We start from the raw sequence: 144,179 nt of genomic DNA, 5'->3' as shown, positions 1-144,179 counted from the left end.
GCTGCAACATAATATGTATACTTAAAATATGGATGGAAATGGTTGACATCAAATGGCACCTTGTCATCTTTTCTGAATGGAACAAAGGACCCACCCACCTTCGGCCGGTGAATAGGTAATCTCCATGTCTTGTAGATGTTTTCCAAGCTAAAGAATTCCTGCGACAGCTTCTGCATATCGATTTTCTCCTCTACTTCCCAGTCTAGATCAAACACCATATCAATAGTCTGTTTGTTAATCACCACCAAGGGATTCCCTCGGTAGTCGCATATGGTTTTGGTTCTCGGATTATAGCAATCTACAAGGGCTTTCATTAGTTCAACATCCACAAACACATTTGGGACTACCAATTTCCCTAAGTTTTTCTTCCATAGATTACTTATGGGCTCAGGAGCATCCCTTCTTTTGTAACTAAATAGGAACAATTCATGTCCCCTGATTTTAGTCCATATGTCTCCCAGATTTTCAAATCTATCCTCCAATCCTTCTTCTTCACTCTTGATCTTTTTAGACCTCACGCTGGATGCCAGGCACTGGTCTAGCAAATCCTGAGTCAAGGCTCTACCTTCCTTTTTCTATCTTTTGGGCTTCTCCCCAGGATTTAATTCTTTCCCTTTTCTACTCTTTTTAGAAGAAGAAGAAGATTCCATAGTTTTAGTAAATACAAGAAATCACACTTACTTGGAGAAGTGTCTGGCTTCTTCAGATTATCGTTCACGAACCTCAGCAAATTCCTCGCAATTGTCAGTCTTTTGGCATCAATCTGGTTCATATGAAGATTTGATCAGTTCGGCTGTAATTGCATGGGCAACTTGTGCATAGTTAATGTCTCTGCGTCTACAACGGCTATTCAAATGTTTAAACTTAATTGCAGATGTGACATTCTTCACTTGGGCCTTTAACTCTTTTGTGGGAAGTACAATTCGACCAAAATGATCGTAAGTAAAGTTTTCGATGAAACCCTTGTCTTCGGCCGAACGTTTTGATCTTTCATCGAAAGCTCACTTTCCTCGATATCACTTTTTTGGTGAATAGGTCACGTCGAAAAACCATTTTCAAGACTCATCGAAATCATCTTTTCCTCGATGAGCTTTCTTTCGATAAGTTATTCGCAAGTTTCATCGAAATCATATTTCAATGAGTTATGTTCTTCGGTGAAAGTTCATGCAAGTTCCTCGAAAGTCCTTTTCCTTCGATATCCCTTTTATCGATAAAACACCTCTGTCCTTGTTTGATATAATGTTATCGATGAGATTTGCATTTTGATGGATGCTTTATGAATTTCTTCGGCAGTTGTATTTCTTCGAAATCACCTTTTACTTTTTGCTTTTCATTTTTCGATGAAACTGGAGTATCGATGAGCGGCTTCCTTTATATACCAATAGTGATATTCTGCCGAAAACACTTCTGCGTAGTGCTTTACATGTCATGCTCTATTTCGATGAAAGTATCCTTTCGGTGAAACTCCCTTTGAGATGCTCGATACAATATCTTGGCCGATAATCTTTTAGTTTTCAAGCCTATGGGAATATTTTTTTTATTTCAAACATAGTGATCAACACACCGATTCTTGCATTTCTAGATCCGTTAGGTGACTTTGTGGTTTGTACAGATGCTTCATTGGAAGGTCTAGGAGCAGTATTGATGCAAAATGGTAGGGTGAGAGCCTACAAGTCATGGAAACTCAAGGATCATGAGATGAACTACCCCACTCACAATCTTGAGTTAGAAGTAGTAGTACATGCATTGGTTCATTGGAGGTATTTCCTTTTAGGGCATCCATTTGAGCTACACATAGATCACCGCAACTTATAGTATATATTTATGTAGCTGAATCTAAATGCTAGGCAGAGGCGTTGGATGGAGTTCTTGTGTGAGTATGACTTTGAGGTGAAGTACATATAGGGAAAGGAGAATGTGGTAGCAGATGCCCTGATCCATAGGAGATACGGGATATCAACAATGACTTTGGAGGTGGATTTGAGGAGTCACATTTTGGAGGTTGTGAAATTGGAATGAATTATGTCTTATAATGCTTTATCTCAAGTTCCTAATGGAGTCATTGTAAAAGGAGATTTGTCTTGCTACATTGATTGTAAAATTGAAGATTTAGGATCATTGTCAATTTATTCTCAGTTGAAATCCCTTTGCAATGAGAACGAAAAGATTCAACCCGAGTATATTAGGATAAATGAGAAAGGTTTTCATAATGCAGCTTATTTTCTTGAAGATTTTGAAGAGGAACATATACAAATCATTCCAAGTCATGTTCATGGGGAAAATATGTATCTGGAAAGGACACACACTATAACCAAGGAGGTTATTCAAGCAGTAATTGGTTTTTGTTCAACCAGTGAAGTACCTAAGCTGAGGCAAATTTCAAAAGAGACAGTAAACACTTTAACCTCTTCAACCTCTGATGGGTGTTCTTTTTCTATCAATAACATTAAGGACCCAATAGTTAAACTGGTGACTATGGTTATAGGCTACCAGATATTCTATTCCAGTAGAATGAACAATGTACCATCTGCAGCAGTGCATACTACTTATAAAATGATAGCTGAAAAATGCTAATTATGACCTATGTGAGGCCATAAGGAGCCAATTAATGTTGAATCTTCAGTCTATCAAGAAGGACAACAGACAAAAGTTAACATTTGGTCAGTTGTTGACTGGTTTATTCTTTTATTTCCATAATTTTCTATCAGGAATTGGTGATCTTGAATGGTCCAAAGATCTATCGGTAATTGCCTAGATCAAGAACATCATTAAGGCTGTGAGGAACACCTTCTCTGCTACAATGAATAAATATTTCAATGAATTTTAGAAGAAAATGAGTATGAGGGTAAGGATACCTAAGGATGTGGTGAAAAACTTTGATAAAGACATCATTTTCACAGTCACCACTGATTTTTGTCTAATGGAAGCTATTGAGCCAAGAGAAGATGAAATGGAAGACATGAGCTATGAAGTCAGTTATGACATTGATTGGTTATGCCAATAACCTTTTGGCATCTCCAGTTGACAAAAAGAAGATAAAATTGGATACAGTTGAAGAACAAACTACAAAATCTGAAACCAATAGTGTTCCAATGAGTAGTGGTAAAGGTAAGAGGAAGAAGGATGAGCGAGCACCTCCGGTAACAAAAAGTACTAGAGTGACACGAAGTGTCCAAACTAAAAAGGAACCGACACCTAAAGTATACATAAAGAAGTATACTGCAACAAAGAAAAGAGGGGGGAAACTGATTCTCCAAGTAGAATCTAAAGAGGAGCAGGTGGCTTGCATTAGAGAGCATTTGTTGGTCGCTTAGGATACAAAGAAGAAATATGTGGATGCTCATCGAGTGGATAGGAAGTTTTCTGTTGGTGACAGGGTATTTTTGAGAGTTCGCCCACAAAAGAGTTTGATCTATTACAGAAAAGGCTCTAAGTTGGCACCTTAGTTTGTTGGACCTTTCAAGATTTTGGAGAGGATTGGTCCTATGGCTTATCGCCTTGCCTTGCCACCTAGCTTGTCCTGTATCCATGATGTCTTTCATGTTTTAGTTTTGAGGTTATATCATCCTGATGTTTCACATGTGCTGGATTGGAATGCTTTATAGGTCAAGGATGGGCAACTTTCTATGGAGCTCATGAGCATTCTTCAGCACAAAGAGATGTCACTCAGAGGTCAGCGCGTAGAGCAGGTAAGGATCTAGTGGGATCCAATTGATTATTCTTTAGCTACATGGGAGGATGCAGTGCAGATGAGAGAGCTATATCCCTATTTGTTCTTAGGCTTCCAGGAGTAAGCCTAGGCAAAGGGGGGGGAGAATGTAGTGTCCACCCTTGATTTGAGTTATTTTGGTTAGAGTTGACTTTTACATTATGCTTGACAAAATTATCTAGACTATATTTTGATGATTTGGATGATGATTACTCATGTGCTTTAGTGATTTATTATGGAGGTTAGACACTATTAGACATATGCTATTTTGATTATCTCTATGGATGTTGGTACTATCATGATTGATCATGTGATTTGATGATATATGTACTTGATGGATTTTATATGCTCACTATGTGATGGATTATTGATAGATTAGATTTATCATGGTTTCGATGATGATTATGATTATGCTAACCATACTTCATGATCACATATGATGAGATTTTTATGATATGTGTTTGACTATTGTTTGATTGTCTTCATGATAGAGATGATTCCACATCATTCATTGCGAGCGGGATGTGTTGTCGTGATTCTCTATCACTTGCTTGTTTTATATATGTATATATATTGTATTGTTATTTTGTAGTTGGAGGATTTTGCAGGTACCAAACATCGAATCCACCTGGCTTCACAGGTCTGAGCGTGTCTTAGTTCCAATGACTTATGTGGTTTGAAGATGGCATGAGTTTCCCCTCACATACTCTAGGTCTAAGTTGTTCACCGTGTGTAGTCAGAGTCTTGGCATAATTTGACATGTCAGCTAGTAAGCTTGGCCTTTTGGTTTGGTGAGTTCAGTGTATGCCAACTGATTTACTTGTTTATGTTAAAGTAATTATGTGGTTCTTGATGTGTAGTTTAATATTTGGTAATGTTTATTCTAAAGTATTTAATTTGTAAGCTCTGAATATTTAATTATCGGGTATTTACATTTATTTGATAATTAATGTTTATTGATTTCATGATTATTTAATAATTGATGAGATTTATTGTTGTTTAATATTTATTTAATATTTGTGATTTAATCTTTAATGGTATTTGATTATTTAATTAATTATTTGATCTTCTTTGGTTTGATATTTAATTGATATCTTACATGTATTAGGTTCTTTAATTTATTTTATTAGCTTTTGGTTTATTTGATTTTAATCCCCTTTTTGGATTATTTATTTACAACTTATATTTATTCCTAAGTGGAGTGTATGAACACATTAAATTAAATAAAGAAATAAAAACAATCCCACTTAGCTAAATAAGAATATTTTATTTACTTTACCTACCCTTCACTCTCATTGGTTAAATTCAAAATGGGTGAGTAAATTATATTATATGGTGGGTTGGTAAAATATATTCCAAAATAGAATATTTTGATTGGCCGAAATTGAGGCTAGGGTTTTGGATTATTGTTGCTTTTTATTTTCTTTTCCGTGAAGTTTTTCAGGTTGGTTTTTGCTCTTCTCTAGAAATTTTTCTAGCAAGCTTCTTTCTTGGCTTGGGATTTCTTCTCTCTTGGATTTGGCTGGAGCTTGGATTGGACTTGGTTGGCTTGTGGGAGCTCTTCTTCAGCTTCATTTTCCATTACTTCAAATTGCAGGTTGGAGTTCTTTTCCTTTGCATTTGTTTTCAATGGCTTCTCCGTATATGCTTGTGTCTGCATTATTTTGGGTTTGGGTTGAAATGGTATTTCATTCTATAGTTTTAATGTTGTTGAAGTTTAATATTTGGAAGGAAAGCGTTATATTGTTTGAGTTTTATATAGTTGCTAGGAGATTTATTGGTTTTTCTTGTGTATGGCATTTCATGGCTCTGTGAATTTGTTGTGGAAACCTTTGGTTGATTAATCGTGTCCTGTATGAGATGAGATGGGTCTTCCTTTGTGAGTCCTTTAGTTTTCATTGTCTAGGACTATCTTCATTGTTGCTCTGTGAATTTTTGCAATGGTTCGGCTCATTTTATGCCATGAAGTTATGTGAGTAAATCTTGATCTACAGTTGGAGAAATTTTATTATGTTTATACCCAAGTAATCCTTATTTTTGGGCATCTCTTTCCATATGTTTTTCGAGCATTTTTGTTAAGTCTATGATTTGTTATTTTACCTGAAAGTTGTCTGATTTTTCCATAAGTTTTATGCATAAGCGTTGTTTCTGCAAAAGTGTTGTTCTGGGATGCATTTGCGTTGTTTTGTGATGCATTTGCACTGCATAAGGGTTGTCTTAGGATGCACAAGCATGATTCTAGAAACATAAGCACTATTTCAGAATGCATATGCTCAATTCCGGAATGCATAAGCATTGTCCTGTGTTGCATTTGTGTTGTTCTATGTGGGATAAGCCTTGTCCTGTGGGGCAAAAGCGCTAACCTGACTGTGTTTTGTATTTTCCCAGTTTTGGTCATTTTTTGAAGTATTTTTCTGAATTGATTTTGTACTAGAGGCTTTATTTGAGGTCTGTTAGTACTTTCCAGATTTGGCTTTTATTAGTCTTGATGTATTTTCATGGTTTATGTATATTTACTCTCTATACCATTGTGAGTATTTTAGACTCTCTTCCATATAGATAGGCCATGGATGATTGAGATGATTTTTATGCTGGTTTGGACCAGCAAGTGAGTAGGCCTTGCTATGATGTTATTCTTTATTTGATGGCAGCATTTGATGGCTTGTTATGCCTTTGTTTATTGTTAGCCAAGAGGCTCATTTTGTTATATTGATGTTGTTGTAGCCTTGTTTATGTTGTAATAATATGCATGGAAGTTGTTGGCTACTTTGAGTATTGTTTTCATGTATTTATGTGGTAGAGCCTCTTGTGATTTATTGTTGGGCCATGTTAGGAGGAGTGGGCTTCCTTGTGATGATCGGGGTCATGAGAGATAGGCTTGCATGAGGTTCCTTGTAAGGATGCATGAAGTCTAGACTGCCAGGGTACATTGGAGTTTTCCGTGACTTGTAAATAAGTGATAACCTAATAAATGATGGGTTGGGTAGTTACATTAATTAATAAGATGATAAATTGGTTGGTGCCTCATGACTTAGTCCTAGGGAGGATGTTTCAGGATAAGTATGAGAAGGCTATGAATATGGTAAGCTAATCTCCCTTAAGTCTCTCATAGGTTGAGATGGCTCCACATGTCCATTAGGCTAGTGCCATGCCTTATTATGTTATTATGTTGTGAGGATGGCATGTGATGACACTCCACTCCTACATGTGTTTTCCCTTTATGATTTGTGATTATTCTTATTGGATGTATTTATGTCTTGATGAGTTTTATGCCTTTGGGAGTCATTCTTGTTGTATTATGTAGGATCTTGCTTGAGAGTCCTTGTGTGGTTAGTCTCCTTGGTTTTAGGTACTAGCTTAGGTTTAGAGTGTGTGTTGGGACCTTGTGTCATCTCCTAGCATGGGGGGTGGTTCCTTGGGCTCCACATGGTCAGGAGGTTGGTGATTTTAGCCACTTGGATGTTCTCTTGGATTCTTCTTGCATGGATGTGGATTCTTCTTCATGATGTATTATGGATGTACCTTGTAGCATATTTATGTAATGGATAAGATGAAATATACGTAATGTAATATCTTTGGTATATCATAGATGGAATCTTGTAAGTAGAAAGAGCTATGCTCATGATGTATTTAAAGTATTCATATTGTAAGATGACTTGTAGTTGGAATTTAGAGACATTACAATTGTACTATTGTAGAGATGTGATTTTATGAATCATGGGAATAAGAGGATTATAGCTGGAATAGAATGGAAATTGCTTTATAGATTAGTTGTATTATTTCATGGAATGTTTAGATGCTAATTAGAATGTTAAATAATCTTGAAAGAGGAATATTTGTATATTAGAAAGTGAATATATTAGAAGACATTAATTGAATTTAATAAATGGGATTGATTTCACATAGATGCGTTGGTAGAAAGAAAATTATACATATCATGAGGAATAAGTAATGTTGTAGATTGCATATCTCATGGTTAGAAAATTAGAATATGATGCATTAATGAAGGTGAAATATACATATCGAGTGTGTAGTATGATATTGTGGGAATGAATTAAGTAATGATGTTAAAGTACCCTAGAGAAAGGTTATTGATGTTGTGCTATTTTTGCTTGCGTTATTTGATGGATGAGAAATGAAGTATGTTCATATTGGTTAATTGGTTAATGAATATAAATAGATGGAGATGTTATGTGTTGCATTAGTTGTTATTAGATGTTAATTAAATTTTTTTTTATCTCCATTTGCATATTATTATTTAGTTTCTTTAGGGTATTTTGGTAGGCATTACATTACTTGTCAATCGGCAGAAGATTTGAAGCGGTAAAAGAAAAAATTAGGGTTTGTGCCCTAGCAGTGATGCATTTATTATGGTAGGTGAGAGGTGTTTAAAAGAGATTTTCATCATCATTATCACTTATCAGTTTTCGAGAGAAGAATTTTCAAGAGTAGAGCGACAAAGAGAGATTTGTCTAGCGATTCAAAGTGAATTAAAATAACTTGCAGAGGAATCCAAAGATCTTTTTCAATCTATCAATGAAAACACTAAGCAATGATCTAGCAACCGAAGTGGTGTATTGTGGGCGACATTGGCAAACCCTAAATTTTGGATTGTGAAAGTATTTCTCGAATTTCTTTCTTATCATGGCATCTGCATCACACTCTAGTTCTAGTGCACCTATAGATTCAGCTGAATTTCTTCAAAAGAAAGAAAAATACAATGCCCTATCACAAATTCCTGCCGGAGTTATTATTGAGGAAGACATTTCAGGGTATATAGACTGTAAGTTGGAAGACCTAAGATCCCTAGTAATCCATTCCCAGCTAAGTCTATTTTGTGGGGATGATAAGAAGATCAAACCTAAGTATAGTGTCCTTGAGAAGATGAAACTACACAATGCGGTGTACTTTCTGGAAGAGTTCATAGAAGAACATATCCGCATCATCCTCAACAGAGTACATGGTGATAAGATGTATCTCGAGTGGACGCATGACATCACACCAGAGGCAATTAATGTCATCACCAGTTTCTGCAACATTGGAGAAGTACCAGATCTAAGGAAGGCCACCAAAACTGAAATGACAAAGCTCACCGGTTCTGTGAGTGACCAATGGGCGATGACCGTCAGCACCATCAAAGATGATCTAGTGAAATATGCTTGCATGGTGACTGGTTACCAGATATTCTATGCCAGCATAATGAATTCTGTCCCTACTACTATAGTAAATACCGCTTACAAAATGATCAAGGAAGACACTACATTTGACCTATGTACCTGTCTACAAAAGCAATTTCTATTGAACCTGAATTCCATGAAACAGGACAATTCTTTAAGGTTCAGGTTTAGACAACTTCTAGTTGGTTTATTCTTCTACTTTCAAGGTTATTTCCCTGGAGTAGGTGATGTACAATGGTCTGCTAACCTACGAGTTTCCAGGCAAATCAAGGAAAGTCTACAAGTAGTGGGAACTGGATATCCTGAGGTTCTTAACAAGTATTTCAATGAATTCAAGCGAAAAATGAACCAGAGAATGAGGATATCTGATGATATTGTGAAGGAATATAAAGATGTCATCTGCTTCACAATAAAGGTAGATGAGTGCATAATGGAAGCGATGGAACTGAGAAAGGAAGCAATTGAACCTATGGGTTATGAAGTGGTGAATGACCTACTAATCGGGTATGCCTCTACCCTACTTGCCTCACCACTAGATGCGAAGAAAAAGAGAACCGATACCTACTTGGAGAGGGTCACACTGGTTGAAGACCTAAAATAGAAAAAGGGAAAAGCAGTGCCATCGATATCTGCACTGGTTACCTCTGCCAGTCCAAAAGTGACCAAGCGGTTACCCACCAAGAAGAAACTTGAGGTTATTCCTGCTAAAGTTTCTGAGTGGAAGCGAAAAACAAAAACCAACTCACCAGAGTCAAAGGACACTGAACAGGAGATTCAACCAAAGAAGACAAGGAAATCAAGCAAGAAGATGAAATCTACCAGTAATGCACCTGCAACTTCAACACTGATAAATATAGATATTTCCTCTTATAAACCAATGACACATTGTCAGAGGACAATTAAGAACATTAGGAGAAAAGTGCTTGATGATTTAAAGGAGTATTTTGATGATTTTACTGATAGTGAGAAAGAAGAAGTAGAATAGGAAGTCATTAAATATTTATATGTTAATGACCAATCACCATCAGAGATTAGATCGGTTACAAAAAATTCTTTGTATAATTCCTTAGATAACAAATGGCGCATTGCCATTGAGAAAGAATAGGAGATCAGGGAGAAAATTTTTGCACAATACTTTCCTAATGCCTCTAATTCAGAATTATTTGAGATAATGAATAAGAACAAATGCCTCTTCTTCATGAGAAGGAGAAGACTCAGACTACTAGAAGGTAGAGATTTTGAAGTGGAAAAGGACACACATTTACATGCTAAAGTTGTCATCAGGTTACACCAAGTATCTGAAGCCAATAAGAAGGTTGAATAAGAACCTGACCTATCCTCAAGCAAATTGGATGAGGCATTTGATAGTGAAGGGGAAAGAGTGACAGATAAAATTGACACTATTGATGTGGATGCATTAGATAATGAGGATGTCACTCCTGACAAAGAGAAAGAGAAACAAGATAAAGAAAAAGCAGAGAAAGAGAAAAAGGATAAAGAAAAAGCAAAGAAAGAGAAATAGGACAAGGAAAAAGCTGAAAAAGAGAAATAGGACAAAGAGAAAGCAGAGAAAGAGCAAGAGGAAAAAGAAAGGCAGGAAGAAAACAAGAGAAAAGAGGTAGAGAAGAAGAAAGACGAAGAGAAGAAGAAAGAGGAAGAGAAGAATAAAGATGAAGAGAAGAGGAAAGAAGAGAAGAAAGAGGAAGAGAAGAAGAAAGAGGAAGAGAAGAAGAAAGAGGATGGGAAGAGGAAAGAAGAGGAGAAGAGGAAAGAAGAGGAGAAGAGAAAAGAAGAGGAGAAGAGGAAACAAGAGGAGAAGAAGAAAGAAGAGGAGAAAGAGAAGAAAAAGTGGGAAGAGGACAAGAATAAAGAAGAAATGGAGAAGAAGAAAGAGGAGCAAAAGAAGAAAGAAGAGAATAAGAAAAAAGCAGAAGAGGAGAAGAAAGCAGAGAAGATCAAACAAGCAGAGACTCCTAAGGAAACCAGTGATAAGACCAAATAGGTGGATACCACTAGTCCTATTGATCTTCAATTAGCAGATGAGTCTGAGCTGCTTCAAATCATCAAACTTTCACAGGAGAGACTGGAAGCATTACAAAGGAAGAAGGAACAGGATATCATACAAACCGCAGTTGACACCCTTACCAGTCTGATTCCTGGTACTAACCTCTGTAGTACCGATTCCTCTCTATCCAAGCTTAAACTTCTATGTACCGTAGTGGAGGACTAGGTACAATGCTTGGAAGATGTTGTTGAAGCCACTCTAAAGAAGAATCATGAAAAGGCACTCAACACTGCCTTAGTCAAGAAAATGAATGAGCTCCCAACACAACTACTGAAGCAATAGAAGGATATTAGTGTTGCTATGGATGAGGGAAAATTACTTTTGATAAAATCTGCCAACCCCATCCATTTTGTGATGTGTGCTTAAACAGAAAGATAAACTCCAATAAGAGTTATAGGCATATATCAACAATTTCAAGATGCCATATGATTCATTCACTACATATGGGAAAATAATTCATCATTATTAGCTTCAAACTGCCAAGATGGAATCAAAAATCAAAACCGGTCTAAAGATTTGTAAGAGCTTCAACTGCTCCTATTGCCAAGGCTATAGATTCTTTAGAAATGTTTTCTCAATCTGGAAGCTATCACGGTAACTCAAAAGATGAGTACCATTGATGCAATGGAAGAACTAGTATTCCAAATGAAGAATGAAAGTGAGGTTGCTACCTCATTACTTGAGTCATGGACATTGGCCATGAAAACTTTTATGCAAGACTTTAAATCTGTTTTTGATAAGTTTCATTCCTTATTGTCATGAACATTTACTCTATTTTTATATATAAGGAAACAGGGGTTATTATGTATTACTTTGTCATTGTTGGCAAAGGGGGAGTAGTGTACATTAAAATTCTGGTGAATGATTACCATTTCATGTATACTTTCATGTTACAACTTTGGGGGAGTAGTGTACATTGTAATTTCTGCAAAAGGGATAGTGTATATGCTTAGAGGGAGTAATTTTGATTATGGCAATTTTTGTTGTAAAAACACTTAGATGTCAAAATTTTCCTAAGTGTTGCCATCAATTCCAAAGGGGGAGATTGTTGGAATTTTGATGATATTTTGATTGTCATTGATGGACACACACTTTCTTGATGTATGAGTTATGCTCAACCGGTAATTGTTCCAACCAGTATTGTGTATTATTGAATGTATAGTCTTTAGACTATTGGTGTTTTGCAAAAGATGTTTACCAGTCATAGATTGACTAAAGAGCTCAATCGGTTTGGAGACCCCAAGCGGTTTGAGGATCTCAAGTGGTATGAAGGACCCAAGCAGTAGTTAACTTTTGATCGAAACACTATGATCTACCAGTCTTCATTTTTGTCAAACAGGTAATCGATATATTATATTAACCAATATTACTCTGTGATGAGTTACCAACTAGTATTTCTATAATGTGTGATGAGTTATCATCCACCAACACTTTGGCGGTGATTTTATGCCATGTTACCAAATATGTCTAGATGCACTATACCTAGGAACTTGTAGTCTAGTTCTATTGGATCGACATGAAATCAGATTCCTTTATAAGGACATCATGTCTAGGGTTTTCATGTATGAGAGATGTGTGATAGAAGAAGTTATGTGCAATCATTGAAGAGAAGATTAGGTTTGTGTGAAGAGATAGAGTGTGGAGATATTGAAGATTGAAGTAATGTTGAAATGCATTAACAATGAGTTGTCAAGGATCTAACTAAGCATACTGTGCTATTATCTAGATCAGTCACTCGTTGATTACTAATATCTTCGACAAGTCTAAAACCCTTAACTGAGTATGCCTAGGAAAGCCTATGTAAATCCTCTAACAAGGTGGTTCACAACCGTGGATCTGAAATCCTTTAACAAGGTAGTCTTTAACAAGACTTATCTCCTAACAGAGATCTAGATTCCTAACAGGATCTGTTCTGGTGAAGGACATTGTATGACCTTAACTGGTCTGACCTTAACCGGTCTAGTTTCTATTCTACAGATAGTTATTTGTGAGTTTCTGCTCACCGTGGTTTTTCCCATTTGGGTTTCCACGTCAAACATCTTGTGTTATGGTGATTGTGCTCTTGTGGATGAATGCTTTGTTTTCTATTTGGTTTGCATTTATCTTAACCAGTTTATTAGTGAATCTTCTGTATCGGTTATCTGCTAAATTGTTTCAAGGTTTGTTTACAATATTTTTTGGTATACTAATTCACCCCCCCTCTTAGTATTCATCATTTTCCACCAGCCACTGCTTGCCCACTACCTTACGAATAGCAATAGAAAACTTCGAAGAATGAAATTTAAACAACCTATCAAGTTTCTCATCATTGAAGGCATGAGTATCCTGAAAATAATAATTCTTAATAGGTAAAGATATTTTGTAACTAGGAGCATAAACATCCATCAAGAAAACCCAAAAAAAATAGTAAGGGAAAACAAGGCACAAAGCATAAGGTTGTGAGCATATATAAAGAGAAAAGAAGCATCATTAATAGATAAAATTATTGCACAAGCAACCATAATATCACACAAGCCTAACAAATATTGATGCAAAATCATAAAACCACACGAGCCATATCACAACCCCCATACCAAAAAATGCACATAGGTCGCCGCACCTCAAAGAGGAAATCATTAATCAATGCCTTAAAACAAAAAAAATGTGCGAGCATAGCAGCACAAGAGATATTATAATATAAAAAGGGAAGATCACTTCGAATAAAATGACACCACAATCAACACATCAACTCAGAAGCTAAGAATTGGCCAACAAATTCCTTGCAATTATGAACAAGGATGCAATTTGATATAATCTAGTAAAGAGGCCAAAAATAGGCCCCGTACTCCATCCCACCAAAAATTAATACATATTAACAATTCCAAGCAAAGTGCGAGGTTGAGGCAAAGCTAAAGAATATGAACCAATAGAAATCAATTAAATTCCCTAGGAAAATGCTAAGATTTCATAGGCAAAGGAGGCAGACAACCCACAACTATATCCTCCAACATTTGAATATTCTCATCTAAGGCCTTATTCACCAAAAAATCTGCAATGAAATTTGCTTCCTTATAACAATGAGAAATAGAATAAGAATTAAAAAAATTAAGCTGCAACAAAATCTTATCCAACCAATATTGTAGATGTCGGGAATTACAAACTCGATTAGAAACAACATAAAAGACCAACATAGAATCTCATTCAATCACAATATCTTTAAAATCCAATGAAATTGGCATATCTATCCCATCAAAGAGTGCTTGAAACTCTGCAACATTATTAGTCCCATCTAGAATACACTGACACCTAGCTCTAATAACTTTGAACCATCATCAATAATCACCACCCCAATGGCAGACTTACCCAAGTTGCCACGTGAGGCACCATCAAAATTTAGCCTTTTACTTGGACCTGGGAGGTGGTAACCAAGCCACCTCATTTATGTTGATTTTAGAAACCATTTTCCTAGAAATAGAACCCTGAGAAGGAAGTAAAGCTAAGGCCGACCAATGTCTCATAATCTAGTTATCCCAAGAGGTAAAAGTACACCGAGAACTTAGGCCCTTATAAATAAAATCCAAAGCAGATTCAAAAATGGATTTCTTAATGCAGAAAAGCACATCTGACAGGGAGGAAACCTTCTTCCTAAAGATTCTATTGTTCCTCTCTAGCCATATGTTCCAAATCAGAATAGAAGGGGCAATGACCCACATACAAGCATACAAAGACGATGAGCATAAAGAAGACCAACCCCTAAACTGAGACCGTAAATCCCCACATAATGCAACAGACCAATTTAATTTATCAAAAAACTAGTACCAACACTCTGAAGCAAAAGGACAATGAAGAAAAAGGTGATCAGTCGATTCCAAGGAACATCCACACAATACACAAGGAAACACAACAATAATCCCAAGTCTATCTAATCTCATACCAGTGAGGACTCTATCCTGAACAGCCAGCCATGCAAAAGCACTTGCCTTTAGAAGACATGCAATATGCCAAAAAAGTCTACAGGGCCATACTTCCCCCCTACAATTAGCAGATAAAAACTTATACCCATCTTTAACCGAATACTCCCCAAACTTAGAATGAACCCAAATTAACTCATCATCAGAATCAAAAAAGATAATTTAACGCTTATTTAACTCCTCAACATAAGTAAACTTAACCCCTTGCTCAACAGGGAAAGAATCTATCAATTTCTATCTGGCAACCAACACAAGACCTGACAAATCCAAATAAAAGTAATCTACCACAAAAATTACCCAAGAAGACTTTAACTGAGACATGAGGGTCGATCAATCTCTAATACTAGTCAGAGCAGAAAAACCATTCCAAACCTCCTCCCAAAATTTAGCTTTTCTACCATTATGCACAAGCCAAGATAAACCAGGTAGGATAACATGTTAGATGCAATGATAGTCCCAAAGACACTCAAAGGGGGGGGGGGGGGGGGGGGTGAATCAATGTCTAACCGGTTAATGGAATATTTGAACTTATTTATAACTTTGCAACCCAAATTAATGTACCCATAAACAAGTAATAATACAGTAAAGAGAAATAATAGAGACAACATGAATGCACACCATAACACAAGATATTTTGGCGAGGAAACTCGGTAAGGGAAAAACCTCAGTGGTATTTGTGAACCACAATATTTACTCACTGGCCAATATGAATAAATATTACTTACAATAGGGACTTGCACATGCATGAAGGCGAACAACCTAGAGCTCACTGCTCAATGAAAGAGTCTCACTGACTACAAAATGGATAATTAAATCCAAGATCCAAGACAATGTACTACTCAAAATAGCATCTACAATGCTTGATTCAATACCGGTTTAAGCTCAGTTAGAAACCTTAACCAAAAACCTTGTCGATGAATGATATTCGCTCACATAACCTATCTTCACTTGTTACAAAATCCTTTTGCTATCTTATATGATCTATATATCTTCTATATCAAAATGACCTATTAGATCTCATACATATATGAGTCTTTACAATACATCATGTTGGCTTACAAATAATTAATTACATTACAATACAAACCTTTGTCTCATGTCAGCCTGAGTGTCAGTATGCTTTATTGTCGGTGTAAGCTAGATGTCGGTGAATGAGCTTGTTGTGCCTATCGGTGCTGGTAGATGATGTTTGTGTTGCTGGTGAACCTATAGAATCATGTTACCAGTTGGTTTCCATCAATGACAACATCAACCATTCTCATGTGAGTGTAGAATGCCAACAATCTCCCCCGTTGGCATTTATGACAACACTCATGAGAAAAATCCAAAACTTGTCTGAAAATGAAGTCCAAAGATGATCCCCAAAATAAGAGTGTGCTCCCCTTGAGCAAGTGATTTATTTTGTGCATTTTTCTCCATACTACTCCCCCTTTGGCATCAATGACAAAGGATGTCAAAAATAATCAAAGAATACAAAATTCTACCTCATAGCCTACAACCGGCTATGTACAATTTGAAATCTATCTGCCAAAATTAGATTCAGGCTCTACATGAATTTATTACTATCAGAAATAATGGTTTCGGTCTGCTAGATCATGTCGGTCAGATAATGCATTTGTTGCTCCCATGATCGGTCTCCTTGAATTGTTGCTTTAGATAGCTCAACCCGCTGAGTTATAAGGTTGTCCAATCTAGGACCAATTTTTTTTTTCAGCTCCTGGGCCTTCATCTTTATCCTTGCTTTTTCTTTTTCCAAATTCTCAATCTTTTCTTCAAAAACTATCATTTCTTGTTCAAAAACTGAGGTAAGTTCCAAAGAACCTATCATATTATCTGCTATGTCATCTATCTCCTTCTATATTTTCTTAATCTCCTCATTAATGCCTTCAGTCAGGATGTGAGGCTTGTAGGATTCCTTATATAATTCTTTGTACTCCAAAATTATGGAATTAAGTGCTGGTAATAAGGAATCAATATGCTCAGTACAATCCTTGATAGTTTTGTCAAAGAATTCACCTTTTTCTTTATTCACCCTTTCCTTGATAGTTTCTTCATTAACCTTATCTATAGTTAGAATATTTGAAGCAATGAATTTGGACAATGCATCCAATTTACCCAAAGAACCATCAATATGATCTATCTTACATGTCATTGCAATCATTTTCAAAATAGGCAATGTATCATCAATGGCCTTAAATTCTAAGGCGTTGCAATCTGTGATCCTCCTTATTGAATCTAAAAGTACATCAATTACATTTGTAGGTGTGAAATCTATAGTGGATGTGCTAAGTTCTATAATAACTTTCTTTTTATCAAACACTCGATCAATTACCTTAACAATTTCTTCCTTGTTTCCATCATTTATTTCCTCTTTATTTACAGTTGATGTCGGTTTCTCACTCTGTGTATGTGCCTCTGCTTCTTTTGGTTTCTCAATGTCAGGTTTCTTAGCTTCTGCTGGTATTTCAATGTTGTGAGAGTCAACAATGTTAACCAGTGACTTAGAGATCTCAATATTCATAGCATCAGCTGTCTTATCCTCTAAAGTCTATTTATCTATAACAATATTAAAATCCTGTGTATCTACATTCATGGTAAAAAGAATTTCAGAATCCGGATTATATCATCATGTGTTATTTCTTCAGCCTTCTTCTATGGTTGACTGTCAGTTTGTACCGGTGTCCCTGAAGTTATTGGTGGGGTGTCCTGTGCTAGTGGAGAAAGGTTATCTTTGACCTGTATAACAGGTACACTACCAATTTTACCTTTACCTTTATCTTTTTGATATACCTTTGCAAAAGACATCCATTTTCTGTCTATCCCTTTCTTCTTTCTTTTCTTTTTCAGACAAAAAATATGTCCCATTTGTTTGCAGTTTTATCTACCATTTCTTTCACTCTCCCAGCCATTAGGCTAACCTGTCGTGACCACTCACAAAAATTGATTGGTTGGCTTCAGCAATTAGTTCATCAATCTCCTCCTTGGAGTTAGCAGGGTGAATCGCCAATAATTCTTCAACCTTTAACTTTTTATCCAATTCCATAACGAACATTCTTTTAGCCTCTAACCTCAAATATAAGTCATTAGGCAGATCATCTACAACCTCAATCAAAACTTTCTTGTAGATGTCAAGATGCAAAATAATGCTTGCCTCTATCGTGTCCTTATTAGAATCCTTGAAAGAATGATAAAGTTTATTCACATTTCTAAGATTACCTTCTTGTGTAATTTCATTGACCAATTCCTCCGGTGTAAGGGTATCCGGTGCCTTAGGTTCTTGTTTCTTCTTTAGAGTTAACTTCTTCTTGGGCTCTCTTACAACCTGTTGTTTCTTCCTTAATGTTATTTTCCTTTTAGGAGAAGGATAAGGTACTGGTGAAGGTTTCCTCTTCTTCCTTTCAACTCTTTTGAACTCTGCTGCCTTATCACTGTTTGTATCAGAAGAAGTGACAATCGATGAAACACGAGCTACCGATTCTAGTCCTTCTAGTTCACTAGCAGAAATACCACTTAAGTTCATTACATTTTCCTTAACTTCCTCAACTAATTTGGATGTATCTCTCATGAATTTTTCTCTTCTTTTTCTCTGCTTTTGCATACCAACTGCGTTCTCAATAGTGGCAGCATTGCCAAAGATTTCTTCAGAAGGTTCCCTTGGTGCATCAAGAAGTGTCTTTGCATAAGCTTCAGGAATATCCAGATCTACTTCATATCCCATCTCTATTATCCAAATGGTTCTAGGAGTAACAACTTCCATCCATGTTTCATCTCTTTTGATTACAAAACATATTTTCTTGTCATACTTATCCACAATACTCTGTTGTATCCTTTTTCTAGCCTTCATCTTGGTTTGAAAGTTTTTGAAATAGACTGTTACCATGTCATCATTGTTAGCACCTATGCCGATAATAGCTTCCATGATCTGTCTACCAATAGGGATGTCATATGCAAATTCCTTGTGACCAATGTCGGGTATCTCCTTTGTGATGTAAAGCATTAAACATACAAGTAGATTCCCAAAATGGAATGTTCCCTTCTTATCACCCTTAATATTTTTCAAGTTATCTAGCAGTTCATCCTTAAGCCACTCACAAATGTCAATTCTAGCATTGTTCTTAACCATTTCATATGCACTATGTATACACAAGCTAGAAACATAATTTAGCCTATTTGCATGAGTAACTTTGTATCCAAATACCATGCTCACATATTTCACATTTGCATTAGTGATATCACTAACCCTAAGAGATCTATTGTCAAATATAGCTCTGGTTAGGTCCATAACACCCTTGTTTGGTATCTTCTTCCCTTTGTCGGGCCTAGTACCGGTTGAGGGTAAACTAGTCTTTGCCTTGATTTCTTCCTTAGTTATTTAAAAAAAAAGTCTAGCCACATAAACTCCCCATGAACCCTGCTCAGTACAAGATGAACTATCTCATCTGAAAACTCAGGAATGTTCAAAATTTCAACAAATCCTAAATCCTTAACAATCTTATGCTCTGACTTGACTAAATCGTGTTCATCAGTTATAACATCTTTGTACATGTTTTTCAAATCATCAGACCCTAAATTCTCTATGTTGTAGTGAATATAAATCCTTGGGCCTTCGGAAAAAGAAACCCCCTTTAGAATCTTAGAAAAGGCTCCAATGGAATCATCTTGCTTAGCAATCTCAGTTATGATTTTAAACATGGGTCTAGGGCACTTAATATTCTCTACAATAGTAGGGTTTGCAATGAATTCAGGTACAAAGGATGAAGATGCCATTGCGAAAGATAAATACCTTTTGACTGTGAAATCCTTGAATGCCCTAAGAGATCTTTAAATTGAGTAAAGGCATCCAAGCATTTGAAGATCCTTGAAATCCTTGAATGCTCTTCAAATGCTTGGATGCTTGTTGGATTGAAATGAGGGTTTTCCAGTGCTTTATAACCAAAATTTTCTTCAACAACCGCATTAAATGTTTGCCAGTTAAGTGAAATATTAACATATCTGCCAATAAAGAAGAAATATGACTTCTTACCATCAACCAAGGGTAGAATGCATGATTTTCAATTTGCAGCCATACCCCCTAAGGATTATTCCTTAGTCAGATGAAGAATCTCCTATCGGTGGAGGGTTACTTTGTTCTACCGGTGCAAAGACAAATTCATCAACTCTCTGATCTCTTTTCTTAATCCATTGTTTGGAAAATTCTTGCTTTATTTCATTTAGTTTTTCTTTTCCCTTTCCTTAGATCCTTTATTATTCTCTGGTATAGTCTTGCTTCTACAAAATTTTACAATATGCCCAATCTTGTTACATGCATAACAAGATACATTATTCCTCTAAATAGCTTTTCCATATCCTTGACCAGTTTTTGTTCTGCATTGATTAGATAAATGTCCAAATCTACCACAAACATAGCATTTCACATTCATTCTGCAATTGTCTGAGTTAAGAACATTTTTATTGCATTTGGAACATTGACCGGTGGGTAAATTTGTATTTTGATTATTTCTAAATCTGCACTGATTTGCTCTATGACCAAATTTGTTGCAATTAAAACATTTCCCATTAAATTTATAAGCATTAGGTTGTCCTACCGGTTTGATGTGTTCTTGATTGCTTGCAGTCCTGGAACTTTCTCCATGTTCAAATCCAAGTCCAATTGTATCTCCATCAGGTTTCCATCTTTTTAGCATGTCATCAAGCCTTTCTAAACTTTTCTTCAATTTGTCTTTGTATTCATTTGCAGTGATCAACTCATTTTCCAGAATGCCAACTTGTCTCATAAGCTCCTCTTTATCATGTTGCATGTGAATAAGATCTATCTTTAGCATATTATTTTCATGACAAAATCTCAAATTTTCATTTTCTCCATCATTAAGTCTCCTAGTCAAGTCTTCTTCATTCTTCTTCGTATCTTCAATATCCTTACATAGCCTCATGGTTAGATCTTGCATTTCATTCTTCATGTTATTGTTCTCTTGCCTCAACTTCTCTACAATATCTCTAAGAGTTTCCTTTTCATCATCATCTTGTTTTTGCATTTGCTCATGAAGTTCCTTCCTCTTGTTTTGTGCTATAACTAGGTTCTTCTGAAGTCCTTTAATGAATTCCTGGGTAGTCCATAGATCATCTTCAAGTTTGATATTCTTCAATTTTTCTACATCAAAATCATCAAGATCTCCTTCCAACTATTTTCTCAAACTCTCCATTGGTACCGGTTTCATAATCTTCCTCAAGTTGTTAGGCTTTTGCAAATAGAGGACTAGGCTCTGATACCAATTGTTAGATGCAATGATAGTCCCAAAGACACTGAGAGGGGGGGTGAATAAGTGTCTAACCAATTAATGGAATGTTTGAACTTATTTATAACTTTGCAACCCAAATTAATCTACCGGTAAACAAGTAATTATGCAGTAAAGAGAAATAATAGAGACAACATAAATTCACACCATAACACAAGATATTTTGGCGAGGAAACTGGGTAAGGGAAAAACCTCGATGGGATGTGTGACCCACAATATTTACTCACTGACCAATATGAATAAATATTACTTACAACAGGGGCATGCACATGTAAGAAGACCAACACCATAGAGCTCATTGAATATAAAATGGATATTAAATCCAAGACAATGTACTACTCAAAATAGCATCTGCAATGCCTTATTCAGTACTGCTTTAAGCTTAGTCAGAAACCTTAACCAAAAACCTTGTTGGTGAATGATATTCGCTCACATAACCTATCTTCACTTGTTACAAAATCCTTTTGCTATCTTATATGATCTATATATCTTCTATATCAAAATGACCTATCAGATCTCATACATATATGAGTCTTTACAATACATCATGTTGGCTTACAAATAATTAATTACATTACAATACAATTCACATAAACAAAATTTTGTCTCATGTCAGCCTGAGTGTCGGTATGCTTTATTGTTGGTGTAAGCTAGATGCTTGTGAATGAACTTGTTGTGCATGTCGGTGCTAGTAGATGATGTCTGTGTTGCCGGTGAACCTGTAGAATCCTATTACCAGTTGGTTGCCATCAATGAAAACATCAACCATTCTCATGTGAGTGTAGAATGCCAACATAACAAACCTACATTCAGACATAAAATTCAAAATTGCAGAACCTTTGGGAAGTGAGGAGGCTCTAAAAATAGTCTCCTTGGGGCAATTTCCTAGATATTTTGCAAACAAAATTGAAGCTCACTTAGAAGAAGGTTCTTTATACAAATTCCACACTAACTTAGCCCCTAAAGCCAAATTTTGCTTGCCTAAATCTCTAATATCAGCACCTCCCCTATCCTTCAGAGATCAAACCTTATCCCAAGCCAATAAAGGTATTCTAGCCCTACCAATCACATTATCATTCCACAAGAACGACTTGAGAACTGACTGCAAATCAACAACTACTTTTTTAGTAGCCTTTAAGACTGACATCAGATAAATAGTAATTGAATTAAAAACAACCTTAATAAGCACTATCTTACTAGAGAAAGTAAGCCACTTGTGATTCTAGGAAAGAATCCTTGATGATATGGAAGAGGAGATTCTTTCCCAAAAGTTATTCTTTTCAGAACCAGTATAAAAAGGAATCCCTAAATACTTGCAAGGAAACTGGCCAACATTAAACTTCCAATAATTAACCAACCTTGACTATACGAAGGGAGAAACATTAAGAAAAAAAAATTTAGATTTGGCACTATTCACCTTTTGGCCTGAAAAAGTTGAGTAATCTCTGATAATCTTACTAATAAATTTTGCCTCAGCCATAGTGGCATGACCAAACAATAAAGTATCATCAACAAAAAGATAATGTGAGTTCCTAACTACCATATTTGGAATACTAATACCCTTCCAATGACCAACCTCCCTTGCAGCCAAGATACATTTTCTAAAGGCTTTGGCTAAGATGATAAACATGAAAGGAGACGAAGGATCTCCTTGCCTAAGGCCTCTAGATGAGGCAAAAAAACCACATGGGGAACCATTCAAAATTACATAAAACCTAGTAGTATAAATACATGCATTAATCCACCTCACTCACTCTACCCTGAAACCAAATTTTTTAAGGACCGAAGATAGAGCCTACTAGCTAACCCTATCATAAGCTTTCATCATATCTAATTTAAGAATTATAGCAGGAATAGAAAGTTGGGAGATAGAATGCAAGACCTCATGTCCCACAATGGCCCCTTCTGCAGTTTCCCTACCAGGAACAAAACCACCCTGCTCACTCAAAATAATCGTAGGGATGAGCCTAGAAAGCCTCACAGAGATTGCCTTAGTAATTATTTTATACAATGTGTTACATAAAACAATTGGGCAAAAATCAACAAAAGACGTAGGATTCTTTGTCTTAGGAATGATGGAAATAAGATTAGTATTCATCTCTTTCAAAATAGACCTATTACACCTAGCCTCCTCTAAGACAAAAATAATCTCATCCCAAAGAAAATACCAACACTTTTGAAAAAGTAGAGTAGTAAAATCATTAGGACCCGAGGCCTTATCAGGAGCCATAGAAAAAACAACCTCTTTCACCTCTTGACTAGAAAAAGCGGCCATAAGAATTTTACTATCCTTCTCAGAAATAAGTTGTGGAATGGCTGAAGCAAAACTATCATCAAAAGAAGAAGTTTCTACACTGAACAAGGATTTAAAGAACTTGATGGCTTCAATGGCAATATCATTTTCCTTAGTTAGGAAGACCCCAAAAGAATCTTGAATACAAGAAATCCTACTCCTCTATCTTTTCATTTTAGTGGAGGATTGAAAATTTTTAGTGTTCCTACCCCCCTCCACAAGACACAAGTCCCTAGACTTCTACCGCCAATAGATTTCTTCCCGGGAAAGGACTTCCTCAAGCTGGGAATTTAACAATTTATGTTTAGCAAAGACAACAATGTCCATACCAATATTCATAACCACACTGTTTAAGACTTGAAGCTCACTCTGAATTCTAGATTTCGCAGTAGAAATATTTTTGAAATGTAAGACATTCCAGGACTTGATCTTGTCCTTAATAAAAGAGAGTTTTTTGACAAATCAAAACTTTCTAGTTCCAGAAATAAAAGGGGTCGAAGCCCACCAAGATTTGAAAAGCATCAGAAAAGAGGGATCCCTAAACCACATAGGTTGAAATTTAAATGAGGCTTTCCCACGAGCCCTATCATCTAAAAGAGATAACATAATTGGGAAGTGATCAGAGCCATAATTTGGCAAAACCATAGAAACAACATCCACATCTGAAGATATCCAATTTTCAGAAATCAAGAAATGATCAAGTCTTTTTGCAATCTGCGAAAAATATTTCCTCATGTTTGTCCAAGTAAAAGGACCATTTAAACTTTTACAATCCACTAAATAGTTATTCTAAATAAAAGAATTAAAATCAACTACAATACATTTGTTAGGTAAAATGCCCCCAATTTTATCATCCTCACAAGAAATAGCATTAAAATCCCCTCCAAAGACCACATACTGCCCCCAAAGGGGGGAGGAGATAATGGTTAAAGAATCCCAAAGATCTCTTTTCCCCAAGATAGACATTGGACCATAAATATTGAACAGCTAGAATTTAACATTTGAAACCCTACTTTTCACCAAAGCCAACATCTAGAAAGGAGGAGAAACAAACAAAGATAATTCAGTAGTAACATCATTCCAGAGGAAAGCTAAACCCCCCGAAGCCCCCACAGAGGGGGAAAAACAAAATTTCCAATCCTTCCATTTAGAAAACAAAAAATCAGCACCTTGTACACTCAATTTAGTTTCTTGCATCATAAGAACATCACACTTCATTAGGTCCAATTGAGACTTAATCAAACGTCTCTTGTTAGGGGCATTTAAACCCCTAACATTTTGAGAAATGACCTTCATTTTCCTCTATGGGAGGCATTATCTCCCCTCTTCTTAAGAGAACCATCATGACCATCCTTACCCACCCCAAAAGATGCCTGAAGACTACGTTTGGTAGCAACAGACCTAGTAAAAGGAGGGCTAAACTTCTTTTTCCTCTTCGTAGAACCAGAACCCAGGCTCAACAGAGTAGACTGGATTCCATCATCTACTTCCAACTGAGTGTAAAATGCCTATGGCTTCCTACCCCACTTAGCAGGAGATAGTAGCAAAGAAGAAGGAGACAAAGGAGTTTGTATTAAAGGCTTATTAATTATAGGATCAAAACCTACCTTATTATCCTCACAACCTAGAGCTTTATCCAGAGAGAGAATTTCAAAAGGATTGTAGGTTAGAGGAATAAACAAGGAAGTATTCAAATTGACCAGATCCTAATCAATCGCATTAACCACCTTGTTAGTAACTTCTTCTTTTAGAGTGATATTATTTTCAAATACAATCTTTTGAACTAGAGAAATTAAGCTCTCATCTGGAGCAACAAAAGCTGAATCAATCCCATGAACCAAAGGATCAGACTCCCCCTGAGGCAATCCATCCCCAAGCTCTTGAATAGGTATAGAAGTACTCATAAGAGGTACCCCCTCATTAGGAAGCCCTAAATGAGAGGCCGATCCAACAAGATCATTATTTTTCTACAAAACATCCCCATTAGGGACAAATTTCTCCTGAATAGAACCCCTTTAGTATCCTTCAACATCGAAGGGAAAATAGGATGGGAATCATGATGCATTTGATTTTCATGATAGACCAAAGATTCAAGGTTTATCGCACCTTTATTAGTAGGTTTTGAAGGCCGAACCTCCTTATTACCAAACGATAAACTTTCTAGGGTAAAAACTAATGGATAATCCATAACCACAGAAGATTTTTAAAACCAGTCAGAATCATGAACAATGCTCTACCTCCAAATCCCATCAACAGACTTTAAATTACAATTGCAAGGAACCACAAAAGATGAATTGCATAACACACAGATCTTAACCTTAAAAACCCCATCCTCAAATAAAGAATTAGAATGCATAAACTTTCCAAAATACTCCCCTATTCTTTGCAAAATATCAGGATGAAAAAATTCATATGGAAGGTCAGGAAGCAAAAACCAAGTAGGAATTGTTTTAACAATATCTTGAGAAGTCAAGAAAAAAGGTTTCCAGCATTCCACAAAAACAAAATTATGACTAAACCAAAAAAATGACTTTTTAAGGGACTTCATTTTAGCACCCTCAAAATCAAAGATAACAATGAAAGAACTCAAACAGAGAACCTGAAAATAAAGCGTATTGTACCATAATTCATGAATCTTATGATGTAGATTTGAAAGTAAAATATTATTTCCCCAAACTTGAATGAAAATAGCCAAAGAATGCAAATCCCTAGCCTTCTTGTCCAATGGAGCTTCAACCACAAAGATACAGGGAATAGGAAACCATACCTTATCCACCAAATTATCCTTACCCAAATAATTTGCCTTATCAATATTCACACCATCTATCATCGATGGCTACAAAATTCCCAAGGACTTTTTGAGCATCGGCTTGTCAGAGCCCTCATTATTTTTAGGATTATTTCCAGACCCCCATTTCATCTTATTATTGAAGATAAATCGTGAGAACCTCTTGGTTTATGCTTAGTAGCCCTCCTATCATGTGGACAAAAGAAACCCTTGAAATAATTCAATTTCGGCAACCAATGTCTCTGCGACGCCATTCCTGCTTCTCCAGAGCTAGCACATCTACCCACTTCCCATTGAAAAAAACCCATTGAGGAACATGATCACCTTGTAAACCAAAGGGATCCAAAGGAGGAAGGGGATCATCGATGGCATCCTCGCCCCAGGTAGAATTTCGTAGCCGAACCCTACTCTGTGAAATCTCGCCCATTTCATTCCAATTATAAGAATTGGATCTTAATTAATTTTTTGGTGGCCCAAACTATTGTTTAGAAAACCCCTTGTGTATGAGAACCATAAGTAGAGCTAAACTTATCATTTTTTGATTTTTATTTTGAGTTAAGAAGAATTGAGTGTAGATTGATGTCATATAAAAAAAAAAATTTTAAATGTAAAAAGTAAAATGTTTTTTTTCTTTTCAAAAAGTAAAAGTTTTAAAAATAAGAAAACATGTTATTTCAACTTTATGGACTGGTTTCATCAATTATTATTGAAAATTAGAAAAAATAATCTAATTGTTTAAAAAATTAAATATTTGAAATCTAGATAGTCTCATCTACAATGGGTCTTAATTTCGTTAAAAAAATGTGCAAAAAAAGTCACTAGACATATGTCTAAACTCACTCTTTTTTAGTGACACTAACATGACCTTCAAGTTGCAAGTCCAAAGCTAAGGTTTGACTCCCCAAGCCATTTTACGAATTGAAACACAACAAAAATTGAGCTTGGAATTCTATTTTTTTTGAAACAGGATCTCGTTACATTTAAAAAAAATTATAATAGGTCAAAAGGAAATGGGATCACGTTTAGTAAATAATGGGATCCCATTTAGCATATCAGATCCCTTTTCGAAAACAAAATGAGATCTTGTTTCATATACAAGACCTTGTTTTCATTTTTTAATATTTTTTATTTTATGTTTACTAAAAATGACTTACATACATGAAATTTAATATTTAATTATAAGTCACATTTCAATATGTCTTTTTTCACATATATGATGTATACTTTATGTTATATTTAATGTATGTATTGACATGATGTTTGAGAGTGGTTTAAGATCTCTAGGAGTTATAATGTAGATTCGAGGTTTTAGAAGATCTTATGAATATTGAGACTTAGTCAAATTTTAGTAAATAGCAGGCTCCCATTAAAATTTTCTTTCTCTCTCTATCTTACTCTCCTTACCTACCTTGAGCTCTAGACCTATCTCTTTCCATACTTTATCTCCTCTCTACCTCTCTCTATCTCACTCTATCCTCTCCCAAAATCTAGACCTATCTCTCTACCTCTCTCTCTCTCATCCTTAGCTCTCTACTCTTTGAGTCCTCTCTCTCTCTCCACACACCTCCCCTCACTTCCCCTACCTATATTTCTCTACTTTTATCCTTAATTTTTGTATTTTGAAAATCAAAGGGTACCCCACATTATTTTTCCCATATGTGGTTTTAATGCTCTCTGCATGCATTTTGAGACGTCTTGTTGTCGTAAGCGCTTTTTATTTCCCCTGTTCTTCCATTTTCTCTTAAGTGAGAAAATTTTGGTGCAAATCGGGTTTGTAAACCTGATTTACACCAAGTATTCTCTTTATGTGCAAATCAGGTTTACAAAACCAATTTACACCTATTTTGGTTTGTTTTGCCCCTTTAGGTGCAAATCGGGTTTGTAAACCCACTTTACACCTCATAGGTGCAAATCAGGTTTGTAAACCCACTTTACACCTCATAGGTGCAAATCGGGTTTGTAAACCCACTTTACACCTCATAGGTGCAAATTGGGTTTACAAACCCGATTTGCACATATTTATTATACTTTGAGTTATTAATTACTCAGTTGAGAATTTTGAATAGAAGTCTTTTCCTCTAGTTTTAAATCTTTTCATTATTTATTTTGATTCTCATTCAATCTGTTTTTACCTGCTTGAAATCGGAAGAGGAGAAGATTTTAATGAATTTCTATCAAGTATGTATTTTCTCCCCGATTTTATTTAGGGTTTTGAAACCCTTTCCTTCTTTTTATCAAATGCCTATCTCATTTCGAATTTTGTATCACAATATGATGCCACATAGATCACTGGCCCGAGCAACATCATCTATGTCATGTTGCTTGGGTCAATGATCCCAGGTGACATCATGTTTAATCATTATTTTTTGCATTGTATCAAAGTGTTGAGTGAGGCCGTAGGATCGCTACACATCATACTGAAGTGTGTGGCAAGTCTCGACATTACCCTGCATTCATGTTTGCCAAGTATTGTATGCCTTTGAACTCGCATAGTGCGGTGTTGGGCAGGACTGTAGGCCCATCATACACCACTTTATGGTGTGTGATAGGTTTGTAACTCCAACACACACCATACCATATTTCCTACGCTTTAAAAAATCCATTTTTGTGTCGAGTGGTTCTGCCACCCTGACCCACACTATTGTTTGTCCACTTTTTTTTTGCAACACCAAACATGGTTCTTGGCAAGGCTACCAACCTGCCATACACCAAACAAGGTGTTTTGGGGTCTTGTAACCCCACCAAGCACCAATATTCCTTTATTTCCTATGGTGTGAAGAAGGTTTGTAGACCCACTCTCCACCAATGTTGCTCCACTTTTTTATATAATACATGTTGGTATTTGCATGAAGATTGCATTAATGATGATTATTTTGTCATTGATATCAATTAACCGGTAATGTTATTGTTGTAATGATGTTCTGTAACCGACAGGTAAGTTTGTGGAGTGAACCGGTATTGCTAAATATCAGAGAATTGAACTGGTAAACCCTAACCAATTAAGTCTGGTGAGTTGGTTATATTGGTTTATAATCAGATAATGAGTGGTAATGATTATGACACGTATGTATATTGTATGAAGAGAGATTCAAAGAGTTTTTGCAATGTTGAGTTAATGGTTTTTTGTCGAGGAAATGAGAAAGTATATTGCATGTAATGCAAAGTGTGTGATGAGTTACTAAGTTCGATGAAGCGATGATCAAGGAGTAGTTGAGGCTTTCTTGAATGATGTGTAGAGATTGTTATGTAATCCAACAGTCGTACTTGAATAGACTTGTTTGTAATCTCTATGAGAATTAGATTTTTGTTGTGTTACCAACCTAACTGATTTGTTTATAAGGTCAATGAATTGTTTTAGTTTAAGTGTTGGCAAAGATCAGTTGAATGTGTGGTTGTTGAGCTAGATGGTGTATTTGCAGTTTGAGTAAAGGTAGATAGGAGCATGAAAAGGATCCAAACAAGAAAGTGAAGTGCTATTCAAATAGATCAGCAAACTCCTATTGTTTTCTAACAATTACAATAGTTAAATCCCCTAACTGGGTAAGATCTAACAAGCTTCATGTTATTTTAAATCCTCTAACAAGGTGATCCATTAGATTGGATTCTAAATCCTTTACAAAGATTAGTCTTCATAGGGTATTGCTTCTAACAAGGCATTGTAGTCAATCCCTTAACCGGGTAGTCCCTAACAGGATCTATTCTTAATAAGACTTTTTGTAAAAGCTTTAACAAGCTGGGCTCTTAACAAGGAGAACTTTAGAAGAGTTCAAATAGTTATCTTGTGAGTCTCATCTCATCGTGGTTTTTTTCCCATTTGGGTTTCCACATCAAAAATATTGTGTCAAGTGGTGAATGTTTTTGTGGTTATGTTTCTATGGTTGAATTGCTTAACTACTTATTTCACTTTGATAAGTTATGATAACTGACAACAATATGAAATGAGGTTTTACTTGTGTTAGTAAAATTACTTGGATGTTTATGAGTTACAAGTTGTCTACTGTTATCTGTTGTAACAACCAACCGGTTTATCTTAACAGTTTTATTATTCTGATAGAGATATTGCATTGATAGTTCTAAGTTTACTTGAGGATATTATTGCTGAGATTGGTGAAGTTAATATCAGTTTTTCTATCTACTAATTCACCCCCCCTCTTAATAGTTGACCAGATCCTTTTTCTTTCATCATACCATCAATTGGTATCAGAGTATCTCAGGTCCTCTAAGGTCTAAGCCTAATAGATTGAGGTAAAGATCTTGTAGATCATGATGAAGAAGGAAGGTCCAAAGTTTAATAGAGAGAACTATAGAATATGGAGTGATAGAATGAAAATTTATATCAAGAGTCTTGGAAATCAATATTGGGAACATGTTAATACTCAATATGTTGCACCTAGTGGGACTATGACTGATGATTAGAAGAAAGAGCAACAAGAAACAAATCAAGCACTGGAGGCTATTATCAGTTCTTTGTCTGATACAGAATATGTTGATGTCCATGGTTTGGAGGCTACATATGATGTATGAAAGAAACTTGAAGAGATATATAGCGGTGATGAACATGTGAAGATTTCCAAAGAAGAGAGTCTAAGAGGGAAGTTTGATGACATGCGGATAGATGAAGGTGAGAATATCCAATAGTATGGTGAAAGGATAAAAGAGATAGTTGGTTCGATCAAGAGTGTTGTTGGTGAGATCAAGAGTAAGGTGTTGAGAACCCTGTTACTAGTCTACGCTATCCAAGTTGCAGCCATTTAGGAGCTTAAATCTATTGACAAAACTAAGGTAACCCTTGATTCCAACATTGGTAAGATTACTGCTTTTGAATTAAATGGTTATGATGGTAGTGTTCAGAAATCTGAATCAACATTTAGAGATTTTGTTTTGAACCCATCAATGAGGAAAAGCAAAGATTTTAGTCACTATCATGAATCTAGATCCAGTAGAGAAATAGATGATGAAGACAGTTTGGTTGAGCTTGAAGCATTGTTGGCCAAGTGATTGCCCAGAGGTACCGGTAAATATAGAGATAAATTACCTTTGTAATGTTTTGCATGCAACAAGATTGGACACATAGCTACTAACTGCCCTAATGGTGATAATGAGTTCAAGTGAGACAAGTTCAAGAAGTACAAGGGAAAAGGAAAAATAGATTATCTTATTACAGTTGATGGTGGTATCACTAATGAGGAATCGGATGATGATGCTAATGAAGACATTGTGTTTGTAGTCATTAAAGAGGAGACATATGATGAGAAAGCTTTAGTTTCTTGCATGGATAATTCTGGTGATTGGATCATTGATAGTGGTTGTTCACATCACATGACCGGTGATTGGAGAAAATTTATTTCTTTGAAGGAATTTGATGGTGGAGTTGTAAGATTTGGTAATGACTCACCCTGCATGGTTAAAGGTAAGGGAACTATTTCTCTTAATAGAAAGAGCAGTGCAGATGATGTCTATTGGGTTGAAGGTCTAAAGCATAATCTTTTGAGTGTTTCCCAACTCAATGAAAGAGGATATCCATTGGAGCTTAAAAATGGTATGTGCAAAATCTATGGGAGCAAAGTTGAACTGATTGCAACTGGCAAGCAGACTAAAGGTAACCTGTTTCACCTGAATCCTAAAGTCAACAATAGTTTAATTGCTAAAATAGATGATAGTTGGGTTTGGCATATGAGATTTTGTCATATAAATTTTGATAACATTATTAAAGTGAGTAAGTCCAAGTCAGTGAGAGGTTTTCCTTAGTTGGACAAACCGATTAATGCTCTATGTAAGGAATGTCAATAGGCAAAGATGACATCCTCAACTTTCAAGAGCAAATCTTTTTCAGCGGAGCACCTATTAGATTTGGTTCATACAGACCTATGTGGACCAATAAGGACAAATTATTCAAGGTGATAGATATTTCATGATCTTCATTGATGATTTCTCAAGGATGATGTGGGTCACATTCTTGAAAGATAAAACATAGGCATTTTGTAAGTTCAAGGCATTCAAGGCCTTAGCTGAAAAGGAGAGTGGAAAGAAAATAAAATGTCTAAGGACTGATCAAGGTAGAGAATTCACTTCTGAATAATTCAGTAGATATTGTGGAGTGAATGGTATCAAACAACAACTTTCTACACCAAGGACACCACAGTAGAATGGTATTGTGGAGAGAAACAACCGGTCAGTTGTTGAAGCTTCTAGGATGATGTTAATACAAGGAGGTGTAGCAAAGAATTTCTGGAGAGAATCTATCAGCAAGGTTGTCTACATAATGAACAGGATTTTGGTAAAAAGAGGTAGGGACAAGACCCCTTATGAATACTGGTATGGTAGATCACCTAATGTTAGTTATTTCAAGATATTTGGAAACAAATGTTTTATTAAGAGAGGTGACTATATTAGCAAGTTTGAGGCTAAAAGTGATGAAGGTATATTTCTTGGTTATTCCACCAAGAGTAAGGCCTACACATGCTATAACAACCAAACAAAAAGAATCATTGAAAGTGTCGATGTTTGAGTGGATGAGTATCGTGAAGTCTTAGGGGAAACCAGTATGGAGAAAAAAGATGAAGATCCTTGCATTTTTTTTTTGGAACCAGAACCTCTGAAACTTGAAATCGATAAAGCAAATACTGATGTACCAGTTCAATCGGAATAGGTAGATTCAAAAGAAGAGGATGATAATGAAGAAAATGAACCCGAAGATAATGATCATGTTATTCTGAGGTATTTGGGACTCAATCACAATCCTGAATAGATTATTGGAGATAAGGATGTCAGTGTGCTAACCAGAAGAAGAATCAGAGAAAATTCTTTGCATGATCTCCACTATTGAGCCTAGAACTACTAAGGAAGTATTTGGTGATGATCATTGGGTTAAAGCTATGGAGGAGGAGCTTGAAAAAATTGAGAAGAACAACACATGGACCCTAGTACCCCGATCGATGAATAAAAATGTGATAGGAACTAAGTGGGTTTTTAGGAACAAGTTGAATGAAGATGGTGTTGTAGTTTGCAACAAAGCTAGATTGGTTTGCAAAGGTTATGCACAAGAAGAAGGAGAAGATTATGGAGATACTTTTGCACCAATGGCTAGACTGGAAGGTGTTAGAACCTTACTAGCTTTTGCAGCTCATAAATGATTCAAAGTATATCAGATGGATGTAAAGTCAAGATTTTTGAATGGAATACTGGAAGAAGAAGTATGTGTTGAGCATCCAAATGGTTATGCTTTGATTGATGAAAAGGACATGGTATGTAAGTTGCACAAAGAACTATATGGATTAAAGAAAGCACTGAGAGCATGGTATGAAAGGCTTCATTCACACTTGATGAAGATAGGTTTTTAGAGAACCAGTGAGGATAGTAACATATATCTCAAATCTGAAGGAGATAAAATACTAGTTAGTGAAGTATTTGTAGATGATATCATATTTGGAGAAAATGATGACATGAGAAATGACTTTGAAAATGAAATGAAAAGTGAGTTTGAAAGGTCTCTAGTGGGAGCGATAAAAATTTTCATAGGTTTGCAAATACAACAAATGAAGAGTGGTATTTTCATCACATGGTCTAATTATGTGAAGGAAGTATTAAAGACATTTGGTATGAGTGACTGTAAACCAGTTGAGACACCAATGGTTATAGGGTGTAAGTTGTCTAAGGAAGATGAGGCCATATTTGTTGATGAGAAGGAGTATAGGTCAATGATTGGAAAATTGTACTATATTGTTCATAGAAGACTGGATATAGCTCATGCAGTTGGTCTAGCTGATAGAATCCAAAAGAATCCAAAGGAAACACATTTGATAGCAACCAAGAGGATTTTCAAATATTTGAAAGGTACTATTGACTATGGATTATGGTATCCATATGAAAGGAAACCTTGACTTGAAGGTGTACATAGATGCAGATTAGGTAGTTAATGTTGATGACTAGAAAAGTACAACTGATGGAGCATTCTTTCTTGGAGGAAGACTTGTTTCATGGAGTAGCAAAAAGCAAAGTTGTATTTCATAGTCTACTGCTAAAGCTGAATACATTGCTTCTTATATAAATTGTACCCAGACTATCTGGATGAGACACATTTTGGAAGGTTTTAAGATGAAGTTTACAGAACTTGTAAAGATCTTATGTGACAATATCAGTTCCATTAATATTTCAAAGAACCCTATCTTGCACGCACGAACCAAGTACATTGAATTGAAGTATCATTTCTTAAGGGAAAAAGTGCAGAGTAAAGATGTAATCTTAGAGCATGTTTCTACCAAGGAGAAGCTTGCAGATATCTTTACTAAACCTCTGACTAAGACTAATTTTGAGTATCTTAGAAGTCATATAGGGGTTGTACCCCTTCATGAGGTAAATTGAGCATGATGTAGATTACATTAGTTCCAAAGTTACTTGTAGAATTTTACAACAGGATTGATGTAGAAGTGGAGTTATTCCACAGGGGGAGCATCGAGTTGCAGGTTGTTGATGCTAAACAATGAAGTTTTACATTGCATGTTTTACTTTTCATTTGGCATTGTTGTCAAAGAGGAAGAATAACTATATGATTATGAGGAGAAGAACCAATGACAAGCTAAAGACAAGGAGAATACATGGTAAAATTTAAACCAGGATTCTTATTCATAATCACATCAATCAATGGTGATATTTGTATTGCCATCAATGCCAAAGGGGGAGATTGTTGGCATTTTCATGAAGATTGCATTAATGATATGATTACATTGTCATTAATGTCAATTAACGGTAATGTTATCATTGTAATGATGTTTTGTAACTGATAGGTAAGTTTGTGGAGTGAACCAGTATTGCTAAATATCAAAGAGTTGAACCGGTAAACCCTACCTGTTGTTTTTATAAACCCTAACCAATTAAGTCTCGTGAATTGGTTATATTGGTTTATGATCAGATAATGAGTGGTAATAATTATGACACGTATGTATATTGTATGAAGAGAGATTCAAAGAGTTTTTGGCATGTTGAGTAAATTCTTTTTTTGTCTAGGGAATGAGCAAGTATATTGCATGTAATGCAAAGCACGTGATGAGTTACTAAGTTCGATGAAGCGGTGATCAAGGAGCGGTTGAGGCTTTCTTGAATGATGTGTAGAGATTGTTATGTAATCTAACGATCATACCTGAACTGATTTGTTTGTAATCTCTATGAGAATTAGATTTTTATTGTGTTACCGACCTAATTGATTTGTTTATAAGGTCGATGAATTGTTTTAGTTTAGTGTTGGGAAAGATTAGTTGAGTGTGTGGTTGCCGAACTAGATGGTATATTTGCAGTTTGAGTAAAGGAAGATAGTAGCATGAAAAGGATCTGAACAAGCAAGTGAAGTTCTATTCAAACAGATCAGCAAACTCCTATTTTTTCTAACAATTACAATAGTTAAATCCCCTAACTGGGTAAGCTCTAACAAGCTTGGTGTTATTCAAATCCTCTAACAAGGTGATCCATTAGCTTGGATTCTAAATCCCTCAAAAAGGTCACTCTTCACAAAGTATTACTTCTAATAAGGCATTTTAGTCAATCCCTTAACCGGGTGGTCCCTAACAGGATCTGTTCTTAACATGACTTTTTGTAAAAGCTTTAACAGGCTTGGCTCCTAACAGGGCAAACTTCAGAAGAGTTCAGATAGTTATCTTTTGAGTCTCATCTCACCATGGTTTTTTTCCCATTTAGGTTTCCACATCAAAAATATTGTGTCAAGTGGTGAATGTTTTTGTGGTTATGTTTCTATGGTTGAATTGCTTAACTACTTATTTCACTTTGATAAGTTATGATAATCAACAACAATATGAAATGAGGTTTTACTTATGTCAGTAAAAGTATTTGGATGTTTGTGAGTTACAAGTTGTCTACTATTATCTATTGTAACAATCAACCGATTTATCTTAACAATTTTATTATTCTGACAAAGATATTGCATTGATAGTTCTAAGTTTACTTGAGAAGATTATTTCTGAGATTGGCGAAGTGAATATCAGTTTTTCTATCTACTGATTCACCCCCCTCTCTCAGTAGTTGACCCGGTCCTTGTTCTTTTATAATACCATCAATACCAGGGTGTTTGGTAGGCCTATAACCCTGACCAACACCTTCTTTTTTGAATTTTTATTAAGTGTTGTATACACCTAAAAATGGTCTGAAGATAATTAATTAAATAAGCAATTATTTAATTAATCCCCCTTCCCAATTTAATTGAATTCATTAGCAATTTGACTAAATTCTCTCATTCATCTACTTATTAATAAATCTAAGGATTTATTTAATAGGTTCATTTCAATAGTTCCCTTTCATTAATTAATCCAAATTAATTAATCCTCCACGCATTTAAATTAATTCCTTCTAATCCCCTAATTGATTAAAACAAATCAATTTATGAGTTGTTGAAAGTTAATTAGCATTTCCTATTATTTGAATTTTTTAAATTCAAATTACCCACATGTCTCCTAACTTATAACCACCTAACCTAACCATCCCTCTAACCTAACCCATTCCACCTAACCTTGGGTTTAACTAACCCCATCCTAACCTCCTCATCCTAACCTCCTTATCCTAACCGCCTATGGTGCAGATATTCTCCCCTTGAGACACATGACACTTAAGCCACATGTCTCCTCCCTTGGACACTTGCCCTCTTGTGAACAATATTACTTGACACTTGTCACCATAGAGATGACAAGTGTCTCACCCTCCAACCTCCTCCAATTTCACCCTTGATATCTTTAGACTCAATATTGACCATTGATTCCTGCCACCTCACCCCTGGCCTTGGAATACCTATAAATATCCCCCATTTTGGAGCACAAAAGATCCCATCTCATATCATTTTAGGCATTGTTACTATAGGCACATCCATTCTAGCATATCATTTAAGCATTGTTATTAAAGGCAAATGTATCTTAGATCTAGCTTAATTTGTTCATTTTCTAGCATAATTGTTGAATCATGTAGCTTAATCAATCTCTATTCTAGCTTAATTGCATCATCATCATCATAGCTTAATCATGCATATAATTAGCTTAATTAGATTCTTGGATGAATCTAGCATAACAATCTCATCTAGCTTGCATATCATATCATTTTAAATCCTTCGTCTAGGTGTAGTCAAGTCATTGGGATTGCTTATCCAGATCTGAGAGTAAATCCACACTCACATCTCTTAGGAGGTGATAGGTCACTTTGTCATGGTTTATCTTTTGTTTGATTTCAATTTTCTAACCATGCTTGTAATGATCTATTGAGTGTTTGTGTTGTAGCTGCAGGTACCCTACTTCACACACACAACATTTTAGTGCCCACCGTGGGGTCAAAAATCTAATTTCTTGGCCTCTCTCATCATCAAATTTTCAAACTCACAGGTTTTTGGTCGGGCCTATTCTAGAATCTCATACGAGTACCTTTGCAGTACCGTACGAGTTTCTTTGTGCACTCGTACAGGTATGTGAGAATACTTGTATGAGCAGGTGAGAATACTCGTATGAGTTTTCTGCTACTATGTTTTCAAAATATATTACATTTTAGGGTTTTTATGCTTCAGTTTGGTTATTACTAATGCTAACCCTGGTCTGTTTGTGAGTTTTCTAGCAGCCTAACTAGTTTTTGCAGGATGAGTGTCGAAGATTATGCTTTCCAAAGCTTCATTTCATCAAAACAACATGACTACTAACATATCTGTTTTGTATTTTTCCTAAGGAAAATCAACAAGACTTTGTGTATTCTTAAGTTTTCTAGGCACACTTATTTTGCTAATGGTAAATGAACATCTTGTTTTCTATGTCTAAGAAGTTGTCTATAAGGTAGGAGAGTATTCTCTTATCTATTTGGACAATCAGAAATCTTGACCCTTGAATCACTTCTATGTTTGAGATTTGATTACCTTTATCGGGCCTATCACAGTGGGAAAAAGTAATCACCCTATGAGAACAACCCAAGTGAGTACAACTAGACCTAAGCTTTCTAACTCACTATAAAAAATAGGCTTCTCAGGATTAAAATCTCAGAGGATGGGATTATTTGAGTTTTTTCTTTTGAGATCTCTCATATTGTATACTTAGTAGGGCCTCGCGATCTCAATCATGCTTGTGTGACTACTTCTTATTTCGATACCTTGTTGGGCTATAGGCCTCAATCATGCTTGCACGATTGCAAGGGGTAATTTCAAACAGAAACCCTTACTACGAACCCTAAGATAGAAGCTACCTAATTCACCTTTGAAAGGGGGATAATCTTTGTGCAAGAGAGATAGTAACTCTCCCAAGACACTTGACATGTCATACCCCCATTAGCATTTGGACTCGGATAATACGACGTTGAGAATCCATTGCATGAGACTCAACGGCCATATTCTGATTAGCTATTGGGTGTGTACCTAAGTTTGCAAGTAATTTTTTTCTCTCTCAACCAACTTCCTTAGGATTTAGCATGATGTGATTGAGGTCACTTATCATATCACGTGTTTTGTGTGTCTTCATCCTTGAAACAAAAAATCAGGCATCTAAAAAAAGAAAACAAAATCAAAACATCAAACTTCATTGATAAAAAATATGTCCAAATAAATTGTGTCTTTGTTCTATCCTCAGTCATACGAGCTTTCTAGTTTGTCATACGAAAAATCTAGTTTATCGTCTGGTTCTGTGGGAATTGTCGTACGAGTTAGATTAGCAGAGCATTTTGTGTTATCATTTGTCATCTAGTTCTGTGGGAAGTGTCATATGAGTTTAGGCCTTTGTCGTGTGAGATTTCTAGTTTATCGTATGGGTCTATCTAAATTGTCGTTTGGGACTACTTAAATTGTCATATGAATTTATGTCTCTGTCAGTCTAGAGCTATCTTCTTTCATGTCTTTTTTAGATCTGTCATGTTTTCTTGGTCAATTTACAGTGAGCATATACACTTGATATCTATCATTTTGTGCTTAGATTGTCTTCTTGGTTCACTTAGTCAAGTTATCTTCTGTCAAATTGGATTCTAGAACTAGACACCTCAAGGTTTTCAAGTATTCACCATCAACAAGTTCAAGATCTAAACATCTCAAAGTGCATCATCACCTCTTTGATAAACTGATCACTCACAACATAGTTTCTCATCAGGATCTATCATCCTCTATCATGAAACTACAACATTTGGTCAGGATAAACTTGTCCCATATCGTAGGATATATCGTTCCTATTGGATTTGGTTTTATCAAAATCATCATCATTGCACTCCAACAACCGAAGATCAAAAAAATTGCAAACTTTAAAACACTTGAATTATCTTTTCCTGTCATATCACTCTATCATATCTACGTTGATAGTTGGTCACTTATCGAAACACCTCTTAGACAATCAAATCCTTGCACAATATTCAACACAAGTATATGCATGTTTTAAATAGACCACAGAGGCGTAAGATCGCATAAATGGAAAACAAAAACATTCGACATAGCTGAAGATCATAGAAACATGGAATACCAAAGAAAAATACAAGAAGAAGACATAACAAGTCAACATATCAGAGAAATCAAACAAGTCTAAAATCAAAAGCTAACTATGTCAAAACCTCACAAGGATTCAAATACATCTCCAAAGAAAGGTGGCTCTTTTAAGAAACTCTTAAAGAGATCCCTAAGGGATTTTGCTGAGGAAGATCAAAATCATGCACCTATGTCTAGCGATGGCTCATTCCCCCATAAGAAAATTGACTCTCCAAAGGCATCTACTCCTACACCTCTTGAAAACTTGCAAGAACCTTCCATATAATCCTCACCAAATAATACGCCCAAGGATGAAGTTACCCAAGGGATATCCATAATGGCCATTAAACCTATTTCAGAGGATCATATTCAAAGCCCATCTCCTTCATGTCCAAGCATTGATTCCTTGCAAATTGAAGTCCTCATTCATAGAATGCTCATTAAATGTGTCCTAATAGATGGGGGAGATGGCTTAAACATTTTCTCATTGAGTCTTGTCTATTCTCTATATTATTATGAAGAGAGAGTGGATCCCCAAAAAAATATAGCATTCAAAGCATATGATGAAGAAGAGCTTTCCTCTAAAGGAATTGTGATATTACCCATCAGAGTAGGACCTTTGCAGAAAGACACAACATGCCAAGTCTTAGACTTGGATTTATCATACACCATACTCTTGGAAAGACCTTGGATACATGACATACAAGTTGTTCCATCAACATATCATTAGTGCCTAACATTTCCATACAATGGGGAGGAAATCACGATCTCAATAGACTCGAATCTATTACAATATTGTAGTAATCTGAAACTAGCTCAAGAGGTTATTGTTCCACATAATAGGGAGGCATTGTCTTCAAGCACACAATCTCAAGGAAAATCATTTGCCTAAATATTGTCAAGCATGGAAAAAAATAATACAACTAAGAGATCGAGGGAATGGAGAATATTCACTATCACAGATATCACTCTCCTAAGTCTTATGAAAAACAATCAAACTTTAAACAACAACCCATTGTGAAAAATCTTCCTATATTTGATGGATCATTTATCAGTGCTGGGACATTATGAGAAGAAACAAAAGACAAAGATGTGCTACAAACAAAGAAAAGAGAAGAAGGTATCTCAAAACCTATACAACCTCATACTTAGCAAGCTACATACAAATCAGGCTTAGGGTATGGACAAATTACTCTAAATGAGGACACATCTTCTAGGAAAAAAAAAAATGAATATGATAAAAAAAAAGAGCAACTTGCAATTGAAAGGGAAGAATAATATTTAGATGTTGATGTAGTTCATACACATGCAGAGCAAATGTTGGGAACTAGCTCACTTGAATCAGGATCACATTCTGTTGACTTGGACTTAATCGGGGATGATCAGGTGCTACTTGCGCGAGGTCAAACTGACGAGAGTATTGTTATAGACATTGAAATACATATTGAAGGCTCTGACATCTCTATCATGACCCCTAATATCTTTGAAACAATTCAACCTAAGGAATCTTTACCCTTAATCCATCCTGAACTTATGGATTGGGAAAATGAAAGACATACTGTCGTTGATACCTTTCCTAATGACCATGCAATATCCTTATATCTTAATGCAATCTAACCCACAACAACTTCCAATTAGGTATTTTGCTAACATATCTTTAAATCAAGTGGGTGCCAAATCTACTAGTCATAAAAATGAAAATCAAGAAAACAATAGTAGGTCTACTATTGAAAACCATTTATTAGCAACATTAGACCACAAAAAAGTGAAAAGAAATGACACATCTAACAGTGAAAACCTCCTCGAGGCACCAAAAGATGGGATATTTGATAGCTTACCTGATACTATCAAGAGAGGTCATCAATCCTGATAGAACCAATAGAGACAGTTACCATTGGCACAACTGATCTATATCCAATAACTTCTCTATCAGAACTAGAAAGGAAAAATTATTTGGAACTCTTCAAAAGGAAGCAAATCAAAAGGTGGTCATATGCAAACATTCCAAGGTTAGATCCATATCTTATAATACATCACCTGAATATCAGTCCAGGAGCAGGCATCAATAATAGAACACAACATGGATCAAGAGAAAAATATGAAGCTTTGGTCACAGGAATCAAAATGGCCATCGAATGGAACATTACACACCTTCAGGTCTTTGGAGACTCTCAGCTTGTCATCAATCAAATCAATGATGATTATAAAAAAAATGATAAAAAACTAATACCTTATAAGAAGATGGTTGATGATATCAAGAAATACTTTGTTGAAATAACTTTTCAATAGATTCCAAGGAATGACAACAAAGCAGCACATGCCATGACAACACTTGCTTCTCTATTGAAAACATAGGAAAATAAAGAGCGTTATGAATTTCTGGTGGAAGAGTTGTTCTACCCTGAACATAATTGTTCTCATTCCCAAACTATCTATCACCTTGTTGGGCATGATTCCTCCCACTATGGCCAAACTTACACATACCTAAAAGATAATATTCTCCCTCCTGACTGGTCAAAGAACCAAAAGAGAAACTTTATTCGCTAATCTTCCCATTATACTCTTGTTGCGGATACCCTTTTTAAACGAGGTCTGGACAGTACTCTTATAAGATATTTCAAGCAAGAAGAATCTGAGAAGACCTTAATGAAGTCCATAACAACATTTGTGGCACTCATTCAAGTGGTCTTACCCTTTCAAAAAAACTCATATGCTTGGGCTATTATTGGCCAACTATGGAACAAGATTATTTTAAGATAGCTAAAACATGCAAACAATGTCAGATCCATGGGAATTTGATTTATGTACCAACACAATAACTTCATGCTTTGGCAACATCTTGGCCTTTCTACCAATTGGGTCTTGATCTAGTAGGAAAGATAAATCCTCCTTCATCCAATGGTCACAAATTCATCCTTGTAGATACAAAATATTTCACAAAATGGATTGAGGCAGTACCTATCATCAATATCACAGGAAAATAAATTGTTGCATTTATCTTGAACTACATCATATGTCACTATGGCATACCCATGACCAGTATCACTAATAATGGGCAACTGTTCAAGAACCAGGATGTACAAGAGCTTTGTGAGAAATTTCAGATCCAACGTAGATTCTCTACCCCCTACTATCCACAAGGGAATGGGCAAGCAGAAGCATCAAACAAAACTATTTTGAAAATCCTCAAAAAGATAGTGAATGATGCTGGTAGAGATTGGCATATTCAATTGAACCCTTCCCTATGGGCCTACCATACTAATATCCACACACCAATAGGTGCCACACATTTCTCTCATGTCTATGGATTAAAAGCAATACTACCAATAGAAGTAGAGATACCTTCTCTATGAGTATCATTAAAAGGCATTATCCCAGATGAAGAACAATGAGTATCTAGATTGCAAGAGTTAGAATTGATCCATGAATGAAGACAAAATACCTTTAATCATTTAAATATTAGCAAAGAATTTGTCTAAGTTATAATCACAAGGCCAAACTATGAGCCTTTCAAATTGGGGAACTAGTACTAAAGGAAAATCCACAAAACCAGTCAAATCAAGAAAAGAAAGGGAAGTTTGATTCAAACTGGTTAGGTTTGTTTGTGGTCACAACAGTATTTGGCTTAGGAGCATATCAACTATCAACACATGAAGAAAATCAACTCGAAGAACCCATCAATAACATGCATTTGAAAAAGTTTTATGTTTGGAAAAGCAGAAAAATCCATCGATGTTTGCACTCACTTCCCACATTTTAAAAAGCTCAATGATGACAAAACACAATAACCCAGTGACTAGTCCAATCATAGCTTTGCATTAGCTTGCATTTCATTCTTGCATGGGATCACAATAAGCTCATCTTATCCAAGGCCAAAATCTATTGCAGGAATCATCAATGTCTCATCATAGGTGTATACACAATCAGAACGATGACTCATCTCTCTCTAGGTATTGTCGATCCAACGTAAATCATATGCTACCCCCTCAAATGAACCCACATCAGCATATCTAAATCTTCATACAACATGATATCAACAAAATGTCAGTTCTTTATCCAATCAATCTTATCAATTCTATCAATCCATCACATCTGATCCATTCTATCAAGTCTTATACATGATGTGTCTTTCCTGAAATTAGATGTTTTGATCAAGTCTTATATAGGATATATCATTCCTGAAACCAGATGCTTTGATCATCTTTGTCTTATATAGGAGGTGTCATTCCTATAACTAGACTAAATCTTGATCTTATCAATATAATCAATCTTGTCGAATTCAATCAAGCTTTCTCAATCATCACATTGAGAATCACATCATCATGATCAAGGAACTCTCACTTTCATCAATCAATGTTACATAAATCAGATCGTCTAATTGGGAAATCAATTTCGCAAAGATCCAAACACTCCAAAGGTCAATTATCTCAATTGATCTCCTGATGGGGCATCATCGTACCACAATTTATCAATCCTATCAAATCGATATAACATCAACATCATCAAAATGAGATTATTATTTGAATCAACTCATCATCACACCTCACTTCAAAGAGGGGAAAAATGTATACACCTAAAAAATGGTGTGAAGATAATTAATTAAATAAGCAATTATTTAACTAATCTCCCTTCCCAATTTAATTGAATTCATTAGCAATTTGATTAAATTCTCCCTTTCCTCTACTTATTAATAAATCTAAGGATTTATTTAATAGGTTCATTTCAATAGTCCCCATTGATTAATTAATCCCCCCCCATTAAATTCATTCCTTCTAATCCCCTAATTAATTTAAACAAATCAATTTATGAGTTGTTGAAAGTTAATTATCCTTTTCCTATTATTTGAATTTTTAAATTAAAATTACCCACATGCCTCTTGACTTCTAACCTAACCCATTCCACCTAACCCTGGGTTTAACTAACCCCATCCTAACCTCCTCATCCTAACCTCCTTATCCTAACCTCCTATGGTGTGGATATTCTCCCCTTGAGATACATGGCACTTATGCCACATGTCTCCTCCCTTGGACATTTCCCCTCTTGTGAGGAAGATTCCTTGACACTTGTCACCACAAAGATTAAAGTGTCTCTCCCTCCAACCTCTTCTCTAACCTCCTCCAATTTCACCCTTGATATCTCCAGACTCAATCTTGATCGTTGATTCCTTCCACCTCACCCCTAGCCTTGGATTTCCTATAAATATCCCCCATTTTGGAGCACAAAAGATCCCATCTCATATCATTTTAGGCATTGTTACTATAGGAACATCCATTCTAGCATTTCATTTAACCATTGTTATTATAGGTAAATGTCTCTTAGATCTAGCTTAATTTGATCATTTTCTAGCATAATTGTTGAATCATGTGGCTTAATCAATCTCTATTATAGCTTAATTGCATCATAATCATAGCTTAATCATGCATATCATTAGCTTAATTATATTCCTTGATCAATCTAGCATAATCAATCTCATCTAGCTTGCATATCATATCATTTCAAATCCTCCGTCTAGGTGTAGTCAAGTCACTAGGATTGCTTTTCTAGATCTGAGAGAAAATCCACACTCACATCTCTTAGGAGGTGATAGGTCTTTTTGTCATGGTTTATCTTTTTTTTTTTTTAAACTTCTAACCATGCTTGTAATGATCTATTGATTGTTTGTGTTGCAGTTGCAGGTACACTACTTCATAAACACGACAAGTGTAATTCGGGTTTGTAAACTCGAATTACACCTTTTGTTTTCACTTTTTGTAGGTGATATTTTGAGTTTCTCTAACTTGAATTTTTCTTACTACACATGTAAATTGAGATTTTACTTTTGATTTACCTTGAAGATTATCAAGTTATCAAAAAGGGTTTTGGAAACCCTAATGACCTGAATACATCATTTTCTAAAGATTGTTCAATTCAGATGTGTTGTTCACCAAAAGTGATAACCCAAGACACCTGCAAATCTATCTATGAGATAGCCGATCTCAATCAATGAAACACCTCAGGGCTTGGACAACATAACATAGGATCCTAATGATCCTCCTGCACTTCAGGTTCTGCTAGACCTAGGGGGGGACACCCTTTTGATGCATTGAATACAACAATCACAAACATAAGACTGCATCAACAATGAGCAGACAAATCATTTCACAAGCTCAACATATTAGGAAACATTACAGACTGGCTAGATCTATACAAACAATAGGATGAAACAGAGCTTGGAAAGAATGGAACACAAACCTAAACATAAAGGGAAATAGATTTGTCTTTTAAAATGTTGATCTAAAACCATCCCCAAATCTGTCAAAGACTAGTGCCTTGTTCATTGGGCAAGAATCACACACACAAAACTACAAAATGTTAATCACAGCTGCAAATTGGTTTTCCTTACAACATATCCCTGCATTAATACCTTGTACTGATGCATTACTCAATCCATTCATAAAATTATCAGATCTGGGACACATTCCATTGTTTATGAATGATTATAGAATTTAAACTCTTCATTAAAGAATGCCTACAAACAGTCATACAATCTCCTTGAGATGACAAATTATAAGCCTCCTTGAGGATTCAATTCATAACAATTAAATGCATACACAGAGACAATATCATGGGAAATTTACTCATGCCTGACACAAGTAAGACCTGCAACTAGAAAACAATCTGTCATCCTGCAATGTAGCCTCTATACCCTGAATAGATCCATAGAACTTTACAAGTTTGGGTCAAGAATTTTAGAAAATGGAAGCCATGAAAACTGGAGCACTTCCTCACAGAATTCTGGAACCCTTACAACTGAGAAGAATTCGGAATAAAAAGAGGAGAGAAGAAAATCAAATCTACAACTGAATTGCCAAGTGTCTCCTCTCTAACTGAATTTTGTTCCCATGGAAACTACTTCTAAAATATCTCACATTTGTCAAAATTAACTTTATAATCGGATTCCTCACTCCGAGAGCTTTCCGAAAACATATAACACTTTATACTTTGGCAAAAAATTGAGCCCTGGGCGAATTAATCCTTAACATGGACCCATCATTTAAATTTTTTGAATTTCTCTATAGTTTGAACTATATTATTTATGGATTTAAAATTTGATTTTTGCCTCCTTATGTGCTCTGACGCCTTGCCACGTGGCGGGGTCTGATTGGCTGATGGGGTCTATTGGGCGCCACCTAGGATGACACCTCATCTTTTGCCACTTGTCAGCCACATCATCGCCACTGGGCTGCTTGCTTGTATGCCACGTCATCGCCACTGGGTGCCACCTCATCGGGACCCGCCCGCTGGACCGCTGACTGTACCCGCCACTTGTGTGCCACATGGACGACTCTCATTCACTTTCGCTATTTCGCGGGGTTTAAACTACGTGCATCTCCCTTCGCGAAATAGCGCGAGCCGTTGATCTCTCTCGAACTTGCTCTCTCGTTAACTCAGCCTTCGTCTGCAAAATTTTGCCTATTTGCCTCGGGAAGCGTGCCTGCGTGGGGTCCACTTGGTCTTCGTCTATTCAACTCCTCCATCACCTCGAGAAGCATGCTTGCACATGGGCCCACCTTGGGCGCCCATGGGCACCTTGTGTCAAAAGCCTTTAAGGCTTAGACATTATACTACTGTGCGTTTTTGCTTATAAAGATTAAAAAATACCACTTCCCAGCCAATGTGGGATAAATGACTTTACCCAGAAATGAACTTCCTGAAGGTTTTCCTGAGTTTTAATGGCGTTTTCAAGGCTGCCAATTCATTTTGTTTGGGATTCATACCAAACGCAAAGAGACTACTGCCAAGGTCGAATTTGTATTTGCCATATGCATTAATTTGCTTTCAAACTTCTTTCCCCATCCACCACGTCAGAGAGGAGGCTGCCCTGTGCATTTGTTTGGGAATTTTTATTTTTGTAGCTGCCAAACTCCACATCCAGCATTAGCTTCTGCACTCAGCTACAATCCCTTCAACCACGTGAGCATTTAGTTGTTGGTGGTTTCTTTGCTGCCCCTTTCTTCACCACATGAACATTGGAGATGGGCATTTACACCAGCCAATATGCATTTGCTTGAGATGCTTCTATTTGTCTCTTTACTCACCACATGAACTGCTGGGAGGAGAGCATGTGAGAAAGAAGCTGCATTCATTTTTTAAAATTGTCTGAAGCTTCTCTACATCTTCTGCAGTATTTCATTAACCACATTTTCTTAGAGGTCTATTTTGCTGCACTCCAAACTCCATTTTGCATTCACTTGGTTTTTTTGACTTTATGTGCTGGCTGCTACCATGTGGGAGGAGGAAGATTTGGTTGAGATTCATTTGCTATTAAAGTCTGAAATATTATTTACCATGTCACCCAGGCTGCTGCTTGCATTTGCTTAGTTTCTCAATGCTCCTTCAAACACACATAGGAGGGAGGAGGCATTTGCTATGACATTTGCTTGAAAGATTCTAAAAACCCTTCCACCACCCATCACTTGAGAGAGGGAAAGAGTTTGTATTAATCTTAAAAAAGTTGGAATTGCATCTTTCACCTTCTATTCTTTTTGAAATTTCTGCTCTACACCCACTTTCATGGTTGCCTTGATTATCATACATTGCGTGGGATTTTCTTTTTATGTTGTTTTGTTGAATCCTCTCCTTGGATTCAGTCTCCAGACACCATTCACATATTTCCACCTTACTTTCCCAACTTGTAAACAATTGACTCGAGTACTTCTAAAAGTTTGAAGACCCCATGTTGGCTGCCAATTTGCATTTGGGTGTTTGCCATGAACTCTTAAAATGCCTTGGTTGTTTTGACTACAAAGGGCATTTTCATTTTGCATTACCTTCTGGTGGGAAACATACAAGTGCTCTACTCCAATAATGGATGTCAATATTACTCTAAAAATGCTCATAGAGCCAAGTCACCAATAAAATAACAATGCACAGGCAAGAGCCAGGTCGGGCCCCAAAGTGGGTCTGACTAAAAAATTTTTTGTTTTCACACAACTGACCTTCGGAATGCTTCAGGAACCTCAAACACACCTCTGGAATCGATCGGCACCATTTTCGGATCATAAAATTGCATTTTACATCTTTCAGACAATTACGCCACAATTTTCGCATTTAATCGCGAAGACGTAATTTTCAAACCTGTCAAAACACCTTTCTGGAGCTCGCCATCTGACAGGCATGTACTTTGGTATACAAGGATGACATCTACCAAACGGTTTCTCAAGCCGAGTCCCGAGCGAAGAGATATTAATTTCCGAAAACGGCCAATTGGCTTTGTCGACACTGCAGACCTGATGAAGTCAATGTTCTGGGAACACATGATGCCTTTCTCAAAAATATCAAACGACCTCCGTAGGCCCTCAAATTTGGAACATAGGTACCTTTAAGTACATATTAAATCTTTGAATTCTCAGTTTGATCACCAGACTGACAGGATGCAAACGGCGCGCTCACAAAAATGGCTACATTAACTGATCTAACACTGGAAGTGCGGATAACTGAATTTGATGGCAAAATGAGTCCTTTTGAAAACCGATCAAACGGATTGATAAAAGATTGAAATTTGAAATGTAGCTCACCATTTATACCAACATTAGCCCGGAACAAACATTCTGACATGACGCTCACCAGGACATTTTTACACTTGTGCAAACATCACAAACTACAAACGGATTGAGCTTTGAAAACTGAGCAAACGGATTCATAAGGACTTGAAATTTTTCATGTTGACTCACATTTATGCATACAATCGAATCCATTTTGAATTTCTCCATGACGATCAATAGGGAAAAAGATATAAACACCCAAAGTAGGCTACTTAATAAAATTTGCACTTGTGCCTAGAATGCACTTTCAGCTCACCCCTCGAAATGGGTACCTAGTAAACTTATCCAAATTGAATTCTAAAATTTTCACATCACTGAATAGGCCAAATGAAAGGTGTGGGACATGAATCCCGAGCCTTACCCTCTGAAAATCAATTGGCTCCATTTTACCCCCTTGCTAACTAGGCATTCAAACTGACTTATTTAGGTATGCAGAGAAAATTTTTGGATTGGGCCTCTAAACTTGACTCAATTTTAATCAGTCCCAACAAGATGAACAAAAAAGATTGATCAAATGTATCATTATAATACTAATGATTTTCTTTTTCCTAGTATTATTATCATACAAATGACAGAGGATTCCCCAAGCAAAAGGGCGATGGAGTTAGAGAAGCAAGGCCCCCATCCGGTCTTTCCACCATCTTTAATCATATCCAACATTGATCATATAAGAGATTGTTGGTTGAAAATTTTGTACACCTAGGAAGAAGTACAAAATTGTAGTTTCAATCATAGCGTGTGAGCATGTAGCTCTCCTACTTCTAAGGGAAGGCTCCCCCTAACTAACAAAACTACTTGACTCTAACCCTTTAAATTAACTAATATTGATGATATTACACCTTGTTCTACTTTTAGAATTACTGTTTCTTTTCTCTTTTTTTCAGAAAAGAATACTTGCAGAACACTAACTCTAAAGATGTTACAACAATTTTTTCATAATGATTCAAGATTAAAGAAACAAAGTTTCCATGAAAACACAAAGTCTTCCATCATTTCTCCAGGACTGGAAACTAGACTAAAGCTCAAAGTCTTTTAACCTTACCTTCCTATCAACCTTTTAGGACTTTTTTGAAGAAAAATAGAAATGAACAACAACTCAAAGTCTGAAGTATGTTGCAATTTGAACACAAAACAACAAGAACAAGTGTAAACACAAAGTTTTGCAACTCTTCCTTGGCATGAATTCATTTCTACTCCAATTTATTTTAGGAACAAGTGTAAGCACAAAGTCTTACAACCTCTCTTGACAAGGATTTCACTTTTAATCTATATTAATCTTAAATATTTGCAACACAAAGTTTGCAAATCAAATTTGATTAATCTCTCAAGAATAACATGCAAGAATTGCAAGAATGAACACAAAACTCAAGAAATTTGGCACAAAGTCTAAAAATTTGAATGATTTTCTTCTATTCCTTTCAACTTCAATTTACACACAAAAGCTCAGTCTTCCTTACTATAAATTTCAGCATAGTTTACTTGCTTGCTTCTAAAAGATCACTAAATCTTCTAAAGAGAAGATCAATCTGTCAACCTCTTTTGTCTCAAAAGAATTAGTTAGGCAAATTCAACGAGCTGATCATAAGGCGTATGCAATTGAATCTTGGGTAGATCAACTTTTTGATCATTGTGCTCAAGTGGTGAAGAAAGCGTTCCAGGTAATGGTCAACCTGAAGATGATCAAGATAAGATTGAACCAGACTTTTGAGACTTTCAAACAAAATCTAGGAAATATTGAGTATCTTAAGAATTTGGCATAAGCTGCCTCAAGACAAGCTAGATATTCTGCAAGAAAATGACATTATTCCTACCAGAATGATGTATATATAATTTGAAGAAATCTTCGAGAACAAAACCTTTGTTCTGAAAGATTTTTCAAGAAATTGATGATGCCTCAAAATTGCGCATAGAAATGGTGCAAGATGTTGTTTCTCATTTTGAGAAAATCTCTTGTAAAATTGTAAGTCAAGATGAGGAATTCTTGTCTGAAGAAGAAGTTCTCTCTAATTTAAGAAGAAATATTCATCAAGAGTGGGAAGCTAAACAATTTTCAGTCACATGAATTCAGGCTTTGATGAAATACCAAACTTTTCTGGCAGAAACTCAAATTGTTCTAGAGAAACATATGCTTACAATTCTCAGTTGTTGTGACGTTGTTATCAAAATGGTTGTTGTTGCAAAGAATACCCATGATCCAAATCCTGACAAGTTGCAAAGGATAATCCATAAGTTTGAAGAATAAATGACCAAGCATGTTGCAACACAAGTGTCTCAAGACACTTAGTTTTTATTTCAGAAATGTTAAAATTGTAATTTTCATTTTGACAAGTTTACATGTAAAAATAATTTTGTAATTGCAAGTAAACTCATCACTTGCACTTTTGTAATTATAGGTAAACCAATTACAAGTCCATTTAGAATAGGACTTTTAATTTTGAATAAGTTTTAGTTAGTTGTTGAATAGGTCCAAGTGAGTTGGAATCCTCTCTTCTTTTTCTCAAGGCTCCTCTCCTATAAATACTTGAGGAAGCCTATTGTATTATCCATCTTTTAGAAGCAAGCAAGTAATATTTTTTGAAATTTACAGAAAGTAAGACTTTGAACTTTTATGTAAATTGAAGTTGAAAGGAATAGAAAAAAATCATTCAAAGGTTTAGACTTTGTGCTAAATTTCTTGAGTTTTGTGTTCATTCTTGCACTTATTTCATGTTAATTTTTAGAGCTTAATAAAAATTTCTTTGCAAACTTTATGTTGCAAATATTGAAGATTAATATAGATTAAAAGTGAAATGCTTGTCAAGAGAGGTTGCAAGACCTTGTGCTTACACTTTTTCCTGAAATAAATTAGAGTAGAAGTGAATTCATGCCAAGGAAGAGTTCTAAAAATTTGTGTTTACACTCATTCTTGTAGTTTTATATTCAAATTGCAACATACTTTAGACTTTGAGTTGTTGTTCATTGCTATTTTCCTTAAAACAAGTTCTAAAACATTGATAGGATGGTAAGGTTAAAAGACTTTGAGCTTTTGTCTAGTTTCCAGTCCTAGAGAAATGATGGAAGACTTTGTGCTTTCATGGAAACTTCATTTCTTTTATCTTGAATCATTATGAAAAAGTTGTTGTGACATCTTTAGACTTAGTGTTCTCCAAGCATTCTTTTTTGAAAAAAGAGAAAAGAAACACTATTTCTAAAAGGAGAACAATGTCTAATATCATCAATATTAGTTAGTTTAAGGGGTCAGACTCAAGTAGTTTTGTTAGCTAGAGGGAGCATTCCCTTAGAAGTATGAGAGCTACATGCTCAATCATTTTATATTTCCAACCAACAAAGATATAGAGATAGGTCATGTTGATCTATCTAAATTTCTAAAGAGGGTTGAGCATCCTTCTTTCTATCATTAGATGGAATCCATCATCAATAGTGGTATACATTTGGTAGATGCTCTCCCCATGTCTAGAGCCTGAATTTGTAATGGAAGTTGCAAATCACTTTGATCCAATCAGTAGAAGTGTAAATGATGAAACTGGGAAGAAATTGATCAATCTTGATGAAGAATTCTTTGATTCAGTCTTTAAGTGTCCTAGTATTGAAAAATATTTTGATATCACAATGCAATTAGCTCTAGCCTACTTTGATAGAAAATTTGATAAGTGCATAAATAATATGAGCAACAAATGGTTGAAGACCCCAAGGTGAATTTATTGAAGATGTCAATGATTTGATAAATCTTTTGAGAAGAGTTAAAGGTCTTCCCACTTTTAACACTATCTATAAGTGGATGTATCAGTACATTCATGTGATCAAACAAAATAAGGAAAACAAATTTTGGGGAAAATAGATCAGTGATGCCATTTGTGAGAATATCACCAAGGTTCCTACCACACTCAAGTTCTATGTGACTTCATACATGGTGTAAATTATGGCTTCAATGAGACATTTTACTGGTTTGTCTACAACTAGTGACAAAAGACAGATTGAGGTACATAAATACTATTCCCAGTTGGTTCTTCAGAATAGCCATAGTAATTTCTAGAGAGTAAATGATGCATTCATCATTTATTGTAGGGTTATGTTGAACAAGAATTTGTACAATAAAAGAGTATATGTTCATGATTGGGAGGTGGTGATCCAATATGGATGCATGTTCCTATAATTACCAACCTTCACATACCTTAGTGTTGGTTGTTTCACTGGCGAGCCTTTCATTCTCCCTAGGTACCCTTCTCATAAGATTGTATTAATGGAACTAGCTCATCAAATAAATGGAGTACATAAGGCCCATTCAGGTTCTCATAAAATAGGTCTGAATTTTTCTCTTACCATTGGTATATATTCCAACAACTCCATCTTCAAAGCCAGAGAAATGAAAGAGGAGATGAGAAGAGTCACCATGAGGTTCTTCAAGGCCAGGAAGGACTTTGGCTACAAAGGGATGAGAATTAAGCTAAAAAAGGCATATGTTCATGTGCATCGAATTGAAGATGTTTGGTCTAATTGTAGGTCTGAGCATGATGTAATAAAACTTGACAATTGTCGGCTAACAATTGAGCAAATTGAAAATTTTGCTCTTGCTAATGTTCCTGATGATCTTGAGGAAGATGGAGACATCTTAGATCCTATGTACAAGAAGAAAAGAGTTTCCTCTACTCCTTTGCCTCTCATCCAATGGTCACAAAAGGAATGTACTCCCATAAGGGAGTGGTTTCAAAGTATTCTTTCAAATACAAATATTTGGTTTACTTTGCATGGTGTTCCATTGAAACCCTTATCTTCTAGTTCTGATGATGACATTGTTGGCCTAATGGGAAGGAGATAAAAAATTAGAACCAAGAACAAATAGGATCCCACTACTCCAGCCAAGGCTCCCAAACTAAAGTTCATAGTTGGAACTAAGAAAGGGAAAGACCAAGGAGAACTATTAGCCTCTAATGTTCATGAGACACGTGAGTTTAAAGTTCCAAATGAGCAAGTGGAGGGTGAGCATCTTGATGAAGAACCGATTGAGATTTATCAATTGGAAGAAGGGAAAAAAGAAGATGATCAGTAACATTGTGAATTTGATGAAGAATAATTTCCACAAGAAGATAAGTCATTACCCCATGTACTTCCTTCTTCATCCACATTGCAAGTTCCTATCCCTACTTCTGAGGTAGAGCCCTGAGCGGTTACATGTATTTCTCCTAAAGTGTTATCCATGTATCTTCCACTAGTGCTAGTGAGTTTTCTCTAGATACTCCTCATGACAACATTGAGAATGTCTTCTCAGCTTTTCCCACATTGTCTTAAGTGTTTGCAACTATGCTAGATGATACTGGCAAAGTCATGAATGATTCGGCTCCTAGGTTGAATGAATCACCTTTTGAAAATCCCACTAATGTAGTCAACATGACCTCTCTTATTGTGACCACCACCATTCAGGATTCTATCAATCCCTCTCAAGATATGGTAGTAGGTGAGGATGATGATTCAAATTTACCACCTTGGTTGATGTCCAATGCACCCAAGAGAAAGAAGAAAGTTGTGTCTCCTGAAGACTTTGATTTCAGTCAATTTGATCCTGTCAAACCCAAGACTATTAAGAAAGCTAAAAATTTGTCAAGGGTAAAGGTTGAAAAGAATAAGAACAAGTATGATGAGGTTGATGTTCCTCTTCCGGATGTAATTATTGGTCAGGTCCAAGATTCAAATTATGTGACTCACATGATTGAGATAGGAAAGAAAACTCATGATTCTATGGTGCAGGATGCTTAGATGGCTTTGGAAGCCATAGTTTCTAGATATGATGAAGACAAGGACAAGAAAGATCAACTCAAGGTACAAATTGAGCAACTCACCTTAATTTTGATCAAGGTAACTAAGTCCTCAAGGGTTGTTGAGCCAATAACCTCATCTTTAGATTAATAGGTTGTCAAAAGAGCTGAACAGGCAAAATCTCATAGTAGGGCTATAGGATAATTGATGGATTAGATGTTGAGCCAAGGAACATGACTCATAAGTTCAGCCTACACCATTGTCAACAATCTAGATGATATGAGGACATAAGTAGATATCACCATAGAGGTCTTCTCCCAGGAGCTTGAAACACAAGAAAAATATTTTGAATCTTTCTTGAAGTTTGAAGATTATGATTTTGATGACCTCATGCAAAATGGTGTCGTTCCTTTGTGACACATTTACATTGAGCAACGAGAGACCTTGGAACACTGAATGAATATCTTAGAGTTCCTAGTCAAGGATATGAGGAAAGATAAAAAATAATGTGCAGATAATAAGGAGATTGTTGCAAAAATCTCTAAAAATCCATGTTCTTTCCTTGACCAGAATGAAAGAGTTCTTGATGTCGATGAAATCATCAAAGAGTTCAGCTTGCCTATGATAGCCAAAGTTGATAGGGAGGATTTCTCTTTGTTCTCTATTGATAAATTACTTGATTTTTAGTTTGTCTTGGATTTTCTAGGCCCAGTTCTAAAAATACATAAGAAGTGTTGCATCGACTTGGAGGATTGCATCACCAAGTTCAAGGTCATCACTGACAATACTCAGGGATGGACTTGATCAAGTTCAAATGAAGAATGCTCTGCAAAAGTTCAAGGAATTATAGAAGCAAGATTTGGTTGGAGGATGATTTTCCCTACTGGCATTTAATTATGTCAATTAGCACTTTAGGTGTCATTTTTTAATTGCTCATATGCACATGTTGAGTGCATAAGTCCTAAGTCAATTCGAACTCTTCTTTTGACTTAGTCTTAAAATTAGTTATAATTTACTATTTTCATGTTGCACCCCTCTTGTATATATATGAGGGTTATTATTGTAATAAGGATATTTTTCCATATTTGTTTATACAACAAAACTCTGCCAAAGTGAAGAGAAATTTGAGACTTGGTGTTCATTTTATAAATTTGCAATTTAATTAAGAAAGAGAAGAGCTTGGCATTCAAACTTTGTTTTGAATGCAATCTTTTATGTTGTATGAATGTTCTTATGTCATTGGTATCATATGGTCTTGAATGATTAAATCTGGATATAGTTATTGGTGTTGAATATTGAAGAATTTTTGAGTCTTTACAAGTAATCTTTGAGTTACTTTGGAAATTCAAAAATTGGAAATTAGTTGAGAGTAAATTGTATTGTCTTTGAGCTTTAACAATTTATCTCTGTAATGTATATTTAAAAGATTAAAGGTAGATTATTTTTGGTATATAGACTATCTGATTAGATTAGAATATCTTTTGATATATTTGTGATTCTTTGAGCTAACAATATATTTGGGTTAAAATGGTTGATAGGAGTTTTAGGACATAGAAAGAATCTTTGAGTTCTTAGGTGTGCATAATTTCCATCCTTGAGTCATTTTCAAAAAAGGGAAGTAATGAAAGACTTTGTACTTTCACATACACTTTACTTCCTAGGGAGTTTAGTTTAATATTACTACAAATTTTTTAAGTTGTTTAAGTTAAGGGAAAATCCATTCTTAAAAGAGAATTGGATGTAACTAATTCTGAAAGAAGAGAACTAAGTTGTTGTTGTACCTTGGATTAGTGTAAAGTTAGTAGGTAGATAAAATAGAAAGTAATTGCAATAGAAAGGGGGAGCCTTCCCTTATAATTAGGAGGGGTTATATCTTTCCTTTTGAGAGATATCATCCTATGTTCTATTGTGAAATGCACATTTTGTGAACCTTCATCAGTTTACAAAATTTTTACCCATTAGTTTTTTGGCGATTCTGCTAGAAATACGATCTACAACAAGTTTCTACTCTGGCTGGACAAAGCTATACTTGAGGACACAAAAATCAAGGTGTTGTTGATCCTATCTTTGAACTCCTAGAAAAAAATCATTTTTATTACTTACCTGTGCATGTAAGTTCTTCTCTTCAGAGAACAAGGAGTTTTCCACCTACAAGTCACAGATCTCTTATTCCAAGTGAAGCCTCAAGTGCAACAAGGCCTTTTGTAATTCCATAAGTACCAAGGTTTGTAATTCCTCCTTTTCAACCAATACAACTAGTAGCTATGGCTAACCAAGGACCCTGGGGACAAATTTTTGGTCCCCTAAATTTGACTCCACCACTTCATCCTCTTCCACAAGGGTCAAAGAAAAACATTCCTAAGTTCTTTGGGGATGGTAAGAAATGCCCAGATGAACATATTGCAACTTTTCATATTGCATGTGGGATTCTTGGTGTAGAATATGAAGACATATCAATAAGTCTCTTTGTTGAGACTCTACAAGGTGCTACCGTAGATTGGTTCTACCATTTGGCACCTCAAACTATTACATCTTGGGACATTCTTAAGACTCAATTTGAAGCATATTTTAAGCCAACCAAAGATGCACATGCTCTTTTGGCCCAACTGAATTCCATGAGAAAAGAGCGAAATGAACCTATGAGGGATTTTGTGGCTAAGTTCAACAAACTGAAGAACCAAATTCTCACCACTTCTCAACCTACTAAGGAAAATTTAAAGTGTTTCTTTATAAATGTACAATTACCATAAGTTAGCTTCTTATTTAGGAGAACACCTCTAGCAAACTTGTCAGTAGCACAAGCTCAAGTAGTGGAAATGGAAGATCACTTAATCTTAGATGGAAAGATTAAGAAAGATCCCAGAACAAAACTAAAGTAAGTTTTTCTACTCTAGAAGCTTCAATTTTTTCTCTTGCATGCACTATTCATTCTATGGTGTGCAGAGACTTGCAAATGAAGTTCTTACTTTGAAAAATAAAATTTCTCAAACATATTTCCTAGCTCCATACAAAGATGTTCCATGGAGGATCTACCCAAATAATGCTTCTAACTATGCAGCTAGAAACTAGAATAAGTTGCCTCCTCCACTTGAGAGATTGGCTCTTGAAGCACCTCCTGTTAATGCTTTAGTGGGGTATTGTGATGAAAATCAAGGAAATAATTTTATTTAAGATCTTCCACTTGAAGACATAGTTAATTCTTTTCAAAAAGAGGAATGAGAATTAACTAGCACCTCTAGTATTCAATTTTTGCACTACTTGGACATCGAAACAGAATATGAAAGTGAAGCATATGTAGTATTCACTTGTTCACAAGCTCCAAACCAACCAAATAAGTAGTCTGGTGATTATTCCAAAGAAAAAGATGCACCTTAGTTACTTGTAACTCTTTCCAAAACATGTACTCCTTTGCCAACTTTTCCTAAAGTTTCAGTTGTAAATAATCAAGTAGGTACACTTGACCTTTCTTCATCTAATATGCTGAGGAATGTGTCAGTTAATCCAAAACCTATAAGTGACGTGTCCACTCCATTTAATTTGCAGCACCAACCTTTTGAAATTATAGATCATTCAAAGAAAACCAAAATTTAAATGGCAGAAGTTGAATATCTTAAAGCTAACCCTAAAGAATTTGATAGGCTAGCTAAATTTGTCAAAGAAAAAGAAAGTCCTCAAGTTTCTATAGAATCTCATAATAACTTAGTTGATGTCCCATCTTCTATATCAGGCAAGATTGAACTCTTTTATATTTCCCTTCTCATAAATGGGTACAAACTCAACAATTATGTGATAGATTTTGGTGCTTCTGATAATGTAATGCCATCTAAGGTAGCTAATGCCTTAGGACTTACCCTTACCAAAACTTTTGTCAAAATGTTTTTCAATGGAAAACAAACAAGTACCCTTGATTGGTCAAATCAGGGATGCTCAATTTGCTTTTGCTACATATCTTGACAAGAGAATCAAGATGATTGTCCTTTTGGTTGATGCTCTAGCCTCCTATGGTATGCTTTTGGGAATAATTTTTTGTAAGGATGTTGGAGGTGAGATTAAAGTGGATTGGTTAGAAGAAAGGATACCTATCAAGGGTGAAATGTAGAAGTTGCTCCTTAAAAAGGAATAAAATTATTTAGTTGTCAAGTCGAATGATCACAAGGCTCAAATTTTGTTCGAGTCATTTGATATGGGTACTTTCTTTCTTCAAGTAGAGGAAGTTTCAAATTCCTCAAGTAGCTCTAGTAATGACAGACTGTCAATAAATGATTTTATGTCTATCTCCTCTTCTGCTGAAAACCTGAACTCATGTCAATTTCTTTTGATGATGAAGCTTCAGATCCACAGTTTGTAGCTATTGAAACTGATAATGAGGTATGATTAACGGAATTTGATGGAAATTGTACTATTGATAGCTCTGGTGTCGGGGTTGTTCTAATATCTCCTCAAGGTGAGATGTTTCCATATTATTTCAAACTTCAATTCTTTAATACCAATAATACTGCTTTAGTATGAATCTTTGTAACTAGGTATGGAGGTGGCACAAAAGAAAGGTATTAGAAATTTACATGCACGGGGAGATGGTGAATTGGTTGTTTGCCAAATCAGATATATTTACCAAACTAGAAATGAGTGGTTAAAACATTACTGGAACTTAGTTTGGGAAAATAATAAAAATTTTGATTCTTTCAATATTTCAGTGGTATCAAGGGAGTTTAACTCCAAAGTTGATTCACTTGCTTAGTTAGCTACTCTCTTGATTCTTCACAATGATTTTTCCTAGGAAGTTTATTCCTTTGAATTTATTTGTAGGCCAAGTGTACTAGATAATTGGGATCACTGGCAGATTTTTAATGATGATAAGAAAATTGTGAACTTCCTTGAGACTAGTGATGGTTTCAATAACTTGTATTTTTAAGGGAGTAATTGCTCCAATTCAACAGTTAGCAATGTTTCCTCACATGATGAAGGTTTCCTACTATTGAAGGGAAAAAATATTCTAAAAGGCCTGGTGTCATTGGAGAAGTTATTTGATAAGCATGACAGGTATATAGGGAAACAACAACAAGTGTCATGAGATGATGCCATGGGATATGAGAAATACAATATTGGATCAAATAGTGATCCGAAGTGTGTAAACATTGGTAAAAGTTATACTCCTATTGAGAGAGAATAATTCATACAATTGCTACACCAATATATTGATGGCTTGACACTACTCATATGATGACTTGAAGTCTTTCAAGCCCAAAGAGGTATTCCACTTAAAGTTGGGACAACGTCTTTCAAGCAAAAGAAAATGCAATATAATCCCAAGATCTTAGGTACTATTCTATCAGAAATTCAGAATATGTTGAATGCAAAAATTATTTTTTTGATTCATCATTCCTCCTGGATTATGAATATTGTACCTGTAAGAAAGAAAAATGGAGAAATTCACATTTGTGTAGATTTCCATAATTTAAATCAAACTTCCTTAAAGGATAATTTTCCTTTACCAGTGATGGATCAAGTCTTATAGACAATCACCAGTTCACAGATGTTCTTTATGCTTGATGGTTTCTCAGGCTACAATAAAATTAAGGTTAGTGATGATGATCAACATAATACTATCTTCACAACTCCCTAGGATACCTTTGCTTATCAAAGGATGCCTTTTGGTTTGATTAATGTAGGCACAACCTTCCAAAGGGCTATGGGCATGGATTTCTAAGGTATCATTGTAAGGTATCTTGTGGTATATTTAGATGATTTAACTATTTTCTCAAAGGACCATGATAATCATCTTTTTCATCTAGAAGATGTTTTAAGAAGATGTTGTGAACATAGAATCTCCTTAAATCCCCACAAATAAATTTCTAGGTTAGTATAAGATAAGATTATTGAGCATATAGTGTCTAAGGAAGGTATCAAAATTGACCCTAATAGGGTTAAGGCAATTCGAGGTTTATCTTTACCTTCAAGTAAAGTAGTTTTTCACTCATTCTTTGGTAAGGTTAACTTCTTGAGAAGATTTGTACCAGACTTTATTGAGAAAAAACATCATATTGTGAATATTATGAAAGGAAAGTCCACTTTTCATTTAACTCCAAAAGGGTAAGCAAATTTTGATGGCATTAAAGAAGCTGTGAGATTATGCTTGAAGCAACCAAGATCAAAGAGACCAATATATATCACAATAACAAGAGAGATAGCGAATAAGATGGTATTCTTAATATATACAAAAGAGATCAATTAGATTATTACATACAATATATGATGAGCCTTCTTATAAAGGAAAGGCTAAGAGACAAGAGATCACACAATAATGACATGTGGCTCAATGAGATGCAAGGGTAGGTAGGAGAAATAAGAGTAGGTAGGAGAAATAGTAAAATATTCCACGAGGTGGATCACCCATCGAATGTGAAATTATCACTCCACAATAAGTGGATATGATAAAGTAATAACAATATCGCACCATAAAAGGTGGACATTATCCTACATACACACTCCCAATGTATGCACATCTCCCTAAGCCTCTCATATGCAAACTACAATGTGGTGCATGTACCTAAGTAAAATTAAGTAAAGTATAATTATATCCAATATGAATGACTTTACTAAATTTTTTATAATGTATAGTTGTTCTTCCAATCATATGCTTTATGCGATTCTAGCTCAAAATAATTGAGAAGGTATTAAATCCCCAATAGTGTTCATGAGTTGTCCCCTCAAAACTCATGAACTTAAGTAATTTCAGATGGATAAACATACTTATGTTGTGGTCAAAGCAATAAAGCATTTTAGGTTTTATATCTTGAATTCAAATGTCATCTATCTAGTTCCAGATACTGTAGTCAAGTCAATTTTGATAAAACAAGATTTTGGGACTAAAAGAGGTAACTAGATACCAAAAATTCAGGAGTGTGACTTGGAGATTCGGCCTACCAAGTTGGTTCGAGGTAAGGGTTTGTGTTAGCTCATGGCATAAAATCAACCTGAAGGAGTTGTTCCCCTTGAAAAGTAAGAAAATATTCCTACCATGTTGTTTTTAAGAACTATGGATGAATGGTATTCAAATATTGTTTATTTTCTTACTTTGGTGAATGTCTTGCGCATCTCACATATAAGGAGAAAATGACTCTTAAGTTGAAATCAACAACTTGTGTTTTGTGGGAAAATGGTTTGTTTAAAAGGAGTCTTGATGGCACTTTCTTAAGGTGCATGGACAAAGCTCAATAGGTTAAGATGTTGGAATATTTTCATAACTTATCTTGTGGTGTGCATTTTTTAGCTTCAGTGACGACTCATAAAATTTTAAGAGCTAGGTATTATTGGACCACCCTTTTAAAGATGCCTATAATGGGGTTAGAAAATATGATTTATGTCAGTAGTTCATCGATAAATCCAAGCTTGCGACATTTCCTCTCAAGCCAATTGCCATTGAGGAAAATTTTTAGCAATGGGGTGTCAACTTCATTGGCTCGATCAACCCCCCTTCTATTGCAGGTCATCACTATGTTTTGACTGCAACAAATTATTTTACTAAGTGGGTTGAGGTAATTCCTGTTAAGCATGCCACATCTAAGGTGGTGTGTGATTTTATAAAAGAAAACATTGTCAGTAGGTTTGGTGTTTCAAACAAGATAATAGCAGAAAATTCTACCTATTTTTCCTCATACGAGATTACTCAATTTTTCTTTGAGTATCATATTACTCTTTCTCACTCTTCATATTATTACCTATAGGTTAATGGTCAAGAGAAATCAAGCAATAAAAACTTGATCACCATAATCAAGAAATTAGCTAATGAAAATCGGTGTTTATGGCATAAGGCATTGATTGATACTTTTTGGGAGGACATAATCACACCAAAGAGGGAAATTGGGTTATTGCCTTTTCAGCTTCTTTATGGTACCAATGCAGAGATTCTAGCTACTTTAGAGCTTCCAGCTCTGAAGTTTGTAAATGAACTTGAGGATCAAACATATGAGAGTTCACTAGATAAGCACATCATGTTCCTCTTCGAACTTGGAAAAAAGTGAGTTCAGGTAGTGGATCATATTTCAGAACACCAAAATCAAGTTAAGGATCTTTTTTATAAGAAATTGAAGCAAAGAGAATTCAAAGTTGGTGATCTTGTCTTGCTTTGGGACACAAGGCATGAGCCTAAAGGAATGCATGGTAAGTTTAATTCCTTGTGGATGAGACCCTTCACTATTCATCAAATTTGTGGAGAAGGCAGTTACCTCCTTTCTTACAAAGACAAAACTCCATTTTCATTGCCACATAGTGGTTGACATCTCAAATTATTTACTCAATGAAGTTTTGGCAAGTTGTTTTGATCTTCCCTTTTTAAATTTTCTTTGCATCTTTTTGTTTTTCCTTGCCACCTGAATCTAACCCAATGGATGGATGAAGGCACATAGTATATTGGGATTCTATAACCTTCATTCAATCTTAATGAAGATTGAAGATTGTTCCCCAGTCAGAGCCAATGTTATCCTCGATTTTTGCATTTAAAAAATCGAAGGGTACCCATAGTTTTTTGCCCATCTATGTTTTCAATGCTCTATGCACACATTACGAGATGTCTTTTTGTTGTAAGTACCTTTTATTTCCCCTGTTATTCCATTTTCTCTTTAGTGATAATTTTTTGTGCAAATCGAGTTTCTAAACCCGATTCATGCCAAGTATGCTCTTTAGGTAAAAATCAGGTTTACAAACCCGATTTGCACATATTTATTACACTTTGAGTTATTAATTTCTCAGTTGAGAATTTCAAATAGAAGTATTTTCCTTTGGTTTTAAAGTTTTTCATTAGTTATTTTGATTATCATTCAATTCATTTTTACCTGCTTGAAATCAGGAGAGGAGAAGATTTTAATGAATTTTTATTGGGTATGTATTTTTCTCCATGATTTTATTTAGGGTTTTGAAACCCTTTTCTTCTTTTTATCGAATACCTATCTCATTTCAAATTTTGTATCACAGTATGATGCCACATAGGATCATTGGCCTGAATGAGATCATCTATGTGATATAACCCAGGTCAATGGTCCTGGGTGACATCGTGTTTTATCGCTATTTTTGCATTGTATCAAAGTGTTGAGTGAGGCTGCAGGCTTGCCAAACATCATACTATGGTGTGTGGTGAGTCACAACCTCACCCACATTCTTTTTTACTAAGTATTGTATGCCTTTGAACTCGCATAGTGTGGTGTTTGTCTCACACACCACATTATGGTGTGTGGCAGGTTTGCGACCCTAACACACACCATACCATATTTCCTATGCTTTGTAAAATCTCTTTTGGTGTCAAGGGGTTCTGCAACCCCGAACCACACTATTGTTCATTCACTTTTTTTTTGCAACACCAAACGTGGTGCTTGGCAGGGATACCGACCCGCCATACACCAAACAAGGTGTTTGGTGGACCTGTGACCCCACCAAGCACCGATCTTCCTTTGTTTCCTATGGTGTGAAGCGAGTTTGTATACCCACTCCACCAAAATTGCTCCACTTTTTTATATTACCAAGGTGTTTAGCGGGCCTATAACCTCAACCAACACCTTTTTTTTGCATTTTTATTAAGTGTAATTCAGGTTTGTAAACCTGAATTACACCTTTTGTCTTCAATTTTCATAGGTGATATTTTGAGTTTCTCTAACTTGAATTTCAATTAATACATACATAAATCAAGATTTTACATTCGATTTACCTCATAGATTATCAAGTTATCAAAAAGGGTTTTGGAAACCCTAATGACTTGTATACATCATTTTCTAAAGATTGTTCCATTCAGATGAACAAAAAGATTGATCAAATGTATCATTATAATATTAATGATTTTCTTTTTCCCAGTGTTATTATCATACAAATGACAGAGGCTTCCCCAAGCAAAAGGGCAATGAAGTTAGATAAGCAAGGCCCCCATCCGGTCTTTCCACCATCTTTAATCATATCCAACATTGATTATATAAGATATATAGAGATAGGTCATGTTGACCAATCTAAATTTCTAAAGAGAGTTGAGTAGCCTCCTTCCCATAGTTAGATGGAATCCATCATAAAAAATGGTATCCATTTGGTAGCCATTTTCCACATGTTTTCTCAAGACCCTGAATTTGTAATGGCAGTTGTAAATCACTTTGATCCTTTCAATAGAACTGTAAAGGATGAAACTGGGAAGAAATTGATCAGCCTTGATGAAGAATTCTTTGATTTAGTCTTTAAGTGTCCCAATATTGAGAAATATTCTGATATCATAATGCAATCAGCTCTAGCCTACTTTGATAGAAATTCTAACAAGTATAGAAAGAATATGAATGACAATTGGTTGAAGACCCCAAGGCCTACCATAGAAAGATGGCTAGAGACTCTACCTAGATGTGACTTCTAACCCTTTCTATAAATGGATGTATCAATACATTCATGTGATCAAATAAAATAAGGAAAAAATATTTTAGGGAAAATAGATCAGTGATGCCATCAATGAACAACTCACCAAGGTTCCCACCACACTCAAGTTATACATGACTTCATACTTGGTGTACGCTATGGCTTTAATGAGAAATATTCTTGATTTGTATACAACTAGTGATATGAGACAGATTGAGGTACATAAATACTATTCCCAGTTGGTTCTTCAGAATAGTCATAGTCATTTCCAAAGAGTAAATGATGTTGGCATTTTGGATATGTTGATATGGTTTTGTCATTGATGTCAACACCTGTCATCACTTGTCAACACTTATCAACACTTGGAGATCTTTGGTTATGTTCACCGACAAGTCAAAGACTTATGCACAATCACCGCTATTTGGTTCATCGACAAATTATATTGTTCACTGACACTTGGAATGACTTGGAGACTACTTGGTTATGTCAAAGACATTATTTGATCACTTGGTTTTGGCGATTTGGTTATTTTTTTATTTGGGTTTGCATATTTGTTGTTACTAGCAAATAGGTCTAGGATATGCACCGGCAGGTATATCTATTCCAGATTAGCATGGCACGTTGTGGAGATGATTTATTATTATTGTAAATGCATTGAGCCAACATCATGCATCAGATATTGATTTATTTGTAATTGATTTTATTGTAATATCTTTTAGTGAGCTGACCTATTCAAATTGGTCTTAGGTTATGGTATAAATGTAAGATCTCATTTGTGAGATTGATATGTGAATGCGAAAAGGATTACAATAAGGTATATGCGAATATAAGCAGAGCTATACATGCAAAAATCATTTGACGGTTGAAGGAAGGATCTTGTGAAGGCAATCAGAACTAAACTGGTACTTAATCTAGCATATGAAGATGCTATTTTGTGTAGTACATTGTCATTGGATTTAACCATCCAATTGTAGTTAGTGTGACTCTCATTTTTGTGATTGAGCAGTGAGCTCTAGGCAGCTAGCCTTTCTACATGTGCAGAATCCATATTGTACACATATACTATCTGCAGTAGTATCATTTGATTGTGGGTAAGCCTTCCCACCATTGTTTTTCCCCTTACAGGGTTTCCATGTACAAATATTTGTGTTATGTGTTGTGGATGTTATTGTCTTTCTATTTCATGCATTAATCTTTACCAGTACTGCAATTAACTGTTAAGACTATCTACCGACTTAAAGTTTGGTTTACCGATATTAAGCATTAAGTTCTGGTTAAGTTAATTTTGGTTGAATTTATTGAACAACTAATTCAACCTCCCCCTCTCAGTTGTCTATGGGACCTAACAATTGGTATCAGAGCCTAGTCCTATTTTTGCAGAAGTTTAACAGCTTGAGGAGATCCAATGTCTTCTAACTATTTCAGGAAGGACAGTCTAAAACTTGATGGAACTAACTATGGCATATGGAAGATCAAGATGGAGACACATTTGAATTGAATTGGAAAGGACATATGGGATGTTAAAAAGAATGGCTATACTGCTTCTACTCAAGGTCAACGTAATCCACCTAACTTGGCTAAAGATGAAGAAAATGATTGCAAAGCAAGAGAAGCACTTTTGAGCGCATTGCTTGATCAACAAGTCATGGGATTGTCAGACAGTTCTACTGCTAAAGCTATTTGGGACAAACTAGAAACATTGAATGAAGGAGATTCCATAGTCAAAATTACAAAACTTGAATGCTTCTGGGTCAGGTATGAAAGTCTGAAAATGGAAGAAGAAGAAAGAATTTCTGCTTTTATGGAAAGAGTAAATAAAATTGTTTTGGGTATACAATGTTGTGGAGGAACCTTAAGTGAACATGAGAGTGTTTCTAAAGTTTTAAGAGCTTTGCCACTGACATATAAAATGAAAGTTACTTCTATAAATGAATTGAGAACAATGCCTAATGCATCAGTATCTAGAGACAGTTTGGTTGGAAAACTTTCATCTTTTGAGCTTGAGAAATTTGGTCCTGTTACTACTATCAAGATAGATCTAGCATTCAAGGCATCATCATCAACTATAGCATCAACATCATTATCTGATAAGTCTAATTGGAAAGCCTTCTATGCAAGAGAACTTGAAGAAAGCGGGAGAGAAAATGAAGAACTTGAAGAACTTGAAGCACTATTTACAAGGAAAATGCCTAAAGGTCCAATTGGAAGTAAGTATGAAGGTAACGCACCCTTTAAATGTTTTAACTATAATAAGATTGGTCTATTGGCTTCTAGATGTCCTAATAGACATGCAAGATTAAGAGAAGAAGCTAAAAGAACATATAAGCCTAACCTTGACTATTAGAAATACAAGTTTAAGAAGAATAAAGACAAATCTTGTTATTATGCTGATGGAGTTACTGATGATTCTGATGAAGATCCGATAGACAAAGGATGGGATTTTGTTGCTATAACAGAAGATCAATCGACACCTACTGTTCAATTGGTAGAGCAGGCCCTGGCAGCTAAAGTTGAAGATAAGGATGAATGGATAATTCATTCAGGATGTTCACATCATATGACTGGTGATAAGAGTAAATTCTTAACCTTTTAGGAATACAATGGAGGTCTAGTAAGATTTGGAGATGATAAAGCTTGTTTGATCAAAGGAAAAGGAACTATATATTTTAATGGTAAGCACAATACTGATAATGTTTACTATGTTGAAGGTTTGAAGCATAAACTTTTGAGTGTTGGTCAATTAGTTGAGAAAGGATTTTAGTTACAATTCAAGAATGGTAAATGCAAAATCTTAAACAGAACTGGCTTGGAAATTGCAACCGGTAACCAGACTAGAGGTAATATCTTTCATTTGAACAATAATGAGAAAACATGTTTGATTGCACATATTGATGAAATTTGGTTATGGCATAAGAGATTTTGTCATATAAATTTTGATTGCATCATGAAAATTAGTACAAGGCAGTTAGAGATTTACCTAAGATTGTTAAACCTCGCAATCCGATATGTATGGAATGTTAATTTGGTAAGCAAGTTAGAGAAACTTTCAAGAGTATTCCGGAGAAGTCTAACAATGTTCTTGATTTAATTTATACTGATTTATGTGTTCCAACAAGAACTAGAAGTATACAAGGAGATAGCTATTTTATGCTAATCATTGATGACTATTCTAGAATGTGTTGGGTTACTTTTCTCAGGGAAAAATATGAAGCATTTGGGAAATTCAAACTATTCAAGGTGATGGTAGAAAATGAAACTGGCAAGAAAATCAAATGTTTGAGATAAGATCAAGGAGGTGAATTCACATCTAAGGAATTTAATACATTCTATGAAGTGAATGGGATCAGAAGATAGTTATCAGCACCCCGGACACCCCAGCAGAATGGAGTCATAGAAAGAAAAAACAAAACTATCTTGGATGCAGCCAGAAGTATGATATTAGAAGAAAATCTACCTCATATATACTGGAGAGAAGCGTTCAATACAATAGTTTATACATTCAACAAAGTTCACATTAGAGGTGAAATTGGTAAGACCCCACATGAACTATGGTTTGGTAATACTCCTACTCTTAAATATTTCAGAATATTTGGAAGTAAATGCTATATTAGAGGAGATGAGTATATGGAAAATTTGATCCTAGAAGTGATGAAGGAATATTTCTTGGTTATTCATCTAAGAGCAAGGCATATAGATGTTTTAACAAGAGATTGCAGAAAATTGTCGAGAGTGCAAATGTGAAGATTGATGAACAATTTAGAGGAAATTCAAGGTAAACAAACTCTAAACTGGTAATAGAGATAATCACAAATGAACCTATTATGAATACACCGGTACAGAATTGTGATCCAGTGACACCGACATCATGTGGAGATTCAACAGTCACTGAAGAATAGCAGCAAGTAAAAACACCTCGGTATGTAAGATTGAACCATTCTGAAGATCAGATTATTGGAAACAAATTTCAAGGAGTTATGACTAGAGGAAGATTGGCAAATGAAGAGGCATGTCTTATTTCTCAAATTGAACCTACATCAATTAATGAGGTATGTGATGATAAATATTGGATTAAAGCTATGGAAGATGAATTGGAACAAATTGAAAGGAATAACACTTGGTCATTAGTTCCCCGACCTAAAGACAAAAATGTAATTGGAACTAAATGGGTTTTCAGAAATAAACTTAATGAAGATGGTAAAGTAATCAGAAACAAAGAAATATTATTGTGTAAGGGATATTCACAGAAAGAAGGAATTGGTTACAATGAAACCTTTGCACCCATAGCTAGAATTGAGGCAGTCAGACTTTTATTGGCTTTTGCAGCACACAAGAACTACAAAGTATATCAAATGGATGTTAAATATGCATTTCTAAATGGAGATCTTGAAGAAGAAGTTTATATTGAACAAATTGATGGATTTTGTTTGACAGATAACAAAGACATTATTTGTAGGTTAAGGAAAGCTTTATATGGATTAAAAGAAGCTCCTAGAGCTTGGTATGCTAGATTGGACAAATATCTTTTGAAGCTTGGATACACTAAAGGTAAGGTTGATAGCAATCTATACTACAAAGTGTGTAATGCCCCGCTAGGAAACCCCAAAGGGATAAGCCAAAATACAAGATTAGAGTGCAATAATTTTTTTTTTTTTAAAGATACACCACATAAGATACAACAAGATATCAAAGATTTAGATTACATAGCGGAAGACATCAACTAACACCTAAAGAGTTTCCCAATGAGATTACTTAAATTTCACAATTCACTTAACTCACACAATTAATCCAATAAGCTAATTATCGTAATAACGAGATAATTCTTAATCAGGATAATTTCTTTCAGAAGATGGAAATATAAATCACAAGCAAAGATTCATCCATTAAGATCTATTCATAATCTTCATTCAAGCTTTTCATTAAAATACAAGCCATACATCTAATATTCTAACACAATAGAATTTCATCATAAACATATGAGATATTTTCAAGCATACTTAATTTCCTTAACAACAACTAAATATATTCCATTACTCTAAGTTACATTATTTCATATTCTGATTTATTGCATTTTAAAGGACGATTGCATACATGCATCTACGATAAATCTCATCTAAACCACTTATGCATTCGATCAAAATGGCATTCAAGAAAGAACTGCATATAAGCATTTAAAGTTAATTCCATTTATCCACTTATCCATTCTAACATAAGCTATTCATTCATGATAAAGTCGAATAAGGGAAATATAAGAGAATAATATCACATAACACCATAATGATCTCGGAGTTCACCCCTAAAGGGCTACATCTCCGGGTCTACTCTACTGCAAGACCCCTCTGATAAATAATAAAGTTAGAAATACAAGAGGTTACACCATTTACAATCCTGCCATCAAGGCAAAATATAATCGATATACAAATGACCACATCGGTCAATTAATACATAAACGATCCTTGAAAAGGAAAGGATCCAACTGAACTTAATCAAAGCTAATACAAAGGTCCAGGTGAGCATCCACAAAACTGAGTCATCACCACCCAAGGTCTAACATGAAACCAAGTACTCACAAGGGCATAGACAAAAGGATGACCCACAATGGTACTCCTAACAGGACAAAATGACAACACATTAGCGAATGTAGGGACAAGTGTCATCACACAACCTGGTATGGTTACCATGGCAGGTCTTCATAGGTCCCGGCCCCATACACTGGGTTACCCTGGCAACCTAATCCGAGCCTCCGGCCCATCCAAGCCTCATGTGGACCCACACATCCTCTCGTGAAGACAAGGATGATGGTTTGCCATTTCAGGCCTTCTCACAGCATGTCAAGTCTGTGTTAGCACTCGTCCCATGTGTGAGGCACAATTATCTTACTTAGAGATTACATTCTAATCTACTGTTAGGTTATCACTTATTAGACTTACTTTTGACGGGTTACCCAGCAGCCACTTTGGGCGCGGCCCCCAATCGAAAGCCACTTTCCCATACGATACTAGACTATACTTAGACGAACTCAAAACCAGGGAACACACATGGTCAGACGAACGGAGTTCAAAATGGAGAAATCCACCATTTGGTCAAACATGACTCCAAAGATGTACACTTATTGACGGTACTCTAACTAGAGACCCGACCAACTATGGTCAACCACAAATCATCATTCGACACCCACACAAAGGGTAAGACCAAACGCAACACTACCACAAAACAATAGTCAACTCGAGATAGAGGACTGAAATAGGTACCCCAAATCAATCCATACAATAGGGTCCTATCAAACAAGCACGACTTGCCATTACTTTAAACAAAAGCGAATACAGAAAATAAACTCGCATAGGCAATAACTGGAAAAGACAATATTTTCCCATAGCTTAAACCAATAAAGGTCGATCAAGTTTTCTACATGATCTATGTTTCCAAAGTACACTAGCAGGAAATCATCATTGCAAGGTGAATACAAAATCACAATTTGCAATCGTACCATTGTCCATTTCTCAAACAGAGGAAAAATATAAGTTAACCATTCATTTTACTAAATGAGAATATCAGTAACTAAACAATTTTCCTAAACGGTACTTAATTAAATTTCCAAAGGCATATCGTTTAAATTCCTAATGTCCAATGGTTAAATATTCATTTCTAACATTTCCAGATGGCTTATACCATTAAAATCTTCAAACAATATATATTCATGAATAAAGTATGTTTTAACTCAAAAAGATTTTCCAATATAACAATATTTCATCTTCCCAAAATATACACAATTAATATTAAATCTTGCATAATAATCTAACTAAATATTCATCAGCATATATACATTTATGCCACATTACTCATAGTTAAAAACTTAATTAAAAATTTCCATTAAATAATATTAAAAATATTATATATATCGTTTTTTTGAATAATGCAAAAAAAATACATTTAAAAAAAAACATTTTAAAAAACTAATTAATAAAAACATTTTATAAGGGGGCGGCGAAGGCCGGGCCCACCTCCCAATGCCGGGGTTGGGCGAACCAAACCCCAGCCGCAGAAAAAAAAACCCTGCGGGCGGCGCCACTGCGATGTACGCAGGTTCCATGGTACCTTGCGGCCACCGCGGCCCCTGCGGCCATCGCAGTGAGCCCGCGGCCACTGCGAGTAGCGAACAAGCAGGGGAGGGGAGGAGGAGGCGGGTGGAACTCCGCTCCCCGCCCTCCAAACCCCAATCCAAACATATCTTGCTTAAAGAAAAATTTTGATTTAAATAAAATTTCGGAATAAACAAATAACGCTGTCTCTTTTTTTTTTTAAAAAAAAACCAAAATTTGATTTACCCACAAACTCGATTTTCCATAAAATGAAGAAATGGGTTTTCTTAAATTTCATTCCAAACAGCAAAAACCTCCATTTGAACAGTCTCACAATGAGACTTAAAATATTATTTCCAGAATGATAAGTTTTTTTTAAAATTTAGAGGAGTTTATTAAATAACCCTCCAAAATAACCAATTTGGGACAAAGAGGAACTCATTCATCATACAAAATTACAAACAATCAACCAAACTAGCTAATTGCCACCACAGTTCTTAATCTTGGCAATCAATGGAGAATTTGGAACCAAGATAGCATGAAAACATTCAAACCCCCTTTTTTATTTTTTTTAAATTTAAACAATAACTAACTGATAACCAGAATCCTACCTCAGTAAGCATTCCTGGAAAGGATCTGATGAAGAGCCCCAACCTGCAGCTCAAGAAATCCTTCTCCTTCCAAAACCCCCAAATTTCATCCCAAAAATATTTTTCCAACAAAACATTTTTCCAAAAAAAAAATCCATCCCCAAAATTTTCCAAAAATTTAGGTTATAAGGAAGAGTTGACCAAAATTCCATTTTTGGAATTAAAATTTTTATTTAAAAATAATTCTTTTCTAACTATATCAACAAATTAAATTGTTTTTTCAATTCCAAATTGATTTCCTCATTTAATTCAATTTAACCTTTCTAATTTAAAAAGCCAACAGAATACAATTAAATCTATTGCAATTAAATACAAAACTTTCTTTTTCAACAACATATACAAAATGCATTTAATATTCAAAATCACCCATTTAATTGAACTTGCTCCCAATTTAAATCGAGAAATTCAAATCAACGATAATTCACATAAAGAAATCTCAATAAATTTAGTCCATTAACCTTTAATGCACAAACACATATTTAATCAAATTAAATACTTAAGGACTAATTAATCAATTTAACCATACACACCAAGCACGCAAACCAAGAAAGTCAACCAGACAGACGACTGGCAACCCAAACAAGAAGGGAACACCGACGACGACTGACGATGCTCACTTGAGCACGACTATGGTCAACTAGGGTCTTACGACCACCTAATCCAACTCTAAGGATTAAAGAGGTACACTCAAACCTGCAAATCCAGGTGAAGACGAACCTCGCACTCATGCGGCGTTGTACCTGAAATCTCCTGCAACCAAGAGTCATACATGCATACATATATAAACTTAATGAAAGCGTTAGCCCGATATTAATACCACAAAATAGGAACACTAAACAACTTGCATACAACTAGTGTGAAAACCACATCAACAACTATGCATTAAATCAAACATCTGACTATAATCATTGTATTAAGATACACTAACCAAGATTAAACTAAGATTTAAAATTGATTAGGGCAGGGGTACTACAAAGTGACTAATGATGGCATCTTGGTTATTGAAGTTTTTGTTGATGATATAATCTTTAGAGGAGAAAATGGATTGTGTAAAGACTTTTCTAACAAAATGCAGCAAGAATTTGAAATATCTATGATTGGAGAGATATTTTTTTTTAAGGATTGAAGATTTCACAGACCAATAAAGGCATATTCCTATGTCAATCTAAGTACTTGAATGAATTACTAAAGAAATTTTGCATGGAAAATTGTCAACTGGTAAGCACACCTATGACTACAACTGATAAATTATCTTTGAAGGATGAATCTACACCTGTTAATCCGACTAGATACAAGTCTATGATAGGAGGTTTAATATATTTAACACAAACAAGACCTGATATTATGAATGCAATATGTATTGTTTCAAGACTTTAGAGTAATCCTAAAGAAAATCATGAATCAGTAGTGAAAAGGATTTTCCGATACCTACAAAGCACTACAAATCTTGGTTTATGGTATCCTAGAGATGAAAATTTTGATTTATGTGCATACACAGATGCTAATTGGGCAGGAGATGTGGATGACAGAAAAAGCACCACCGGTGGAGCATTTTTTCTTGGCAGTAGATTAATTTCATGGTTGAGCAGGAAACAAAGTTGTACAAGTCTATCAACAGTAGAATCAGAATATGTTGCAGCAACAACTAATTGTACACAGGTAAAATGCAAGGAACCTATAACTATCTACTATGATAATATGGCAGAAATTGATATATCAAAGAACCTAGTATTTCACTCTAAGACTAAATATGTTTCTATCAAATTCAATTTTCTAAAAGAGAATGTTGAAGCTAAAGAAGTGAAATTGGTTTATGTGAATACTAAAGAGCAGATTGCAGATATTTTTACAAAGCCTTTGCCTAAGGAAACATTTGAGTATCTCAGAGAGCAACTTGGAGTCCTACCTCCACCAGTAGAGACTTAGACAGTTGATATTTGTCATCAACTGATAGAATTAATAGAGAAATCTTTTATTCTAGCTTTGATGAGGAGAGCTACTTCTCAGGGGGAGTAGTTGGTATTTTGTATTTGGTTTTGTAATGCTTTGGCATTTGATGTCAAAGGGGGAGAGATTGATATGGAAAAACACATTATCTTTTTCTTTTGGGGAGAGATTATTCCTAGGGGGAGAGATATTATGTATTTTGATTTCTGGTTAAGGATCTCTTTGGGAGATTGTTGGTTTTTGGTTTTTGGCATTTCTGTTTTGGCACTTTGATGGTTTTTCCATCTTGTGTTTCCATCAATGCCAAAGGGGGAGATTGTTGGCATTTTGGATATGTTGATATGGTTTTATCATTGATGTCAACACCTGTCATCACTTGTCAACACTTATCAGCACTTGGAGATCTTTGGTTATGTTCACCAACAAGTCAGAGATTTATGCACAACCACCGGTATTTGGTTCACCGACAGATTATATTGTTCACTGGCACTTGGAATGACTTGGAGACTACTTGGTTATGTCGAAGACATTATTTGATCACTTATTTTTGGTGATTTGGTTATTTGTTTATTCGGGTTTGCATATTTGTTGTTACCGACAAATAGGTCTAGGATATGCACCGGTAGGTATATCTATTCCAGATCAGCATGACACGTTGTGGAGATGATTTATTATTATTGTAAATACATTGAGCCAACATCATGCATCATGTTATCACTGTTTAAAAAATAGGTATTCTCTTCCCATAATTGGCTAAGTTTATGAAAATTTTGAGTCTGGTATGGCCTTCTTACCTTTAATTGCTTTGGGTCCAAATAAGGGTTTAGGGTTTAAGTCTTAAATCGCTCCTATGTCTGAGAAAAACCCTTATAATTCTATTTCCTTGTTACTTTATTCACTTAAACAAGGGTACGTTGGTCGTGAAAAGTGTCCCCCCCCTTCTTTAATTTTTTCTAGGTGGGTTTATCAGTGCATTATCCTTCTATGTCTTTCCTAAAGTTTTAGTTTCTTAATCGGGCTCCTAAAAGGTGAGCAGGTTCCTTTTGATCTAAAGGTGCGCATGGTTTCATTGAGCTAAGATGCTCGTGAGTTACTGATCGCAAAGTAGCAAAAGGCATAGGCGGGCCTGACCAGATGGACTGACCATCGGGTAAAAGAGTTGCATCTTGATTTTGATCCAATGGCTAGTGTTGATTTGCTAGCCCGAGATGCACATGGTTTATGTTCTACAAAGTGCGAAGTAGTGAAAACATGTGGCGGGTCCCAGAGACAAGTGTTCTTCCTTGGTTAAAGAGTGATTAGGTTGGAAAAGGATCAACGGCTTGTGTTGATTGGCAGTCGAGAGATGTGCATGTTCTACCTTTCACGAAGTAGAGAAAAGGTGGCAGTAAAGGTGGTAGATCCAGCTAGCGATGACAGAGCAATGACGAGGTGCTCAGTTGGCGGTCTGTAGTGGGCCTGAGCAAGATTTCCATAGAAAGAGTAAACAACGAGCAAGTTCTTGAGATCTGATGGCTCGCGTGGATTTGCGAAGGTAAGATGCTAGTAAGTTAGTCATCGCGAAATGCCAAAGAGGCTGGTGGGGCCCAAAGGATAGGCAGGGCACAAAGTTAAAAGTTGATCAGGTCTTTTTTGATCCAACAATCCTCATGGTTTCGGGGCCGCAAGACAAATGAAGTTTAATGTTCACGAAATGGCGAAAGACAGGTGGAAATCACATGAAGGCATGACGTGGCATGATAGCTATTGTATTTCATAGAACTTGATAGTGATGTGTCGAATGTCACGTGGCTCTGACAGGTAGTTGAGGGCCCACCTAGGTGTAACTGACAGTTATGTGGGAATAGTAAAGAGAACACGTGGTGGATCTAGGGTGGACCCAAAGGAGTTTCTAAGCTAATGGCCGACTGCCATGTGGCATTTGTTAACTAGCGAATAAATAGAGTAAGTGATTTCCGAATAAAGGGCCCACTTAAAAGGTTTGAAGCTTGTTAAAAAGTATTCACCTCGTGCTTGACCTAATGCTTCTTGTTATTTCATGGCCCGAAGATGCATGCGGCTTAACCTCTGCGAAATGGCAAAAACCATTAGCCATCAAAATGAGGCGCGGTTAGTAAGTAAGATTGACGGTCCCAGTTAGAGTTAAAAGCTGAGTGATTAGAGCTTGATTTAACGGCTAGCGTGGCTTCATGAAGGAAAAATACATGAGTGTTAAAGCCCACAAAGTCATGAAAAGGAGGTGGGGCTAGACATTAGCAAAGAGAGATCAGACAAAGGTAAAGGTGGTGTAAGTTCTTGTGATCCAACAACCAGCATTGTTTCGCGAAAGAAAGCTGCAGAGGTTTTATGCACTGCGAAATAGAGAAAGACCGAAATAGAGGAAAGATTCAAAGGAGTTATGACCTGTTGGAGCTAGTTTTGAATTCAATTTGGTGAATTCAATTCTGAAAAGAAAGCCGAATCATGTAGAGTTAATTTCTAAAAATTCAATGCCAACTTGTCCTTTTGAGTCCGCATCAACTTGATTGTTAGTATTGTTTCATCGAAGTTTGGTGTAGAGCAAATTGGTGCGGAGCGATTCTCTTCAGGCGAATAATTAGGTTTTTATGCTTTTCTTGATAATTCTGGTATGTTTCCAAATATTGCTATGTGAATTATTTCATTAGAGGTCTGTGCTAGTTGCTAGTGGTTTAGTTGCTTGTTTAGAATGGCACCAAGAAGAGAGTTGATAGGAAAAGTCAATTATCATGACAAAAACATCTGTGATGATTTTTTAAAGCAATTAACCATGTCTACCAATGTCGGGGCTAAGGCCAAAGACCTAGTATCAAAGAACCCTCGTCTGAAAATTGGGGATGGCCTATATGATAAAGGCAATTGGTTAAGGGACCCTGAAATAGGAGTATCAGGTTTAGGATTGTTCAAAGTCAGTTCTGGGCAGAGACATTCCCTAGCTCCTTTGAATAGCATATGGGATCTGGATGTAGGAAAGCTTGTGGTCCTAGGTGTATTCTTGGATGTAGATCTGTTGACCCTAATTGCACAGAATTATGACCCTGTGGCAAGATGCATTAGGAATAAAAAGGGATCAATCCTAATTGAAATAAATGAAGATAAATTTAGGAAAGTGTTTAAACTTAGTGAGGCCTCCAATTTGTTAGAGCCTATTGACTTTGAGTCATTAGCCCAGGTTTACAATGCATAGAGGGATCATCTAAGGAGTAGCCCATTGAAAGAATTCTTTGTTAAGATAGGGGGGTTAACAGTTGTAGGTACCAGCACAATGGAACCATTCTCCATCAATTTATTCACTCTGAGAGCTAAGGGTATGTATTGGGCATTATGTCAAATCTTTGGAGAGGATGCTGAAAAGAATATGCCAACCCATTACATGTTAATGATTGCACAAATTCTAAACCCCTCCCTAGCAATAACATTTGATTATGCCCCATACCTTGCTGATGCAATTCATAAAGGGCTAGTAGGGATAAAAAATGGTAAGGTGGATAGGCCGTTTGGATGGTACTCCATGTTAATTAACATGTTCTTGTTCAAAGGTGCTGATTAATTTGCAAAGGAAATGGACTTGATCAAGGTAAAGGATAAGGAAGAGATGCTTGTTCAGCTTTGGAGCACTCTTTTATCCTGGGATAGAGAAGATGCCAATTTTTTGAAGTTTGATATATGCTTTGCATCTAAAATTAGAATTCTTTTATGTAGAGAAAACCCTAGAATTCCTAAGGCTCTTTTGGAATTCCTCAGACCTAAGGAGTTTGCAGAGGATATTAAGATTGTTCAAAATTGGGGAGACATGTATTTGTACCCTGTGTCTACTATTTTCAGAGTGTATGGATTTAGAGGCACCCCCTATTTACTACCCAGCAGGTTCCATTAAAGATAGGGATTGCAGAAGTATTGAGACAAATTGGAGGAGTACAAGAGGCAGAGCTAACCAATAGGGGTAAAGGGACCATTTTCCCAACTATTACCATGGCCCACCATTTTGTAATCACTAAAGGAGGATGGAAATACTTTGAAGAATTCTTTAAGCCATATAGGCTGTCAACTACAATTTTGAGATGTACAGACCCTGAGGACTTCTTCAATGGCATGTTCAGAAAAAGAGCAGTATGTAGAGGTAGGCCTCACCAATTTCAGTTCCCCGAAGATCTAATCAGAAATGAATTTAGCTTAGATGAGAAGGAACTAAGGAGAAGTGGATAGCATACAAGAAGGCACTTGATTTTATCCATCAATTTGACAGTAGCTATGATCCTCTTTCTAGCTTCAACCCTTTTGAGGAGAAAATCAAATTTTTGGTTCTTTATTTTGAAGACCTCATGCAGACCTTAAAAGAAAAAAGGGAGGCTATAATGAAAAATGATCCTGATAGGGTTAAGTTGGTCTTGGCCAAGCCTACCTTTTCTAAGGCTATCCCACCTAGTGACTATGTAATGCATAAGAAGTCAAAGTACACTATGATGATGCCAGTGACAGGTGAGCCTTCCACTTCAAAAGGGAAAAAGAAAATTGAAGATGTCATTGAAATTCAGGATTCCCCTAAAAGACAAAGAGTGGAAAAGGAAGTAGAAATTGATCTACCTCAATATTCTCCGTCTTAGTCCCCCATCCACATTGGAGATGAACAAGCAGTGGTTGAACAATTATTACAGTTAGGGAGTCTTGGTGAGATAGCCTATACTTATGAGGAGACCCAAGAGGGAATGCCTGAAGAGCCACCTAATACTGAAATGAATTTGACTGATGGTGAGCTAAAAGGCCAAGAATTGGACCTTACTGTTAAGCAAGCCAGTGAAGAATTCTTGGCTGGCAGTAACCTGGTTACAACAAAGGCTTTTATGCAATTTGTATGGAAGCAAAACATGGAGAAATTCAAGGTCAGATGTGAATAGAGGAAGAGTGAATAGCCTCTCAGAGATACAACTCAAGTGGAGGAAGAGATAAAGCAAGACATGATGGAAGAATTTAAAACTATCACCCCTGAGAAAGGAAGAGGAATGGTAGCAAAGGCATGTGTGTTGATTCTCCCTAAATGAAATATAGCCAATGCTCTAGTGCTTGATGCAGTAAGGAAGGAAACAAAGCCTATGGAAGGAGTGACATTCAGCAAGGATAATGCTTCTCTTTTCATGTGGTCTTTAAATAAGGATGAGAACAAAAGAAGGAAAGATGCATCAGATTCTAGCCTCTTAGGAGGCATGATTGTTAAGAGATTTCAAGATACAGGGGTAGTGGAAGCTGCAAGCACAGTTTTGGAAACTGCAAAGTTCAATGAGATAGTAGCAGAGAGAGAGGCACAAGAAAGAGCTAATCTCCAATTGAAGTTGGAGACTATCTTAAAGGCCTACAATGAGGCTAAAGAAGGAATAGCCAACGGGGATAACATCGTTACTAGACTCTAGAGTCAGTTGGCAGGTCAACACCATCTAGGTGAATCCTCTACACTCATGATAGCCTCCTCTCCAGCAAGACCCCCTCCTACTAGTCCCATTGTAGAATACCCCCCTTCTCCTATACCTTCTGGTTCCCAATCACCTAAAAGTGTCAAACATGAGTTGGAAATGTTGAAACAAGTTGAAGCCTTGTTTGCAAACAAATATGAAGAGAAGGTGAAAGCCACAGTCTTGAAGTTTGCTAGCTCAGTCAAGGCCCCCATTGTATACATAAATATGAAAAGGATTTTGGATATTATGATCAAATTTAGAGAAGATGAGGCCACTTTGGCACCAATCCTTAATATGTGGATGCCCGGAGGTAAAGAATTGGAGCTCAGGTGCTCATCCCATCCAGATGCAGAGGAGAACGACCTTCTAAGATCCACCAATGAGTTTATAAAAGAGATGAATATTCTCTCAGAGGAAAGGGCAAGTATAAAAAGGAAAGCCCAACTTTATAGAAAAGAATATTCGGATCATAAGTTTGAATTGTTTCCAGGAGGTTTTATTGGTCCAATTTAGTTGAAAGAAGAGAAGACCTGGTTGAAAGAGGTGGACCACAATTTGTCCCTAAGGATCAATCAAATTATCAAAATTGATGACACCTCCCTATTTGTCCAAACAATTGAAGAAATTCAAAAGGTGAAATCTCATTACGGTTTCATAGAAACAGAAATTGGACATTTAAGGGTCACTTGGAAAAGACTAGAAGACATGAAGCAAAAGGTTGTTGGTTTCGCTTGGCCAAGTGATGATGTTTTTTAGGAATGGAAGGACAATTATGTGGAATAGAAAGAAGATGCTCCAGAGCAGTTACAAGAGGTTGTGACAGAACAAAAGGTGGAAGAGGTTGTAAATATTTAAAAAGACTTGTAACCGCTTCTTGGAGAGGAATTGTTGTTGTAACAAACCTTTTTGAAAAGTTTCCAAAGCTTGTATGCATCCATACTTTTATAAATGGATACCAGGACAATGAAAAAAGGGATCACAAGAATTTGTAAAGAAACTCTGCAGAAATTTATCTGTGTTTTTTTCTAGTGTTTCACAGAAAGTTATCTCAGTTTTGTAAGATTTTCCAAATTGAATATAAATATATAGACCATTAACTTTGAGCCTATAATTTGTGCTATCTTCTGGTATGCTTTCAAATATTTTACTGGTTTCATTTGGGTAACTTAGGGTTATTTCAATTGAACAGGGATTGTAATACAATCTTTAATAGATATGTTTCTTAGCTTTCTTCTTTAGGAGGGGAATTAAATACGTGAGAAATATCTTTATCAGTAGGTTATTTGTTGGGAACTTTGAATTTGATAAACATTGTTTAGTATAACATGGGAGAATTCTCATGCATGTCAGGCATGTATGGAGTTGATAAAAGCCAAAGTGATTGAGATGCATGGATATGTTTCAGTTTGGAGTTCCATTTTAAAATAGACGACTTTGTAGCTCAGATAAGGCACTGGTATCTGTTAATGTTTTCTTTTCTAAATCTCTTGAGGATCAACACTAATTATGAGCCTAAGTTTTCCTATATTTTTTTAGTTTCTTGTTTAAGGCGATAAGATCCACTGGTTTTTGGACAATGGTTACTATGAATTTTGTTTAAAAGTGTGAAAGTATTCACATAAGGTATACCCACCTGAAATTTGGATAAGTTAGAAGTGTAGAAGTTTGTTAAAACCTTGTCATATATTGCTCTAAGGTTCTTGTTCCTTGATTTCTCCATTCACATACAGAGTTATTCTTTCTCATCAAAGGGGATAAGAAGGGGATCAGAATTTGAGAACAACAAAAGTGGTGACTCTGCTGGGGAAAAGTCGTGGTGTGTCTGTGTTGTAGATTGGTGTTTTCAATGAACTATGAATGTTGTCTGGATATCTATATTAAGAAATTTTCATGATCTCTGATTGGTGTTCCCTCTTTCTTTGAAGAAATCTTTGTGATTTTGGTTTGAAGATTGGCAAATATTTGTTTGAAGCTTGTTTTCTTTTTTCCCATAGTCTCTGTGGGTGGCAATTCTATTAGTCTTAACTAGTCCTTTTGTAAATAAATAAAATTCTGAATAGAAAGAAAGCACAATGCAAGGAGGAAAGAACACCATATCTTTCATGAAAAATCATCCTCGTGAGACATTGCAGGAGGGATTACCTAAACAATCAAGAAGAGGTCAGAAAAGGTCTATACTACATGAGCCATAAAATGCTGCTTGGGTGCAGAAAAGTAATAATACTGGTAAGATATCTGAAAGACCTGTTTATGCTAAGTCAAATTCTTCTTCACAAGAATTTGAACATGATGTGTTAGGTTTCCATTCTAGTTTATTTGGAAATATAGAAGATGTTCATATTTTAAATCAAGAAATATCTCATCCTAGTTTTTTTTGAGAGACAAAATTAGTTCAAATATAGTCAGAAATTTTGTACCTAGAATAGTTGATGGAAACGTCAGCTTGATTAATATTGACCAAGTCAATTTATCAGACTTCGAAGAAATCTCCCCTAATGAAGATAAGATATCCTAAGAAATAGAGGACCTGAATAGGAGAGTTCATCATTTGATCTCCTTAAGAGCTCAAAAGGAAGCAAATAAAGAAAAGGAAGTAAAGGCAAAATTGATGGAGAGAGACAGACTCTTGAGACAAATTGCTGATCTTGAGTTGCTTGCCCAAGAAAAGGCCAAAAGTGAAGATGAAGGTCCTGTGATTAGAGAGATTCTAATTCCCAAAGCCAAACCAACATATGAGTTAGTAATCCAACCAAATAAGGAGGTTTTTAGTGACCCACAACCTATTAGAAATGAGGTTGATAAAGGAAAGAAAAAATGCATGGAAGGCAGGTCAGGATCAAAGACTACAGTGTTGATCTCCCATAGATTATCAGCACATGAGAGGGAGATGGAAAGGATTAGGAAAGAGAAAGATGATTTACAAATGGAGTTGGAGAAAGCTGAGTTAAAGGCAGCTAACCAAGAAGTTAAAAGAAAAATTAGTTATTTAAAAGTTCCCCCCATCATCTTTCCATTAGAAGATCTAAATAAGCCTTTGCCTCAGCAAGTTTCCCTCCCTCCTGTTAAAATTCAACCAATTTTGCCTGTTAATATAGTAACAGCTAGTCAAGCACCTACTATTAACCAAAATAACCAGATCTCTCAAACTCAAATCCCCAATGTAAGAATGAATATGGGTAATAACAACACTGTTAACCCATTCCAGAGGAGACCTATCAACTTAGAACTATATAGGCAGTTATTTTTTGATGGAATCCCTGGATATCCTAACCATGTTCCAACCGAGTTAAGAGATAGACTTCATAAGTTTGTTGGGAATAACACAATCAGTGCAGAAGAGCATTTGAAGTCCTTTGGTGATTTGATTAATGATTATGAGATCATAAATGAAGATGTCATAATGAAATTATTTGTTCAGTCCCTAATAGAAGATGCAAGAGACTAGTATAGGGGTCTTCCTATTAATAGCATTGGGTCTTGGGAAGATTTTAAAAATTGTTTTCAAGAGCAGTATGGTGACAAAACAAATGTGAGCTTCATGCTCAATGAGTTCAACAATATTAGAAAATCTGATAATGAAATGGTCATGGATTTTAATGCTAGATTTCAGAAAGCAATGCATAGATTATTTTAGGTAATGAGATTAGATGATAACATGTGCCTGAATACTTACTACAATGCCTTTGGTTCTAAAATGGCATATATTATGAGGGATAAAAATCTACATAGCCTACGAGATGCATTCAGAATTGCTATCAATGTAGAGAGCAATAGAAAGGCATATGGAAAATTAGGAAGAAGAACTGATGGTAGGCTATGGCAGGAAACAAAATAGAAACCAAACAAAGTTGCTAAGGAAGAAGATAAAATAGAAAATTTGGTGACAGCCATGAAGGATCTCATTGCCAAGGTGAACAAAAATGATAAACCTCATTATAATTGGCAAGATAGACCTCCTAGATTGCATGATATGCCTTACAACACCAATTGGAAGGATGGTAAGCCTCAGAATGAGAAGCCCAAGAATTTTTAGAGCCAAGATACCCTTGATCCCTTAAAAGGAAAAAATGTTCATAACGTAGAAAATACTCCTTGGTGCATAGCTTGTGATGGACCACACTCTCCTCATCAATGTGCAGTAGCTCAAGCCCTTGAAGAATCCATGAGACAGGAGGATGAGCCTGATATAAACATGTTTGAACCTATTATAGAAAGTGATGAAGAGTCTTTACAGAGTGAATTTAGTGAGTGTGATGTGTCAGATAGTAAAAGGTCATTTCAAGGACAACTAACACTTGATTGGCATCCAACTCTGAATGTGGTAACCATTGAGGATGAAGAAGTTCACCTTAGAAGGCCTAGTGAGGAAGAAGTAAAAATTCTCACAAAGGCTGCTATAGCCAAAGCCAAACACAACTATAATCTGAGGAGTACCAAAAGAGATAGTAATCAAGGTGAACCTAATTCTATGTTTATAAAAGAGGTATCCCAGAAGAAAGCAGCAAGTAGTGCTACTTTGCCTCAAGTTGGTCAAGAGAAGAAAGATCAAGTTAAAGAAGCACCCAAGGGTACAGATAATAAAGCTACTAATGATACACAAGGATCTGCCACAACAAAGAAGGCAAGTCAGCCTAAGGCAGAAAGGGCTAGAGCTAATACTGAGTTGAGTAGTAGTTCCACATTTGATATGGCTCAGGCTCTTACCCAAATGAAAGTTACTATCCCATTGATAGAATTATTGAAAATAAAAGAACATAGAGAAGCTGCATTGTCTTTATTTTCTAACATATCTGATAGTAACACAGTTTTACCTACCGGTTCAATTAAAGATGAAAAGGATCAGGAGTTCCAAACCCCAGAGGTGTATGTTGGAACAACTATTACTCAAGAACCCTCGCAAGTAGATGCTTTTTATGTTACCCTGTTAGTGAATAACCAGTTGATAAAGAATTGCATGATAGATTCTGGTGTAGCTACAAATATAATGCCTTATGGTGTTATGAAAGAACTAGGATTATCAGTAAATACAGTGTATGGGAAATGCTATGCTATGGATGACAGAGAAGTGCCTATGATAGGTACAATGAAAGATGTTGAAGTTAAAATAGCATCATTCCCTGAGGGAACATATAAAATGGATGTCATTGTAACTAACACAAAACCCCATTATGGCATTTTGTTATCTAGGCAGTGGGCCGCAACAGTGGGTGGAAATGTTCAGTTGGATTTATCATATGCTACCATCCCCATTAATGGAAACTAAGTAAAGTTGTATAGAGAGCCATGTGCCCCTATGGTAATTGAAAAGGTAGACCCTAATATGCTAAATTGTATGATAGAAGTGGATCTTGATAGCTTTAGGCTACAACCAATTCTGCCTCCATTGAAAAATACTGACAATATTGTGACTGAATTGGAGTCTCAGTAGCATGCTTTGTGGCACATGTACTTTGATGAAGCTTGTTCTAAAGAAGGATCCGGGGATGGATTTCTTTTTGTGTCCCCTTCAGGTATTACTTTCAAATATTCATTTTTGTTAGCTTTTCAATGTGCCAACAATACTGCGGAGTATGAAGCCTTGTTATTAGGGATCGAAGCAGCAAAAATGCATGGGATACAAATGTTAAGAGTGTTGGGAGATTTGGAGCTGGTTGTTTCTCAAGTTAGGGCTAAATATGCATCTAAGAATGAGAGACTGAAATGATATAAGCATGTAGTGTGGGATGTAATTGAATATTTTAGTGCATTCTCTATCAATTTTATAGAAAGGTCCAAGAATATCATGGCTGAATTTTTAGCAAATGTTGCATTGAAGAATGATGATGTAACACTAACAGGTGTATCCACAATAGAGATAAAAGATAGGCCCACTATTCGTGACAATGTTTAAAACTAGCAAGTGTTTGAGGATGATGAAGATATCCTTAGGTTTATACAATGTATAGATGATTATGACAGATAGAAAATTGATTGTAATGCATTGGTAGAAGTGGTTGATAATAGAGAAACAATATTTGGAAATGACTTGGTCCAGCTAGAAACAAATGAGATACCTAAGGGGTTAGTAGAACTTGAAGGTATGCTCAGCTACAATGATAGTCATCTGCACCAGCAATCAACCACTAAGTTAGAAGAAGTAGAGGAGGTAAACTTAGGGACTGAATCATCCCCTAAGTTGGTTTATGTTGGAAAGAACTTGCCTCCTCATGTCAGGATTAATCTTATTAATTTATTAAAGAAGTACATGCATGTTTTTGCTTGGTCTTATGAAGACCTAAAGGCATATAGACAAGATTTGTTTCAGCATGAAGTTCCTTCACTTCCAGATGCTAAGCCTTTCAGACAAAAGCAGAGACCTATTAATCCCCTACTGGAAACTAAGATGCAGCAAGAATTGACCAAGCTGAGAGAAGGGGGGATCATTAAGCCTATAAGGCATTCTTCATGGGTCTCCAATTTGGTCCTAGTTAGAAAGAAAAATGGAGACATAAGGCTCTGTGTTGACTTCAGAAACTTGAATATTGCTTCCCTGAAAGATAATTATTCATCTCCAAATATGGAAGCTAAAAGGAAATACAAGAGCAAGGAAAGAAAAATGAAATCCAAGTAAGTTTATTGATGAAGTGAATGTTACCAACAGAAATGCAAACACCTTGGAGCAATCACCCAAATGTGAAGAAGGAAGCACAAGAACTTTTGAAAGGGGAAAAGCAAAGAAAAACCCCTTGTGATATTATGAATGAGGCAATGCCTAAAATGAGAGAGAGAGAGAGGAAGAAGCTCTTTACAATAATTTCATTAAGAAGAAATGAGAGAGGAGACATCTCTTAAATAGAGATGAGGAGAGGAGTTACAAAGTAACTCCCAAATCTATGAATGCCACCATTCATAAAATGTGTGTGCCATGTGTCCACATCCTCTTATGGAGGAAATCTAATATTCCTTAATAAAGGAAAATAAAAGAAATTACTTGTCCTCACACATGTACTAGAGGACAAATTACATGTAGGAATTCCAAAGGAATATCCTAAACTAAATACAAATAAACCTAAGCTAAGTAAAGATTAAATATTCTAACACCCCCCCTTAAGCTTTGCTTGGGGAGTTTACATCAAACCCTTCAATGGGTTGCAATCCAAGATTTTTACAATGAAATTGGAACTTTTCTTTACAAAGGGGCTAGGTCAAAATATCTACAACTTGGTCTTCCCCCTTGCAATAGAGGAGTGAAACTTGCTTGTCTTCAATTTGTTCTCTAATAAAGTGGTGTTGGAGAGAAATGTGTTTTGTCCTTGCATGGAAAACTAGATTTTTAGCCAAGGCAATGGCACTTTGGTTGTCACAATACAATTGAGTTGGTTCATGTTGAGGTAGACCCAAATCTTCAAGTAGTCTTCTAAGCCACAAGACTTCTTGGGAAGCATTAGTGCATCCTTTGTACTCAGCTTCAGTGGATCCAAGAGAGGTAGATTGTTGCTTTTTACTATTCCAAGAAATTGCTCCTGAACCAACAAAAAAACAATAACCACAAGTAGATTTCCCATCATTGGGATCTCCACCTAGATTGGAATCAGTAAAACCTTTTAAAGTAAAATCAGAATTTGCATCATAAAACAAACCTACATTGATAGTCCCTTTAATATATCTTAAAATTCTTTTAGCAACTTTAAAGTGTGTTTGTTGAGGTTTAGACATGAATCTTGAAACCAAACCAGCACTATAAGCAATATCTAGCCTAGTAAGAGTTAAATAGTTCAAACTTCCAACTAATTGTCTATACAAGGTAGGATCAACAAGAGGAGTTTGCATATCAAGCATTAACTTAGTGCCTAATTCAATAGGAATTGAAACATGGTGAGCATCATTCATTTTAAACTTATCAATGAGATCTTAAGCATATTTACTTTGAGATAAGAAAATTCCTTTAGAGGTTTGCCAAATTTGCATTCCTAAGAAATATTGTAAAAGACCTAAATCAGTCATTTGAAATTTTTGATTAAGTTGAAACTTAATATCAGAAATCAAAGTATTGGAACTTGAAGTAAGAATCAAGTCATCTACATACAAGATAATAATGATAATATCATCTTCACTATGTTGAATATACAAGTTAGGATCATTTCTACTTCTAATAAAGCCTTGAGAAAGAAAGAATGCATTAATCTTTGAATACCACTCCCTAGGAGATTGCTTTAATCCATAAATTGATTTCTTTAATTTACAAACTAAGTGTGCATTACCTTCTTTAATAAAACCAGGAGGTTGAGACATCTAAATTTCCTCATGTAAATCACCATTAAGAAAAGCACTTTTAACATCCATTTGGTGAATAGGCCAATTCATTCTACAAGCTAAAGCAAGCACAAGTTTAATTGTAGGTATTTTAGCGATAGGAGCAAAAGTTTCAGTATAATCTAAGCCTTTAATTTGAGAAAAACCTCTAGCAACTAATCTAGCTTTAAATTTACTAACTTGATTATTAGCATTCAATTTAGTTTTATAAAGCCACTTGCAAGAAACAAGATTTTAACATTCCTAAGAAATAATGTAAAAGACCTAAATCAGTCATTTGAAATTTTTGATTAAGTTGAAACTTAATATCAAAAATCAAAGTATTGGAACTTGAAGTAAGAATCAAGTCATCTACATACAAGATAATAATGATAATATCATCTTCACTATGTTGAATATACAAGTTAGGATCATTTTTGCTTCTAATAAAGCCTTGAGAAAGAAAGAATGCATTAATCTTTGAATACCACTCCCTAGGAGATTGCTTTAATCCATAAATTGATTTCTTTAATTTACAAACTAAGTGTGCATTACCTTCTTTAATAAAACCAGGAGGTTGAGACATATAAATTTCCTCATGTAAATCACCATTAAGAAAATCACTTTTAACATCCATTTGGTGAATAGGCCAACTCATTCTAGAAGCTAAAGCAAGCACAAGTTTAATTGTAGGCATTTTAGCAATAGGAGCAAAAGTTTCAGTATAATCTAAGCCTTCAATTTGAGAAAAACCTCTAGCAACTAATCTAGCTTTAAATTTACTAACTTGATTATTAGCATTCAATTTAGTTTTATAAAGCCACTTGCAAGAAACAAGATTTTTACCATGAGGCAAGGGAACTAAATCCCAAGTTTGGTTAGAAATTAAAGTATCATATTCTTCCTTCATTTCTTTTTGCCAATGTGGTTGATTTTTCGCTTGATCAAATGTTTTAGGATCATTAGAATTCATAATAGTAGTCATTAAAGCATAATTACAATAATTAACTCTTCTAGATTGAAGTCTATCCATTCTAGCTAAGTATTCATCACTATCTTGAATTAAAGATTTAAACCATTTAGGTCTTCTTTTAGAAGTAATGGATTCATCACTAGAAGAAGAGTCATGAGGAGTAGAGTTATTATTATCATCATCACTATCACTAGAAGGAATAGAGAGAGATGCATTAGGAGTAGGGTTAAGAGAAGGAGGTTGGCCCTCCACAAGCACAACTTTGCTTTGAGAAAGTTCATCATCCTCCACTTTAGAGCAATCATTAATGCCTTTTTCTGCAATACAAACATCTCTTGCAACTTTTACCTTGTTAGTAATAGGATTGTAAACTCTATAACCTTTAGTATTTTCATCATAACCAACAAAAATAAAAGGAGAAGATTTAGCATCTAATTTTTTTCTTTTCTCCTTAGGTTTGTGAACATAAGCTATGGAACCAAAAATTCTTAAATTCTACAAATTGGGCTTTCTACCAGACCAAGCTTCTTCAGGAGTTTTATCCTTTAAGGCTTTGGTAGGTGTTCTATTAATTAAATAAGTTGCACAAGCCATAGCTTCAGCCCAAAACTTGTAAACCATATTTTTAGCATGCAATAAACATCTGGCCATTTCAACAATTGTCCTATGCTTCCATTCCACCACACCATTTTGTTGTGGTGTATAAGGAATGGTAAGCTCATGTTTAATTCCAAAAGATTTCAAATAAGAGTTAAATGCATTATTGACATATTCTCTTCCATTGTCAGTACGAAGAATCTTAATTTTAGAACCAGATTGCCTTTCTACAAACATATGAAATTCAGTAAACACATCAAGCACTTGATCCTTACTATGAAGTTAATATATCCATGTTCTCCTTGAAAAATCATCAACAAAGGTAAGTGCATACCTTGAACCTTGGATGGAGGGGTTCTCCATGGGACTCAAGAGATCACTATGAACTAGATGCAATTTAGTATATGCCCTCCATGATTGACCATGAGGAAAGGATTCCCTATGCATCTTACCACTCATGCAACCATTGCAAACAATTTGAGAAGGAACAATACTAGGCAATCCATCAACCATATTTTCTTTTTGCATCAATGAAATATAATCAGAATTGAGATGGCCAAGTCTTTCATGCCATATAGTAAAATCAACAGTAGTAAGCAAAGATACTTTGGAGGAGCAAATTCATAGAACTTGAATAAGTTATCACTATCCATTTTAGCAGTAGCAATAACATGATTAGTGTTGGGATCAATGATATAACATATGCCCCTATAAAAGTTAATCTTATAATCTTGACAAAGTTTAGGAATTGAAATCAAATTTGATTTTAATTCAGGAACATAAAGAACATCATGTAATCTCCCATTAGGAACATTCACATCACCAATAGCTTCAACTTTGCAACTATGATTATTAGCTAATTGAATAGGAATATTAGAAGTATTGATATGCAAAGAATCAAAACATTCTTTATGAGAGGTAACATGTTGAGATGCACCAGAATCAATAATCCACTCAAGTGGTTGAGAAATATTATAAGTACATGTAAATGCATGACGAGATGAATTACCATTATTATTACCTTTCTTATAATGAGGTTTATGTTGTTGATTATTTTGATTATTTTGGTTCATGGGCTTTTTACCATTTTGCTTCTGAAAACAATTATTAGTAATATGTCCATCTTTCCCATAATATGTGCAATGGGGTCTTGTTTGAGAATTATTCCTTTGATTATTGTACGTATTATTATGATTATGATAGGATTTAGAATGAGATTGATAATTAGAAGATTTGTGATTATTATTATGATTACTATTATGATTATGATTATGATTATTATTATTGGATCTAAAATTATTATTATGATTTTGATTTTTAGACATAAAAGCATGTTCACTACTTTTAAGAGTACCAAATTGAATTAATTTAGCTTCCTCTTGATGCAATAAATTACAAAAAATATCATAATTTAATTGAGTAGCTAAGATAGGAATAGCAAGTTGAGCATGAATATTCGTAATAAATTGTTGAAATTGACGAGGAAGACATTTTTTAAGAATAAGATGAATTAAACGTAAATCAGCTAGAGTAACTCCTAAACCAGTTAGTTGACTATTAACAGAATCAAACTTTAATAAGAATTCATCCATGGTTTTAAAATCCATCTACCTGAGATCTTCAAGTTGATCTTGAAGCCGAATTTTTCAGGATTCATTTGAGCTATCATAAGTTGTTTTTAAAATTTCCCAAGCTTCATGCGCTTTTGTACAATTTCCAATTAAAACATACAAATCAGGAACCATTGAAATACCAATTAAACCAAGTGTTTCCTCATTTTGAGCCTTCCATCTATCTTGGTTGGCTTGAGGAGCAGTTGTAGCGGGCTCAAAGGTTTTATCAGTTGCAACATCCAAAAGGTACTTGAAACAAAAAATGAAAGAAATATGCATTTTCCATGAATGATAATTGGAACTATTTAATTTAATTTCCAGAATTAATGTAAACATGATAGCAAAATAATGGTTAGTAAAAAAAATTACCCCTTTGATTAAAATAAAAAAAATAAAAAATTAACCTCCTTGATTTAAAAAAAATAAACCAAATTTGAATAGTAAATTAAAATTGTCAAGAAATGTTATTTTCAATTTTTAATAACTAATTTAAAGTTTTTTTTTTTTTTAATAAAACAAACTGAATATAAAAAAAATTAGCAAAAAACTTTAAATGTTAAATTAAAAAACTTTTTATAATTTAACTTAATTAAAAAACTTTAAATATTAAAAAACTTTCTTTTTTAAAAAAAAAGGTAGCTTTTTAAAATTTCAATATAAACTTAACTTTAGTATAATTTTTTAAAACTTTTGAAAACTTTTTTTAAAAATCTTTATTAATACAAAACGTTTAAACTTTTTTTAAAAAATAAAAATAAATTGAAGTTGCATACGAATAAGAAATGAAATTCATTTAATGATTTGAAGTTCTTAAATTATAAAACTATAATAAATGTGAATGCATTACAAGTTCCAGGAAAAGTAAAAGACAACAAATGAAAAGGTAAAGAGATGAGCTAAAGTGGCAGACAGGCGAACCAAACCAGCAGAGACGTTACAATATAGAATATGCATAGAGCATGTACTGACAAGAGATAGCAAGATGCGAGGAGAAGAGAACACACAAAGGGGAGAGCCTTAGCAGGAGAAGGGGCAGCGAGGTTTAAATACTTGATTAGTAGCAGAGCTCAGACACAGGGAGGGCTAAAAAAAATGGTAGAATAGATAACCTTTCAATGATGAAAGAGAAGAAACAAAGAGGATAGGATAAGAAAAATATAGCAGACGACACAGATAATACAAATAGAGAAATTAATATGCAGAATATGTTAGACTTTGATTTAATTATTTGGGTAGAATAAGGCAGATTTAAACAGAAAGATTTTAGATTTAACAAAAGATTGAAACAATATTGAAAACAAAATGTTACTTTGAATCTGCAAATAGAGAGATTTATGCCTTTTACAGGGTAGAACCTGCAGAAAATGTTAGACTCTGATATTTTTTTTGTAAATACATAGAGATTCAATAAAAAATAATATAAAAAATTATTTTTATCAAAAAAACTTGCAAGTAAATGAAATGTTAGAACCTGTAAACAAATAGAGAAGCAATGAAATAATAAATCAGATTTGGCGGCAAGCCGACCAAACAGATTAAGAAGACTGAGTTTGGCGGTAAACCTTCCAAACTATTCACAATAAAAAACCAGAAACTTTGGTGGCAAGCCTTCCAAAGCCACAACTTTAAACCAGAAAGAAGAAACTTTGGCGGCAAGCCTTCCAAAGCTTTTCTTTTTTTTAATAAAAAAAACTAGAATAGAAGATTAAACCTGCAGGCAAACTTGTTAACAAGTTTGAAAAAAAATTTAAAATCTGAAATAAAAAACCTGCACAGTAGAAAATATTAGAAAAAGAACTTCTTCTCCTCTCAAGAATGCCTCCAAGAAGGTGAACTCCACAGAATGGTAACCTTCATCAATGTCAACTTAAAACAAGGATTAGAAACCTACTCTGATACCATGAAAGGAAATACAAGAGAAAGGAAAGAAAAATGAAATCCAAGTAAGTTTATTGATGAAGTGAATGTTACCAACAGAAATGCAAACACCTTGGAGCAATCACCCAAATGTGAAGAAGGAAGCACAAGAACTTTTGAAAGGGGAAAAGCAAAGAAAAACCCCTTGTGATATTATGAATGAGGCAATGCCTAAAATGAGAGAGAGAGAGAGAGAGAGAGAGCAAGAAGCTCTTTACAATAATTTCATTAAGAAGAAATGAGAGAGGAGACATCTCTTAAATAGAGATGAGGAGAGGAGTTACAAAGTAACTCCCAAATCTATGAATGCCACCATTCATAAAATGTGTGTGCCATGTGTCCACATCCTCTTATGGAGGAAATCTAATATTCCTTAATAAAGGAAAATAAAAGAAATTACTTGTCCTCACACATGTACTAGAGGACAAATTACATGAAGGAATTCCAAAGGAATATCCTAAACTAAATACAAATAAACCTAAGCTAAGTAAAGATTAAATATTCTAACAGAAGCTATATTGCAAAGGGTGACTGGTTGTGATTTACTGTCTATGATGGATGGATTCTTGAGATACAACTAGGTACTAGTGAAATAATCAGATCAATTCAAAATTGCTTTCACCACCCCTTGGGGAACTTATGTTTATGTCAGAATGCCTTTTGGCTTAAAAAATGCAGGAGCTACCTTCCAGAGGGCAATGGATGTAGCATTCAAAGAGTTCATAAATATCATCATGGTAGTATACCAAGATGATTTGACATGTTTCTCCAAAAAGGCAGATGACCACTGTGGGCATTTAGAAAAGGTTTTCAATAAGGCTTTGGAATTCGGAGTATCTTTTGTGTGTCTAAAAAGTGAACCTGTAGCTACAAGCACAACACTTCAATTAAGACATTATATGCATGGTTAGTAATCAATAATCAATAAGTAATAAACCATAGCAAAGCTACTAATTGCCTTCTAAAAGATGTGAGTATAAGATTGCTCTCAAATTTTTTATAAGCAATACTAGTGACTAGACTACACCAAGATGAAGGATTTAATCTATATGATATTAACTATGTGGATGCAAGATGGATGAATAGTTCAAGCAATAATAAATTCAAGCAACAATGGATGCAAATAATCTAAAAAGTACAATAATCTTTAATGACTCCAGAGCGAAGTTAGCGTGATAATAATCTCCAAGCGTGTTCTCAAAAATCTCTGGGGTAAATTGGAATGAGAGCTGAAGACTGAATTTATAGAGAATCACAAGAGAAAAAGCTCAATTTAGGATTCATTGAAAATAATTGAGAAATCAGATTCAGTTAACCTTGAGATAGATTCCAATTATAGTTTAATTGAAATGCATTCAAATTAGAAGTTCAAGTTGCATTGGAAAATAATAATAAATTAATTCCATGCATATCTGATAAAAATAGATAATTCTTTAATTTATTCAAGAAAAAGGTCTTTTCAATGCAACTGAACTTCTTTTTCTGAAAAGCTTTAAATTCCAATTTTAGAGATTAATTCAATAATTCAATTAAATTGCTTTTCTGATTTCAAGTTCTAAATTTAGAAAAAGAAATAATATCTCAAGTTTGATTTCTCTCTCAATTCAATTCTTTTTGTTTTATTTTCAATTCAACTCTTTGTAATAAATTAATCCTTTTGTAATAAATTAATCCTTTTTGTAATAATTGAATGGTAAATTTATTAATTAATTAAATATGCAAGGATATTTAATAAATTAAAATGGGATAATTGATCAAAATGATATTATTGGAAATGATTTTATTAATTAAATAAATATTTAATTAATATTGAGTAGCTGATTTGCCATGTAATATTTGATGATTTGAAGAATTAATAATGTGTTCAAGATTGATTTAATTGCCTTTGGTTAGGACCTTGGTGATGTTGTTGAGATTAGGGGCCCATGGTTTAGATGACCAATTTTAGGGTATTACATTTGCCCCTCTTTGAATTAATGTGCGAGCAGCGCGTTGGTTCAAAGAATGTGTGATGTCTAGGAGGTGCCAGTTCTGAACTTGATTGATCATGAACTAGATGAAGAGCTAGGTGCTTAGCTTGATTCGAAGTGACAAAGCTGAATGAAGTCTGATTAAAGTGATACCGATCCCAAACTTGATTGAACTAAGGAACGATAGAAAACAAAGATATCGAAATTGAACTTGATTGATCAAGAAGCGGATCTTACTGATCTAGAACTTGATTGAACTTAGATGCAGTAAGTGATGATAAAAATTGATCTTGAACTTGATTGATCAAGACACGATGAGTGAAGAATGAACCGTTCAGCTTGATCAAGAAATGAATACTGAACACCTGCTTAGATTTAGTGTGATCAAAGATACTCTTGAAACTTTTGATTGAGTTTAAATGAATAATCATCTTGATTTGGAGCGATGAAACTGATTAATAAGAGATTAATTCAGATGAAAGACAAATATTAGCTTGATTTGAAGCAATGAAACTGATATGCCCCTAGCGATTGATTTGATTCAGATGATCGAGAGATCTCAACTTGATGTGAAGCGATGAAGCTGAGATGCCCCTTAACAATAAGGATTGATTTTCTTTAATTGAAAAGATTTTGCTCGACTTTTAATGAAGATTTGAAAAATTTCCATGACTTGTGAGATGTGAAGTCATAAGGTCACGAGTATGCCCCCTCAGGAGCAAAATCAAAAGATAGCGAGGGACTGATTATACGCAATTGTTTGGCAAAAATAAGTAATTTGAGCACAAATTGATTCTAAGGATTTTTTTGAAAATTTCAGCATTGATTGATGACAAATTGAGCATAGAGTTGATTGAAATGTTGATGTGTAGAACGAAATTGAATTAAGATTCAGTGTTGAAATTTGAGCACAATTTGAAGAAAGAATGAGCATTTGATGAAAAAAGTGCTAAGTGGTCAAAATTGTGAAATTGGTTAGCAAAATGATCTTGAATTTTGATTTTGATCTCAAAAATGGAATCAGAGCAGGCAAATTAGCTAAGGGTACAATTTTCATAACCATCGGAGCAAGTTGAAAATTAGGTTTTAGGCTATATATGGGACGAAAGTGTCATTTTCAAATCATTTTAACCCTCCAAGTTTGAAAATTCAAAAAGCCCTCTGCGAAGAAAAATGGTGGTCCCTACGCATCAACATTGATTTGAGCACCAGAGATGTCACAATCGACCCCGAAACTATGAGCCAGTAGTAAGTGATCGATCTTAAGCCTCTTTATGTTTCCAATTTTGAATTTTTTTATGCTTTTTTGAAGTTTTTCATGGGTTTTGGGTTGGGTGTCTCAGTTTATCATGCGAGACATGATCCTGTCTCGTATGAGAAACTGGTAAAAAATCTTATTTCGTTTGAGCCTATTAGTTTTGTCGTATGGGGTCCACCCTTGTGTCGTACGACAGGTCTGTTAAAAGACCATTTTGTCATATGATGTGTAAAAGTTTATCATTTGAGGTTGTTTTCTCATACAAAAGTCATTCCTGACTCGTACGAGATACTGCTTGACTGTGTTTTATCATTCGAAAGATAGTGATCATTTTTGAAAGTGTAAACATGAAATTTTGGTTTTGGATTTGACTTATTGGTATTTGCGTGATGTTTAACTTCTCTTGTAGGCTCATTTGGAATGTTTTCTGATGATAATTGTTGGATTTTTGTAGGTTCGATTACCTCTTGCACTCTTCAGATGTGTATATCCACCTACGATGGCATTAGTTCATCATCTATCTGAAGTTGAGTAGGATCATGTTGATTTATGCAGCTTGACTCATTTATTGCGATTACCTGATATCCGTGTGAACCACGGAATGCTCATAGCATTGGTTGAGCATTTTCATTCAGAGTAGAATACATTTCATTTGCCAGTTGGGGAGTTGACTATCACTCCCAAGGATGTGTACAAGATCCTTCGTATCCCTTTTGTTGGGGATAAGGTGGATTATGATACTGCATTGTTACTTGGACTACAGGCTCTTAGGAACGTATTCAGGGATCCCAACATTTTGACTCGTTCCATGAGTTGGGACATACTTATGAGAAGGTATAGTGAGGAGTATCCCCTGGTATGTGTTCTAGCAGGGTTCATTGGTTGCTTCTTGATGCCGGACAGAGGGCAGCAGGGTTTCCAGAGCGAATGGGGCCGAATGTTAGAGAGGTTGATAGAGACCCCTCAGAGACTTGGCTGGGGCTCTTATTTGTTGGCCCACATGTATCGGGAGATGCATGAGATTATTTACAGAGATGGGCAGAGCATGGCTGCACGTGTATACATTTTACAGGTGTGGGCTTGGGAGCACCTTCCCATTTGTTGGCTGATAGTTGATGATAGCAGAGAGCCAAGGTAGCCGATTATTTACAGGTATGCCGGATATATCACACAACCCCATCTGGGCAAGACATATTTTTGGTGATGATAGCTCAACAACCTTATAGCAGTTGTTTGGAGACCATACAGAGGCTTGGAGCCGTGGGATGACTAGCAAAGGGTTCGCAGGGACTTTTTTGTGACACGCCCACTGATCGGGAGATCACAGACTATTGTGGAGTGATTCATCATTTCATGAGTGATGAGGCAGTATAGCCGGCCTCAGGGGATCTCACAGGAGTATATAGCATATGCTCGCTATGCTGATGAGGAGAGGCAGGGATGGTCTCCACGGTTGTTGTATGCTTTGGCTATGCAGGAGCTGATAGGTTTACATTGCTTGAGATGGGATTACCTGGAGGATGTAGCAGATGTGGGGGTATTGCCCTAGTATAGGGATTACTTTTAGTAGCATCCATTCCCTTGATTTACAGATCCGGGAGAGCAGGCTCCTCATATTGAGGATGTGGAGGATGATGCCCCCGCACCGGCACAGGGATAGGGCCAGAGGCAGGGCCATAGGCAGGGATAGGCACAAAGATCAGAGGCTCCACAACGAACTGGTGGTGATCCTAGTGCTAGCAGCAGCAAGGTGCCAATTGATGTTGGATAGCAGAGGGGTGAGGGTGGATCACTTGGGAGAGTAGGCATGAGGTTGGGTGGTGGAGAGGAGGAGCGAGCAGCTCCAAGGCAAGTCCGGTAGTGGCAGGATGAGCAAGGTGGAGCCATAGGTGGAGATGGTGGCGGAGAGCTTGTGAGAGAGCACGGGGCTAACACATGACGATCGATGAGAGCACGTCTTGCAAAGCTGCAATCATAGTTGATAGTGGCTCAGACTCAGCTGGTGAGTGAGACCGATAGCTAGTTGAGGTGAGGGTTGAGCATGATCGCTAGATCATAGCATTGAGAGCAGAGTCAAGAGCAGAGATAGAGTCTCTACGACAAGAGGTGCTTCTCCAAAGTAGTAGGGCAGCATATTATGTGGCGGCATATAGTGTCGCAGTTCCTGTTGCACAACAGGTGCAACCCTATTCGCAGTATATGGCTAGATCAGAGGGAGTATGAGTACCTCGACAGGATCTCGGGCATTAGGCTCTTGCTCCTCCACTAGGTGATGAGGGAGAGGGTGCTAGCTAGATGATTCATTTTTTTGTAGCTCGGATATATATTTTTTTGTAGACACACCCATTTTTTGTAGCCTATACGATTCTTGCTCTGATGGGAGTTTGTATATGTCATTGGACATCATTTTGTACTCTTATACTTGACATTATATATATACAAGATCTTATTTGACTTCATCGTACTTGTGTTGATTTGCTTATGAGATGTCTCTTATATGCTTTATTCTATATGTATGCATTTCTTTTCCATATAAATGTATGTAATGCAAATGATTATGAATGTATATTTTTGTTTATTTGATATGCAAATAAATGATAATGAAAATGAGTAATAATGAAATGTATGAAGCTATATGAAATGTTATGTATGTAGCTAAACATCTCAAAATACAAGTACTCGATCGGAGAAATAATGATAAATAGACCACTTAGTGTAAGAAATGATGATGCTTTCAGCTCTCCTTCAGAAGATAAAGAAATTATTATCATCCCAAAATCACTCTAGATTCACAAAAATGCGAAATGATATGCAAAATGATATGTGAAATACAACCTAAACCTAGTCACTAGATTTAAAATACTTAAGATTCATCACTGAGCATAACGAACACAATACGTAGGTTAGAGTTCTTTTCTTTTTCAATGTGCAATATTAATTATCTTGTCCGCAATGACCCTTTTTTCGTTCATATCCTTGGATAGATTTCGTAGGGACCTGAATTGCATCATAAAGAAATTCCCTCAAAACAAACAAAGAAATGATATGGACCTCCCTGTAGCATACAAATAAGCAGAGTCGAGGTATGTGAGGCGAGTTCACCTTGATGTGAAGGCTTTTATCACAAACACCCAGCTAATTTACATGTTTCCAAATCATCGGGATCATTCCTACAAGCAGAAAACAAAGAAAATATTATGCCCCCAATCCTTGCTCCTCTTAGTCACAATAGACTTCCTCAAGTTACTCAGAGGGACAATAATCAAAAATCAATATAAAAGACAACATACAAAGAAAATTTTCATTCATAGCTCAAATTGTTTAGTGATTGTTTTCCGTTATGTTGTTTTGCTTGTGAACTCAGTGATAAACTCTTTGGTAGTTAGGAGACAGGTGACTAACTCAGAGTGGACGACCAGGTTTCACTGATGGAAGAATGACTTGGTTGACACTGCTTAGGATATGTAATGTGCTCTATCGAATAACCTAAGACTAGGACATTGATCAATTTCAAGTCATGAGGGTTCCAACGAACTAGGATGTCACAAAAGTGACTGAAAATATGTACAAGAGAAAGCAAAAGATAAATGAAAGCGGGAAATGCCAACGTTGCATTGATAGATGGAGCACCTGAGTACAAGAGGCACCTGTTTGCTAGGTTTTCACCTGCTTGGTAGAGATCCATTTTTTTTTTTTACCAAGGTGCCTATTTACCAAGTTTTTACTAGGGCAATTTCTCTCTTTATATATATATTTTTTTTCTTTTTTGTTTTTTGGATTTCTTCAGGACTTTTTCTGATTTTTAGGATTTTTTTTCAAGACTTTTTTCAGCTATACATATTTGCTGGAGCAGAGAGTGCTAAGAGAATAATTTCTTCAAGTGGATGGTGTTAATTGGTTCACAGAGCTATTCTCCTTTCGAGTTTGAGAGTTCATAGGCACCAGAGTCATATGTTGCAGTAACAATGTAGGGACCCAACCAGTTGGGTTCAAACTTCCTTTTATTGTCGCGAAACTGTTGATTCTTTGGATTTTCTCTTAGAACTAGGTCACCAACTTGAAATTATCTTTGTTGAACCTTCTTGTTATATCCTTTGGACAATCTCTTCTGATACACTTTGAGATGATCAAATGCCACTTGCCGACGCTCATCTAGCAATTCGAGTTCTTGCAATCTAGATATTCTATGATCTTCATCAATAACAAGACCTTGCAATGAAACTCTTAGAGATGGTATTTCTACTTCAATAGGTAATACTACTTCGGACCCATACACCAAAGAGAAAGGTGTAGCCCTAGTAGGTGTTCTGATACTGGTTCTGTAAGCCCATAGTGTAGGATTGAGCTGCAGATGCCAATCCTTCCCAGACTTGTTCACTAGTCTGTGCAAGATAGTTAGTAGGTTTTTGTTAGACACCTCAGCTTGTCCATTACCTTGAGGGCAATATACTAATGACCAGTGTTGCTTTATTTTGAATTTCTCACAAAGCTCGTCCAGATCTTTATTCTTGAATTGTCCTCCATTATCAGTCATGATGGACGAAGGTATCCCATACCTACAAATGATATAGTTTAGGATGAACAAGGTGACTTGTTTACCAGTTGCTTTGATTAGCGGAACTGCCTCTACCCACTTGGTGAAATACTCAGTGGTAGTTATGATGAATTTATGTCCGTTGGATGAAGCCAGATATATCTGACCAATGAGATCAAAGGCCCATTACTGAAAGGGCTAGTGTGTTATAAATGGTATGAGGTCCCTTGCTGGGGCATGTATGAGATTTCCATGAAGCTGACATTTCTCACAAGTCTTAGCAAATTTTATGGCATCTTTTTCCATATCTGGCCAGTAGTAGCCAGCCCGTAATAGCTTCTGAGCTAAAGTAAAACCATTCAAATGAGATCCACAAATACCTTCATGGACTTCTGATAATGCATGTTTAGATTCTTCAGTTTCTAGACATCTAAGCAATGTATCGTCCAAACCTCATCTAAATAAATTGTTAGCTATGATAACATACCACGAAGCATTTTGAGTTAGGTTTCTTTTCTCATTATGAGTAAGGTTTTCAAGGATAATTTGATCGCATAGATAGGAATAAATGTGTCTGTATCAGGATGAGTCATGTCCAATAATAGAATAGACTATTTGGGTCTCAGGAGAATCATAAGCAGGGTAATATAACTCTTCCACCAGGAAATCAAAGCAAAAATTGGACTCCTGTAATTCAGGTATAGATGCCAAGGTGGCCATAGCATCTGCTACTCTATTCACTGATCTAGGAATCTGTTGGAATGATACAAAAGTAAAGTACTTCTTGAGATCATCTACCATCCTCTTGTAAGGCTTCAATTTCTCATCTCAAGTCTAATATGTATCGTTGATCTGATTGATAACCAGCCGAGAATCTCCATAGATATGTAATTCAACAACCTTCCATTCAATGGCTAGTTTTATCCCATTCACCAAAGCTTCATATTCTGCAATGTTGTTTATACAAGGGAATAGAATCTTAAAATACTTTGGGATTGAATACTTCTAAGGAGTAATGAATAGTATGCTAGCACCTGAACCATTTTGAGTAAAGGAACCATTGAAGAACATCTTCAAGGGTTGTTGAGTAAGATGCATTATTGATTCATCTGGGAACTTGATGTGTAGTGGTTGAGTATCCTCAAGTGGAGCTTCTGCAAGTTGATCAGCAATTACCTATCCTTTTATGCCTTTGCGTTCCACATATTCAATGTCAAACTCTGTAAGGATCATAACCCATTTCGTCAATCTTCCGGTGAGTGTTGCTTTATTAAGAAGATACTTGAGTGGATTGATTTTGGCCACCAACTTGACTGAATGTGCTAGCATATAGTGCCTTAGTTTCTTTGATGCAAAGACTAATGCCAAGCATGCTTTTTCTATTATACTATAGCTCATTTCATAAGACACCAATGTCCTGCTGATGTAATAAATAGCTCTTTCCTTTTTGTTGTCATCTTGTTGCACCAGAAGTGCCCCCAATGGTGAATCAGTTGTTGATATATATAAGATTAGTGGCTTACCCTAAATAGGTGGCATCAATATTGGTGGATTAGATAGGTACTCTTTTATCTGCTAAAGATGTTGTTCACACTACTGATCCTAGTTGTATATTATTCCTTTTCTCAATAGTTTTGTAAAAGGTTGAACCTTGTCTACTAGCTGAGAAATGAATCTTCTAATGGATTGGAGACGTCCCTGTAGACTTCTCATTTGACTAATGTTCTTTGGAGGTGGCATTTCCATTATAGATTGGACCTTCTTAGGATCAACCTTGATTCCCTTCTTTGAAATGATGTAGCCAAGTAGGTTACCAGATGTCACTCCGAATGCACACTTCTTTGGATTTAATCGGAGCTTGAATTTTTCCATTCTATCAAGTATAGGACCTAACTCTTGAATATGCGTTGATCTTTTCATAGTCTTCACTAAGGTGTCATCAACATAATCTTCCATATTCTTATGCATCATGTCATGAAAGATAGTTGTAACTACTCTTTGATAGGTCACCCCTGCGTTCTTTAACCCAAATGGCATAACATTCTAATAAAAGGTTCCCCATGCACAGGTGAAAGCTGTCTTTTCTTGATCTCCAGGAGGGATTTTAATCTGATTGTATCCAAAAAATCCATCCATTAGTGAGTACATCTCATACCCAGCTGTCATGTTGACTATCATATCAATATTTGGCAATGGAAAGTCATCTTTCGGACATGCTTTGTTGAGATCTCTAAAATCTGTACAAAATCTAATAGATTTATTTGCCTTTGACACAGGCACTATGTTGGAAATCCATTCAGCATAATCTATTGCTCTGATAAATCCAACTTTGAGTAGTTTCTCTAGTTCAGCTTTGACCAATAGTGCTACATGCGGGTGCATCTTATGGAGTTTTTGTTTAACTGGTTTTACTCCTGGTGTGATTGAGAGATGGTGCATAATGAGATTAGGATCCAAGCCTGGCATATCAGAGTACGTCCATGCAAAGTATATTTTCTTTTCTAAGAATAGCTGAGTGAACTCCTTCAATTCTTCTATTGATAGTGATTTAGCTACATGAATGATTTGTGTTGTCTCTTGATTCTTGATATTCACTGGTTGAGTTGGCTTAATCAATATGGAAGACCACTCCTGAAAATGACTGGGCAATATACCAAGTATCTCACCTTCAGGCACCTCAAATAGGTTTTCACCTATAGGTACGTCCTTTATTTTCTCTTTTTTAGATTCTGACACTGCCACAATATGGTTTTCACCATCGGATCTTTTATTTTTATTTTTCTTGTTTTTGCGACTAAGATGCTTGATATCTGCTTCAGTCATATTTTCACTCTGTTCACTAGTGGAAGAGTTTATAGGTTCGACTGCATTGAGATAATAGGATAATGTATAGTCATTGGCAAAAGTAGGTATATCCATGGGTTGATTCTTTAAAGTATAGTCAATCAATTTGGGATGTACTAAGGACAAATTTTGGATAGGTTCAAGAGTGTTCATGGTATTGTTATCACAACTGCGGATCAAAAAGTCGAGTTCTAAAATGATAGCTTGCGTAAGTATCTCGAGACTAGGAAAAGTCAGATCATGATTATTAAAGTTCACGTTAATATTTAATCAATCTAATCCAATAGACATACTTGTAACATCGTTTACTACACCAGACTAGAAGTCATATCGTGGTTTAACAACAATAAGACTAGTAGGCAACTTTTCATTGTTTGTATCAGATGATTCAGAATTTGAGGCTGAGTGGATATCATCATGAACAGGACTATCATCAGAGTCATCATAGTCATCGGATGAATTTTCCAAGCCTCTTTCAAGTGATTTAGTAAGCATATGTATGGTATCAATACCAACATCTTTAATGCTACAAGTTCCTTCATGTTGTGGTTCATTTGTTATTTGTATCTGACACACCTGTTGACATGATCTCATTGTTTCTATGATTTGTTGTCGTCTACTCCATTCAGCTTCTTCTGGATTGATGACTAGTTCTTGTTTTGTAGCTTCCAACTCTTCTTGTGTAGTGCTATAATTGATTTGTTCTATTTTAGGATAAGGGCACATAGATGAGAAGCTTTCTGGTATCCTTCCTTCTTTCAATCCTTGTTCATAATTTGCTTGCCTCTTTTGTCTAATTTCTTGTATTTCCTTCTCTAGTTTTATGCGCATCAGCTCTTGAGTATCATCTATGACACCACTAGATTCTTTTGGAGTTTCTGTAGTGGATGTGTCTGAAAGATAGTTAGGACCCCATTCATACTTGTTTGAATCAGTCTCTGAATCATCTACTCATTGCCTGCCAGTATATGTGACTGGAACTTTTAATGGTGCAAACAATTCTTTGATTCTTACGATTTCATCTCTTACATCCTTAGAAACCTCAACTTCTTGTATTATCGTAGCTGATATCGTCGAAGCTTGAGCACTGACTATTTCTTCTTTCTTGACTATTGATTCCTCTTTCTCTTTTCTACACTCTACTTTTGTTTGTTTAGTGTCTGCTTCATGTAATGTTAAAGGCGATATCTTTTTCGAGCACTTAGACTTAGAAACATGTTTTTGGTCTGATGTCTTTTTTGGATTGTATCCCAGTCCAGCCTTATCATGTGTGGATTTGGTTTGTAGCTGAATTGGTTCAGTAATACCTTCTTTTTGTTTGCCCAAAGGACCAGTACCTGAGTACCCCATGCACTGAATCATTTTGTAACCATGACCATATTGGTTTGAGGAAATCTCATAATGTCGTACCTCCTCATTTGGACTATCTTCCTTAAAGATCCAGTTAAGCACAACATCCTCTTCTATTTCATCTACCAAGGAGGTAGAAGACTATACAAAGGGACCATCATATATAGTATTCAAAGCTAAAGTTTGTGTTCTCATAGCCTCTAATGGTTTGCCCAACTATTTTGGTGATGGAGGGTTAGAGAAACTAATGATAGTACCAGTTCTATCTTGTAGCCATCCACGCTGGTATCTGTAATCTTCAATCTCTTTTCTAAGTCTTTCATCAATGTTTCTGGATCTTCATTTGGAGAGGCTGCCCTATTATGAGGCACAAAAGTATCTGCACCTTTTGTCAAAGCATTACAGATGACATTTGTATCAGTAGGAATATTGACTTCAGCTTCGTTATAGGGAAACTTTAAGCATTGGTGATACGTTGATGGTACTGCCTTTATTTCATGAATCCACGGCCTACCCAGTAAAATATTGTATGACAATGGAATATCAAGAACCTGGAAAAGGACTTCTCTCTCTACCGGTCCCACTCTGATTGGTAATGATACCAAACCTTTGGAGGTCCTCTCTTCCTCATCATTGGCTTTAATTGTTATTTTCTTGCTTGGATCAATGACATTTTCAGAGAATCTTAGTTGTGTAAGCAGATGATAAGTACAAATATTCAACCCCGCGCCTCCATCTATCAAAACATGTTTGACTCTGTGTTTGTGGATCAATGCTTCAATATGCAATGGCTGGTTATGTGGATGATTTAATGAATTGTCATCTTCTTTAGAGAAGGTCAAATAGTGAGGTGAGGTCAGATGACCCACCATAGACTGAAACCGATCAATGTCTAAATCTTTTGGAACGTTGGTAGTGAGCAATGCTTTGTCTAGAATTTCCTTGTGAGCAGATGAGAGTTGTAGCAATTCAAAAATTGAAATTTGAGCATTTGTCCTTTTTAACTATTCAATTACACTGTATCCAGAGGATGATGATGAAGTTAACCTTTTAAATTTGTCCAAGGTTGATTCCTTTTGTTTGTTTGGCAAGGTTGTTGGATTTGATGTTTCTTGAGCCAGGTTGGAAAAACTAGCTCCTTGGAGGGTAACTTTCTTTTGAGATCGGGTTAGAGCTCTTGCATATCGTGATTCATTTGGTTTATCTTGAACTATAATCACATTGCAATATTCCAAGTGTGAAGGCTCAATCATGTTGATAAAGTTGTCCTAGCTGGCATAAGTATAATTTATCTTGGCACCTCCTTTGGTCTTTGAGGAATCACCTTGTTCATAAGCAGGCAAAGGGTCTTTAAATGCTTTATGATCAGTATTGGTTGGATGATTCCCAACAACAACTTTACCAACGTCTATGAGATCTTGAATCTCATGTTTTAGCTTCATGCAATTGTTTATGTTATGACCCTTATTTTGATGGAAGTCACAGTATTCATTTTCTCTCCACCATCTTGGTTTGACATCTGGATCATATGGTCTGGAGTTATCTAGTAGTGTTATCAAGTTTTTTGCCAATAGAGTTTTGAAAGCGGATTCATATGATTCTTCAAGAGGAGTAAAATCACACTTAGCTTTGGAAAGCCAAGGCTTTTCTTTGAACCATTCCTTTTTTTTCTTTGGTAGATTCTCTGCTGCAATCTCAGCAACTTTAAGTGCTTGTGTACCACTAGCCAAGTTGAATATTGTGGATTTTGAGTTGGTTTTGATAGTGTCTACTACTCTATCATTAACAACATTTTTTTTGTTGTCTTTGGCAAATTTCCAATACTTGTTCTTCTCTTTAGAGCTAGATCCTGTTTGTGTTTCTTTCCAAGGTGTGATATCCCCCTTCTTTATGAGCACATCTTCCATTTGAATGGAATTATCTACCATTTTGTTAAATGATGTGTGTACTTGCATTTGTACACTATATTTTAGTTTGGGGACCAAGTTATTGACAAATATATCCATTTTCTCAGAGTCTGGGATAGGTCGTGGATACCTAGAGAACATCTTTCTCCAGTGTTGGAGAAATTTAAGAAGAGGTTCCCCTATTTTCTGTTGAGTATTACAAAGATTGATCATAGTCACAGGATGTCGAATGTTGTATGAGTATTGTTGTAAAAATAGTTGGATTAGTTCTTCAAATGTTGTTATTCCTTTGGGTAGACTTGAGAACCATTCCATTACTTGACCCCCTAAACTCCTTGGGAAGAGACGCATGAGGTACGTTTGATTGTGCATGAACTCCATACAAGCAACACTAAATTCCCTAACATGATCTTGAGGATCTGAGGTACCATTATATTTGTCAAATTTTGGGATTTCCACTCGTGGAGGAAATGGAGGCATGTGTAGATTCTTGTCAAATGGAAAGGGACATATTGTTTCCAGAGAATATTGTTTTGGAGACTTGTCCTTATTCTTCAGTTCTATGACCTCCATCTGCAAAGCTAGTAACTATTTGTGTACCATGAGTATAGGTGAGTCTTCCCTTTTAGTAACAAGTGTCTAAACATCATATCCAATAGGAACTTTGGCACCTTGTTTTGCTAGTTCTAAGAAATAGTCTTCCTTCTCTCGGGTCATGATAGTTTTCATCATTTTTCTAAAGTCTTTGTCTTTCTGACAATCAAGGATTTCTTTTTTTGGAGGTTCAGCATCTTCGTCAATCTCACTTGATGATGAGGAGTCATTATGATTTTTGGGAATATTGTGGTCATTTTTGTTTCCATCATTGTATTTTGTCTCATGTATGGTGGGAGATTCAGGTTCATCAAAAATTGGTCTACCTAATGATGATGGCATGTCAGTGAGTGGATCCTTCACGTAGAATGGATTATCTTGATAGGTGAAGGTTTATTCTTTGCCTTTGGCTTGTTTCTTATGAGAAATCCTGGTTTGAATAGGCATCTTTATGGATTTGTGTGACCTAGAGTTGTTTGTGATGCAGAGGTCAAGATCAATTTTAGAGCTAGTTGTTTTGTTTAGAGTATTGTTTAAGAGAAACAACTGAGATTTAGTCTGATTTCATTAATGATCTATCCTATCTAAGACGTTATCTAAGTTGATTCTAAGCATAGTGTAAGATTCAGTCTGGTTTCAAGAATGATCTATCCTGTATAAGATGTTATCTAAGTGACTAAAATTTGATAGGTAGTTAATTGAACTAGCTGAAAGGTGATCGACCAAATCATGCAATGCAAATGGTAGAGGTACATTATCTTGATCTATTTATGCTCAGGAAAATGATAACCAATATTATGTTTGCTATAAGCTATTTTTAGGCAAGTTTGACTGTTCTGTTCTGACAAAACTAGAGACTTGTACGACAGTATTTTCTGGACTAGACAACAATTTAGTAGCTTCAAGATGACAATAGTTCTATTTCGTATGAGTTACTACCTCATACCGTACGACAAATGGGTATGTGCAAGATGACAAAGACTGAGGGCAATTCTGTCTCGTACGAGACAGGATACAATGTTGGATGATAGATGACTCAGACTCGTACGATAGATAATCTGGTATAGGATGACAAATCAGTAGACTCATATGACATAGGACCTAGTGTAGCATGATGGATTATCAAACTTGTACAACTGTTCACAGGTAGAGCCTAGAAATTTTGAGTTTTTCTGATTGCTGAGTGTGATAACTGAGTATGACTAATTCTGAGATGGACTAATTTTTGACCAGGATAAACTAGTTTCTGACTCGAACAGATTTTTGACTTAAAATGGACTAGTTTCTGACATGGATAGAGTTTCAACTTAGGATGGACTAGTTTTTGATGCAGACAGAGTTTCAACTTAGGATGGACTAGTTTCTGACATGGACAGAGTTTCAACTTAGGATGGACTAGTTTTTGACACGGACAGAGTTTTGACTTAGGATGGACTAGTTTCTGATATAGATAGAGTTTTGACTCACTGAGTTGTTTCTGGTCTTCACCGATTTTTGGTATTTCAGTTTTTGTTTTAGGGATGAAAACATAGAAAATAAGTAGTATGTATAGTGACTCCAATCACAGCATGCAAACCCTAAGAAATTTGGCGAGGAAAGAAAACCTTTGCTTGTAGACTCAGGTACACACCCAATAGCTAATCAGAATACAACCACTGAGTCTCATACAATGGATTCTCAACGCCGTATTATCCGACTCCAAATGCTAATGGGGGCACGAAATGACAAGTATCTTAGGAGAGTTACTATCTCTCTTGCACAAAGATTATCCCCCTTTCGGAGATGAACCAGGTAGCTTCTAATTTTAAATTGGATTTAGTCAGGGATCTGTTCAGCGTGTCGAGGTATAAAATCAATTAAGAGGTCCCCAGCCTTGAAAACCAAGGTTTAATATACCTGAAGGTATGGAGGAGAGCTATTCCCGAGCATTGTCATTGACTTGATTTTCATCAAATCACGTTTATTTTATAGTGGGTTGGAGTACTTGGCATCTAGTCGTTCCCACTTAGGTCATTCCCCTCACACCAGTAGTAATGGCTTTAAGAGTTTTTCAACCCCTTGGGAGGGTAGGCCTGCTAAAGATGTACAAATTTCAAACAAAGAAAAAGCTTCAAGGGTCTGGATTTCTGATTGTCTAGAAAAAGACAAGAGCATACTCTCCTACCTCTCAGAATCTTCTAAAAGAATGAAAGACAAATTTGTTCTTTAACTAGATAGCAAGTTAGGTTCCTAAAAATGAATTTAAAGAATACACAATGTTTAGTCAATTCTCCTCAGGCAACTTGCAAAGACAACGAATCAGTAGTCATATTGTCTTTGTGCGACAAGCATATTCTTCGACAAGCATTCTGCAAAAACTAGTTAGGCTATGAAAAACTCTGAGATAGATAGATAAATAGTTAGGGTCAGTCATTAGAATAATCAATCAGAAATGAAAAAATTATGAAATTTGCCTCTTTTATCAGAAAATACAGAATCATACAACAGACACTTGACTCGTATGAGACAGGACGTAGTATCATACGAAAGAAGATTGTTGATGATGTCTGCTCATACAACAGAGGATTTCTGCTTGTACGACAGAGGATCTTCTCGTATGATAGGATATTTGCAATTTGTACGACACCTGCAGTTTATCATTTCAGCCTGTAAAAAATGTCATACGAGATGTACGGATGAAAAAAACCAAAAAATCTGAAATCTGGAAAATAACAAAAAAAAAGTGGTTAGTCTTGGAGGCCAAAAAAATGTAGTCTTTGGGCTGCACGGTGGGCGCCAGAAATGTGTGTGTGAAAAAGTGAACCTGTAGCTGCAAGCACAACACTTTAATTAAGTCATTATATGCATGGTTAGTAATCAATAATCAATAAGTAATAAACCATAGCAAAGCGACAAATTGTCTTCTAAAAGATGCGAGTATAAGATTGCTCTCAGATTTTTTATAAGCAATACCAGTGACTAGACTACACCAAGACGAAGGATTTAATCTATATGATATTAACTATATGGATGCAAGATGGATGAATAATTCTAGCACTAATAAATTCAAGCAACAATGGATGCAAGCAATAATGGATGTAAAATGGATGCAAATAATCTAAAAAGCACAATAATCTTTAATGACTCTAGAGTGAAATTAGTGTGATAATAATCTCCAAGCGTGTTCTCAAAAATCTCTGGGGTAAATTGGAATGAGAGTTGAAGACTGAATTTAGAGAGAATCACAAGAGAAAAAGCTCAATTTAGGATTAATTGAAAATAATTGAGAAATCAGATTCAGTTAACCTTGAGATAGATTCCAGTTATAGTTTAATTGAAATGCATTCAAATTAGAAGTTCAAGTTGCATTGGAAAATAATAATAGATTAATTCCATGCATATATGATAAAAATAGATAATTCTTTAATTTATTCAAGAAAAAGGTCTTTTCAATGCAACTGAACTTGTTTTTCTGAAAAGCTTTGAATTCCAATTTTAGAGAATAATTCAATAATTCAATTAAATTGCTTTTTTGATTTCAAGTTCTAAATTTAGAAAAAGAAATAATATCTCAAGTTTGATTTCTCTCTCAATTCAATTCTTTTTGTTTTATTTTCAATTCAACTCTTTGTAATAAATTAATCCTTTTTGTAATAATTGAATGGCAAATTTATTAATTAATTTAATATGCAAGGATATTTAATAAATTAAAATGGGATAATTGATCAAAATGATATTATTGGAAATGATTTGATTAATTAAATAAATATTTAATTAATATTGAGTAGTTGATTTGCCATGTGATATTTGATGATTTGAAGAATTAATAATGTGCTCAAGATTGATTTAATTGCCTTTGGTTAGGACCTTGGTGATGTTGTCGAGATTAGGGGCCCATGGTTTAGATGACCAATTTTAGGGTATTACATCTTTGAATCCTAAGAAGTGTCATTTTGTTGTTACTGAATGGAAGCTGCTAGGGCATATTGTCTCCAAAGAAGGAGTTAGGATAGATCTTGAAAGAATTGAAGCCATAGCAAATGTATCATAACCCACAAGTGTTAAAGGTATTTAGTCCTTCTTGGGTAAAGTAAATTTTGTAAGAAGGTTTATTGCAAATTTTGCAGAAATTGTCAAGCCCATTGTTAGACTGCTCAAGAAGGATACCAAGTTCTGTTGGGATCAAGAGGCTTCAAAAGCTTTTGATGAGATAAAAGGGGCTATTCAGGAAGCACCAGTGCTGAAATCCTCTGATTATAGTAAGCCTTTCTCTCTGTTCTCTTTTGCATCATATCACATAGTGGTTGTTGTTCTTTTACAAAAGGATAATGAAGGGTATGAGCATCCCATAGCTTTCTATAGTAAATCTTTGCAGGCTGCAGAGTTAAAGTATGAAATCATGGAAAATCAAGCATATGCTTTGGTTAAGGCTGTCAAAGCTTTTAGGCCATATCTGGTAAATGCACAAATAGTTGCTTATGTTCCACATGCTATAGTCAAAGACATTTTATCCCAATCTGAGGTCACAGGTAAAAGGTGCAGGTGGATAAACAGAATTCAAGAGTTTGATTTAGAGATAAAGATTACTAAATTGGTAAGAGGCTTAGGCCTTGCAAAGCTCATGACTGAATCAAATCTTCTTAATGTGGAAGTAAATAATGTTGAAGTTGCTAACACCCTGGTCACCGGTATTGAAAGGCAACCCTGGTATTCAGAGATAGTCCATTTCGTAAGAGATGCAACATTTTCAGAAGGGATGACCCACAATCATAAAAGAACACTAAAACTCAAGTCACAAAAATATGTTCTCATTCAAGGTGATCTGTTTTGGAGAAATAGAGATGGGGAACTGCTAATGTGTTTCGATGAATCCCAGTGTAAGGCCTTCCCCAAACCAAGCTTTGATTAACTTAGTTGACCATGTTTGACCCTATTTATAAATGCTATATAATACAATAGAATGGACTGTGTTAGACTAATAGATTTGTGAGAAAAGAAATTGAACCAAGCTATAGAGTTATTTCACCCGGTGGTGTATACTTTGATGTATTATGAATTGAAATCCTAAAAGATCCACTGATTGGATAATCTTGATCTGACGTATGTCAGCCATATCTAGATTTAGAACTTATCGGATTCCATGATTTGGTATGTCAGCCATATTTGGATTTAGAACTTATCGGATTCCATGATTTGGATAACATTGATGTAGGATTGATGCTTCATTTATATGCTTATGATATAGGACTCTACATGATTCTAGAATAGGATGAATTCAAGATAGTGTATGTCCTTATTGGAATTGCAGGACTTTACTATAATGATAGAAATAGAATGCATGTTTTATGTATGGAGTAAAATTATGAGAATTGTGATAATTGCTTATGTGGATTTATTTGGATATAAGATGTATTGGTTTGTGTAAGTGTATATTGTATGCAGAATGTTTGATGTGTATTTTTATTCATGTGCTTTATATAAGGTTATTCAAAATTATTAATGTGTGTTTGAGTTGCCCAGGAAAAGTTATCCATGTGACCATGGAAATATTACGGAGAACCAAACCTAGACCTATGTATGTTCGTAAAACCAGGGTTTGTCTATTTGGAGAGACAACACCCCGTTTGTGTCGTATTTTATTCGTAATAGTAAAATGATGCATGTGTGTTAAATGTTATTTAATTGATTTATTTAAATCCAACAACAGACATGATTTCATGTATAATTTTGTAAAAGTATTTTCTTTGTGTCACTTGACACATGTGTGGATTTATGTTTGAGTTTTTAAATTTGTCTCTTGGAGAGAATTGTTTAACTATAGCTTTTTCAATTAATGTAATGTGATTCCATAAATGCCTTGGGTAAAGAATCTTTGGGATGGTCAACATAGGTTTGACCCGAAAACAAACTTCAGAGGGGTTAAAAAAGGGTTAAATGGACACCTAGGGGTAGTTTAATAGGGTCTCCTAAAGCCCATAAGGTATACCTAAGGGTTAGGGGTAATTTTAGGCAAGTCTCTACTCCCATGTGACCTTTTAGACACCCTAAAAAGTGACTTTTCTAAGTTGTGCGAAAATTGAAATTAGAAGGCTTGAGCTAAGTTGTTAACCTTCCTTTTTGAATGAAAGTTCCCTTTTCCCATTTTACCTTACCTTCCTTTTCAGTTTTAGAAACTGGTGAGAACTCTGACTAGTGTCTTCTTAAGCAAGAAAGGGAGATTTTGTGGGTAATCACCCACTCTCAATTTTTGGAGACAAAAGAATTTTGAAAAGAGAAAGATAGATTTGGGATATAGAATTTGGATAAGGGTAGAAAGCAAAGACTTGTGGAATTGGGCTGCTCATCCTCAACAAAACTAGCATACCTTTGGGTAGTTTAAGGTTGGTTCTACCTTTCTTGTAATGTTTCTTATTACATGTTGGATTGAAAGAATTGTTTATGTTAAAGGCTAGTTTGTCTTGCATGTATTCCTTGGAAATTTATTTGGTGTTTTGTGATTATGCAATTTATGTGTTTTGGGAGTAATCAAGACCTCCTACTCTTCAGAGAGACGATGTTCTTGTGGGTGGTAGAAGTGACAGCCCTCGAGTGAGAGGCTCTTGTTATGAGAGTGATCACAAGGGATTTTATGTGACCCTTGCTGCATGGCTTGTTTATGCATTGGGTGTCAAAAGGAGGGAAATAAGGCATGAATGCCTTGGGGGGCATAAAGAAAGAGGGGTTGTTATACTTGATGTATTTGGTTTTCCATGAGGTGGTTATATGTTTTGGTTTGCCATGAGGTGGCTATATGTTTTACCATACTTGCAGTCTCCTCAGGGTACTTGGTCCACTACCACCCTTGAAAAGACATCACAAATGTGTGGTGCAGTGTAGCCTGGGTTGGGATTGTGTTTGAGCTTGTGTTTTTCCCTTGTCTTTTGTGTTTGCATGTTTGTAATCCTGTCTAGGGCTTGGTTCTCCAAGCTCGGGGGTGGCTACTAGTTAGCCTAGGCTGGGAGGAGAGCACTCCATGGTCATAGCATTGATTTATTTGCAGGTTGTTGAAAGGAAAGAAAAGGAAAAGTAGAAGTTGTTGGTTTAATTTGGTTGCAGAAGAAGATTCAAAAAAAAGAAAAAAAAGAAAAAATGCTATATGTTAGTTTTAGAAATGTAAATGGGAGTTGCATGTTGTATTTACTTTAGAAATTCTAGACTAGTTGGGTGTATCACCCATTTGTAAGGTTGATTTATTTTATGCTAATTATGTTTAAAGAAATGCATTACTTTTGTCAAGTACTATTTGATGCAAAAGAATATGTTCATCTGGGATTAAGTCACCTATAGTTTCTGAATTTGTATTGTAGTATGCATGTTAGTTTTGAAAATGAAAGTTATTTTTTTCTTGCATGTAATTTTCGGAAATAAAAGAATCAGACTATTTTCTATACATATCTCTAAGTTTAAAATTAATTAATAAAACATTTATTTGCTGTTAAAATTATTGAATTCCACCATTTATATAAATGTTGTTTAAATTATTGAATACTGTAAATTACTTAATTACAGAAAATAAAATCTAATGATTAAATGGACTAATTGATTTAAAATAATTTCATATTTCTATAGTTGCTGCTTATTTCATTAAAATTTGTCATTTGGATAGTTGCTGTAAAATTATCAGACTCTGACATTTATTTAATGTAGAAATAAATCCTATAGTTAATCAGATTTAATGGGAATGAATAAATTCTAAAGATGTTGTTCTAAGTATATCTAATGCTGTTAATTTCTTATTTTTACAGAAAGAAAATCTATATTTAGTTAGCCTATTTATTTCCTTTAGAAACTAAGAAATTAATGAAAGGAACTAAATTTAAAGAAAATAGTGTTTCACTGATTTATGATAATTTTTATATTAAAAAAAAAATTGACCTAGATTTATTATGCTACAAAAAAATAAAATTTAAGTATACAAAAATATACCTAATATATAATATAGGTATATGTGTATATATATATATATATTTATATAAATAGATATATATAAATAAATATATATATATATATGTATGTATATATATATATATATATATATGTATGTATGTATGTATGTATGTATGCATGTATGTATGTATTTATATATGTATATTTTATTTTATTTTAAAAAAACTACACAAAAAAATAAAAATAAAAAAATTATTAAACGAAATTAAAAAAAAAAAATACATGTTCGGGGGGGGGGGTCGGTTCGAGCCGAGCGCACTGTGTAGTGCATAGTGGGCGCGCCGGCCGGCGCCACTGTGGGCGTCCATAGTGGACGGCCCAAGGGCCGCCACTGTGGGCGACCACAATAAGCAGCACAGCCCACCTGTTGTCCTCTCAACCTTCGCCCGCCTTAATGCATGGCCACCACTTCCCATGGGAAAACCCTCCACCCTGCAAAATACAACAAGATAAGAATAAAACCCTAGCCCGAGTAGGGCTAGGGTAGTATGAAGAAAAGAGTGGTTGTTAGCATAGAGGACAATATAATAATATATTTACTCTCGATTAGGGTTTCAATGACTTTTCAATAATAGAAAATTATATATATATATATATATATAGAGAGAGAGAGAGAGAGAGAGAGAGAGAGAGAGAGAGAGAGAGAGAGGAAAATGGTAATAATATTGGTTAAGGAGAAATATATATAATTTAATTATATATATATTAAAGAATTTTTGTTTACAATTGTTAATGTTTATTTTAATTTAGACATTTGATAGAAATGTTGTTTAAGGATTAGGAGTTTGGTTGCAAGAACATGGGTATAATTTAAAAGATGTTTAAATTGGGTAAGGTATTTTGGCCATGGGAAATAAATTTAACCCATCAAGACATAGGTTTATGGGAGTAAACCTTGTAGGACACATGTCACTATGAATTTAATTGACCCCTAGTCAATTTAATTTAAGCATATTTTAATTTTTGTTTAAAATGAATTTTAGAAATTGTAAACTAAGTGCTAGGACTAATTTAATTAGATCCTATAAATAATTAATGGCTATTGGAGATTAATTTTATTTACGTCAATTAAATTGATTAAATTAATTTATTGAATAAGATTGATGAGGTGATAAATAATTCTTGTAGTGTTACACACATGAATTCTAATTATATAATTACATTTTAGAGATCTAAATGGTTCTTATAAATAAATGGAATAATTGAGTATAGTTAATTAAATAATTAATTTAAGAGGATATTGTAGGGGCGTAAAATATTTTCTCTAAAATAAGAATAATGGACTAAGCCTTGCAAACCTTATCATCCCATGTGGAGTCTTCGTCAGATAATTTAATTTACTAATGATGTTTGGCACCTTAATTGTATCTGTTCTATTAGGTAACATTAATGCAAATGAAATAGTAATAGTGTTGATATTTAGTAAATAATTGATATCGAACCAAGTAATTATATTAAGGTCTATTTAGTAGTAATGGATCATATTAAGTACTAATAAGCTCAACTAAGATGTCAGGGACTTTTGAGAGAACTTAATATTACCGTTATAAAATTTATTTGCTCCGCTTGATATTAGGGGTTATCGTATTTAGTTATGTAAGTATTTAATATCAATTAAGAATTCGTTTTGGACAACTGGTTAGGTTACCACAACTATTTAAGCAAGGGATGCATGTAATTAAGTGTTTTAAAAAAAAAAATTGTCTGTGTTTTGCCCAATGTTTGGGCATGACATTTTGGTATTAGAGCCCTAGGTTCATACACTGGTGAACATGGGCTACATTCATAACTTAGTTGGAACCAAACTATGGCTTGAAGTATAACACCTAGGTGAAAACTTGCGAAATAACAAAGTGAAACATAAGTGAAAATTCTTGTAAATCAATAGATCAACATATATCAGTTCAAGGGGTTCCAAGGGTCACTAAAAGCCCTGAAATTGGAACTTATTAGTCATAATATTTATGGCTTAAATAAAACCCCAAAAGGCTGCAAAATTTTTAAATTTTTATTTATATGAAATATTCTCGATATTTAATAAATGAAATTTAGATCATTAGTACTTATAAGGTTACCATTCAATTGGAACCCAAATGCAATAATTGCCCTAATCAAATCAAGTATGAGGAGTTAATTCTTCAATAAAATACATCTGATGGTAACTAAAAGAATGAAATCCATCGAGATATGTTCATGACAATGGCAAGTCAAGCAAGATAGTTAGACCTAAGATAAAGGCAATAAACAAGATAAATAAAATCGAGAGAGTTCAAGTTAAGTTTTAAAGCTCTATGAAATTATGATGGTTATAAAGATCAAGGCTGCCATTGGAGACATATAGGAAGAAGAGTTAAAAGGAACTCTTGCGAATCTTAGATAGAAGCATTAACCTATCCTAATGACTAGGTACCTTAAGATAGTGGTCATGCTAGAGTTCTTATTAAGAGCATTTGTTGGACAATGTTTGTAGCAATATAGTGGAGCTAGAGTCGGATAACCCTGAAGATAAGAACTAAAATGATGAATGAAAATTCCCTTGATCAGAAAATTGTGGTAATACTATAGGTAAGTTAAATAAGGAAAAAGGAGGCATGAACTTTTTGGGTAAAAAAACAAAACATGTATTTACAATAAACCCTAAGTTCATCCATGGTTATATAATTGAGGAAACAAGAAAGTAAAACCTCAACTAGTTCCTTTATGGGAAGATAATCTTTTGAAAAAGTAAATAATGGAAGAGAGAGTAGAGTTGATTTAGGAATCATACCAAAATCCCCATTGAAGTATAAGGGGTGTAAAAGAATTAAGATCTTATAATCTAGGAATAAGTAACTAATATTCGTTCAGAAAACTAAGAAGAAAAGTGCAACCTAATCATGGTTAACCTCTAGGTACAAGACAATATTTAACACAATTTAACTACTAGGCACAATCAAAGAAGCTTTGCAAATTTTGGCACTCAAGAATGAAAGTATGCGAAAATATTAAGTATGGATGAAGCAACATGCGGATGGAAAAGGCTTATGGAAATATTGTATAACAATAATATAATACTAAGGTTTTAATGAGAATTAGTTGGCAGTATAAGATATTTTATGAGAACATTGACAAGGAGCCAAATTATGTGGTTAGCTAAGGGAGAACTTGGAAATTATGGGAGTCTTAAGACATTGGAAATTTTTGGACATCCTTACATTATACCATAATTAGGTAAATGGATATTAGTATGGTAAGATGGTTTATTTATATTGAAGATATCAAAGATTGGGATATGCCGGAAATGGGCTAGTAAGTAAACATAAATAAGTAATATGGAATGAGATAACTTTCCTTTTACTAAATTTTAAATAAAAGGATGGGTGTTGGTCACTTTTCGAGTGCACACCCCCTTGATTTCATAGTTGCATAAGTGAAGTAGGAGAGGATAAGTCCACTCTCTGAGTTGTTTGAAATATGTCATGAAATGTGTGGGTAGAAATTGTTGTCAACCATTATCGATCTTACTTGACAATAATTCCACACCAAATGGCTCTTAACCTTAAGTGTTAGTAATTTGGCAACAAGCTCCTACCTAATGAAGGCAAGTGAATGTTAGAGGTGAAAATATAAGGAGCTAGCACAAGGTGCTAAGAAAACAAATGATGTCCCTAGTAAAAATTATATACATTATACAATCCTAAGTGGTTCTAAGTAAATAAGTGTCAATTTTGTACCGAACTATCAACCGAGTGTGTAAGACATGAAAGTGTCGATACTTGAGCTACCACGTAACATTGAATCAAGGTTTAGAATATTAAGATAAGTAATGGAAGTCCAAGAAGAATGGACAAAGAATGGTAGAGTTAGTGCAATCACCTGTTAGATATTATTATGGATGTTAATAACCCTAAATAGATAGCAGATTATATCGGAAAGTGTTGCTAGTAATAGTAAGCATGCGAAGGTTAAAATGGAACATGATCTATTAAACGATGCAATCTCTTGTGTATAAGAATTTATTTCATAAATCAATAAAGGATTATAAAGAATCTAAGAACCTTAAGAGTCTAATAATCACTTCCTAACACACTCAGGATGTGTGATCTTGAGTGAGCTATTGCAGTTACTCCCTAGGGTATGACCAGTATGGTCATCTTGTTTCGAGATTTGATTCGTCAGTATTTTCAACTTTCTTTGAAAAAGTATATTGTGACCTAGGGGCTAGTACTTTCTTTTATTTATTTTATTTTATTTTTTAGAAGAGAGGACCACTAAATTTATGTTTCTTTTTATTGGAACTATGGCACTTGCCATGTTTCTAGTTTTAATATCTTTCAATTGCCAACATTTTTCTTCTTTCGAAGGGACTTGGTAAAAGTAATTTCTATTTTGACTTTTTTTAAAGTGTCAAGTGGTCATTTTGATGGTTGATATAGCTAGCCCTAGTGATGTGATTTGTGTAAATGTCTATCATGTTCATTGAACCACTGATAGTGTGTCAAGGGAGAACACCGCAAGGAGTGAAATTAGGCACAAGGAATTAAAAAAGAATATATTTTATCAAATTAAGATAAAGGAAGGAATATCCTCCTAAGTAAAATTAATTGTGGGCAATTTGAAAGAGAAAAATTTATAGCAATAGTGTGATCTAGACCTAATTAATTACGAAAGTAATGATTGTCGACTGGTAAATTTAGCATGGGTATGGAGATGATTGCGTGGATGATATCTAAAATAAGTATTAATAATTTTCATCACTTCCTTAGAATGGGATTGTTGTGTACCTTAATGTATGGGAATTGCAAATAATGCACCCTATGAAACTTTAACCTTGGTGCCTAATAAAAACATTATAAACCCTAGTGGTAGAAAACTACCCTATATAAGGGCGGAATTGAAGAACCTAAATTTGATTTTTGCCTTGTCACCTAAGAAATTTGGAAGAAATTATGCACCTACGATGGTTTAGCAAATAGTTTATTAACACCCTAATGAGGTGTCTGTTTGTAGAGTAAGTAGATTTGTTGTGGATAAGTGTGATGTCAATTTTCTTAAGTAACATGCTTGGATGAAAATATAGTAGGATAAACATGTTTTTAAACAAATTCTAAACAAAGTAGGACTCCTAGAAATTCAATATGTGTAACCTTGATTGTGGAAGTTGATGTGTGTTATTGACATAGTTTGGATGGTGCATTAATGTAAGTTGTTGGAAGACAAAATTTTGTAAACACCTACCTAAGATTTAAGGGAAATGTAATAAAAATACTAAGAATTTAACCTTGTGCAGATAGTAAGTTAATTACAAAAATAAGTTGATTTTGGTATTCCAACCTTCTAGTAGGCAAGATAAGATTTTGAGTAGCTCATTGAAATTGTGGGAAATGTTATGTCCCTACCTTGTAATTCTACTCATGCGACTTCCAGGAGTAAGTTGAACTCTAGGGGAGGAGGATGTAAGACCTTCCCCAAACCAAGCTTTGATTAACTTAGTTGACCATGTTTGACCCTATTTATAAATGCTATATAATACAATAGAATGGACTGTGTTAGACCGATAGATTTGTAAGAAAAGAAATTGAACCAAGTTATAGAGTTATTTCACCCGGTGGTGTATACTTTGATGTATTATGAATTGAAATCCTAAAAGATACAGTGATTGGATAATCTTGATTTGACGTATGTCAGCCATATCTAGATTTAGAACTTATCGGATTCCATGATTTGGATAACATTGATGTAGGATTGATGCTTCATTTATATGCTTTTGATATAGGACTCTACATGATTCTAGAATAGGATGAATTTGAGATAGTGTATGTCATTATTGGAATTGCAAGACTTTACTATGATGATAGAAATAGAATGCATGTTTTATGTATGGAGTAAAATTATGAGAATTGTGATAATTGCTTATGTGGATTTATTTGGATATAAGATGTATTGGTTTGTGTAAGTGTATATTGTATGCAGAATATTTGATGTGTATTTTTATTCATGTACTTTATATAAGGTTATTCGAAATTATTAATGTGTGTTTGAGTTTCCTAAGAAAAGTTATCCATGTGACCATGGAAATATTACGGAGAACCAAACCTAGACGTATGTATGTTCGTAAAACCAAGGTTTGTCTATTTGGAGAGACAACACCCCATTTGTGTTGTATTTTATTTGTAATAGTAAAATGATGCATGTGTGTTAAATGTTATTTAATTGATTTATTTAAATCCAACAACAGACATGATTTCATGTATAATTTTGTAAAAGTATTTTCTTTGTGTCACTTGACACGTGTGGATTTATGTTTGAGTTTTTAAATTTGTCTCTTGGAGAGAATTGTTTAACTATAGCTTTTTCAATTTATGTAATGTGATTCCATAAATGCCTTGGGTAAAGAATCTTTGGGATGGTCAACGTAGGTTTGACCCGAAAACAAACTTCAGAGGGGTTAAAAAAGGGTTAAATGGACACCTAGGGATAGTTTAATAGGGTTTCCTAAAGCCCATAAGGTATACCTAAGGATTAGGGGTAATTTTACGCAAGTTTCTACTCCCATGTGACCTTCTAGACACCCTAAAAAGTGACTTTTCTAAGTTGTGCGAAAATCAAAATTAGAAGGCTTGAGCTAAGTTGTTAACCTTCCTTTTTGAATGAAAGTTCCCTTTTCCCATTTTACCTTACCTTCCTTTTCAGTTTTAGAAACTGGTGAGAACTCTGACTAGTGTCTTCTTAAGCAAGAAAGGGAGATTTTGTGGATAATCACCCACTCTCCATTTTTGGAGACAAAAGAATTTCAAAAAGAGAAAGATAGATTTGGGATATAGAATTTGGCTAAGGGTAGAAAGAAAAGAGTTGTGGAATTGGGTTGCTCATCCTCAACAAAACTAGCATACCTTTGGGTAGTTTAAGGTTGGTTCTACCTTTCTTGTAATGTTTCTTATTACATGTTGGATTGAAAGAATTGCTTGTGTTAAAGGCTAGTTTGCCTTGCATGTATTCCTTGGAAATTTATTTGGTGTTTTGTGATTATGCAATTTATGTGTTTTGGGACTAATCAAGACCTCCTACTATTGGAAGAGACGATGTTCCTGTGGGTGGTAGAAGCGACAGCCCTCGAGTGAGAGGCTCTTGTTATGAGAGTGATCACAAGGGATTTTATGTGACCCTTGCTGCATGGCTTATTTATGCATTGGGGGTCATAAGGAGGGAAATAAGGCATGAATACCTTGGGGGGCATAAGGAAAGAGGGGTTGTTATACTTGATGTATTTGGTTTGCCATGAGGTGGTTATATGTTTTGGTTTGCCATGAGGTGGCTATATGTTTTACCATACTTGCAGTCTCCTCAGGATACTTGGTCCACTACCAATCTTGAAAAGACATCACAAATGTGTGGTGCAGTGTAGCCTATGTTGGGATTGTGTTTGAGCTTGAGTTTTTCCCTTGTCTTTTGTGTTTGCATGTGTGTAATCTAGTCTAGGGCTTGGTTCTTTGAGCTCAGGGGTGGCTACTAGTTAGCCTAGGCTGGGAGCTGAGCACTCCATGGTCATAGCATTGATTTATTTGCAAGTTGTTGAAAGGAAAGAAAAGGACAAGTAGAAGTTGTTGGTTTAATTTGGTTGCAGAAGAAGATTAAAAAAAAAAGGAAAAAAAGAAAAAATGCTATATGTTAGTTTTAGAAATGTAAATGGGAGTTGCATGTTGTATTTACTTTAGAAATTCTAGACTAGTTGGTTGTATCACCCATTTGTAAGGTTGATTTATTTTATGCTAATTATGTTTAAAGAAAAGCATTACTTTTGTCAAGTACTATTTGATGCAAAAGAAATATGTTCATCTGGGATTAAGAGTCACCTATAGTTTCTGAATTTGTATTGGAGTATGCATGTTAGTTTTGAAAATGAAAGTTATTTTTTTCTTGCATGTAATTTCCGGAAATAAAAGAATCAGACTATTTTCTATACATATCTCTAAGTTTAAAATTAATTAATAAAACATTTATTTGCTATTAAAATTATTGAATTCTGCCATTTATATAAATGTTGTTTAAATTATTGAATACTATAACTTACTTAATTACAGAAAATAAAATCTAATGATTAAATGGACCAATTGATTTAAAATAATTTCATATTTCTATAGTTGTTGCTTATTTCATTAAAATTTGTCATTTGGATAGTTGCTGTAAAATTATCAGACTCTGACATTTATTTAATGCAGAAATAAATCCTATAGTTAATCAGATTTAATGGGAATGAATAAATTCTAAAGATGTTGTTCTAAGTATATCTAATGCTGTTAATTTCTTATTTTTACAGAAAGAAAATCTATATTTAGTTAGCCTATTTATTTCCTTTAGAAACTAAGAAATTAATGAAAGGAACTAAATTTAAAGAAAATAGTGTTTCACTGATTTATGATAATTTTTATATTAAAAAAAAATAGACCTAGATTTATTATGCTACAAAAAAATAAAATTTAAGTATACAAATAAATTTATATACATATAAATGTATGTTTAATGTTTTCCCTCACAAAAATATACCCAATATATAATATAGGTATATGTGTATATATATATATATTTATATAAATAGATATAAATAAATAAATATATATATATATATAAAATATATATGTTTATTTTATTTTATTTAAAAAAAACTACACAAAAAAATAAAAATAAAAAAATTATTAAATGAAATTTTAAAAAAAAAAAAACATGTTGGGGGGGGGGGGGGGTCGGTCTGAGCCGAACCCACTGTGCAGTGCATAGTGGGTGCCCCGACGGACGCCACTGTGGGCATCCATAGTGGATGGCCCAAGGGCCGCCACTGTGGGCGACCACAGTGAGCGGCGCAGCCCACCTGTCGTCCTCTCAACCTTCGCCCGCCTTAATGCATGGCCGCCACTTCCCATGGGAAAACCCTCTGCCCTGCAAAATACAACAAGATAATAATAAAACCCTAGCCTGGGTAGGGCTAGGGTAGTATGAAGAAAAGAGTGGTTGTTAGCATAGAGGACAATATAATAATATATGTACTTTCGATTAGGGTTTCCATGACTTTTCGATAATAGAAAATTATATATATATATATATAAAGAGAGAGAGAGAGAGAGAGAGAGAGTTAAAATATATAGAGCAAATGGGGAAAATGGTAATAATATTGGTTAAGGAGAAATATATATAATTTAATTATATATATATTAAAGAATTTTTGTTTACAATTGTTAATGTTTATTTTAATTTAGACATTTGATAGAAATGTTGTTTAAGGATTAGGAGTTTGGTTGCAAGAACATGGGTATAATTTAAAAGATGTTTAAATTGGGTAAGGTATTTTGGCCATGGGAAATAAATTTAACCCATCAAGACATAGGTTTATGGGATCAAACCTTGTAGGACACATGTCACTATGAATTTAATTGACCCCTAGTCAATTTAATTTAAGCATATTTTAATTTTTGTTTAAAATGAATTTTAGAAATTGTAAACTAAGTGCTAGGACTAATTTAATTAGATCCTATAAATAATTAATGGCTATTGGAGATTAATTTTATCTACGTCAATTAAATTGATTAAATTAATTTATTGAATAAGATTGATGAGGTGATAAATAATTCTTGTAGTGTTACACACATGAATTCTAATTATATAATTACATTTTAGAGATCTAAATGGTTCTTATAAATAAATGGAATAATTGAGTATAGTTAATTAAATAATTAATTTAAGAGGATGTTGTAGGGGCGTAAAATATTTTCTCTAAAATAAGAATAATAGACTAAGCCTTGCAAACCTTATCATCCGATGTGGAGTCTTCGTTAGATAATTTAATTTACTAATGATGTTTGGCACCTTAATTGTATCTGCTCAATTAGGTAACATTAATGCAAATGAAATAGTAATAGTGTTGATATTTAGTAAATAATTGATATCGAACCAAGTAATTATATTAAGGTCTATTTAGTAGTAATGGATCATATTAAGTACTAATAAGCTCAACTGAGATGTAAGGGACTTTCGAGAGAACTTAATATTACCCTTATAAAATTTATTTGCTCCGCTTGATATTAGGGGTTATCGTATTTAGTTATGTAAGTATTTAATATCAATTAAGAATTCGTTTTGGACAACTGGTTAGGTTACCACAACTATTTAAGAAAGGGATGCATGTAATTAAGTGTTTTAAAAAAAAAAATTGTCTATTTTTTGCCCAAAGTTTGGGCATGACACCTAGGCTAAGAAAGTGTTGACTGAAATGCATGATGGAGTGTGTGGAGGTCACTACTCTGCTAAGACAACTACTAGCAAGATAGTCCAGGTTGGGTATTATTGGCCTACTTTATTTAAAGATGCCCATTAATATGTCAAAAAATGTGACCCATGTCAGAACTTTTCATCCAAATTAAAGTATGAAGGAGCTTTACCCTTAAATCCGGTCACAGTGGAAGCCCCTTTTGTCCAATGGGGCATTGATTTTATTGGAGAAATTGTTGAGAGATTAGGAAGAGGTCATAGGTGGATCATAGTAGCGATGAATTATTTTACCAAATGCATTGAAGCTATTCCCACCAAAAGAGCTACAAGTAAAATTGTCATTGATTTTCTAATGGATAATATTTTAACTAGATTTGGAGTCCCTTAAAAATTAGTAATGGATAATGCCATGAGCTTCAGGTTAGAAGAGTTTGTTGAATTTTGCACTACTCATGGAATAATCATGACTTACTCTTCACCTTATCATCCTCAGGGAACTGGACAAGCTGAATCTAGTAATAAAAGCCTCTTTAATATTATCAAGAAAATCCTGGAAGAAAACAAGAGGTCTTGGGATCAAAAGTTGAAATTGGCTTTGTGGGCTGACAGAGTTACTGTCAAAAAGGATATTAGAGTTTCACCTTTTGAATTGGTTTATGGTACACAAGACAGAGTGCTAGTAAATAATCTTCTTCCAGTATACAAGTTCCTGCAAGTTGAAGACATGGAGTTGTCTGAACCTATGGGGGACCAAATGATTCAGATAGTGGAAGTGGAAGAAATTAGAACTCTAGCTCACAAGAGAAATTTAAAGATCCAATTGCAATCCAAATATCTTTTTGACAAGAGAACCTCATTGAGAAATTTCCAAATAGGTGATGTTGTTCTTCAATGGAATGCAAAAGGATAGGACAAGGGAAATCATAAAAAATTTGAGTCATTGTGGATTGGCCCCTCTGTGGTTTGTGATCTAAATGGAAAGGACTCATACTTTTTGAAGAATATGAATGATGAAGCATAGGAATTTCTAGTGCATGGACAATTCTTGAAACATTATTTCTCTTGAAGTCCATGCACAGTAGGTCCTTGTTTGTATATACTTAGTTTTATTTTAGTCGTTGTTTTTAGGCTTGTTTTTGGTCTGTTTCTCCATATTTTTTTGAGTTCTTGTGTTGATCTTGCGATCAACCATCCCCAGTTAGAGCTGCTATTATCACTATTTAAAAAATGGGTATTCTCTTCCCATAATTGGCTAAGTTTATGAAAATTTTGAGTCTCGTATGGCCTTGTTACCTTTAATTGCTTTGGGTCCAAATAAGGGTTTAGGGTTTAAGTCTTAAATCGCTCCTGTGTTTGAGAAAAACCCTTATAATTCTATTTCCATGTTACTTTATTCACTTAAACAAGAGTCCGTTGGTCGTGAAAAGTGTCCCCCTCCTTCTTTACTTTTTCCTAGGCAGGTTTATTAGCACATTATCCTTCTATGTCTTTCCTAAAGTTTTAATTTCTTAATCGGGATCCTAAAAGGTGAGTAGGTTCCTTTTGATCTAAAGGTGCGCATGGGTTCGTTGAGCTAAGATGCCCGTGAGTTACTGATCGCGAAGTAGAAAAAGGCATAGGTAGGCCCAACCAGATGGACTGACCATCGGGTAAAAGAGTTGCATCTTGATTTTGATCCAATGGCTAGCATTGATTTGCTAGCCCGAGATGCACATGGTTTATGTTCTGCGAAGCAGCGAAAACACGTGGTGGGTCCCAAAGACAAGCAATCTTCCTTGGTTAAAGAGTGATCGAGTTGGAAAAGGATCAATGACACATTGATTCATGGCCGAGAGATGCACATTTTCTACCTTTCGCGAAGTAGCGAAAAGGTGGTGGGTCCCGCTAGAGGTGGCGGTAAAGGTGGTAGATCCAGCTGGCGATGACAGAGTAGTGACAGGGCGCTCAGTTGGCGGTTCGTAGTGGGCCCGGGAAAGGTTGCCATAGAAAGAGTAAACAACAAGCAAGTTCCTGAGATCTGATGGCTCACGTGGATTCGTGAAGGTAAGATGCTAGTAATTTAGTCATCGTGAAATGGCGAAAAGGTTGGTGGGGCCCAAAGGACAGGCAGGGCACGGAGTTAAAAGTCGATCAGGTCTGTTTTGATCCAACGATCCTCATGGTTTTGTGGCCGCAAGCCAAATGAAGATTAATGTTTGTGAAATGGTGAAAGACAGGTGGAAATCACACAAAGGCATGACGTGGCATGACAACTGTTGTATTTCGTAGAACTTGATAGTGATGTGTCGAATGCCACATGGCTCTGATAGGTAGTTGAGGGCCCACCTAGGTGTAACTGGCAGTTATGTGGGAATAGTAAAGAGAATGCATGGCATATGTAGGGTGGACCCAGAGGAGTTTCTAGAGCTAATGGCCGACTACCATGTGCCATTTGTTAACCAACAAATAAATAGAGTAAGTGATTTTTGAATAAAGGGCCCACTTAAAAGGTTTGAAGCTTGTTAAAAAGTATTCACCTCGTGCTTGATCCAACGCTTCTCGTTGTTTCATGGTTTGAAGATGCCTACAGCTTAACCTCTGCGAAATGGCAAAAATCATTAGCCGTCAAGATGAGGCACGGTTAGTAAGTAAGATTGACGGTCCCGGTTAGAGTTAAAAGCTAGGTGATTAGAGCTTGATCTAACGACTAGCGTGGCTTCGTGAAAGAAAAATACACGAGTGTTAAAGCCCATGAAGTCATGAAAAGGAGGTGGGGCCTGACATTAGCAAAGAGAGATCAGACGGAGGTAAAGGTGGTGTAAGTTCTTGTGATCCAACGGCCAGCGTTGTTTCGCGAAAGAAAGCTGCAAAGGTTTTATGCATTGTGAAATAGCAAAAGACCGAAATAGAGGAAAGATTTAGAGGAGTTATGACCCATTGGAGCCAGTTTTGAATTAGATTTGGTGAATTCAATTCTGAAAAGAAAGCCAAAGCATGTGGAGTTAATTTCTAAAAATTCAATGCCAACTTGTCCCTTTGAGTCCGCATCAACTTGATTGTTAGTATTGTTTCATCAAAGTTTGTTGTAGAGCAAATTGGTGCGGAGTGATTCTCTTCAGGTGAATAATTAGGTTTTTGTGCTTTTCTTGATAATTCTGGCCTGTGTCCAAATATTATTGTGTGAATTATTTCATTAGAGGTCTGTGCTAGTTGCTAGTGGTTTAGTTGCTTGTTTAGAATGGCACCAAGAAGACAGTTGACAGGAAAAGTCAACTATCAAGATAGAAACATCTGTGATGATTTTTTAGAGCAATTAACCATGTCTACCAATGTCAGGGCTAAGGCCAAAGAGCTAGTACCAAAGAACCCTTGTCTAAAAATTGGGGATGGCTTATATGATAAAGGCAATTGGTTAAGGGACACTAAAATAGGAATATTAGGTTTAGGACTGTTCAAAGTCAGTTTTGGGAAGAGACATTCCCTAGCTCCTTTGAATAGCATATGGGATCTAGATGTAGGAAAGCTTATGGTCCTAGGTGTATTCATGGATGTAGATCTGTTGACCCTAATTGCACAGAATTATGACCCTATGGCAAGATGCATCAGGAATATAAAGGGATCAGTCGTGATTGAAATAATGAAGATAAATTCAGGAAAGTGTTTAAACTCAGTGAGGCCTCAATTTATTAGAGCCTATTGACTTTGAGTCATTAGCCCAGGTTTACAATGCATAGAGGGATCATCTTAGGAGTGGCCCATTGAAAGAATTCTTTGTTAAGATAGGGGGGTTAATAGTTGTAGGCCCTAGCATAATGGAACCATTCTCCCTCAATTTATTCACTCTGAGAGCTAAGGGTATGTATTGGGCATTATGTCAGATCTTTGGAGAGGATGCTGAAAAGAATATGCCAACCCATTACATGTTAATGACTGCACAAATTATAAACCCCTCCCTAGCAATAACATTTGATTATGCCCCATACCTTGCTAATGCAATTCATAAAGGGCTAGTAGGGATAAAAAATGGTAAGGTGGATAGGTCGTTTGGATGGTACTCCATGTTAATGCACATGTTCTTGTTTAAAGGTGTTGATTACTTTGCAAAGGAAATGGACTTGATCAAGGTAAAGGATAAGGAAGAGATGCTTGTTCAGCTTTGGAGCACTCTTTTATCCTGGGATAGAGAAGATGCCAGTTTTTTGAAGTTTGATAGATGCTTTGCATCTAAAATTAGAATTCTTTTATGTAGAGAAAACCCTAGAATTCCTAAGGCTCTTTTGCAATTCCTCAGACCTAAGGAGTTTGCAGAGGATATTAAGATTGTTCACAATTGGGGAGACATGTATTTGTACCCTGTCTATTGTTTTCAGAGTCTATGGATTTAGAGGCACCCCCTATTTACTACCGTATCAGGTCCCATTAAAGATAGGGATTGCAGAAGTATTGAGACAAATTGGAGGAGTGCAAGAGGAAAAGATAACCAATAGGGGTAAAGGGACCATTTTCCCTACTATTACCATGGCCCACCATTTTGTAATCACTAAAGGAGGATGGAAATACTTCAAAGAATTCTTTAAGCCATATAGGCTATCAACTACAGTTTCAAGATGTGTAGAACCTGAGGACTTCTTCAATGGCATGTTCAGAAAAAGAGCAGTATGTAGAGGTAGGCCTCACCAATTTCAGTTCCCCGAAGATCTAATCAAAAATGAATTCAGCTTAGATGAGCAGGAACTAAGGAAGGAGAAGTGGATAGCATACAAGAAGGCACTTGATTTTATCCATCAATCTGATAGTAGCTATGATCCTCTTTGTAGCTTCAACCCTTTTGAGGAGAAAATCAAATTTTTGATTCTTTATTTTGAAGACCTCATGTAGACCTTAAAAGAAAAAAGGGAGGCTATAATGCAAAACGATCCTAATAGGGTTAAGCTAGTCTTGGCCAAGCTTGCCTTTGCTAAGGCTATCCCACCTGGTGACTATGTAATGCATAAGAAGTCAAAGTACACTATGATGATGCCAGTGATAGGTGAGCCCTCCACTTCAAAAGGGAAAAGGAAAATTGAAGATGTCATTGACATTCATGATTCCCCTAAAAGACAAAGAGTGGGAAAGGAAGAAGAAATTGATCTACCTCAATATTCTCCATCTCAGTCCCCCATCCACATTGGAGATGAACAAGCAGTGGCTGAACAATTATTATAGTTAGGGAGTCTCGGTGAGATTGCCTATACTTATGAGGAGACCAAAGAGGGAATGCCTGAAGAGCCACCCAGTCCTGAAATGAATTTGACTGATGGTGAGCTAAAAGGCCAAGAATTGGACCTTACTGTTAAGCAAGCCAGTGAATAATTCTTGGTTGACAGTAAATTTGTTACAATAGGGGCTTTTATGCAATTTGTATGGAAGCAAAACATGGAGAAATTCAAGGTTAGATATGAATAGAGGAAGAGTGAACAGCCTCTCTGAGATACAACTCAGGTGGAGGAAGAGATAAAGCAAGAAATGATGGAAGAATTTAAAACTATCACCCTTGAGAAAGGAAGAGAAACGGTAACAAAGGTTGGTGTGTTGATTCTCCCTGAATGGGATATAGTTGATGCTCTAGTGGTTGATGCAGTAAGGAAGGAAACAAAGCCTATGGAAGGAGTGACATTCAACAAGGATAATGTTGCTCTTGTCATGTGGTTTTTAAAGAAGGATGAGAACAAAAGAAGGAAAGATGCATCAAATTCTAGCCTCTTAGGAGGCATGATTGTTAAGAGAGTCCAAGATATAGGGGTAGTGGAAGTTGCAAGCATAGTTTTGGAAACTACAAAGTTCAATGTGGCAGTAGCAGAGAGAGAGGCACAAGAAAGAGCTAATCTCCAATTGAAGTTGGAGACTATCTTAAAGGCCTACAATGAGGCTAAAGATAGAATAGCCAATAGGGATAGAATCATTACTAGACTCCAGAGTCAGTTGGTAGGTCAGCACCATCCAGGTGAATCCTCTACACTCATGATAGCCTCCTCTCCGGCAAGACCCCCTCCTACTAGTCCCATTGTAGAATACCCCCCTTCTCCTATGCCTTCTAGTTCCCAATCACCTAAAAGTGTCCAACATGAGTTGGAAAGGTTGAAACAAGCTGAAGCCTTGTCTGCAAACAAATATGAAGAGAAGGTGAAAGCCACAATCTTGAAGTTTGCTGACTCAATCAAAGCCCCCATTGTATACATAAATATTTAAAGGATTTTGGATGTTATGATCAAATTCAGAGAAGATGAGGCCACTTTGGAACCAATCCTTAATAAGTGGATGCCCAGAGGTAAAGAATTGGAGCTCATGTGCTCATCCCATCCAAATGCAGAGGAGAACAACCTTCTAAGATCCACCAATGAGTTTATAAAAGAGATGAATATTCTCTCAAAGGAAAGGGCAAGTATAAAAAGGAAAGCCCAACTTTATAGAAAAGAATATTCGGATCATAAGTTTGAATTGTTTCTAGGAGGTTTTATTGGTCCAATTTAGTTGAAAGAAGAGAAGACCTGGTTGAAAGAGGTGGACCACAATTTGTCCCTAATGATCAATCAAATTATCAAAATTGATGACACCTCCCTATTTGTCCAAACAATTGAAGAAATTGAAAAGGTGAAATCTCATTACGGCTTCATAGAAACAAAAATTGGACATTTAAGGGTCACTTGGAAAAGACTAAAAGACATGAAGCAGAAGGTTGTTGGTTTCGGTTGGCTAAGTGATGATGTTTTTCAGGAATTGAAGGACAATTATGTGGAACAGAAAGAAGATTCTCCAGAGCAGTTACAAGAGGTTGTGACAGAACAAAAGGTGGAAGAGGTTGTAAATATTGAAAAAGACTTGTAACCGCTTCTTGGAGAGGAATTGTTGTTGTAACAAACCTTTTTAAAAAGTGTCCAAAGCTTGTATGCATCTATACTTTTATAAATGGATACCAGGACAATGAAAAAAGGGATCACAAGAATTTGTAAAGAAACTCTGCAAAAATTTATCTGCGTTTTTTTCTAGTGTTTCACAAAAAGTTATCTTAGTTTTGTAAGATTTTCCAAATTGAATATAAATATATAGACCATTAACTTTGAGCCTATAATTTGTGTTGTCTTCTGGTATGCTTTCAAATATTTTACTGGTTTCATTTGGGTAACTTAGGGTTATTTCAATTGAACAGGGATTGTAATGCAATCTTTAATAGATATGTTTCTTAGCTTTCTTCTTCAGGAGGGGAATTAAATACGCGAGAAATATCTTTATTAGTAGGTTATTTGTTGGGAGCTTTGAATTTGATAAAAACTATTTAGTATAACATGGGAGGATTCTCATGCATGTCAAGCATATATGGAGTTGATAAAATCCAAAGTGATTGAGATGCATGGATATGTTTCATTCTGGAGTTCTTGTTTAAAATAGATGACTCTGTAGCCCAGATAAGGCATTGGTATCTGTTAATGTTTTCTTTTCTAAATCTCTTGAGGATCAACACTAAAAATGAGCCTAAGTTTTCCTATATTTTTTCAGTTTCTTGTTTAAGGCAATAAGATCCACTGGTTTTTGGACAATGGTTACTATGGATTTTGTTTAAAAGTGTGAAAGTATTCACATAAGGTATACCCACCTGAAGTTTGGATAAGTTCGAAGTGTAGAAGGTTGTTAAAACCTTGTCATATGTTTCTCTAAGGTTCTTGTTCCTTGATTTCTCCATTCACATATAGAGTTATTCTTTCTCATCAAAGGGGATAAGAAGGGGATCAGAATTTGAGAACAACACATTGGATATTGATTTATTTGTAATTGATTTTATTGTAATATCTTTTAGTGAGCCGACCTATTCAAATTGGTCTTAGGTTATGGTATAAATGTAAGATCTCATTTGTGAGATTGATATGTGAATGCAAAAAGGATTACAATAAGGTATATGCGAAAATAAGCAGAGCTATACACACAAAAATCATTTGAAGGTTGAAGGAAGGATTTTGTGAAGGCAATTAGAACTAAATCGGTACTAAATCCAGCATATGAAGATGCTATTTTGTGCAGTACATTGTCATTGGATTTAACCATCCAATTGTAGTCAGTGTGACTCTCATTTTTATGATTGAACAGTGAGCTCTAGGCAGCTGGCCTTTCTGCATGTGTAGAATCCATATTGTACACATATACTATTTGCAGTAGTATCATTTGATTGTGGGTAAGGCTTCCCACCGTGGGTTTTCCCCTTATAGGGTTTTGATGTACAAATATTTGTATTATGTGTTATTGTCTTTATGTTTCATGCATTAATCTTTACCGGTACTGCAATTAACTATTAAGACTGTCTACAGGCATAAAGTCTGGTTTATCGGTATTAAGCATTAAGTTATGGTTAAGTTAATTTTGGTTGAATTTATTGAACAATTGATTCACCCCCCCCTCCTCTCAGTTGTCTCTAGGACCTAACAAATGATTCATTCTTTGGTTATTATATAGTTATGTTGAACAATAATTTATACAAGAAAAGAGTATCCAATCATTCTTGGGAGGTGGTAAACCAATATGGATGCATGTTCCTATAATTCCCAACCTTCACATACCTTAGTGTTGGTTGTTTTACTGGTGATCCTTTCATGCTCCCTAGGTACCCTTCTGATAAGATTGTATTGACAAAACTAGATTGTCAAATGAATACAATACATGAGGCCCAATCAGGTTCTCATAAAATATGTCTGAAGTTTTCTCTTACCATTGGTAGATATTCCATTAGCTCCATCATCAAAGCCAGAACAATGGAAGAGAAGATGAGAAGAGCCACCATGAGGTTCTCCAAGATCAGGAAGGACTTTGACTAGAGAGGGATGATAAATAAGATAAAGAAGGTATATGTTCACGTGCATCGAATTGAAGATGCTTGGGCTGATTATAGGTCTAAGCATGATGTAAGAGAACTTGACTATTGCCAACTGATAGTTGAGAAAAATTGAAAATTTTTGGTCTTGTTGATGTTCCCAAAGATCTTGAGGAAGATGGAGACATCTTAGATCCTATACACAAGAAGAAAAAAGTTTCCTCTACTCCTTTTCCTCTCATCCAATTGTTGCAAAAGGATTCTACTACCATCAGGGAGTGGTTTCAAAGTATTCTTTCAAATACCAATATTTGGTTGACTCTACATGGTGTTCCAATGAAACCCTTCTCTTCTAGTTTTGATGATGGCACTGTTGGCCCAATGGGAAGGAGATAAAAAATTAGAACCAAGAAAAAATAGGATCTCACTACTCTGTCCAAGGATCCGAAAATAATGTTCATAGTTAGAATTAAGAAATGGAATGAACAAGGAGAGGTATCAACCTCTAATGTTCATGAAACATAGGAGTGTGAAGTTTAAAATGAGAAAGTAAAGGGTAAGCATCTTGATGAAGAACCAATTGAGATTGATCAATTGGAAGAAGGGCTAGAAGAAGATGATTAGGAACTTGTTTGATTTGATGAAGAAGAATTTCCATAAGAAAATAAGTCATTACCCCATATACTTCCTTCTTCATCCACATTGCAAGTTCCTATCTGTACTTCTATGATAGAGTCCCCAGTGGTTACATGTATTTCCCCTTCAGGTGTTATCCATGTATCTTCCACTTTTTGGAAAAAATGGTGTCTCAACATTGCATTTACATGAGGTTACTATTTATAGTAATTTTTCATTTGAGCATGAAATGGTGTGAAATTATTCTCGAAGCTTTTGGTTGACTACATAAGCATTTTGGTAAAGTTACGTTGCAAGATCATAGCTAGTTTTGAATATATTAAAGTTTTCATTTTGGAGGGGTGTAATGAAAGGTTTTAATTTAATTTTGAGTACTTAAGAAGCTCCAAAATTCCACAAAAAATGGGAATAAATGGCATATTAGTTTATGAGGCAATAGAACACTCCACAAGTTTTCTGGAGCTTCGAACGGTTTGTCAATAGGACATATTGTTCTCAAGTTATGGCCTCCAGAAGTTTGTACTCTTGAAATAGGAAATATAAAATATATCAGACATATAAATGAGTTGTAAAAGGGAGGGACACATGTTTATGTGTGTTTCAACATGTCATAGGGAATCTAGAAAGGAGACAAGGTCAGTTCTACTTTATTGGGTGGTTTTAGCCCATGATTTTGTAATACCGCTTGACGGTTTCTTGTATTGTATCTCCTATATATGAAGTGTGTGAGATGGAGGTTGGGTGTAAGAGTCTTATGGTGATTGCATTACCTCTAAGTCTCTAATTAGTGGTAATCCTATGAATATCTTTCTCTGCAAGTATATTATAATCTACTATTGATTGTTGAATAATATATTGAGTTGCTTTTGGAGTGTGGGTTTTTTCTCTTGAAAGGGTTTTCCCCACGTAAATCATTGTGTTGTTGTGTTGTGGTATGCATGATATTTTAATTATTTTTGTTAAGTTTCTATAACTATTATAAAGATCTATAAAAACAATTGCATTATCCTTTTCTCAAGGTTAGTGTGGGAAGTTGCTTCGCTACTTAACTTCCTTACAAGTGGTATCAGAGCTTGGTCACCTTTGGTTTCAGTTGTGGGTTGTTGGTTTTTTTGAACTAATCCAAATTTGAGTGGGAGCTTGTGTAGAAGATACTTTTTGATCTTGTTGTAGGAAATTTTTGATATCTAGTTCATCAGGGAGAATAGAGGTTGAAAAATTAAATGGTAGTAATTTTGAGATGTGGAAGCTGAAGATTTGCTAATAGATCGAGATCTGTGGGATGCTAATGATGTGAATGTATCAAGATCTAGATCTTATTGAGGCTACTTAGTATGATGTTATGGACTGAAAAGCTAAGGGTCTAATCAGATTATGCCTAGAAGACTCTATTCTGATTAATATCTATGAAGAGAGAACTGCAAAGAAGTTATGGACTAAGCTTGGTGAGATGTATCAAGCCAAATCTTTATTAAATCAGATTTTCTTGAGGAATAAATTATATAATTGAAGATGGAAGAGGGTGAATGAATTATAGATCACTTGCAAGCATTTAATATGTTGGTGGCTCATTTAGTATCTATTGGTGTTAAGATGGATGAAGATGAGAAATGCCATAACTTTTTTTGTTCTTTGCCTGATTTGTGGGATTTTCTTGTAATGGCTATTGGTAGTACTTATATTGTTTTGAGGTTTGAAGATGTGGTGGGTGCCCTACTTGGTTAAGAGATGCTAAGGAAGGTATCCATCAGTTCGAAGGAATCCCTAACTATTCATGGAAGACCTAAGGAAAAAGGCAAGAAGAATGAGAAGTGCAATAACTCTAAATCCAAAGGGAGATCCAAATCTCCTAGAAAGTCCAAAGTCATATGCTGGAATCGCAATAAACCAAGTCACATCCATAAGGACTGCAAAGAAGAAAAGAAGAAGAAAAAGAAGAATTTTGATTCTAATTCTGAGTCTGAGATGGAAGATGGTAATGCATTCATTTAAATTTTGGCTACTCATGTAGGTAATGATGCATGGTTAATTGAATCGGGTGCATGTTTTCATTTAACTTCCAATAAAGATTGGTTTTTTGAATATGAAGAATTTAATGGAGGCAAGGTGTACTTGGGTGATGATTCACATTTAGACATTGTTGTTCGAGGTAAAGTTAGGATTAGGTTTCCTAATGGTAGAATAAAAATGATTAGTGATGTATTGCATATCCTTGGTTTAAAATGAAATTTATTATATGTGAGAAAACTGATAGATGTCGGTGTGCAGGTAGTCTTTTCTGATGCACATTGTAAGATGATTAAGGGTTCTATGGTGATTGCTAAAGGTGTCAGGTTTGACACTTTTTATAAGCTAGAGACATACACTGTTGAGTGTAATAGCACTTATGTAAAAATTAAATCTATGAATACCTCGTTAGAAGATTTGAGGGTTTCACCTTCAATGAATGGACATGGTTTTGGGGTACCTAAGGGTACTCTTTCTTCTAAAGAAAAGTTACTTGTAGAGAAGACTATGTTATGGCACCAGAGACTTGGCCACATTGAAGAAAAGGGTTTGAGGACATTGAAAAATAAAAACCTTATTGAAGGTTTGATTGATTGTAATCTTGAATTTGACTTCTATGAGTATTGAATTTGTAGAAAACAAAACCGCTTTCAATTTTACTCAAGTTCTCATAAATCTTGTGTTGTTTTGGATCTTATTCATTCTAATGTGTTTGGTCCTATATATGTTCCTTCGATTGGAAAATCCACATATTATGTTTCATTCATTGATGATTTTAGTAGGACATGGGTATACTTTCTAAAGAGTAAATATGAAGTTTTCAGTCATTTTAAAGAGTTTAAAGCAATGGCTGAGTTGCAGACTGGAAAGAAAATTAAATGTTTGAGGATTGATAATGACTATGAATTTTTCTCTAATGATTTTGATAGATTCTGTAAAGATTGTGGTATTAAAAGACTGAAGATAACTCTATATTCTCTACAACAGAATGGATTTGCAAAAAGAATGAACATGACTGTGATGAAAAAGGCTAGGAGTATGTTGAGTGGTGTTGGTCTAGAACAAAAGTTTTAGAGTCAAGCTATTGCCATTGCTTACTCCTTGATTAACAGGTCTCCTACAACAACTCTTGTTGATAAAATGCCTATGGAAGCATGGTCAGGTCACAAGCCTTCATTGAGACACCTTAGAGTTTTTGGTTGTGAGGCATATGCACATGTTCCAAGAATCAAACAAAGTTGGAGAACAAGTCTATGAAATATATCTTCACTGGTTACAATTATGGTGTGAAAGGATCCAAGCTTTGGGACCTTGTTACATAAAAGGTAATTCATAGTAGAAGTGTTATTTGTAGAGAAAATAAGTTTCCTTCTATTATATTGCAGCTAGAATAAACTAAACAAAAAGATGTGATTCAATTCCCTTCTACACTTGAAAGAGTTGAATCGAGACCACTTGATAGGAAATAAGTTGAGGAGAGCTCATCTAGCTTTGAATCTTTAGAAGAGGGAAAGAACCACCAAATCAACTTGTTCAAAGGTCTACAGGACATAGACAACTACCTAAAAGGTATTCACCTAATTATTGGAAATGTATTTTTTCTTTGAATACTAATGTGGATGAACCTAGAACTGTAGAAGAGGCATTAGGTATGAATGATGCAAAATCCTAGAAGATTTTTATGCAAGAAGAAATGGTGGCTTTGAAAAAGATTGATACATGGGATCTTGTACCATTTCCTAAAGGACGGAAGCTAGTTGGTTGCAAATGGGTGTTCAAGAAAAAGATTGGTTCAAATGGAAGCATTGAGAAGAATAAAGAAAGGTTGGTTGCAAAAGGGTACTCTCAAGTTGAGGGTGTTGATTATGGCGAGATATTTTCTTTTGTTGCAAAAATGGCATCCATTAGATTTTTTGTTTCTATAACTGTTGCTTATGATTTAGAGGTTGAGAAAGTAGATGTGAAAATTGCTTTCCTTCATGGTGATTTGGAGGAAGATATTTATATGACACAACCAGAGCACTGTGGTGAAAGGTAAAAGTAATTTTGTCTGTAAATTAAAGAAATCTTTGTATGGCCTCAAACAGAGTCCTAGGATGTGGTACCAAAAATTTGATACATATGTGTTGAGTTTAGGATTTAAGCATTCTAAATCAGATTATTGTGTTTATTATAAATCTGATGGTGATCATTTCCTGTATATTGTATTGTATTGTTTATGATATGTTATTCATTGGTAAAGGGAAATGTATGATTTAAGAACTAAACTATCAGTTCTCTACTAAATTTGAAATGAAAGATCTCGGTGTTGCAAAACACATTCATGGGATGGAAATTAGAAGAGATAGAGAGAACCGAAAGCTATGGCTAGGCCAGAGTAAGCATGTGAATTCAGTTTTGTGGAGGTTCAACATGGAAGATTGTAGACCATTATGTGTTCCTTTTGCAGTTCGAATGAAATTATCTACTTCAAATTGTCCTACATCCCCATCAGAGATGGAAGGCACAAGAAAAGTGTCTTACTAGAGTGTAGTTGGAAGTTTGATGTTTTCTATGGTCTTTACTAGACCATACATTACCCAAGCAGTGGGAGTTCTTTCCAAATATATGTCTAATCCTGGTAGAGTTTATTGGGATGCAATCAAAAGAGTCTTCAAATATTTGAAGGGTACCTCAGATTATTATTTGTGTTATCATGATAATTTGGTTGGAGACATGACTTCCCTTGATATTCATGGTTATGTGGATTCAAACTAGGAAGGTGATATTGATAGCAGAAGATCCACTAGTGCTTATGTGTTTACTTTATTTCATGGTACAATTAGCTGGATGAGTAAGTGACATGTTGTGGTTGCTTTGTCCACTACTGAAGTAGAGTATATGACAACTACTCATGCTTGTAAAAAATCCATTTGGCTTAAGAGACTATGTTTAGATATTAGAATAAAACAAGGTGCGATCACAATTTATTGTGATAGTCAGAGTGTGATCTGCCTAGCTAAGAACCCGATATTTCATGCCCAAACCAAACATATTAATGTTTAGCTTCATTTTGTCAGAGATATGGTTGAATATGGCAAGGTGAAGTTGGTTAAGGTAGAAACTTTGGTGAATGTTGCAAATGTTTTAACTAAGGTTTTGAGCACAGATAAGTTCAGATGGTGTTTTGAGTCTATGGGCCTCATGTCTCCTAGCAATTGATTTATTGTGTTGATACTCCCTTTTCTCTTGCAAGGTGTTCAACAAGTGGGAGAATGTTGGGAAAAATGGTGTCTCAACCTTGCATTTACATGAGGTTACTATTTATAGTAAGTTTTTGTTTGAGCATGAAATGGTACGAAATTATTCCCGAAGCTTTTGGTTGGTTAGATAAGCATTTCGGTAAAGTTATGTCGCAAGATCACAACTAGTTTTGAATATATTAAAGTTTATGTTTTGGAGGGGTGCAATGAAAGGTTTAAATTTAATTTTAAAGAATTTAGGGGGCCCAAAATGCCCTAAAAAGTGGGCATAAATGGCATAGCAATTTACAAGGCAATAAAGCACTTTGTGAGCTTTTTGATGATTCAAATGGTTCGTCAATAGGTCACACAATTCTCAAGTTATGGCCTCCAGAAGTTTGTAATCCTGAAATAGGAAATATAAAATGTATCAAACACATAAATGAGCTATAAAAGGGAGGGAAATGTGTTGATGTGTGTTTTAACATTTCATAGGGCATCTATAAGGGAGATAAGGTCAACTCAACTTTATTGGGTGGTTTTATAATACCACTTGATGGTTTCTTGTATTATATCTCCTATATATGAGGTGCGTGAGATAGAGGTTGGGTGTAAGAGTCTTATGGCATTTGAGTTACCTTTGAGTATTTGATTAGTGATACTCCTGCAAAGATATTTCTCTAGAAGTATATTGTAATCTATTATTGACTCTGACTAATATATTGAGTTGCTTTTGGAGTGTGGGGTTTTTCTCTTGAAAGGGTGTTCCCCACATAAATCATTATGTTGTTGTGTTGTGGTATGACTTATATTTTGATTATTTCTATTAAGTTTCTATAATTTTTGTAATTATTTGTAAATTTTTTTGCATTATCCTTCTCTCAAGGTTAGTGTAGGAAGTTATTCTGCTACTTAACTTCCTTACACCACTAATGCTAGTGAGTTCTCTCTAGATACTCCTCATGACCACATTGAGAATATCTTCTCAACTTTTTCTATGTTGTCTAAAGTGTCTGCAACTATGTTAGATGATTTTGACAAATTCATGAATGAGTATGCTCCTAGGTCAAAAGAATCATCTCTTGAAAATCCCACCAATGTAGTCACCATGACCTCTCCTATTGTGACCACCACCATTCAGGATTCTATAAATCCCTCTTAGGATATGGTAGTAGGTGAGGATGATGATTTCAAATTTACCACCTTGGTTGATATCCAATTCCCTCAAGAGAAAGAAGCAAGATGTCTCTCCTAAAGACTTTGATTTCAGTCAACTTATTCCCGTTAAACCCATGATTGTCAAGGAAGCTACAACTTTGCTAAGGGTAAAGGTTGATAAGAATAAGAAAATGTATATTGAGGCTGTTGTTCCTCCTCTAGATGTAGTTGTTGGTCAGGTCCAAGATTTAGATTATGTGATTCAGAAGATTGAGCTAGGAAAGCAAACTCATGATTTTGTGGTGCAGGGTACTCAGTGTTGTTCTAAAAAATGAGAAAACCAAGTTCACTTGCAATCTATCTATGAAATAGCCAACTTCATACAATGAAGAACTTCAGGACTTGGACAACATAACAAGGATTTGAAATCCTTCTACTCTTTAGGCTCTGTAAAACCTAGGTGGGTGTACTTTTGATGCATTGAATCAGACTCATTATCCACATATGACATCACCAATAAAAGCAGATAGATCTCTTAAAGCTTAACAACTAGGAGGTTACTGCAGATAGGCTAGATCTACATTGACATCTCAACTAAGTTGAAGCATGAGATAGGTGGAACAAACTAAAACTATAAACATAAAAGTAAATGGATATTTGATTTTAAAAAATCTCTGAGAATACCTAGAATCTACAAGACCGATGCCTTATCCAAGGGCATGGAGTCATACATCAAACTATAAATGAGAACCTCTACTACAAGTCCATCTTCATATTGAAATATTCCTACATTAATGCCTTACATAAATGCATTACTCAGCTCATTCACAAAATCATCAAATCTTGAAAATATATTCCATTATTCATGATTTATTATAGAATTTAAATTCTTCCTTGAAGAATGCCTCCAAGCAATCACAATAATCTCCTTGAGATGACAAATTCTAGCCTCCTTGAGGATTTAATTTGTAACAAAGAAATACATAAGTAGAGACAATCTTGTGTGAATTTATGCATGCCTTACATACATATAAACCTGCAACTAGAAATACCTACAACAAGAAGATATACTCCATTACTTGAAAAAAAGACATTATATTACAAACTTGGAAAAACTAAAAATTGGAAACCAATATTATGGAGCCTTGCTCAGAAAAAATATGGAACCCCTACAAAATGAGAAGACCTCAGTTGAAGAAGAAAGAGAGAATAATTTTCGATTTCATCTCTGACAATGACCACTGTCCTCAATCTCTCTGCATTAATGGCCCACACACTTGGCCTGCTCAAAATCATCTCTTTTTGACTGAAAATATATTCTGAGATCCTGAGGTAACTACCCCAAAATATTTGTTGTGGGTTACACTTGACTACAGAAATGGATTCCTCATTTTTAGAGCTTTCCAACGATATATAATACTTTTATATTCAGGCAAAAAAAAATCCCTCAGCCATCAATCTCTCGGATGAGCTCTGTCATTTAAAATTCTGCAATTTCACTATAGTCTGAAACTATATTTTAAACTTCGAATTTCCTGTGCAGATCTCTACCACATGTCTTCTTCTAGATTGGCTCATGAGTCCCTCTGGACTCCACCAGTCCTACCACTTCATCCACCACTGGATGCCATCTCATGAGAGTTAACATTTTAGGCACTTTATGTCGTGGTACAATGACCATCGATGATTGTCCCAGAATTTTACTCCACCATTGATCTCC

This window comes from Cryptomeria japonica, chromosome 10 (genome assembly GCF_030272615.1).
Source record: "Cryptomeria japonica chromosome 10, Sugi_1.0, whole genome shotgun sequence".
Lineage (NCBI taxonomy): Eukaryota > Viridiplantae > Streptophyta > Pinopsida > Cupressales > Cupressaceae > Cryptomeria > Cryptomeria japonica.
Note: the sequence above shows the minus strand (reverse complement) of the source record.